This window comes from Phaseolus vulgaris, chromosome 7 (genome assembly GCF_000499845.2).
Source record: "Phaseolus vulgaris cultivar G19833 chromosome 7, P. vulgaris v2.0, whole genome shotgun sequence".
In the NCBI taxonomy this organism is placed as follows: domain Eukaryota; kingdom Viridiplantae; phylum Streptophyta; class Magnoliopsida; order Fabales; family Fabaceae; genus Phaseolus; species Phaseolus vulgaris.
The window spans coordinates 912,975-1,040,426 of record NC_023753.2 but is presented as its reverse complement, the minus strand read 5'-3'; the positions used below and the strand labels follow the sequence as shown (position 1 = coordinate 1,040,426).

At 33.6% G+C, this 127,452-nt stretch overlaps 20 protein-coding genes, 4 long non-coding RNA genes, 1 other non-coding gene and 1 pseudogene across 30 annotated transcripts in view; 15 read left to right on the top strand and 11 right to left on the bottom strand.

Annotated features, from left to right (window-relative positions):
* The first annotated feature begins 3,996 nt into the window (after positions 1-3,996).
* LOC137827637 (transcription factor TCP7) lies at positions 3,997-6,124 on the top strand. The gene has a single exon (XM_068633851.1). It carries the CDS (start codon positions 4,309-4,311, stop codon positions 5,065-5,067), a length of 759 nt encoding a protein of 252 aa, XP_068489952.1. The 5' UTR covers positions 3,997-4,308; the 3' UTR covers positions 5,068-6,124.
* A 2,115-nt stretch (positions 6,125-8,239) lies between these two features.
* On the top strand, positions 8,240-11,662 carry LOC137827636 (prefoldin subunit 5). Its single transcript, XM_068633850.1, has 3 exons — positions 8,240-9,052; positions 9,383-9,460; positions 11,150-11,662. Exons 1-3 carry the CDS (start codon positions 8,762-8,764, stop codon positions 11,231-11,233), a joined length of 453 nt encoding a protein of 150 aa, XP_068489951.1. The 5' UTR covers positions 8,240-8,761; the 3' UTR covers positions 11,234-11,662.
* An 856-nt stretch (positions 11,663-12,518) lies between these two features.
* On the bottom strand, positions 12,519-18,462 carry LOC137827635 (anthranilate synthase alpha subunit 2, chloroplastic-like). The gene is made up of 11 exons (XM_068633849.1): positions 18,211-18,462; positions 17,953-18,134; positions 17,456-17,645; positions 16,850-17,001; positions 16,575-16,690; positions 16,202-16,448; positions 16,063-16,119; positions 15,715-15,867; positions 14,926-15,006; positions 13,528-13,614; positions 12,519-13,020 (listed from the first exon to the last, which is right to left on the bottom strand). The coding sequence occupies exons 1-11, from the start codon at positions 18,335-18,337 to the stop codon at positions 12,691-12,693; spliced, it is 1,722 nt and encodes a 573-aa protein (XP_068489950.1). The 5' UTR covers positions 18,338-18,462; the 3' UTR covers positions 12,519-12,690.
* A 1,319-nt stretch (positions 18,463-19,781) lies between these two features.
* On the bottom strand, positions 19,782-20,731 carry LOC137828282 (uncharacterized). The gene is made up of 2 exons (XR_011083848.1): positions 20,360-20,731; positions 19,782-20,211 (listed from the first exon to the last, which is right to left on the bottom strand). It is a non-coding gene; the product is annotated as an uncharacterized lncRNA (long non-coding RNA).
* A 139-nt stretch (positions 20,732-20,870) lies between these two features.
* On the top strand, positions 20,871-24,455 carry LOC137828281 (dihydroorotate dehydrogenase (quinone), mitochondrial). Its single transcript, XM_068634775.1, has 11 exons — positions 20,871-21,196; positions 21,464-21,546; positions 21,820-22,143; positions 22,336-22,591; positions 22,766-22,846; positions 22,946-23,053; positions 23,128-23,157; positions 23,253-23,390; positions 23,873-23,910; positions 24,036-24,135; positions 24,228-24,455. The coding sequence occupies exons 1-11, from the start codon at positions 21,062-21,064 to the stop codon at positions 24,300-24,302; spliced, it is 1,368 nt and encodes a 455-aa protein (XP_068490876.1). The 5' UTR covers positions 20,871-21,061; the 3' UTR covers positions 24,303-24,455.
* A 4,573-nt stretch (positions 24,456-29,028) lies between these two features.
* On the top strand, positions 29,029-40,831 carry LOC137830173 (myosin-1-like). Its single transcript, XM_068637348.1, has 24 exons — positions 29,029-29,225; positions 30,041-30,437; positions 30,743-30,844; positions 30,924-31,067; positions 31,149-31,299; positions 31,403-31,430; positions 32,134-32,299; positions 32,404-32,467; positions 32,605-32,618; positions 32,697-32,781; positions 32,927-33,030; positions 33,187-33,325; positions 34,307-34,425; positions 34,933-35,085; positions 35,215-35,304; positions 35,907-35,984; positions 36,504-36,662; positions 37,018-37,224; positions 37,780-37,985; positions 38,110-38,245; positions 39,223-39,352; positions 39,433-39,579; positions 39,731-39,798; positions 39,912-40,831. The coding sequence occupies exons 2-24, from the start codon at positions 30,057-30,059 to the stop codon at positions 40,569-40,571; spliced, it is 3,531 nt and encodes a 1,176-aa protein (XP_068493449.1). The 5' UTR covers positions 29,029-29,225; positions 30,041-30,056; the 3' UTR covers positions 40,572-40,831.
* A 329-nt stretch (positions 40,832-41,160) lies between these two features.
* Positions 41,161-45,174, top strand: LOC137830174 (FAD synthetase 1, chloroplastic-like). Its single transcript, XM_068637349.1, has 5 exons — positions 41,161-41,507; positions 42,330-42,382; positions 42,876-43,011; positions 44,083-44,258; positions 44,453-45,174. Exons 1-5 carry the CDS (start codon positions 41,263-41,265, stop codon positions 44,965-44,967), a joined length of 1,125 nt encoding a protein of 374 aa, XP_068493450.1. The 5' UTR covers positions 41,161-41,262; the 3' UTR covers positions 44,968-45,174.
* A 713-nt stretch (positions 45,175-45,887) lies between these two features.
* LOC137828637 (cyclic pyranopterin monophosphate synthase, mitochondrial) lies at positions 45,888-48,335 on the top strand. Its single transcript, XM_068635293.1, has 3 exons — positions 45,888-46,167; positions 47,165-47,306; positions 47,590-48,335. The coding sequence occupies exons 2-3, from the start codon at positions 47,205-47,207 to the stop codon at positions 48,172-48,174; spliced, it is 687 nt and encodes a 228-aa protein (XP_068491394.1). The 5' UTR covers positions 45,888-46,167; positions 47,165-47,204; the 3' UTR covers positions 48,175-48,335.
* Positions 48,336-49,487: 1,152 nt separating this feature from the next.
* LOC137827634 (uncharacterized) lies at positions 49,488-52,643 on the top strand. Of its 2 annotated transcripts, none has more exons than XM_068633847.1 (5): positions 49,488-49,611; positions 49,892-50,732; positions 50,823-50,928; positions 51,213-51,418; positions 52,133-52,643. In XM_068633847.1, the coding sequence occupies exons 2-5, from the start codon at positions 49,987-49,989 to the stop codon at positions 52,398-52,400; spliced, it is 1,326 nt and encodes a 441-aa protein (XP_068489948.1). In that variant the 5' UTR covers positions 49,488-49,611; positions 49,892-49,986; the 3' UTR covers positions 52,401-52,643. The 2 variants fall into 2 exon arrangements, with proteins under 2 accessions (XP_068489948.1, XP_068489949.1); XM_068633848.1 differs by lacking the exon at positions 49,488-49,611 and adding an exon at positions 49,719-49,769.
* A 1,006-nt stretch (positions 52,644-53,649) lies between these two features.
* Positions 53,650-56,066, top strand: LOC137827632 (uncharacterized). Of its 2 annotated transcripts, XM_068633844.1 has the most exons (3): positions 53,650-54,172; positions 54,460-54,546; positions 54,938-56,066. In XM_068633844.1, exons 1-3 carry the CDS (start codon positions 53,704-53,706, stop codon positions 55,828-55,830), a joined length of 1,449 nt encoding a protein of 482 aa, XP_068489945.1. In that variant the 5' UTR covers positions 53,650-53,703; the 3' UTR covers positions 55,831-56,066. The 2 variants fall into 2 exon arrangements, with proteins under 2 accessions (XP_068489945.1, XP_068489947.1); XM_068633846.1 differs by lacking the exon at positions 54,460-54,546.
* Positions 56,067-56,397: 331 nt separating this feature from the next.
* LOC137827633 (uncharacterized) lies at positions 56,398-57,229 on the top strand. The gene is made up of 2 exons (XR_011083765.1): positions 56,398-56,536; positions 56,619-57,229. It is a non-coding gene; the product is annotated as an uncharacterized lncRNA (long non-coding RNA).
* Positions 57,230-57,891: 662 nt separating this feature from the next.
* LOC137827631 (E3 ubiquitin-protein ligase CIP8) lies at positions 57,892-59,253 on the top strand. Its single transcript, XM_068633843.1, has one exon. The coding sequence runs from the start codon at positions 57,987-57,989 to the stop codon at positions 59,013-59,015; it is 1,029 nt and encodes a 342-aa protein (XP_068489944.1). The 5' UTR covers positions 57,892-57,986; the 3' UTR covers positions 59,016-59,253.
* A 5,788-nt stretch (positions 59,254-65,041) lies between these two features.
* LOC137828800 (putative GEM-like protein 8) lies at positions 65,042-67,347 on the bottom strand. Of its 2 annotated transcripts, none has more exons than XM_068635506.1 (3): positions 66,684-67,347; positions 66,210-66,487; positions 65,042-65,715 (listed from the first exon to the last, which is right to left on the bottom strand). In XM_068635506.1, exons 1-3 carry the CDS (start codon positions 66,856-66,858, stop codon positions 65,542-65,544), a joined length of 627 nt encoding a protein of 208 aa, XP_068491607.1. In that variant the 5' UTR covers positions 66,859-67,347; the 3' UTR covers positions 65,042-65,541. The 2 variants fall into 2 exon arrangements, with proteins under 2 accessions (XP_068491607.1, XP_068491608.1); XM_068635507.1 differs by having other exon boundaries at positions 65,353-65,715; positions 66,210-66,484; positions 66,684-66,961.
* A 3,690-nt stretch (positions 67,348-71,037) lies between these two features.
* Positions 71,038-72,517, bottom strand: LOC137828101 (GEM-like protein 4). Its single transcript, XM_068634524.1, has 3 exons — positions 72,223-72,517; positions 71,830-72,104; positions 71,038-71,583 (listed from the first exon to the last, which is right to left on the bottom strand). The coding sequence occupies exons 1-3, from the start codon at positions 72,350-72,352 to the stop codon at positions 71,410-71,412; spliced, it is 579 nt and encodes a 192-aa protein (XP_068490625.1). The 5' UTR covers positions 72,353-72,517; the 3' UTR covers positions 71,038-71,409.
* A 2,734-nt stretch (positions 72,518-75,251) lies between these two features.
* LOC137828958 (GEM-like protein 4) lies at positions 75,252-77,104 on the bottom strand. The gene is made up of 3 exons (XM_068635740.1): positions 76,547-77,104; positions 76,152-76,426; positions 75,252-75,840 (listed from the first exon to the last, which is right to left on the bottom strand). Exons 1-3 carry the CDS (start codon positions 76,686-76,688, stop codon positions 75,667-75,669), a joined length of 591 nt encoding a protein of 196 aa, XP_068491841.1. The 5' UTR covers positions 76,689-77,104; the 3' UTR covers positions 75,252-75,666.
* Positions 77,105-78,729: 1,625 nt separating this feature from the next.
* LOC137828150 (putative GEM-like protein 8) lies at positions 78,730-80,493 on the bottom strand (annotated as a pseudogene).
* Positions 80,494-81,147: 654 nt separating this feature from the next.
* LOC137830767 (U4 spliceosomal RNA) lies at positions 81,148-81,298 on the bottom strand. The gene has a single exon (XR_011084258.1). It is a non-coding gene; the product is annotated as a U4 spliceosomal RNA (small nuclear RNA).
* Positions 81,299-84,033: 2,735 nt separating this feature from the next.
* On the top strand, positions 84,034-91,291 carry LOC137827838 (uncharacterized). Its single transcript, XM_068634192.1, has 7 exons — positions 84,034-84,806; positions 85,066-85,168; positions 85,271-85,336; positions 88,583-88,753; positions 88,863-88,959; positions 90,727-90,863; positions 90,974-91,291. The coding sequence occupies exons 1-6, from the start codon at positions 84,257-84,259 to the stop codon at positions 90,850-90,852; spliced, it is 1,113 nt and encodes a 370-aa protein (XP_068490293.1). The 5' UTR covers positions 84,034-84,256; the 3' UTR covers positions 90,853-90,863; positions 90,974-91,291.
* A 1,798-nt stretch (positions 91,292-93,089) lies between these two features.
* LOC137828168 (aluminum-activated malate transporter 12-like) lies at positions 93,090-97,546 on the top strand. Its single transcript, XM_068634630.1, has 6 exons — positions 93,090-93,854; positions 94,299-94,439; positions 94,753-95,025; positions 95,846-95,967; positions 96,064-96,207; positions 96,812-97,546. The coding sequence occupies exons 1-6, from the start codon at positions 93,491-93,493 to the stop codon at positions 97,394-97,396; spliced, it is 1,629 nt and encodes a 542-aa protein (XP_068490731.1). The 5' UTR covers positions 93,090-93,490; the 3' UTR covers positions 97,397-97,546.
* Positions 97,547-98,206: 660 nt separating this feature from the next.
* On the bottom strand, positions 98,207-100,560 carry LOC137828169 (uncharacterized). Of its 2 annotated transcripts, XM_068634632.1 has the most exons (5): positions 100,449-100,560; positions 100,082-100,296; positions 99,831-99,953; positions 99,104-99,322; positions 98,207-98,880 (listed from the first exon to the last, which is right to left on the bottom strand). In XM_068634632.1, exons 2-5 carry the CDS (start codon positions 100,235-100,237, stop codon positions 98,449-98,451), a joined length of 930 nt encoding a protein of 309 aa, XP_068490733.1. In that variant the 5' UTR covers positions 100,238-100,296; positions 100,449-100,560; the 3' UTR covers positions 98,207-98,448. The 2 variants fall into 2 exon arrangements, with proteins under 2 accessions (XP_068490733.1, XP_068490732.1); XM_068634631.1 differs by having other exon boundaries at positions 100,082-100,560.
* Positions 100,561-103,123: 2,563 nt separating this feature from the next.
* LOC137827627 (aluminum-activated malate transporter 12-like) lies at positions 103,124-106,951 on the top strand. Its single transcript, XM_068633841.1, has 6 exons — positions 103,124-104,077; positions 104,184-104,324; positions 104,661-104,933; positions 105,052-105,173; positions 105,267-105,410; positions 106,212-106,951. Exons 1-6 carry the CDS (start codon positions 103,783-103,785, stop codon positions 106,827-106,829), a joined length of 1,593 nt encoding a protein of 530 aa, XP_068489942.1. The 5' UTR covers positions 103,124-103,782; the 3' UTR covers positions 106,830-106,951.
* Positions 106,952-109,052: 2,101 nt separating this feature from the next.
* On the bottom strand, positions 109,053-110,970 carry LOC137827630 (uncharacterized). The gene is made up of 2 exons (XR_011083764.1): positions 110,485-110,970; positions 109,053-109,795 (listed from the first exon to the last, which is right to left on the bottom strand). It is a non-coding gene; the product is annotated as an uncharacterized lncRNA (long non-coding RNA).
* Positions 109,125-110,105, top strand: LOC137827628 (probable glutathione S-transferase). Its single transcript, XM_068633842.1, has 2 exons — positions 109,125-109,433; positions 109,519-110,105. The coding sequence occupies exons 1-2, from the start codon at positions 109,125-109,127 to the stop codon at positions 109,864-109,866; spliced, it is 657 nt and encodes a 218-aa protein (XP_068489943.1). The 3' UTR covers positions 109,867-110,105.
* A 7,478-nt stretch (positions 110,971-118,448) lies between the features above and the next one.
* LOC137827588 (uncharacterized) lies at positions 118,449-119,070 on the bottom strand. The gene is made up of 3 exons (XR_011083760.1): positions 118,918-119,070; positions 118,754-118,855; positions 118,449-118,669 (listed from the first exon to the last, which is right to left on the bottom strand). It is a non-coding gene; the product is annotated as an uncharacterized lncRNA (long non-coding RNA).
* A 154-nt stretch (positions 119,071-119,224) lies between these two features.
* LOC137827587 (protein ASPARTIC PROTEASE IN GUARD CELL 2-like) lies at positions 119,225-122,368 on the top strand. Its single transcript, XM_068633788.1, has one exon. The coding sequence runs from the start codon at positions 120,813-120,815 to the stop codon at positions 122,238-122,240; it is 1,428 nt and encodes a 475-aa protein (XP_068489889.1). The 5' UTR covers positions 119,225-120,812; the 3' UTR covers positions 122,241-122,368.
* Positions 122,369-124,124: 1,756 nt separating this feature from the next.
* LOC137827586 (helicase-like transcription factor CHR28) overlaps positions 124,125-127,452 on the bottom strand; it is a 12,669-nt gene continuing 9,341 nt past the window's right edge. For both annotated transcript variants that reach the window (XM_068633786.1, XM_068633787.1), the window contains exons 9-11: positions 125,558-126,145; positions 125,133-125,342; positions 124,125-124,721 (exon numbers count right to left, since the gene is read on the bottom strand). In XM_068633786.1, coding sequence (XP_068489887.1) covers positions 124,617-124,721; positions 125,133-125,342; positions 125,558-126,145 — 903 coding nt within the window. In that variant the 3' untranslated portion in view covers positions 124,125-124,616. The remainder of the gene's footprint in view (positions 124,722-125,132; positions 125,343-125,557; positions 126,146-127,452) is intronic.

The following is a 127,452-nucleotide window of genomic DNA, read 5'->3' as shown; positions in this document are numbered from 1 at the left end:
TAAATATGTAACGAGCTACATATTTATTTAAAATTGGCCACTAACAAAGAAAGGCCAGCATTTGTCCATTATCATAAACCTACCTTACCCACAACACTCGGAGTACATAGATGTCGGGAAAGTGGTATTATTATCATAAGATGACATTAAATATAAGTGATGTTATCAACTCCATTTAAATGAAAAATAATTTTGAATTCCTTTTGCATATTGCATAATGGGGCTGTATTATAGCAGATACAGATTTTTTTTTTCCCTTTTGATTATTGATTAAGTGTTGAATGGTGTGTTATTAAAAATGTTGTTTAGAAAGTGTGAGTAGATTCCTTGTGTGAATATAAAAATATAGGAATAGGATTATGATCCAATATTTTAATGTGATAGCATGGAATGTTCCATCATTTCAAGCAGAGAAGTGGGAGTATGCAAATCAAAAAAGGGTGGATCAAATCCTTGGCATAATTATCAATCGCTCCTTTTGAGTTGCTTTCACTAAAATACAAAATCGTAGTGGTTAGGAAACACATTATGTATATATTAATATCAATAATTTAGCTATTTAGTGTGAATATATTACGAAAGAGGTAAGAGACAGCGCATGAAAATAGCTATTTAAGATATGGAATATGTGTCCGTGTGCACTAGATATTGAATTTGTTTTAATTTAATATCATGGCCTCTTTGTTCCTCTATTTGTTAATTCAGATTTCCTTAAAAACCTCCACTGTTTGTATACATTGAGAGGACAAATTTTGCACGATGAATCATATTTGTGTGTATTCTGTTAATCAGAATTACAGTTAACTTCGTATAATTTCTTATACGATATCTGAATATTTTGAAAGCCAAGAGTTATGAAAATATTATGAAGTGACGTTTAAGTCTAATTTAACCTTATAAAACTTTATAAGTGAGGTTTGTATTTCTATATATACTATGAAATGCTATAATCTTATGTGAGATCTTCAACACACACTCCACATGCTGAGAGTGACAATTCGTTGATCCGATAGTGGGTGGTTTGATAAGTCTAACAAATTTTTTTTAGGATAAACTCGAAAATGGCTATGATATCATATTAAGAATTGAATTTTAAGTTTAACTCAATCTCACAAAATCAGATTATAAGATGAAATTTGCCCTCATATATATCCTATGAAATACTCTAATTTATAGCATAAGTGATATCTTTTACCTGAGTTGAATAGGGTAAAAAAATATTAACCAAGAAGTTGAATATATCTGATAATTGAAAGTGTTAAAAAGAATAGTGAGTATCTGTGTTTCCGTGTGAACATTAGCTTAATTTTTGAACATGGTTGTGTAGTTTGACCAAGAAGTGACTATCAATATCAAGATTAAATAAGATACCTAGCCTACAACCAATGAACCAATCATCTAAAACAACAGAATCAAAGAAATGAGTACTTATCCAATCATCATAATATACGATTCTAAGTCTAACAGGATAGTGGTTCTTTCCGATTTCTTTTATTTGTTACCTACCAATCCTAGTGGTACAAATGCACTCTATAGGTGTGTTTAATAGTAGTTTGCATGATGCACATTAGCAGGATTCAAAAAAGTTCAGAAAACTTAAAACTTTTACTTCAATAAAGGAACACTACTGTCAATTTTCTTATCTTACCAGACACTTTCATCCATCATTATATTCCCAAACAAAGTTAGACTTTATTTTAAGTGTTACACTCTTAAGATAGATACTCACATTGACACGAACATTAATAAAACACAGACACAGAAATACGTATAATTTCTTAAATGTAAGATACGGAACACGAAACTATATATTATATAATTATGAATTATATAAATTGACAATAAAGATTTATGTACACAAATATGTTTCATTTTTTTTAGCAGAGAGAGATGTTTTTCATGCTTTGTTCAAAATGATTTGCTCCTTATTTTTATAATCATACTAAAAATTTATACAATAAGTTTGAATTTTTAAAAATTAATGTATTTTCTTTTTTAAATTGTGTTAGAACTGTGTTCGAATTGTCAGAAATCCAACAAATGATTTTGAATTTGACAATCACCGATATGTGTCCTATGAGTGTCATACAAGTGTCGGTGTCTCATACATATCCTACAAGTGTCATACAAATGTCGATATCCGATACGTGTGTTTAATAGAGACACATCATTTAAGAAGAGTGTCTGGATCTCATAAGTTACTTTTCAAAAATTGAAAGAACATCTTGTGCGTTATAGGATTTCTTTGTGAAATGTAAGAATGTCACAATCCAAATATTCGAACAATCTCGCATTCGTTTCTCCAAACACTTCTTTTTTAGACAAGTTCTTACTAAGTTAGTATTACAATTATGTTAAAATTCATAATTGACTTAATACGAGTGAAGTAGTGTTCATGGAAAAGGAAGAACGAAAATACTTTTTGTTTGGATCAAGTTATTTAAGGGAAAGTGTGTGGATAGAAAAGCATGAGACAAAGTGTTTCGCTTCCTCTCTCAAATACCACGTAGATATTATGGTTTTACGTCATTGTTCTTCCATTTTTTTACACTATTTTTTCTGCTCAGCCAAATATTAAATAAAATATATTAACTTATTAATTATAATTATAACATATGTAACTTAAGGTTGCATTTTGAGTTTTGCAAGCTAGAAAAGGAAAGTACCCCACAATTTTCTTCCATTGGCTGAAGACACTTTCCAACAATGAATCAATTATGATCATAATCTTAACACAAGATTATTCACTCAAGCTAATAATGCTCATTCAAATTCACTTTTTTTGAGAAAAAAAAATTATTTGGGTTTCATTAATGTTAACTGTACAAAAATTCATCAGTGTATATTCAAATTTATGTGAAACTAAAGACGACATCTGCATGAATGAATTAATTTGATTTATGTAAATGTGCTATTCTTAATTGATAATTATTAACGTTAAATTATTCATTAAATTGTCGTGTTTGATTCCACTAAAACTATTTTCAGAATAATCTCAAAATGAGAACACTAAGGTTGGTTTCTTATATTCACAGCACTATTCAGCAATATGAACTGATTTATATCTTTTAATCAAAATCGATAAATTTATATTTTATTTATCTGTTTTTTTCGTATACACATTTTTATCTCTATTATTTTTAATTTCCTCGTAAATAGTTTTTCAATATTCATATTTTACAAAACACCACTCATAGTAGAAGATTAAAAAATGTTTACTGTATAATTATAATAATCTGTTCAAATTCTATTACAATTTGATTTTCCATGCTCTCCTAATTATTTCTAGTAGGGTAAATGTTATATCAAAATGGCCTATGATAGTAAGGCAGATTCTCCTACACCAGATCATTTTGGACTATGTGCACCCAACTCACATCCAACCTACACCCAACCCAACAACATTGTACCATTTTTTTTCTGTAATTACCGTGACGAGGCAGTGCGCGGTGGCTTCAATCCTTTTTCGGTGGCTTAGTCTCCCTCTCCGCGCGCTGCCTTCTCACAGTGATCACAGAAAAAAAAAAAGATGCAATGTTACGGGGTAGTGTATGGGTTGAGTGCACATTTTATCTAAACCCTAATTTTCATTTTATTAATGGTATTTTGGTTTTTTTTATTTGCATGTGCAATCCAAAATTATGTGGAGGAAGAATGTGCCCAATAGTAAATGAATTTTCATGGGCCATTCGCGTAAAGGCCCAAACCGAGAGGCAATATTTGCAAAGCATGTTTCACGCCGAATATTATATAAGAAATGCGGAAAAATAATATCCCGGTAAGAAGGACAGGTGGCAAAATATGATTGGATAACGAAGATATAACAGGTAGGTCCAGATTACCCCCAAACAGACAAAGTAGGCAATGTAAACAAGGAAAATGAATATTAAAACATTTGTATGTTTTGAATACTTAGTTTTATTATGAAAAATTGTATAATAAGGTATTTATGAAACTGAAGAGAAGAAAATGAAAGGGTATGGTGTTAAATAGTGAAAGTAAGAAGGGGTGAAAAGAAAAGAGGGAGAGTGAAGGAAGGCGCGTGGGAAAGAGGGGTGGTGGAGCCCAGCACCCATGTGCCCTCCTCCTGTCTCCACCAGCTGCTGCCGCTCAATCATTAGAGCCCTGTTCCCCTGCTAGCTTGCTTCCTTCTTTGCTTCTTCTTTTTTTTTTTTCTTTCTTTCTTTTCTTTTCTTTTCTTCAAAACTCTTTCATTCAAACACTCACACAGCAACTCACTCACTCACTCAAATCTCATTTTCATTTTCATTCCCACTCTCAATCAATACTACAACACAGCACACACACATGTCAACCTCTGACGGCACAACTAACGGCGTTACTAACGCCTCAATCATTGACCAGCAGCGCCACCAACCGCAGCCTTTGGCCGTCAAGAAGCCGCCATCCAAGGACCGACACAGCAAGGTCGACGGCCGCGGGCGCCGCATACGAATGCCCATAATATGCGCGGCGCGCGTCTTCCAGCTCACGCGCGAGCTGGGACACAAGTCCGACGGCCAGACCATCGAGTGGCTCCTCCGCCAGGCCGAGCCTTCCATCATCGCCGCCACCGGGACCGGCACCACGCCCGCCAGCTTCTCCTCCGTGTCGCTCTCCGTGCGCGCCGCCAACTCCGCGTCGCTCTCGTCGCCCTCCAGCGCCTCCGACCACAAGCCGCAGCTGCTCGCTCCCACGCCGTTCATCCTCGGCAAGCGCATACGCACCGACGATGAGAGCTCCAAGGACGACGCCGTTTCGGTGGGGCCCTCCCTCGTGGGCCCCTCGACCCCCTCCGGACTGTGGGCCCTCCCTACTCGCCCCGATTTCGGACAAATTTGGAGCTTCGCCGCGGCGGCTCCGGAAATGGTCGTGCACCCCCCCGCCGTGTCGGTGTCGCAGCAGCAGGTGTCGCTCTTCGCTCATCACCAACGTCAGCAGCAGCAGGCCATCGGAGAAGCGTCGGCGGCTAGGGTGGGGAATTACCTCCCGGGACATCTGAATTTGCTGGCTTCGTTGTCCGGCGGACATGGGAATTCTGGTCGGAGAGATGACGAGCATCGTTGATTGGGTACCGGTGGTGGTGGTGGTGGTGGTGGAGGTGGAGGAAGGTGGTGGTGTTTTTTTCGTATATATAAATATATATATATAAAATCTCGTGTTGTGGCTGTTGCTTTGTTGTGTGTGGGGAAGCAGGAGATTGTTAGGGTTAGGTTATTTCTTAGTCTTGTGTGGAGAAGTCCATCGATTAAGAAATTATTCAATTAGGGGTTTATTTTATTTCCTGCTCCTGGTTTGGCAAATTAACTAGGTTCTAAGAAAGTTGGATAATTGTTTTAGATTCTGGGGCTTTTGTTGGAGGAGAATGAGAATGTGATGAAGTGATGATCTACTGTGTGGAATTCTGATGCGTATTGAAGCTTGGTTGAATTTGTAATGTTGTGGTGGTGGTGGTGGTGGTGGTAAGTTGTTCCGGATGAAGAGGATTGTTGCTTCTGTTTCACTTGCAAATTGGGTCTACAAGTTTGGTGGTGGTTGCAGTTGAGGTATTTATTAGTGCTTGCAAGCTTGTTTGTGAGGTGGGTAGATTGTGTTTCAAAAATTCAGCTGTCTCTCCCAGATTTTTGGAGTACCCTACTTTATTTACATTCTCAACATGGGTTGAAGATGAGAAATCATGTGTTCTTTGGCTGCTCCTGGGGCATGTTTTGAGGTTAGTTTAAGGTGGTAATGTTGTGGAATCGGTGCAGCTGCTGGTGAGTTATGCCCTCTGTCTCTATCTCCTCTACTTTCACGCCCTTGCTTTGTTGTTTTCAAAGGTGACTGGTGTGTGAAAGATAAAAGAAGAAGAAGAAAAAAGCTCTGCTTGTAGTACTCCGTATGACTTCTGTTTTTGAGAATTTTTTTTTATCTTCAATTCTTAGCCATTTCTTAGATTGATCAGCGTGAGAATAATGTTTTCTTCTATGTAAGTGGATTGTTTTGGGGGTGCCAGTGATGTGAATAAAACCCCATCTGTTTCTTTCTTTACCTCTTTCCCTCTCTTGTCACTTTGCTTGTTTCGATGTACTCAGCAACTCCTTTTGTTGCATGACGTTTCAATTTTGAATGCTTATTTGATTCAGTGTGCTTTCTTTCTGTTCTTAAACTTGCAGCAAAATTGGCCCCCTCTTTGTTCTTTTTCTTCTGAATGTGGTGTGGCCTAGTTATATAATATACTATTACACAAGTAAATTTATTTGGGTGTTGTGAAGCCCTCTGACCACCATGTTTGATTTCGTTGGAGTATCTTTGGTTCTCTGCCAGTTTTTGTAATTTCCACGTACTCTTTCTGGGAACTTGTACTCTGGCTATTTCTGTATTTAAGGAAAGATAAGGTTAGGTACAGCCTGTATTCAAGTCTTCAAATAAAGATCTACTCACGTAGGTCTAATGGTTACTGTTTTTCATGTTTTCACCAATGGTGAAAACAAAAGATAGTGTTGGTGCATTTGTTACTGATACACTGCTATATATGCATAAAAAAAAAACTTCAATTTGGCTGATGTGTTGCATCTCAATAATGGCATATTTAAACTGGTTGTTATGTCTTTGACTTTTATTGGCACACCCTTGCAAACCACCATGTGCCTCTGCACCCTGGCTTATCTGCCTCACAATACAAATTTAACACAATGCTGTGAGCTGAGTTGAAGTGGCAAAAGAATCACCTGAAGCTTTCATCTCTTCCTGTCTGTCATAAACTTATTTGGGGATTCTGTTTCAGACATCTTCCAAATTTAAAATTCATTCATAAGATGCCTGACATATTTGAGGCAGATTTGAATGAAATTGGACCTAGTTTAATTTGATTTATAAGATGCCTGACATATTGATAAGATGTTTATGTCATGTATAGCCAAGAGTAGAATATCATTTCTGGAGGACCAGGTCAAGTGGAATTTGTCAAAATGGGATATTCATTTATGGAATTTGTGAAAATGGGATCTTCACAGTTTCACAAATCAATTTCATTATAAAAACTATTAGTGTAATCAAAAAAATTGTACCAACCATTTATCAGTGCATGAAAATTGCAGAACTGCAAAATTTATCTGAGAAAAGTTTTACAGCCTTGCAAGTTGCAGTTTTATACTTTATTTTGAAGTAATAAAGAACACGTGACAACTTCTTTTGGTGCATAACAAATCCTTTTAAAAAAAGTTATTTAGTCAATAATACAAAAAAATCTTTGTCAAAGCAGATAAATCATTGAAATTCTTTTTCTGTACACGAACAGAAAATGAATCTATTAATGAGCTTAGCTCCCTAATAGCTGTGCTAACATTATATGACATAATTATGTCAGCTTTAGTTGTGTACTAATTATGTCAGGCTTTACTGGTACATAACAAGATAGTACAACATAAACAAGATTTGTTGAACATGATCTATCATGCACAAGTATTTAAACAAAACAAAAATACAATTTTATTTTATCAGAAAAAATAAATAAATAAGAATCACTCCAAAAACGATCTAATCCACAGTGGAAAAAAACACCAACCCAATCTCAACTTAAGATAAATCACTTGTTTATAATCGAAAATATGCAGACCAATGGATAAGAAAAAACAAGCTGAAAGATGGTTAAGTCATGTAAGCTGAAAGATGGTTAAGTCATGTGAGGTTGGTTGTTGGTGGATAATAAGATTGAAGGATGGTTTGTGATTTTAAGATGAAGATGAAAGAATTTGGTGGGATGTGAAAATATTTATACTGTAATGAGAGAAGAAGTAAGACAGAGAGTGTGAAAAAAGAAGAGGGAATGGATTTGTCTGCAAGTTCCAAAGTGGAGCATAGGAAGTGATGATTTTGTTGATGTTGTACTTTTGTATGCATGGATTATTGGTGGGGTTTTGAAATTTAGGATGCCAACATGTGTTTCTTAATTATTGTTAAACAGAAGGGTGAGGTCCCAATAATTGATGGGTCCCTGGAATTAAATGTTGGGGTGAAACAAGTTAAAACCCATGTTATGATTTGGGACCATATTTAAACCCCTCATATGATGGACTTTTTGAACTTACTTGCAAACTCATTATGGGCCCACATTCTTTTTTTGGGCCGTTTACTTGGGTTTCGTGATTGCTGCATTGTGGGCCGTATCCAAATCCAGTTTCTATTTCCTCTGCTTTTCTGTCTCTTTCTTTCCTTCGCTGTCATTTTTTTATATCATTTCTAAATCACCACTTCAATTGAACACTTCAATTCACACAAGGAATCAACTTTTTATTCAGTTCGTTGACCCAAAGAAACAAAAATAATTCCTCATACTTTTTATTTATATTATTCAATTTTTTTTATAAAAATCAAATAATTTTACTAGCAATAATTAAGGTAAATGTAACATTGGATATCTATTATATTAGTCTTTGTTAAAAATATTATTAAAATATTAAAGAGATTATTTTAAAATAGTATATATTAATTTATTTATTTTTACATAAACATTTTGAGAGAAAACATATAATTTAACACAAAATGTTAAATCTTAAAAAATCTTAAAAAACCTCCTGTGAAACCATTTTAAAATACATTAATTTTCTTACATTTTAGATATTATAGGTATTATATATATTTTTTTTTTCAGTTAGGGTGTGGGTTCTGTTGAGGTGTTGCGAATTGCAATCGAAATCGAATCGAATTGAAGGAGTTGCATTCTTAGGGTTTTGTGTTTGTTGTTTTCGTACCTTTTTGTGTGTGAGAGAGAGAGAGTTGAATGGGTTCTTGGAAGAGTGGTTCGATGGGTTTGGAGAGGATGAGCGTGGAGCAGTTGAAAGCGGTGAAGGAACAAACCGATATGGAAGTGAATCTTCTGCAAGACAGTCTCACCAACATTCGCAACGCCACCACTCGCCTCGAGATCGCTTCCTCCGCCCTCAACGACCTCTCCGTTCGCCCTCCCGCCAACCAAATCCTCGTCCCCCTCACCGCCTCCCTCTACGTCCCCGCCACTCTCCACGACTCCACTCACGTCTTGATCGACGTCGGCACCGGCTACTTCATCGAGGTCAAACCTTACGCTTATGCGTTCACGCATTTAGGTTTTATGTGTTCAATTTAGGTTTTATGTATCGCATTTAGACTCGCATTTAAGTTTTATGTGTTGCACTTAGGTCTTATGTATTCAATTTAGGTTTTATGTATCGCGTTTAGGCTTGCATTTAGGTTTAATGTGTTGCACTTGGGTTTTGTGTATTCAATTTAGGTTTTGTGTGTTGCATTTAGGTTTTATGTATCGCGTTTAGGATTTATGTATTCGATTTAGGTTTTACGAATTGGAGAGAGCTTTGTGCAGTTTGTTTCTTGCTTATTGATTGTTATTGTTATGCGGAAACAGAAAACTATGGATGAAGGAAAAGATTACTGCGACCGGAAAATCAACCTGCTCAAGTCAAACTTTGATCAACTTGTTGAGGTACCTTTCCTCTTGCGCATCTTGTTTCGAGCTAGCTATTGTGTCCGTATGCACTGCTTGTCATGAGTTGCTATTAAAATCTATTGTCATTTTTTTTATCCTCTCTATAAACTATATGATGTAAATAATCACACTCTTTTCAATAGTACAATGAAAGCTTGTTTGGTACTGCGTTTTTTTTTTTCTAGAATTCCGTATTTTGGGCCTGGCCGAGATTTTGTAGTTTAGTACATATTTTGAATAAACTGGGGCAGTGTTTGATAGAGAAATTTGATTTATAACTTGTGCATAAGTTAATTTCAGTTTATAGAGAAATTTATTTCATTTATCATTATTTATTTCTTCTATTTGAAGTACATATGAAAAGGTTTATCCAAATAGATCTTGAAGCAACTCTTGTCTGACTTGTGTTGAGTTGAGAATTTTGTTCTGGGTTTAAGTGCTAGTATGCTTTTGAAATGAACTCAAATGCAACATAAGAGAAGTGCTCGCAACACTCTTTTCCTATTACTATTGGTTGCAATTTATCAAAGACTATCAATTTATAGAGAGTCATTAAATAACGCGTCAAAAACTACAAAATAAGTGCGTTGGTAGCATTTATGTACAACATAAATTGTTCTCATCTTGTATTGGATGTGGTAATTATGTAGTTTACATTTAATGTCGTTGTCCTTGAGTGTGATTGGTCAAGATAGATGTTGTTAAATAGGGGACCTGGTGGCTCTAGGACACTATGGTGTAGCAGATTTACTGCAAGACGTCGTTACAGTGCTATGATTTCACGTGTTTCTCATGATGCCCTATGATGGCCACTTTTGCCACACCACTTGTGGTGGCAATCACGGCTACGGACATGGTGGAAAAAACACCATTCTTATAGAAAAATAACATCAGCAGAGTCCATTGAGAGATTGTTTTAAACACTAGTGTTTTGCTAAACCAAACCCAACATTGGAGAGACATTTAACATCTCCAGTTAAGGAGACTAAGTAATCCCTCTGTTCACGAGTCTCTTTTATTTTGTTTCTTTTTCCCCTTATTTTTTTGTTTCTCTTATTTATTTCATCTCTCTATTTTCGTTTCTGATCTCTTCATTTCTCTGAGCTGGTCAAATTTCTCTCTTTTCCTCACTTTTTAGTTACTCTCTTCCTCCAAACTAATGCTGCGAGGCTTATGTTATTTTCTCACAAGTTTGCAGGCTGTGTACTTTTTGATGAATTTTACATCTTACAACATTTGTACGTTGTTTATCTATAATTTTTATTTATTATAAATGCAATGCCTCTTCCATACGCTGGAATTCCATCTACCCTGTTCTCAATGCTGGTTTTGGGTTGCTGCCATAGGGGTTCATTCACATTTTTTATTAATCAAGCTACCATGCATCTCCACACAAATTTTTAAACAAATTCTTGGTAGATATCCTGTTGTGTGTTGTGTGTGCACACACAACAGAGAATATTGTACAGTATTTTTTAGTGTACTTTGGGTGTGTTTTATTGTAGCTAGCGTTCTCCTCCTACAGGTAGCAACACCATCTACCATTTTTGTGGCAGACTTTTTACTTGCTTCCATTAGCAATTACTTTTTCACATTGCTTTTTGAAATGAATTTAAGAAGATTTCTCATATTACCTTTTACCTTAATCCAAAAGAAAAATTAATTTTTGTACAAATCTCACTGCAGGTTGCATCCAAAAAGAAAAACGTGGCAGATGAAGCTGGAGTTATTTTACAGGCTAAAATGAAGCAATTAGCGTCTTCATCCTAAAAGTAGTTGCTATATATAATTCACTTGCTTCTTCCAATGCAGTGTACCACAGAAAATCAGCAGTGATGTTATATGATATTCAAACCTTTTATTTGGTTTGGAACTGTTTAGAAAATGGAGTCAACCGATGACAATTGAAATTTAAAGGGTATTTAGGAATTTAACAGTGGTGTTTCATTAGAGCAGGTTGTTGCAGTACATGTTCGTTGCTGGCCTTTCTGCTGTGTTCTGGTTTTCACCCAAGCTGCTCCTCATTATTGCGCTAGTGTGTGGGGTAAGATAAGGGTTTCCTCGACAATTATTGTGTTCCTCTGGGAAAAAGAGATTGTTAAGATAAACAGATTGTTTGTTTATAGTCTTGCATTGATAGGATTTTGGTGCTTCTATTCCGATAAAAATATAATCCTTTATGGGCATGCTAAAAGAAAACTCCTCTAATAGACACACTTGAATGAAAGAAAATAAAATATATTTTTTTATTAAGTTAAATTAATTTATGTACGAGTTTTAAATCAATTTTAGTTAAGTTATTTGTACAAATTAGTTTATATATAAATCTATTTTAACTTGTAAGTATTTTTTTTGTAAAATTAAATAGGAAATGTTTTTAAGCTCACCAATATGCTATAGCTCTTCACATTTTCTTTGTTATGTATGTTTTATAATTTTTTATAGTATAAATATATATGTATATATATTATTTATACTATAATAAATGTCTTGACTATATAGAATAAAATATTCTAAATACTTATGACTTTAATTATATGAACAATCAGTTTCCCTTGTTTTCTGAGTCACGTTTATTTCCTGAACAAAGAAAAAGAGACGGAAGAAAAAAGGTAAGAACAAAAGTGCAGGAAGGTAAAGCGGAAGAGGGTAAATTGAAAGTTAAAAAAGACACGTTAGGAGAGGACAGAACACCGATTTTTTAAAGTTTAAATAATTAAAATTCTTATAATTTTAAAAATTTAATTTATTCCATAGATTGATTATCTAAAAACTTAATTTATATTTAAAATTCTCTTGAAAAATAAAGTATTCTCTTGTTTTTACTCCTTTAATACACGGCAGTTCTAACTTCGTATTGATTCTCCCTCTTTCCGGTAGAGCATCTGAATTCCCCGGATTTCATAAACGTCGCAATTTAATAAAATTTCCCATTCGATAAGTTCTTCATTAATAAGCAACAGTAGTGTCGATTTTTATCTCCGCAAAAGAAACTCTGCCAAAGGCTTTCTCTGGCTTAGGTTGAAGCGACGGAAAGAAATGACATCTATGAAAGTTTCTAAAAACGACAGTATATTAAGCTATGAAATAACCTGTATGTTCATCACTTGTCACACCTTTAGGATATTTTCCAGAATTCACCGTGCAACGTTCTAACTGTAAAATCTTCTGCCCCCAAATTTCCTTTAAAATTGTAAAAAAATCGAATTATAATGAAGAAATGGAAATTATTGTTTGTCAACAAATGAAGATTCTGCAAGATCGATGGCACGAGCAAGGGCTGCAGCTTTGTTCTCGCACTCTCTTTGTTCATCAGCTGGATCACTGTCAGCAACGATTCCCGCTCCAGCCTGAAGGTGAGCAACCCATTCTCTGCGTTTGTTCATATGATCCTTGTATGAGTACATTGTGTCGTAACGAGCATTTGTTGGGAAAACTATGGTCCTCAGTGCAAGGGCTATGTCCATATCTCCATTAAAAGATATGCCTCCAAATCCCCCGCTATATGGCCCCCGTCTTGCCACTTCCAACTCATCAATCAACTCCATGGCTTTCACCTGTTTTACACAAGCCAAAATAACACCAATCTAGGATCAAACACTCCATTCAATGATGGGTATCTTCTGGTTTACATAATTTTCACTTATAACTGCCCCCAACCAACTTTCTTTATTAAGCACGAGTAATTTCGGAACTGAATGCAAGCGCCTATCGCATAGCAATGAGAAAGAGCTTGCTTAAACCTAAGCTATCACTACAAATTATATATTATTTTAAAGACTATTATTGTTATAAAATTTATAAACTAGTTTCTAAATTCTTATGAAACTAGATACTCAGATTTTAGCTACCAAAATTTTAGAATCTAAAGTAATTAGTATCTAAAATTTTAGTAGCTAATTAGATATTAATTTAGAAACTAATTTATAAATTTTATGAATAATAAAAACTATTTTAGGTACATTTAATTAATATAGTGACTAATTTTTTTTTGTTTTTAAAATTAGATTTTATTTAGTGATCTATCTTTTAGTGTTACTACCTTGAAGAGTTATAAAATTTACCTTGGGTGCTCCGCTAACTGTACCAACAGGTAAAGCAGCACGCAATGCATCCCAGCTTGTTAAGTTATCTAATAACTCCCCAGTGACCTGCAAAGACATGTGTACATTATCATCTGAGAAAAAGCTTCTTCACCAAATCCTTTTCTGCCAAACCAAGCAGCAGAATTTGGACTCTGGCATACAACAAAATGAATCAAGTAAAACCAAATGCCACTCTAACTTACTGGCACCATATCATTTATGTTTCTGAAAGAGATAATAAAAGGAAAATCATTGAAAGAATAGAAACTTTTAATCAGCGTATTATTATCCAAGGTGTAGATGCCTGAGAAAGAAACACTTCCAGCAACGTATTTTACACATATCAGGACAAAAAATCCTAGTTATAGTTAATGTACAAGTAATGACCACTCCCATGGCCAAATTAAAAAGAGCTGACCTTCAAGGAGACTCCAGATTGGTTTTGAAGAAGAAATTATGTATACTTGGGGACTAGGTAAACTGTAATAATAAATAATGCAGATAAGACTAAAAACGAACAGAATCAAGCAAAGCAGGTGTGGAATCCTATTCAAAAGCTTCTGAGTTAGTTGATTTATGAAAAAGTTGAACTTCTAAGAAATTCGACCCGGGCCAGCCCTTTAGTTGTATTAAATACTTAAAAAACAAAGTAGTTGTACTAAATAAACTTAGCGATGTACTCGTTCAGCTGAATATATTGAAAAGTCGTGGACGTATATTGTCATGTGCTGAAGGATGTCAACACCAATTTGCCCTTTTCTACTTGAAAAAGTAGCCGAATAAGGAAAAGTTTATTCACTGGAAATGATAACCTAATTTTAAAAGTAAACTTCATACTCAACATCCCACGAAATAAGCTATTACTCAATTTATTTGGCAAAAATATACTGAATAAGCATGGGCCTTTTGGTTTCAACAAGCATTGTCCTTTTAGGATTAGGGAAAAACACAAGATGGGGCACAGCTTTTCTAGTGTCGACTTTCAAAGTTCTAAGTAGTGGAAAGTGACTAGTCAGTATAAGAGAAGTAAACATTCACTTTCCCTGCGAGTGATTGTAAAGCAAATGTTGTTATATCTGACATTAAAGGAAACTTGGGCAGTTTATTCTTCAATTTGATAAAGCATAAATATTGAAGAGATCAGAACATAAAAAATGTTAGATTTTCATGTGTAAACACTTAAAAATCCAAATTATGTGTAAGATATTAAAGGCAAATAGAGAAGGCCTAAGGATGAGTAGCGCAAAATTTATATTGTCAGCAATGAAATTTGATTAGCGCTCACCTAAAACTAAAAGGATACGGGTATTACTCAATATTGCCAGCAATGTAAAATTTAAATTGCACTCATGTAACATTCAAAATTTTGGAGCTTACAGTTGAGCTTATGTGCATAACATGGGAATAGCGTTCGATATTCATGAGCCTTTCAACTTGAACAGAGCCGGGTTTGGAGACCTGCATATTCATGTTGCATCAAGCATATGGCTAAAAAATAAAGGTGAAAAATAGAGTTATGATCATAAACTACCCAACTGCAAAGCAACTGTGCAACATATAAAGATCCGTTAAAATAGCAACATAGCATATAGAATAAGGTTAGTGCTATGAAACATTGACGTCTTCAATAAGGTGCCTGAGATTCAAATTTGTTTAGCATATTCAGTCAATAGAGTCCCTCAATTCAAAGGGTTCAGGTTAGGTAGAAAAAAAGGGTATATAGGGAACTACAAGTTAGGACCTAATTCGGTTGGTGACAATAACTAATTATATTATTCAGTAGTAAAATGGAATTGGGGGAGTTAGTAGGAATTGGTTGAGTTTTGTTACAAGAAAATTTGGAGAATTTCTTCTGTACTCAGGTGGTAGAGAGGACATTACTGTGTTTTACTAGTGTGTTGTGCTTGATTTGTGTTCAGCATCACATTGATAACAGTGCAGAAATTGGTTGTTTGAAAATATTAAGCACCATTATGAGTAAATCATTTTTTACATATTATGGTCCAGTTCTATCAGAACCATTCTCCCAAATCATATTGAATTGAAATATTCTTTTTACATCAGGAATTAGATCAAGCGTTTACCTGGGAACCCTAGTCTTAAAAATGCAAGACTTTAATCTCTATGATATAAAAGATAATAAGCCTGGAATTGAAAAGAATTTACCTTTCCCACATCATTTCTCCCCAAATCAACAAGCATTACGTGCTCTGCACATTGTTTTTCATCCTTCAAAAGTTCTTCCTCCAACATGATATCTTCTTTGGGTGTTTTTCCTCTTCTAACAGTACCAGCAAGGGGCCGGTTGGTGATGTTTCTCTGTCAAAAAGGATACAAAAAGACAATGAATACCTTTTACACTTGTAATGAAGTTTTTAACATGGACTAGTCTAGTAAAATTTAAGAAAACAAGACAAGTGCAACTATAAGCGTATGTTAACATTATTGATATTATGGGGGAAGAAAATTATAATTAAATCCATTTACTGGAGTATTATTATTGCACAAGGTTACCTTCTTCACCCGTGTAAGAATTTCTGGACTTGATGCAACCAAAATACTCCCTCTGACCTGACAACAGTATATATTTCAACAAGTTTACTTTTGAATGCAAACTAATTAATAAAATGATTATGACAATAAACTGGCAAACCTGTAAATAAGTCATGTATGGACTAGGATTAACAATCCTCAATGCTCTGTAGACTTCAAATGGGTCTGCAAAAGTTCTCCGTTCAAAACGTTGACTTAGTACAATTTGAAAAATATCACCAGCCAGTATGTGCTCTTTAGCCTGCAATACTGCCCTCTTGTATTCCTCGTTTGTCATATTAGACATCTCCAGTTTAGGACCAAAGAGATGAGTGTGTAACTTGATCGAACCTGCAGCCAGCTTTGGGCTGAAATTGACAATTATAATAGCAGACATTGAAATTAAACTCAAGCACCAAAAACAGTCATCCTTCACCTTAATTTGAAATGTCAAGCCAAGAAGAAAACAAATTGGGGAAAAACAGAACACTCACGTAACTATATCATGCACCCGAGATACTAGAGTTTCCAGCCGGTTCCTTCCATCACTGAGGGCCTCCTCAGCAGAAGAATATCTATCCAACCGAACCCAATGAATCACATATGCTTTCTGGAATGAACCAAGTCTAAGAAATCACATGTGCTTTCTGAACCAATCAAAGTCAAATAAAATAGAAAATAGAAATACTCTCCAGGGCCAAAACAGTAAGTGTGGATAAATTGATCAACATGATTTTCTTAGAAGCAACAATTACATTCATAGCAGTACCTTCTCAACATGATCAAACACAATAACATTATCATAAAGGCCTAGATGAATATCAGGAAGGTTTCTGTCATCTACTGGGGCATTAGAAAATGGAAGTTTCTTCTTTTCTACATAGCGCATTGTATCATAAGAGAAATACCCTATCCAACCACCTGCCAATAAAAAAAAATCGAAGATATTCATTATTCATCTCAACATTCGAAGCAAGCAAAAGAATCCTTAGTGTAGAAACCAAAATCAACCACAAATCTGTTTGCACAATGTACTCATTCCAAATAACATAAAATTACAAAAAATAAACAATTTAGAAGGGTCAGCGTGGCTTCCTACACACAACCACCATGTTGGTAGCAGACTATAATCTAATTAAAAAATCTAATAAAAGATAGCAAATAGTGTTTGTGTTGACTGCATAGAGGTTTGTTTTTACGTTATCATTCAATCACAATCTATCATGTACGGAAAGCTTGCCAACTTTTATCATAACTACTTTGGGAAAAATATAGCAGCAATAAATTCATATTTTAAATATTTTTACAGTCGCAGCTTATAAAAATTAAATTCATAATGAAATGGCAATTAGGATTAGAAGTCGATTTCACATGCCACAAAACGCTTCAGGAAGTTCATCAATGAGTTGAGGCGTCCACTTCTCCATGATCCTTCGAGGAATCACCAGTGGATCCTCTGCAATTTCCTCACTCCTGCGCCCTTCCATGTGGTCCATAACAGTAACCACATTCTCTTTCGCCACAATCTCCATACACGGCTGTGCTCCCACCACACTGTACCGTCCCTAATCAACATCAACGCAGACTAATCACACAGACCAACACATTCACAGACACACACAAAAAAAAATTAGTAAATCACACCAACACTCCCTGAATTTTCGCAAGACAGCACAAAACTCTCCACTTCTATCACTACACTAACCTCATTTGAAAAGCATCACACCGTGTACCTTCTATTGAATTTCGATGAAAACGTTTAAAAAAAACAGCAAAAAAAGTTTGTTCGATCTCGTAAAACCTCACAGAACTTCAGAACTATCAGTGTAATCTACTAAAAACCCGAAACAAATAAAAAAAATGCGTTCTCACAATGCTAGAAAATTGGCCTGGCTCCACCGATTCAAAGAGAAAGCTAGGAGCATCTCTCTCATCCTCCTTGACGAGACACCTGTAAGCGAGCACTGGAGTGAGGTGATCGGAGAATATGCAGCGGTACAGAGGAATAACGTTCCCCTTCTTCGAAGCTTCGAGAAACTTCTCACCGTTGTCAGCTGAAGCAAAGAAACGGTGAATGAATGAGCAGAGAGTGGTAGAAATAGGAAAAGCGAAGTAGGAACATGGAATGACCTAGAGAGAGAGATTGAGCAGTGCATCTGACAGTGACGGCGCCGTGGCTCCGACCGGATCTGGAGAAGGCGGTGGTGCGAGAAGCGGCGGTTCCGAGAGTTAGGGCAGAACAACTAACAGTCGCCATTGCTACATGCAATTCAAATGCTACATGCAAATGCAAATTCAAATGCAATTGGCGAAAGAACAAACAAGAGTGAATAAGAGTCAGCGCACGAGTGTCACAGATTATGGACCCTCCACTGAAACTTTTCAACTCACTCAACTTTTATACATTATAAATATTTTTATTTTTAATATAATTTTAAATATCAAAATCAATAAAGACATATTTAATTACACTGAGTTCAAATGATAAAAATATATGGGAGATAAACAATAATAAAAATATTATTGAAGATAAAACTGTAATAGTCAAATAACGAAAATGTTGTCTATTTTGAACTTTTGAGTATATGAGGGTTAATGTTTTGTTTGATGAAAATAGAAATAGAAGAAAAGAATGAAAAAAAAAGTTTAAAAAATTAGTGAATTTGAAGGGAATATGATTTAAAAAATATTATTTTATTATAATATTGTATTCTTCATTTTTTTAACTAGTTGCTTAATGTCTATATTTTAATTATTGATTTTATTACAGTACAGTAAAATATATTTATAAATATTTAATTACTATTTATGTTTATACAGTCAATTCTACTAAATTGTATAAACGATTATGTCTGTTTTCTTTTCAGTTATTCGCAAAGTAGTGAATACAGTTTACCAACATTTTTTTTTATTGACTTTTGTGTTGAATTTTCAGTGTATTAATTTATATGTTTTCTTTGCAATTTACATCTACGCGGACACGTAGAAACAAACTTCCTAATTGAGCTATAAAGGAAACGAGAGATTGTCTTTAAACTATTTTTTCATTTTCCCAACCACTTTTTACAGATTAGAGTTGAGAGAACGAGAGTTTGTTTTTAAAACTTTTTTTTTTCATTATTACAAGCGATGTTAATGTTCAGACTTCAAGAAGTTTGATAACATTGTCATCTTCATCATTGCATCATATGAGATATTATGATTAACCTTAAAGATCTTATCTCAAGTGACTTGATGTCGGAAGATGACATCATTTGTAAAAATGAAAAAAAAAATGTTTAAGAAAATTAAATGAATCAATGACTTGATTAAAGGCTATCAAAATATTTTTTTTTATAAATAATCTACATTAGGTTGATTTTGTAAAACTTAACCCTAGCATTTTTGTATCATAACTTATTACATGACATTACATCCTTTCAAATATAAGGACTTCAAAATTCAGGTTTGAATGTTTATCTTTATATTTGTGTTTTTTTATTTATTTATTCCATATATACCTCTTTATCTTTTATTTATTTATCTTTTAATTTATTAAATAAAATATTAATTTTCTTTGTGAATAAAACTATGTAACGGAATGTTGATGATAGACGCGCTATTTATTTAATAGGAGTGTGTAAGTCTTATATGAATAAAATATTAATTGCTCCCTATTTCTCGCGTATAACTCATATATATTATTTATCGTTTTCCCTCACGTGTATCTAATCCAAAAACAGATTTAAATAATATTATCGTACAAAAATATAAAAATGGTGTAAAAATGAAAATCCACGTTGTGAATAGCGGCCCATATCTACACTTGTCTAGTTGGGCTTCAGACGAAAGCCCAACAAGACATTCATCAGTAGCTCCGAGACTCTTTTTCAAGCGTAAAGGAAATCACCTTTGTGACTGCGTCATTTTTCCAATCACCGGTCTTTCTCTGCCGACGGCTCCGCCGCCGCCGGAGCCACCACATTCCTGTTTCCGACCTCACTTCGGCATACACCGCTTTCGTTCAAATTTCACAAGCTTCTTTCACCTTTGACTTTTGTTTACTACACACTGCAATTTCAAGAACCAGCTTGCAAGGTATGCATTTTCTTTTGACACAAGGTATCAAGAATTTGTTTTCTGGTGAAACCACTTCAATATTTGCATGCACATACAACGCACAAACTTAATCAAACAGCACACACATTGCATACAAGATCTTTCAGCACATTAAATTTCAACACGACAATGCATAATGTCGAACACCATGCATACACACAAAAGAAATGAGAAAACGCACCTTCTTGGAATAGTAACCGATCTTGGGAGCACTTTTTGCCGCAGAAGAAAAACCTTTTGAGAATAACATCTCTCAGCAACTTTCTAGAAGACCATGCGGCCATGAGTTCAAGAAAATTGCGAGAACCTTCGAACAAACGTAACTTCAACGCGATGCTCGGAAAAGGGATTCAGTCACCAAACGCTTGTGATTCTTGAAAGCACAAACTCTTCGAGTAAGGGTAGGATCAGTAAAGGGTGGTGGCAAGAAGGGAGGTTCAAGAATGTGTTCCAAGCTGGTTGTTGGAATTGCAGTGAGGTGGCTCCGGCGGCGGAGGAGCCGTCGTCAGTGAAAGACAGGTGATCGGAAAAAAGACGCGGTCACAAAGGTGATTTCCTTTCAGGTTGACGCTTCAAGTTGAAAAAGTCTCGGAGCTACTGATGAATGTCTTGTTGGGCTTTCGTCTGAAGCCCAACTAAACAAGTGTGGATATGGGCCGCTATTTACAACGTGGATTTACATTTTTACACCATTTTTATATTCCAAGAACCTGCGTGGAACACTTTCTTGAACCTCCCTTCTTGCCACCACCCTTCACTGAACCTACCCTTACTCGAAGAGTTTGTGCTTTCAAGAATCACAAACATTCGTGACTGAATCCCTTTTCCGAGCATCGCGTCGAAGTTACGTTTGTTCGAAGGTTCTTGCGATTTTCTTGAACTCATGGCCGCATGGTCTTCTAGAAAGTTGCTGAGAGACGTTGTTCTCAAAAGGTTAGTTCCGAACCAGCTTTCTGCCGTCAGATGTTTTTCTTCTGCGCCACAGAGTGCTCCCAAGATCGGTTACTATTCCAAGAAGGTGCGTATTCTCAATTCTTTTGTGTGTATGTATGGTGTTCGACATTATGCATTGTCTTGTTGATTCGTTTTGAGGTTGGAAGATGCTCGTTTCTTTTGGTATGCTGCAGTTTGCATATGCGGGGTATTTAGTGTGATTTCGAAATTTCATGTGTTGAAAGATCTTTATGGAATGTGTGTGTTGTTTGATTAAGTTTGTGGGCTGTATGTGCATGCAAATATTTTGATATGTGTAGTTTAGTACACTCACTGATTATTTGATTTGCAGGGAAGGTTGTTGACGGGTGCTACCATAGGTCTCCTTATAGCCGGTGGAGCTTACGTGAGTACTGTGGATGAAGCTACTTTCTGGTACTTCATTTGGGAGTTCGGGCGTTGAACGCATTTTCTTGTTTTGCTCCTCTAATTGTGCATTTGATTTGTTATATTACTTATTTTTCACGAGGGAAAAGAAAGAAAACTCATGTTCTTTGATGCTTTTATTATGGGTAAGCTGCGGATATATAATTGTAGAAAACAATTTTTAAGTGGTCTCACCAGAAAATAAATTCTTGATGCCTTGTTTGAAAAGAAAATGCATACCTTGCAAGTGAAGATCCAGATTTTGAGTTATCTTTTTTGCAGTGGATGGTTATTCTCGGCAACAAAAGTCGTGAATCCTTTTTTCGCATTGTTGGATCCTGAGTTTGCCCACAACTTGGGTGTCTCAGCTGCTGCTCGTGGTTGGGTCCCTAGGGAGAAGAGGCCCGACGTACCAATCTTAGGGCTAGAAGTTTGGGGAAGAAAATTCTCCAACCCAGTAGGCCTTGCTGCAGGTTTTGATAAAAACGCTGAGGCTGTTGATGGTTTGCTTGCTTTGGGCTTTGGCTTTGTGGAGGTGGGCTCTGTTACTCCTGTTCCCCAGGATGGCAATCCTAAACCTCGTATCTTTAGGTTGCGAGAAGAAGGGTAAGAGTTTATATTTTGTTTCTTTGGTCTTCTGCTTCTGATTAGCAGTTTGAACCTGTTTTATATTTTCTTTTTGACTTCCCCAATCGCCTCTATACACCGCAGAAGGTTATTGATACTATAAAGTGTATTTTCATTGAAGTTTGCTTATGCTGTCTACGTTGCTCTAAGACTGATTTATTTAACGTGCAGTGCTGTAATAAATAGATGTGGCTTTAATAGTGAGGGAATTGTTGCTGTTGCAAAGAGGCTGGGCGCTCAACATGGTAAGAGGAAACTAGATGAAACTTCAAGCACTTCACCTTCTTCCAACAATGAAGTCAAACATGGAGGAAAAGCTGGCCCTGGCATTCTTGGTGTCAATCTTGGAAAGAACAAGACAAGTGAAGATGCTGCAGCAGATTATGTTCAAGGAGTTCATACATTGTCCCAATATGCTGATTATTTGGTAAATAGTCTTTTCTTATATATCTTTTATAGAAAAGAAAGGAAAGATAGACAACCTTGTAGACTGTAGTTTATCGTGGTATGGTATGACTGGGTGCAGATTTTAATAAACTGTACTCCTTTCATGTCTAAACTCTAACGTGTTTGTCACTCTGTTCTTAATATCCTTTTGTAGGTGATTAATGTTTCATCGCCCAATACCCCTGGTTTGCGCATGCTTCAAGGAAGAAAGCAACTCAAAGATCTTGTTAAGAAGGTAGAATTTGGAATTAGGATGTGAATCTTCTTCAATGCGTTTTTTGTGTTGCATTGCATACTTGGGAGTTTGAGTCTTGCAAAATTTCCTTTTGTGAAGGTCCAGGCTGCTCGTGATGAAATGCAGTGGGGTGAGGAGGGCCCACCTCCATTGCTGGTAAAAATTGCGCCAGATTTGTCAAAAGAAGACCTTGAAGATATTGCTGCAGTAAGCATGTGCATGCTATTGTCTTTCTCGTATGTCCATAGTCTGACTGTTTACAGTTTTTGCTTTGATTATAGGTTGCCTTGGCTCTTCACTTGGATGGTCTGGTATCTCTCTGCTCCATTACTAATTTCAATCAGTTGCCACTAAATGGAACTTAAAAGCTTCTAATTTTACAATCTCTATTTGTTTATTGTTGTAGATTGTATCAAACACAACCATTTCTAGACCAGATCCTGTCAGTAAAAATCCATCGGGTTCAGAAACTGGTGGCTTGAGTGGGAAGCCTCTCTTCAACCTCTCTACCGACATCTTGAAGGAGATGTATATCTTGACAAGGGTAAGTCTGTTGGTTTTACTATCTTATTTGTAAACTATAGTGAGACAGAGTTGACATGTCTCTAATGCATGCAATTACTCTGGATTATGCAAGCAATATTGTTCGTAGATGCTAATTCACGGCTTCTGTATGGAAAATACTCAGAACATGATCGAATCTTTAAGTTCCTTTTGCTGTTAATTATTTTCAATATTTTTAATTATAGATTTGGCATGTGTATACTAATAGCATGACCTGCAAATACCTGTGAGGCTGTGACAAGCACTTGGTTGCATTCGTTGATTTGTTTTCTCTCTTTCCTATACAGTTCAAGGTTTAGTTCCCTATTTAGCCGTCTAATTGGTGCATCTCAAAATCATTAGAGCTCTTATATTTTGTTCTCTAGCTCCATTTTTTTTATTTTTGAACTGTTCTTTGTTATGCTTTGCTCGTATATGTTTGTCAGGCTTAACAACTTGGCCCTGTTATTTCATGTATACCAGGGCAAGATTCCTTTGATTGGTTGCGGCGGCATTAGCAGGTAAAATTTTCATGTTCATTTATTAGTGCAGTTGATTCCTAGCTATCTGCAGTATATTTTTTTATCATTATTTAGAACGAAAAATTAAGTATACGAAATTTGTTTGAGCTTTTATATTATTTTAGTGGGGAAGATGCATATAAGAAAATACGAGCTGGGGCAACTCTAGTTCAGCTATATACTGCATTTGCTTATGGGGGACCCGCACTCATTCCTCAGATAAAGGTATGTACCAAAACTAATGTGTATGCACTAAAGTTCTCGTCCACCTATTCCTCCGATTATTCTCATTCTCTTTCTCATTCAATTGGTTTCAGGCTGAATTAGCTGCATGCCTCGAAAGGGATGGTTTCAAATCCATTCTTGATGCTGTTGGTGCAGATTGTAGGTGACTTTTGTCCTCCATCAGAATCCTGTGCTGCAAATAGTTATAGAATCTTACGATTCTATACATTTTGACTATTTCTGACTATTGGTATCATAAGATGAACTTTAAACAACTTTGTACCTTACGATACTTGAATCAATACATGTAATTCGTATCACTGATTTGGTTCATTAATTCGTATGTTTTTACTTTTTTCATCAGTTGTCCTGAAAAAAAAAGTCAAATAAAAGGTAATTCGAAGAATACTTGATAGTTTATCCTATTTTATTATTTCACCTCTATTTATCTCACATTCGATGAATGCATTTATTATTCGATGCAAAATTATGATTCATGATTCGTTTAAACGTTGCCGCGATCCACAATTTGAATCTCGATTTTAGAAATGTTGAAACTGCAAAATCATTTATTTAAGGTTTCTTAATTAACACCACATTTGGGTTTTGCCATTTGTTCTGATCTGAATTGTCAAAGCAAGCCAAGGATTATCGAATCAAGTGTTTATTTAGAGCACGTTTGACAGTAAACCGCCGCATCGGAGATAAGTAGTTTTTGTTGGTTAATCCATCAATAATCAAGTGGCTTTTTCGTATGCACAGTTTCAATGCTATTATTCAACATGCACAGTTCAGTGTGTTTCATTTTTATTGTGTTATTTTATTAAGTTTTTTTAATATAATATATATATATATATATTATATGTTTGTTAACATTTATTTATTTTTATGTGATTTTATCTAAATTTGAGATATCATTTAAAATATCCAAACAATATCCTTTATATATGTTCACAGGTAAAAAGAGTGGTTGATGTTGCTGGTGATGCTTGAAACACCATAATTTACTTTCTTACAAATTCTCAAATGTTGCTGAAAGCCTTTATAACATGTCTGCTTTATACGTATGAGGTCTAGATCAGTCGATGATTCCAAATAGATTAGAGATCTGTTTGTTTATTGTTGAAAGAATAAGTGTTTTTGTGTGCAGCTTTTTTAGAAATAATTATTTTTAATTTGCACGTTACCAAACATGCATTAAGATTATGGAGACATTAACAAGTCCTTTTCAGCTACTTGTTTTAATGACAATTATTGAAACTTTTTCTGCAACACATTTTAATATTTAGAAAATGAACTCAAAAGGGCATCCACCAGATTAAAATGTTCATTAATGAGACCACTCTAATTAATTCTAACACTTGTTTTTTTTCCAACATATGTATTTGAGAAATTGACCATTTTTTCTAGAGAAAAAAGGGTATTGATTAGGAGGTTGAAGCTTTGTTAATATGGGGCCAAACTAAGAATGAGAATAGATACCAGAAATGGGAAGCAACACTGTATGAGTGCATTGCATCTTAAAGATGTTTTGAGTTGAAAGGTGAAGAAGATGCTTTAAGGAGAAGCATTCAGAAAGTTGATCACAGAACCTGAAATCTAAATCAGACGGTAGCAATTCAAATAACCTTATCCTGGTTTGACTCCCTCCACCCCAACGTACCTTTGGTAACAATTTCTGTTTCTCATGTCAAATCATTATCATTATAATATTATTGAAACTTCACTTTTTCCTTTTGGGCCACACTGCATTACCCTTATCATCATTCCACATTCTACCTTTCTTCGTGTCTCCCCTCTGTTCTTTTCCTTTTCAAGTCACTCTCAATAATTATTCTTTATGGTTTTGTTCAATTTTTAGTGTAATTGTTTAAGATATTCATGAGCTTTCACATGATGTTTGTTGAGGATGTTAGTTCTCCTTTTGCGTTTCTACTATTCGATTTCAAATATTAATGTTTTCATCTGCAGCGTCTTAGATTTTTTATATTACTCGAGTGAATTTTAACTATTTTAACTGTAATTTTACTTTATAAAGTTAGATGACTTATAAGGTAAAATTTGCATTCATATTAAATGTATTAAAAAGTGAATTTTAAACTTAACTCAATCTTATAAAATCGACTTTGAAGCCACAAACTCATCATTATTGCTATTGGTGTTCGAGTTGTTTGGACAATTTAGCATCATTTGTCTAAGGAAATCAAGAGGTATACTAGAATTTGATTGTCTTGTGTTATGAAAGTTGTCTAACCTTTGCTTAATGAAATCACAACCAATTTTTCCAATGTTGTGTCCTCTAAGAGGGCTGAGAGTTTCTCTTGCATTAAATCCTCTTAGATTAAAGAGATGTAGTGTGCCTAGGGTTTATGATTTATGATTTATAGATTAGGGTTTAAAGTTTATGGTTTTGAGTTACACAAACCCTAAACCATAAACTTTAAGCCTAAACCATAAACCTTAACCTTAACCCTAATCACATTACACCTCTTTAATATAAGGGGGTTTAATGTAAGAGATACTGCCAACCTTCTTGGAGGATAGAACATTGAAAAAATTAGTTGTGATTTCATTAAGCAAAGGTTAGATAACTTTCATAACACAAGACAATCAAATCCTAGTATACCTCTTGATTTCCTTTGGCAAATGAGGCTAAATTGTCCAAACAACAAGAACACCAATAACAATAAAAATGAGTTTGTGACTTCAAATTTGGTTTTATAAGGTTGAGTTGGGTTTAAAGTCCACTTCTTAATATGATATCAGAGTCATTTCAAGTCTATTATAGCGAGAGTTTGTTGGGTCTATCGTGTCACCCATTATCGGACCACTCATAATATATAGTCTCACGCACAAAATGATAGTCTCGATGTGAGGGGAGTGTGTTGGAGATCCTACATCGACTAAAGATTAGAGCATTTCATAGTATATATGTGGATGCAAACCTCACCTTATAAGCCAGTTTTATAAGGTTGAATTAGGCTTAAAGTTCACTTCTTATAAAACCAACTTATAAGGTTTAGGGTTTGCACTTACATATATACTATGAAATGTATTAATCTCTAATTGATGTGAGATCTCTAACAAAATGTGTTTATCTTTAATCGATTTGAGATCTCCAACACCACCAACTTTGTCTTCAAACAACATAGTTTTAGTACATATATCATGATATAATTTAACATATTTTATGATGATTCATAATTATCCATATAAATGATTTTTAGTGTGCTTTTTATTCATTTGCATTTGTTTCTTACATATATATGAAAATACATAAAAATAAAATTTGTTTTTTCTATTTTATTGGACTTATTTTTGCATGGGTCGGGAAGGTCTTGTCGCTGCAGTGTGCATATTTCATGATGTGCATATCGTATGTGAATTTTGTCTTTAGTCTCTTTTTGATTTTGATTTTTGGTCTCTCTCAAGTCTCGGTCTTCAATCTCTCTCATGTCTCGATCCTTGGTGAGAATGTACGTACCTACAAAATATTATCTGACATACAAGTTAAGATTCAATATTCAATTGTTGGAATAACAAATGTTATAAAATGTGTAGCTTAGTTTAAATAAGATTGACTTACTTATAAAGACGAGTTGAACCTGCAAGTTAATGAACTTAATTAATACGAATATCGTTGTTAAATATTGATGTATTAATCTAATGTTAACTAATTAGGTTAGTATAGTGATTACATAAAAAGTAACCTACCATATTCAAAATTCTTTAAAGTTGTCTTCAATTCCTAAACCTCAAACTTTTATAGTATATGAATTTTGTTTATTCTACTATATATACCAAATTCATTCATGTGTGAATATATATATATATATATATATATATATATAAAATGAATATTTAGCATTGTCAAATGTGTCTTAATTAAATTCTTTATATACTTGGATTTTTTTTAACTAGCATTAATTTTTTAATTTTTTTTTCTATCACATCTTAAAAAACATCAAGGCAATTTTTTAATATTGTCATGTGATGTGAGAGCTCATATACCTAAATATTATAAATGTAAAGTGGTTGTACCTTTGCAAAGAACTATTGAAATAAAGGCCATGTACAATGCATATTTAAAAGTAGCATTCATGAAGATCATGCACTCTCATCACACATTACATTATATATAAACATAAGTTATACCTTGTTGGAGAAAGCACAATATGAAATGAAGATTTGAACATGTATCTCTCCAAATTTATATGATATTTAGCAAAATAATTTTCATGTGACTTATGCTCCAAGACATTTTTGTGATCTATCTATTCTCTAATCACTTTATTGATAATTGATAGCAATGTGGAAATAAATTGTTTAGGCACCAAACAACCAACCTTAAAAGAAAAAATTAATGATGTAGGACTTAACAACAAACAAGTTATGGGTTAATTTTAACATAAAAATTCCACCAACTCCTTTATTTAATTTTTTTGGTATTTATTAATTAGGATAAGAAAATTATGAAATGCCATCTAACAATTTTCCCAATAATTATTACTCATTAATCTCGAAGCCGCCACCTGAAAGGGCAGTTTCGTCAATTCACAAACTCCAGCGCAAAAACTTTCTCTTCAAATTCGGTTGGCGAGGAAAAACGCGCAGTGCAACAAATAATTTAAATTTAAATTTTTAAAAATTTAAATTAAAAAAAAAATTAATTTAAAATATTGAAAGAAAAAGAAAAGAATTGAATGGGCCATTCAGGACCAGGAATTAAATTATAAAATAAAGAAAAAGGTTTAAAAAAAAATTCCCTCCTTTTTTTTTAATCGTTTTAAAAATTTGTGTGATTATTATGCTAAGTAGGGAGTGCGAAAAAGCAAAGCCAAAAAAAAGCTGTTTCTTTCAAATTCATCTTCTCTTCTTCTCCATACGTTCGTTGCGCGAGGAACCAAACGCGGTCTTGTGAGGCTCAGGCTCTTCCGCGAACACATTTTCATTTCTCTTCTTTTTCTTCGTTTTCTTCTTTTCTCAGTGTTTTTGAGTTCTGAATCCTTCAATGCTCGGCGATTCCTCCGGCATTATCTCCGTCGTGCAAGATCTTCAACTCACTCAGTCTTCTCCCAAAGTTCTCTGAGGTTAGTGGATCCGCTTCACGAAAACGTGAACGAGTTGGCGATTTCTGTTTTCAGCGTTCTTTGACTCTGCTTCTGTTTCTCGGCACGTAACACGAGGATAGCTGAAGAAAATGAGGATTGTTGTTTGAAATTTTGTTGTTATCATGATCTTGAATTTTAGTTTTAGAGTGAGGCATTTCGAGTTAGTTGATGTTTGTTCGTGTTTTTTTTTAGATTTTCTGTGTTTATTATGATTTGTTACTTTCTCTGAAATTTATGCTTGCGGTAGAAGTGTGTAACATGAGATCTTTTTTTTTTTTTAGATTTTTAATGTTTATGATTTGTTAGTTTCTCAGAAATTTATGCTTGCGGTAGAAGTGTGTAACGTAAGATCTGTTTGTGTGTTAATGTTGTAGTGATTTAAAAAAGAAAAAAAAAAGAGAAAGAAAGGAAAGATTGAAGGTGGAAGACGTTTTCGACCTTGAGGGAAGTTGATTAAGGTTGGGTCCATTGGATTAGCTGAGTGGGGGCGTGTGTGTGTTAGGTTCATGATTTTGAATTTTACAGCTTGGAATGAGGTTGAACGTGTCGATTCGACGAGGACTTTAAAGCCTGGAGCAATGGATTAGGGAGTGGAGAGTAGAGTGTCTATGTGGAGATAGGGTCCCCTATCTCTATTATGTTATCCTGATTAAGTCATTCATTGGGGGCCTTGTTAAAGTTTGAAAGGCCCATTTGTATGGAAAGTTAGCTTTTTCTATTTTGAAAAAATGTTACCACTTTTTGCTTTTTCGCAATTTGCATTTGCCGATGGTAACCTTTTTTGGTCATGGCAGAAGTCTATAAGGGAAGATGTCTCAGGCATCCAGTGTCCTGCCTGCCTTCCACTCCATCAAGTCATTGCCCCCTGAGTTCAAGTTTGCCAACAATCCGAACCCTCTGCTTGTGGAAAAACATGGAGATGTTAAATTTAGACGCACCAATCCGATTGGACCAAATGGTTTTGAGAATGGTGCACTGGTAGGGGAGATTTCTAAGGAAGTTCGAGGCCGAGCTGGTGGCATGGATCTTTTCGATGAGGATTCGCCTTATGGTGGAAAAGGTAGATCATTAAAAGACCGACCATCTAATGCAGATGAAGACTCGGTATCCGTTACGTTGCCCCTGCCATCAATTTTGACATCCTCTAGGGAAAACAGGTGGAATGATACAAATTCTTATGGTTCAAAAAAGGTAATTTTGGCCTTGGATTTCAGTTTTCTTCTGCTGCTGTGTTTTGAAATCAGTTTATTATGGTACCTTCTATTTAGTTATTCAGTTGGACAAATAGCTTGGTTTCTCTGGAAGAATGTTAGAGAAATTGATTCATTTTCTGTCTATTTAATATGGATGATTGTGGATAACTCTGCTGGGGATGGAATGCATTCCTCGTTGCTTTGATAAGATGTTTGAAAAATTTCCAACGAAGATAATTTAAACATTAAAGATTGTTTAAATATTTTGCTTCTTTGTCTTACTTTTGAAGTTCATTATTTCAGAAGGTTCAGTCATGGCTTCAACTACCAAATGGGGATTGGGAGCTGGTAAAGACAATAACAACTTCTGGAGCTGAATCTGTCATTTCGCTGCCTGATGGGAAAGTAAGATAAGCAACAGTATTTCTCAAGAGTGTTCGGTTCTTTTTTAGTCTGATTAATTGTACACTCTACCCCATCATAGGTTTTAAAGGTGAAAGAGGATAATTTGGTGCCAGCTAATCCCGACATTCTTGATGGAGTGGATGACCTCATGCAACTGAGTTATTTAAATGAACCAGCAGTTTTATTCAACCTGCAATATAGATACAACCAAGATATGATCTATGTAAGCTTATATCTCTTAATTTTCTATCTTCATTTATTTTCCTAATCATAACCTCTTTAAGTGCATAACTATTTAATTCAGACGAAAGCTGGGCCTGTTTTGGTTGCCGTAAATCCCTTTAAAAAAGTTCCTTTGTATGGTAATGACTATATTGAAGCCTACAAGTGTAAGGCAATTGAAAGCCCTCATGTATATGCAATTACTGACACAGCCATCCGAGAAATGATACGAGGTAACTTTTTCCTTATTTTTTATACGGATTAAGTTTTTAAAGGTTAAGCTGTTTCCATTCGTTTTGTGCTATAACTTTGTAATCTCTATTGTTTTGTTTGCAGATGAAGTGAATCAATCCATAATTATAAGGTCAGTATTTTTTGATTAATTCTTCTTTTCCGAGCGTCTAGTCATCAAAAACTATTTGGTGTTTGTTTGCTTTTTTAAAAGATGCATCGATCTATGTTTTTATTCAGTTTCAACTTGTGCATGCATTGCTTGAATATTAGTCTTAAGTTTTACTCTCTCAACTTAAGTTTAAGGATGGTCCAGTGTACAAGGCTCACATGTGGGGTCCTTTACTCAATATTTTGAACTGAAATATTTGCGGCATTTGTTCTTGTCTACTACACTATGTTTCTGAAGATTTTAGTTAGCATTTTCATTATATAAGAGTTACTCAGAATCTCATCAGATAGAGATAAGTCATTTCTTTCATCTGGCACTTGTGATCAAGTGCTGGATCAGGACTGAATAATTTAGGAAAAGAAATACTAAAAAGGAGTCACTGACAGAAGTATTCAGTTTATGAATGATTAACCAATAACCATTTGGCTTGTTGAAGGTGTTCAATTCAAAGAATGAGTAGCAACTTTAGTTGTCAAATGTTCCTATTTCTTAAGCTGGAAATATTTTTATCATTGGTTCATTTTTCTGATAAGTTCCCTGAAAAAATTATCTAACCACATGAAATAATATTAAAGTTGCTCTCATTCTCTAGAAAAAAACCCTAAAGAGAATTGTATATTTCATAATGTTCTTAAATTTGATTTGATATCAATTTCATATTCAGTGGTGAGAGTGGAGCAGGGAAAACTGAGACGGCAAAAATAGCAATGCAATACTTGGCTGCCCTTGGTGGTGGAAGTGGAATAGAGAACGAGATATTAAAGACTAATCCAATACTAGAAGCCTTTGGTAATGGAAAAACATTAAGAAATGACAACTCGAGTCGTTTTGTAAGATTTCCAATTTATTATATTGATTCTTTTAGTTGATTCATTAGGTTTTTCATCTTGTAAACTTTGGTGCTGAAATCTCTTAATTTGATTGAATGTCACAGGGAAAGCTCATTGAGATTCATTTCAGTGAAACTGGAAAAATATCTGGTGCAAATATTCAAACATGTATGTTTAGACAGGATGTGATTGAAAGTTTGTCTTTTCTTCCTCTTTAAGTTTTTAACTATTATGTTAACATTTGCAACTATGTACTGAATCAATGTGATGCTTCTTGCTTGGCCTGCTGACCATACCGTAAACAGTTTTGCTGGAAAAGGTATTCATTCTTTTGAGCTAGGTTTCATTCCAATGCGTCCATTTTATGTAGTTGACCCTTGTCTTACTTTGTGAACAGTCCAGAGTAGTCCAATGCAATGAAGGGGAAAGGTCATATCATATATTTTATCAGCTATGTGCTGGAGCACCCTCGTCTCTTAGGGGTAAGTGAATTATTTTAGCTTCTGTATCTGCTAATATATTTGTTACACAGGTGAGTTTTTGTTAGAACTCTTTTTTGAGGGTGGCCTTGAAGAATGTGGAATATCTCTTTAAATAGCGGTTTTGATGTTTATTTTTTTAACTCAGAAAAGCTAAATCTACTAAGTGCGGAAGACTATAAATATCTGAGGCAGAGCAATTGTTATTCAATTAGCGGCGTAGATGATGTTGAAGAATTTCGCATAGTCAAGGTATACATTATTATTTCATCATTTGTTGTGTATGTATGATCTGTATCCACATAGGTTTATATATGCTTTTTTACAGTTTCCATCTTGACTCGTGGTTAAAGTCTGAAATAATAGCTTGGCTTACATGAGTTTTTTTATGCTGTTGTCAATTTCCAGGAGGCTCTGGATATTGTCCACATTAGCAAGGGAGACCAGGAGAATGTATTTGCAATGCTTGCTGCAGTATTATGGTTAGGAAACATATCATTTACTGTGGTTGATAATGAAAATCATGTTGAAGCTGTTGAGGACGAGGGTAAGAATTTTCCAGAATCTCTTCTAATCGAATCTAAAGAATAAGTTTTTGTTCTTGATAGGTCGCAGTTTACAAAGGGATGCCTTCCTTTATCACTGTTTAGAAAATTTGCATCGATTTTGCATTAATATAACATTATATTTGCTTAATTGCAGTCTTGTACAAATATAGATAGACAAGATCATATTAAATTTCAGTCTTATATTGAAGAAAGTTAAGAGGGGGAACTTTGGTGCAATGTGTCCATGAGATCACAGGTTGTAGTCAGCCTCTTATAAATGCAAGGAAAGACTGAATGTTATGGATCCCCTATGTGGGTCTGACTAGTCCTGCTGCATAGTGGGAGCTTTGCAGCTTAAGGCTGCCCTTTTCAATATGAATGATAACTAAATGATTTGGTGATAAAAAATATCTATTATGACATACCTTTTGTAATGACATTGCGTTCTTGCCCCTATCTAGCTTTTGCAAATGCATTGGTCTTAACATGAGTTAGCTGCCATAATTCCAGAACTTCTTTTTGAATAGTTTGCTAAACATAAAACTTACTGGTTGTTAAATAGCTTCTGTTTGGTGCAAGATTTTGGGTTTGGGATGTCTTTGAAAAACTTTTGGCTTCACTCAGTATATTCTAGTGTGGAGGAGTTAGCATTTTACTCTTTTTTTTTTATGAAAAATCCTAGTAAGCTGAGAAGAAAAAAGTGTTTTGAGTTTGTTTGTTATGAATAACGTATCAGTTTTCAATGGTTTTGCTTTAGTTTTTTCCTTTGATATGGTTATTTGTTGATTTGCTGCTCTTACATAATTTAACAACCACGTGGTAGCTTCAACATCTTTTCATTTTCATATAATAACGGTTTACATAGTGTACTATTGATACCTAATTTCTGATGCATATAAGTTTTGACCTTATTTAGATGATATGCATTATATGAAATCAATACCTCAATTAAAAATGATTTTTTCCCCGACTTCTTATAGGTCTGTTCACAGTTGCCAAGTTGATCGGATGTGAAATTGAAGACCTGAAGTTGACTTTTTCAACTCGTAAAATGAAAGTTGGTAATGATAATATTGTCCAGAAATTGACGCTCTCTCAGGTAAATGACTACAGTGTTAACATGTTAGGCCTCTTATAAATAAATTGGACTGAATTTGTTAGTAGTTTTTTATTCAGTAGCAGTTTTCTGATTTTCAGAAGTTAGCAGTTTTAGGCAGTTATTATCAGGAGTAAGCATAACTGCCTCTACTAGACGGTTATGAGCCTGGAACAAAATAGGAAACAGGGGGGAAGAAAAGGGGAGTTTTTCGAGTGGTAATTGGGTGTAAAGGGAGAGACCAAGCTCTCAACATCTTGGAAGGGAATCCTTATATTCAACCCGAACTTATTGTTGGGGAAATTGGGTGTTTCTATACCAGTTGGTTTTTATCATAACTTTTACCTGTGCAACTTCTCAAGAGGAAGATGTTGGGTATATAAATTTATATTGAATTTCTTAATCAGCTGATGGAATTCATTTAGTTTGTTATTGCAAGGTAATAGAATGTTAAAGAAAAGTTTGTTGGTGATGAACATATGAATGATTGTTGCTTTTCTTTTGACTTAGGCTATTGACGCGAGAGATGCTTTGGCGAAGTCAATATATGCATGTTTGTTTGATTGGTTGGTTGAGCAAATAAATAAATCCCTTGCGGTTGGTAAAAGACGAACTGGCAGATCAATCAGCATTCTTGATATTTATGGCTTTGAGTCATTCAATGTATGTTACATTATATGTCAACTTTTCTATATAATATTAATATATCTATCTCACTCACTATCCTTATCCTGTTTAATTATTGTTTTGCAATGTTTGCTGTGTTGAATGCTGTGGATTTTATGCATGCAGAGAAACAGTTTTGAGCAGTTTTGCATAAATTATGCAAATGAAAGATTACAGCAACATTTCAATCGTCATTTATTCAAGCTGGAACAGGAGGTATACGCCACATATAAACTGACTGTTGCTAACAATGGATGAAGAATAGGTGCATAGCATTTTATCTGGCAAATGTAAAAAATCTCATTCAAATCTGCAAGGTCCCATTAAAATGTGAATATAAAATCCACGACATTTTTATTTTTTGAACTATTGGCCCTCATAATTGTTCCCTGATCATTGTGCACTAATTGAGTCCGCACACCATACTGATTTAACTGAACCGCACACACTGACATGACCTACTAGGCTACTACTACTTCCCTATGATGGTGGAAAATAGCTGGATATCAATCTTCGCTGATTACTTAATGGGCTCATGTCAGAAAAGTCCCTCCAAATCTCCTTTTCAAGACCACATAACTCAACTAAGCTACTACTACTTTTCCCCCATCTTGATGGTAGAAATAGATGGATACCAATCTTAATTTATTCATATGTGTAGTTTTGCAAAGCTGATGTTTAAACAAGTTCTCATTTAGTTGATGGCCACAGAATGAAAGTTGAACATGTCAAACACCTTCTTATAAAATAAATAAAGAAGCTATGGTGCCTCTTATAATTAAACATCTACTCATGCCTTGTCTACAATTTTGTTCCAGGAATATATCCAAGACGGCATTGATTGGGCTAAAGTGGAATTTGAAGACAACCAAGATTGCCTTAATCTTTTTGAAAAGGTACTGCCCACTTTGACCTTTTTTGTGTAATCTTTAATATGTTTATTATCAGAATATAAAGACAAAGGAAGGAAATAGGAAAAGCTTAGCTAATATGCTTCTTCAGTGGGCCGCATGCCGTGCTTGTATATCCATGTTTCTTTCTGCTTTTGAACTAATATTTTTGGAGTATGATTTGTCAATAGATGTTCTGTTGTAGCTTTGCTGAAAGTTGCTGCTTTTTTGTCCTTTTCTTCTTATAAAACTGAAGTGAAACTATGGGGATTTTGGAGTGAATTATGTTAATTCAGATTTCCTTAACTGATATTTAAAATTTTTCAATGTTGATCCAAGTCCAACTATTAATATCATCTGTCGTACTACTTGGTTAATTTGTGATGCTTTGTCCTATTTCTCTGACATAAGGTGTTGATATTGTGGTGAATGGTTAGAGGATAAATTTGCGGCTAATATTTTTCTTTTCTCCGCTGTGGAAAAATACTATGTCTAATAAGAAGTTGGAAATTCTGACATGTGCAGAAACCACTGGGACTACTATCCCTGTTAGATGAAGAGTCAACTTTCCCTAATGGCACAGATTTAACGTTTGCTAACAAGCTTAAGCAGCATTTGAATTCCAATTCATGCTTCAAAGGAGAACGGGAAAAAGCCTTTACTGTGCGTCATTATGCAGGGGAGGTATTAATCTGGTCACTTTCGTGCAATATTCTATTTGATCAATCTGTTTATGCGAAGTGCTTGTAAATTCCTTAAGATGGATGTGTCTAAGATTTACATTGTAATGACATCCATTTTGACATTCTGGTGTGGGTGTGATAGGAATAAGTTCTATGGATAGAAAGGCACACAATTGCACTATATTTGAATCCATGCATTATTTCTAACCCTACTAACCATGATTTTGAATAACTTTCCCTGTCAATATTTTTAATCTTCCCACACAATCATTTTTTCTTAAAACCAAAAGGTCATTTCTTACTAATTTCAGTTTGCTCATCTTACCTGACTGATAGTTTCACTTGTTCTTCCCCAGGTCACTTATGACACATCTGGATTCTTGGAAAAGAACAGGGACCTACTGCACTTAGATTCTATCCAACTTCTATCTTCAAGCAAATGCCATCTTCCTAAGTTGTTTGCATCCCATATGCTTACTCAGTCTGAGAAGCCTGTTGTAGGTCCCTTACATAAGTCAGGTGGAGCAGATTCCCAAAAGCTAAGTGTTGCCACAAAATTCAAGGTACATAATCTTAATTATTGCTTTATCGAAAAGCTTATCTTGAAATGTTCTAATACTATGGTAAAGTAGTGTCTTGGTTTTCCTAGTCTTCCGTTCAGTATGTTTTTAATGCTATTAATGGTTTTCATCTTGGTCAAACCATTCAAAGTACGTCTAAGGCTTGAAAAAGGACAGCCTCATTAATGATCCTAATGTAATTATGACATGGCCGGTCAACGAAAAGATGCTTCAGATCAGTTGTTTTAATTGTTACAAACAATCAATCATTTCATATTTCATATTTTAATATGAATTAGTTCAAATAATCAAAAAGAAGATCGTACACACATATTGACACTACTATTGCGGTTTGTAAAAGAGAAAATGGAAGTAGTGAAGTGGAGTTGAGTGAAAGCAATGTATCAAACCATTTATTTTTTGAAGTATTTTATCAACTCTCTGCTTGCCCCATTCCATTCCTACCAAACACACCGTAAATATTCAGAGGTTTTCTAAATTAGTTGGGATATTTATCTTGCTTAAATTGATTTAGAGGTTATTTCTATTGGTACCCAGGGACAATTGTTCCAATTGATGCAACGTCTAGAGAGTACTACACCACATTTTATACGCTGCATTAAGCCCAATAACCTCCAATCACCTGGATCATATGAGCAAGGTCTTGTACTTCAGCAGTTGAGATGTTGTGGGGTTCTGGAAGTGGTTCGAATATCAAGATCCGGCTTTCCAAGTAGAGTGTCTCACCAAAAGTTTGCCAGAAGGTATAAATATCAGAATAAAGAAACCATGGTGATTAGTATGCTTTCAAATTGGCCTCCTCTTCTAGCCCCGTGCTTTTTGCAAGTTTCTAATCTTTCTGTTATTGACTTGGGAACGGTAAATCAGATATGGTTTTCTTCTCCTGGAAAATGTTGCCTCTCAGGATCCACTTAGTGTCTCGGTTGCTATTCTTCATCAGTTCAACATTTTGCCTGAGATGTTTCAAGTTGGCTACACAAAGCTATTCTTCCGAACAGGGCAGGTAAATAGATGTTTATAATATTTTTTCCATAAATTGTGCTCATAATATAAATTGTTGCGGTGGCAATGAATGTGATTTTATAGCAGAAGCAATTTTTATGGCTTTAACTATTATGTTAACATAAATTTAAGAATGAATTAGTCGGGTATTCTATATACTTTTGCATTATGTATTTAAACTGTGAAATAGTTTTTATTCCCAAAGTCTAGTTTTTTGTTCTACTGTACATAGTAGTTAGTATCTTACAATTCACGATACATATTGTACGAAACGAAACGGTTTCACCCTCCCACGATACGAATCGTTTCAAGAATCTTTTTCGTTCCTAAATCTTAGCTGTATTGTGCGATTTGCACGAAAAATCGCAAAACAAAAAGATTCTGTATTGTGTGAATCAGTGTGGATTTTAAAAATAGATAGACAGAATTTGTTTTATAACATGTATGCACCACATTATTTTTTTAAAGGTTGTTTTGGTGAAATTGTGTGGTATATATATATATATATACACATATATATAATTTATTGTATCTTTCATGTATGCATATCTTATATATTTAAGTATATATTAAATTTTTTAATGTTTATGAATATTAAACGATTTACTATTCATAATATCAACTCTCTGATACACTGTTTGTATCTCGATTCTACTACCATGGTACTGTATCTTTAGTGTGGATTTTAAAAATAGATAGACAGAATTTGTTTTATAACATGTATGCACCACATTATTTTTTTAAAGGTTGTTTTGGTGAAATTGTGTGGTATATATATATATATATACATATATATAATTTATTGTATCTTTCATGTATGCATATCTTATATATTTAAGTATATATTAAATTTTTTAATGTTTATGAATATTAAACGATTTACTATTCATAATATCAACTCTCTGATACACTGTTTGTATCTCGATTCTACTACCATGGTACTGTATCTTTAAAACGCTGCATTGGCCGTGATTGCAGATTGGAGTGCTTGAGGATACCAGAAATCGTACTCTGCATGGAATTTTGCGTGTGCAAAGTTGTTTCAGGGGTCACCGAGCTCGTTGTTACCGCAAGGAACTTTGGAGAGGAATTACCACACTCCAATCATGTATTTTTTTTTCTAACCTATATGTTTTCAGCCGTTCACTTTCCTTGAGAAGTGTGACTGACGGAGACCCCTTCATGCAGTTATTAGAGGAGAGAAAAGCAGAAAGGAGTATGCAGATTTGCTTCATAGACACAGGGCTGCTGTTATCATACAGAAACGGATGAAAACAGTATTTGCAAGGAACAGAATGAAAAGTACTAAGGAAGCTGCGGTTTTCATACAATCATGTAAGAGTTCTATGCTCTCAAAAGGCATAATATGTTACTCCTTTCTTTTAAGCAGTTTTAAAGGATGAATTAAATGCAGAAAAATGATGTTTGGACAACTGTCTTCAAGCGTTATGAGATAAATTATCATTATAATTAACGGCTTTTGCAGTTATCCGTGGTTGGTTAGTCAGAAGATGCTCAGGAAACATAGGATTATCAAAATCTGGTGTTACGAAGGTATTGTTTTTTCTAATTTCAGAAACTATATTTCAAAAGGATTGTTGTCATGGATTTCTTTCTGGTAAAATTTTCATCTTTGTCATACTTATAATCATGAATCTCTAAACCAGGCTAATGAGTCAGACGAGGTTCTTGTGAAGTCGTCTTTCCTGGCTGAACTACAGCGCCGGGTACTCAAGGCAGAAGCTGCCCTGAGAGAGAAGGAAGAGGAAAATGACATTCTTCACCAACGCCTTCAACAGTATGATAGCAGATGGTCTGAATATGAATTAAAGATGAAGTCAATGGAAGAAGTATGGCAGAAGCAAATGAGATCCCTACAATCTAGCCTCTCCATTGCAAAGAAGAGTCTTGCCATGGATGATTCTGAAAGAAATTCAGATGCTTCTGTTAATGCAAGTGATGAGAGGGATTTCAGCTGGGATGTAGGAACCAATCACAGACGCCAAGAAAGCAACGGGGTGAGATCAATGAGTGCTGGTTTGAGTGTTATAAGTCGGTTGGCTGAAGAATTTGAGCAGCGGAGTCAAGTGTTTGGTGATGATGCCAAGTTCTTGGTAGAGGTAAAATCCGGTCAAGTTGAAGCAAGTTTGAACCCAGATAGAGAACTTAGAAGGTTAAAACAGATGTTTGAAGCTTGGAAAAAGGATTATAATGCAAGACTACGTGAAACAAAGGTCATATTACATAAACTTGGAAGTGAAGATGGATCTATTGATAAAGTGAAGAAAAGTTGGTGGGGAAGAAGGAATAGTACCAGATTAAGTTGATTTATTTATTTTCTTATTTGGGTTTGGCTTTGGTCATTGCATTGCCAACTATGTATCCAAAAATGAAGAAAAATACAATAGGAAAGATAAGATAAGATAGGAGTAGGAAAATGGATTACTGGTTACTGTAATTAGGTTAGCTGTTGCTAGCCTTTTTTATCTATGACAAATTTCTGCACCACTTGTGTTGTGGAATAAGATATTCAATGTAAATCATGGTATGTGAATTGCATGTAAAAAAAAAATAGTGTTTTCATCAATGCACCTGAATATTTTTAAATTTAAAGACAATACTGACAATTGAAGATTTCTTTTTTTATAAAAATAAACTATTTGAATTATGAGATATTATTTATTTAATAATTTGATATGATATGCTAAAATTAAACTCAGAAAATCTATTGATGATTTATTAATTAACATTATAATAATTTTAAAATGAAATTTATCTTAAAATTATTAGGTGCTCTAAAATGTACATGCATATCTATCTCATTCATAATAGGTGAATATTTTTATTTTTTTTTCTAGAAAAATTGGGATATGTAAACTAATAAGCATGATATTGTCTTCTGAAAAAATTCGGGTCATAATACGAGCCAAGTTTCCGACCCGACCCGTTGGCCCACATAACCCATTATCCCTTCCCCTTAACAAAGAACTATTGGCGGTGCTGTGAGTGGAAGACGCAATGTTGGGTGGTTGCGTCTCTCGTGCTGTTTCCCACCATTTTCGAGACTGCGACCTTCATTTCCATTTCACACTCACATACTGCACTTTTCAAACTTTCCACCTTTCGTCTCCACGGCCCCTCAAACCTTGTTCTCCAGACACCGCCATTACAAAGAAGCACAACAGAGTGTCATCAAATTACCGCTGTTTTGGCACCCCATCTAAGCCCCCTGGAGAAATTCCTCTCCTTTTCGATTGTTTCAGGTTCAATTCTTCATTTTATCAAATGGGTTTTGTTCTTTTCCTTCTTGGTAGTTGGTAGATGGGAACTTTACTTAGTTCATTTCTAGAGAGAGAAAAATATTAACACTAACAAAATTAAGGTGTATTTTATCGAAGGTTGGTAATTTGGTGTGAGCAAAACAAATATCTAGGTCGTTAAACTTAAATGTTGTTGTTATTATAAAATTGGTATGTTGAGATAGGGTATTCAGTTAGCATTCTATGTTGACCCTTTGATTTATCCCCAAAGTTAAAGTTAAAGGTTCTCTATCTCCATGTCCTCGAGAAATCAGTTGCTGAAAGCATGCATGATGGTAAGATTACAGAGGCTGTGTTTGAATAAACTTCCCAATAAACTAAATAAAAGACAAAATGAATGGAACTTCTTTCATAAGTTAAAATTAACTTCTTAACTTCTGGTTTTGGAGAAATTAGATGAAGAAACTTCTATTGAACTACTTGAAATTCAAGTCATGGGGGAGTTTTAATTTTAATTCAATTTACTTGTTTTTTTCCTTCTCTAGATACTCAATGAGAAATTTATCCAGTCCTACCCGGGTTTTTATGTGCTTATCATTCATTATAGTTTGTTAATTGAAGATTTTTATCTTACACAGAGAGAGACAGAGTTTCTAACAGCTTCCACTTGCAGGGCTGTAAATAATTCAGATGAAAGTTGTTAAAAAGTATCCATATGTAAATTATGGAAATAAAAGACAACATATAAACAGATATACCGCTTTTTATGTCTATTATTTGTCATCCTTCTTTAATCAAGAATCTGATTCCTTTTCTTGTGTGAAGCCAACAAGAAGATGAACGAGAAATTCTCTCTGATGGAACAACTGCTGTGGCAGGTTTTTAGTCTCTTCCACCTGATGCCTCTTTGACCATTTTTCATTTTGCATGTCCAATTCTGTAATGTGCAACTTGTGTTCTTAGAATATCCATATTGTTTGGAGGCAAATAACATGCTTTTTCCAGAAAGTAAAAGATAAAAGATTGATTGTTGATACTGTGGAATCGGTTCTTTGATTAACCATGTCAATAGTTTCTTATAGTTGAGGAGGAGTGTATGTCCTGTTGGACTTCTCAATTCCATTAGCTCAGTATCGTATTTCTTCCTTAACTTTGTAAATTCTTTATTGTTTTGAGCATTTATGGTCAATAAGTCATTCTTCTTTTGCTATTTACGAATGTAGTTCTCGTCATTCGCTTGCAATATTTAGAATTGCCTGCGTGAGTTGTGTAGAGAGAGAGAACTAGTGAAGAACATTCAGAAAACAAAGTTTTCATTTTGGAAGTTGGCATATATGTTATGTACTATTATTGATTCTTAATCATTAACAGGTGGAATTGTAGCATTGGGAAAGTTTGATGCTCTGCACATAGGTCATCGAGAACTTGCAATTCAAGCATCAAAGGCTGGACCTCCATTTCTTTTATCATTTGTTGGCATGGAAAAAGTACTTGGTTGGGAACCTAGGTAGGACATAATGACATAACATGTTGGTATGAAGACAATTTAAAGTTTTACTTTATTTGTTTATGTGGGTGAAAAATGTGCTTGGCTCTTGCATTCCTATAATGTGATCTCATGCTTTTGGCTAGTAGATTAAATTTACTAGTATAGGAAAAGTTTCTTATAGGGACTTAAATTTAGCATTGGCACAAAGGTAAGGTGTCACCTTATGACCCAGAGGTCACTGTTCGAATCCTGAAAACATCCTATCCGCTTACAGGGGTAAGATTGTGTACATCTACTCTCCCAAGGCCCCATTTGATGAGGGGGACTGTGCCCTTTTGATCACCCTTCAAACAATCCTTGTCACAATGTTAAGGTTGCTACCATGTGACTTGGAGGTCACAGGTTCAATCCTGGAAAAACTCTTCTCAATTGTGGGGGTAGGTGTAGGACTATGTACATCTATCCAACCGCACTAGGTGGGAGCTTCATGCACAACGATGTCAACTTCTAATGCATAAGCTGTTAGGAAATGGAACCAATGCTCATGCTTTACTGAACTCATGTCAGTGCACCTCATTTTACCGTTGCATACGGATCATAGATTGTAATAACACAGATCACGGACAGTCATAGTATTAAAGTGAGTAGTGAACCTTCCTTTGTTATTTGGGGCTTCAGATTACTAATCATTCCGCTTTTCCGTTTGAATAATGAATGGTAGAAAAAAATATTATAAACTTGGATGAAGCTGGCTATTGAGCTATGCCTGTACCATAGCATTGGCATTTTACTGTTGCCATTGCAATATGTTAACCATTGGGCAGAGCGATTTGGAAATAAATATAGCATTTACAATTCCCTTTAAGGAAGACAATAATGATTATTATTTAAAAACATTCCCTGGATGTTTGTTTATTTTTTAGTTCTTTTGGGTATTATATGTATGAAGGATGCATTAATTTGCTATGGTTTATTAAATGTATAAACTTCTAAGTCGTGTTTAAATTCTGAATTGCTGAGGATCAGGGTATCATTATTGTCATCTCCTTGGGTAAAATAACGAATATTTTGTTAATCTTTCCCAAGCAGGGCTCCTATAGTTGCTAAACGTGACCGAAAACGAGTTCTTTCATCTTGGGTTTCTTATTGCTGTAACATGGTCCCAAAAGAGTTTCAGGTTGAATTCTCAAGTGTACGACATCTCAGTCCAAGACAATTTGTTGAGAAGTTATCACAAGAGCTTAGGGTTCAGGGAGTTGTTGCTGGTAAATAAGTAGCTCCATAATTTACTCTCAACATTTACAAACACCTTTCACATTATTGCTGAAAAAAAAAACCTTTCACATTGTTATATCAGAATTTGCTTGTATCTGCTATTATAGCATAACATCATCAACATTAACATGGTTTATTCTGTTACCAATGTTTATTCTGTGCTGGATTCTGGAACTTCTGGTAGGTGAGAACTACCGGTTCGGGTACAAAGCCGCTGGTGATGCCTTGGAGTTAGTAAAGCTTTGTGAAGAGTATGGAATGGAAGCTTACATAATCAAATCTGTCATGGACAAGAATCGTTGCTCTGCAGACATGAATTTTGTGACCAACTCAAAAGAGAAGGGACAGGTGTCGTCCACACGTGTTCGGGAAGCCCTTGCCGTAGGGGACATGAGGTATGTGTCAGAGCTTTTGGGTAGGCCACATCGTCTCATATTAATGGCCACTGACCAAGAAAGATTCAGCAGTGGACAGTATAAGATATCTGCTGCTAGATCCTGCATATTGAATCTAGCACCAAAGGAAGGTTTATATGAGAACTGTTCAGTTTTGCTTGATCAGGAAAATGTTGTGCAGTGTAGAGTAGTTATTGACAGCAAGTTTGTGCATATAGAAACAGATTATGGAGGTCTGAGTGATTTTTTTGGTTCTCAAAATTTGCAGTTCTTGCATATTGAATTTGGCGATTCCTGCACCTGATTCAGTTTAGAAATTGTTTCTACTTAGATTTATAGTCTTCTGAATTAGAGATGATTTTATCCATACTCCAAATTGCCCCAGATGAAACTGCCTAATCCAGAGGCTGGTATAAGTAGGTATACACTGTAACTTTCTTCCTTTTCACCCTCTTCACTGCAATATGCATCAAAACAAAGTGATTCAGTAAAACTCCATTGATTATTGCTAGATCTCTTCTTATTTGAGGAAATTGAGGGTTGATTTTGGAGATTAGTTGTGTTTGTTCAAATATAAATCTGTCAAATAACTATTATGTTGCTTACTCTTTCAAATTAGTTGCATTTGACATGTTGGAAGTAATTTATCAGACTTTGTTTGGATAGATTATAATAAACAGTAAGTTTTCTCAACTCTAAATACCAATCAATCATCAAAATTGATATTGAAATTGGTTTTATGACAAAATAAATGAGTTGTGCTTTTTTTTCTTCTTAATAAACTCTCCACCTATCTTTTGAGAAAAATGGCTATAGAACATGAAGCATTTTCACCCTCATAACATAAATAAATACAAATTTGTACTGTTTTATCCTTTAAATAAATATTTTTTAATTAAAATAACTACTTAAAACTACCTATTAGAAAAGATTATTTAAAGGATTATAAAAATTATTTATATTTACTTTTAATTGGATAATTTTATCCTTTAATAAATAAAAATAATGTATTTCTTATCTTAATAAAATAAATAATTGAATAATTTCTTTATTTTAAAATAACTAAAAAAATATTTTAAAATGACATAGAATTATATATATATATATATTATATTTTAATAAGATAAAAATGTAAATACACGTGCACAAGTGTATGTTTTTGCTAGTGTTAATAACTCTGCAACTTGTCAGATTATATAAAATTTAAATTATAAAAATAGTTTCTATATAAATATTTTAAATGATTTATGCACTTATTTGGTAAATCCTTAATTAAGTTAGTATTTATTTATCGTAACAAAATTTAGTTCTTATTTAATATTATCAGCAACTAATACAAAATACAGAGATTTGCGATTTTTGGGAAATAAAATCTGTCTTAGTTAACCCTAAAAATTCGAAGGACTCTCTCTCCACCACCTCCAGCAAAACGACGTCGTGTGGCGCTTGCTTCTCTACAAACGCGGTTCGTGAACACCGGTGACCTGAATCGATTCCGTCGCAGGTGAGTTCTGTTTTCACCCACTACCACTCCTTATCGTCTGAATTTTTCAGAACTCAGTTTTTTGCATTGTTCCATGAATTTCCAAATGAGGTTAATGTGGTTCAATCGTAATCACATACTGATTCTTTGCAAAACAAACAGAATAAAGAAACATGTAAAAGATTACTTGTTTGTTACTACTTTTCTACTTGTGAAATTATTTAGTCAGATTGTGTGATGAATTTTGGGAATTTTCAACTTCCACTTTGTTGTGTATATTGTATAATCACTAAGTCGTACTTTTTTATTTTTCATCTAGTGTTGAAATTTCAGTGTGTGGAATTAAAATGTACAATGGCTGATTAATGATATGATTTCAAGTAACGAGATTTTTTATTTGAAGAAGATTTGAACTTCCCTCATATTTTGAAAATTCTTTTGCCTGAATTCTTAGTTGAGTCTTGACTTCTACTTGTTGCTGCTTTTCGACAACAAAAGTGAGAAGTTTACTTCTGTGGCATTTCAACTTTAATACAATAGATTGCGATTGCAAGAACTACTTTGAAAAGTAATGATATTTACACAAAATCCTACATCATTCTTACACGTTTGAATATACCCTATCTATCTTTCTTGACTTAAAAATGTGAAGTGTAAAAATAGTGTGGAGATTTTGATGTCCCAAGAATTTTGGATACTTGTTCATTACAGCAAATAACTATTAGTAGTCCATCATGAATACATTGCAGAAATTACCAAAGCACGATATCTCCCCTAAATAAGTTGAAACTTGAAGACCTGAACGATCTTTCCAACCAAATTTATGTATGGGCTTGTATTGTCATAATTTTCTTGCTACACTCTTATTGCCAAAGCTTCAATTTAAGCTGGAAAATCAGTGCTAGAGTAGAACTCACCCTAGGTTGTTGCCAATTCAGCTAAATTATAAATGATGACATTCCTTTGCTTTGTATTCCTATTAGCAAATATACTTTCATTAATTTTTCTTTTTTTGCAGCTGTAGAGTAAATAGCAGGAACTAGCAGGATCTGTGTAAAATGCTGCTTCGAAAAATTGTTGCTGCATGTCCACAGTCAAAGCGGATGTTCAGCTCATCTGTTAACCATGGCTATGAAAGTGCTATTCAGGAACTGAACAAGGTAAAGTTTTTCTTTGCTGCGTTCTACTAGAATTAAATTCAGTGTCTTTTCTGTTTTTGGCACAAGCACCTACTTAAGATGTCTTAATAACTACCGAGAACTTATTGACCTAACAGTCTAGCACAGTGCAAAGAGTTTAAGTTCACTTGCTCAACATTGTATTAAGAAGCGGTTAAGTCATTAAAGTCTGACCAAATTTGTGTGATTTCTATTTTACTGATGAATATCTACTATGAAGGTTTTGCTCCAACAGTACACATAAATGTTGCTTATTTCATTTCAGGAAATGGAATCGGTATTCGGTGGACCTCCTGCAAATGGACTAGCTAGCTCTGCAAGCAATTTGAACAATGAAATCCAACTGTCATCTCCAAGCATGGGTGAAAGTTCTTTTGAATTGACTCATACTGGCAAATCAGGGGAAGCTCAAATGGTAGACGTGTCTCAGAAAGAAAGCAGTAAAAGAAATGCCATTGCTGTTTGCAAGGTAATTCTTGGAAAGAAGGTGTTTGATTTAGTCTTGGCCAATCAAATGGGGAAAGGAGATGTGCTTTCTGTGGCAAAAATTGCCGGCATAACTGCAGCAAAGCAAACCAGCAATCTTATTCCGTTGTGCCATAACATAAACCTTTCACATGTGCAAGTGGATTTGAGATTGAATCGTGAGGACTTCAGTGTAACAATAGAAGGGGAAGCTGCATCAACAGGTAAAACCGGGGTTGAGATGGAAGCGATGACAGCAGTGTCTATTGCAGGCTTAACCGTGTATGATATGTGTAAGGCTGCTTCAAAAGATATAGCCATTACAGATATAAGACTTAAGCATAAATCTGGTGGAAAAAGTGGAGAGTTCTGGTGGACACAATGATGGTTTAACATGCATTAATGCTGTTCTTCTTCATGTAGTTTTCTTCACCTGCATAACTCTAAACATGATTTCCTGTAATGGGATGCATGAATTTTGGGGATAACTTTGTTTTAGTACATTTCAATTACTAAGCTTTCATGGTCTTGGTAACCATTGTCAAATTCCTTTGACCGAAAAGTACAAGGTTTCTGGTCAAATGTCTTTAATTTAAATTTAATATAATTATAATTTATAATTGGTGTAAAAAAACTATTAAGGAGTTACTGGATAATGCTGCTTCTCCCTGGAACTCCATAGGTTATTGCACACCCCATAACTTTTATAATTCTAAAATCACCCTTACGTAAAAAAAGTAAAAATGTTTGTGTATTTTTTAGATTAGACAATTCAAAACGAATTTAGTAAAATGTTTTAAATTAGTCGATCTGTAACACAAATTTATATTTTGGATTATATTTTGGATTATGTCATTTAAAACGTATATATTGTCGATTTATTTTATGATTTCAAAACTTTTTTCGAATTATAGAATTTAAAAGTATTTTTCTGAAAAAATACAATTCACAAATTTTTTCTGAATTTTTAAAAATATATATTTTATATTAAACAATTGAAAGTCCTTTCTGAATTTAAAAATAACTTCTGAATCTGAATTATGTAATCTTATATAATCCAAAATACATTTCAAATATATTTCTTTTTGAAGGACAAAAATATATTTTTACATAATATATAAATGTATGAGAGCCATAGAATAATTATAAAACTTTAAGCTCAAAATACTCTTATTTAAATCCAATTTTGTCCTTGTGTAAAATGAAAAAAACATGGCAGGGTAACGTAGTTGACTTGGCATTGAACAGCTAAACTTGCTTTGAAATTTGACTAATCCCATTTCTGATTGTAAGATCAAAACGTGTGAAAATTGAATGCAAAAAGAAAGGGGTTTGAGTTGAAGTTGAATCTCACTTTTACTTTTTTTTTTTATTTTTCTTTCAACAAACTCCTCTTTTGTTTCAAAATGATTCTGAAATTTGAACTTTCTTCAATCTGATCTCAGAAACCAGACACTTATTTTGACTGACCGTTATATCAGTTAATCCAACATCATCACATGTAAACTACTTTTCTCAAGGGGCAAAAAGGTCTTTTCACAAGAACTTCCCAGTTTTATCGGAGCCACGAGTGAGCGGGGCCCACTAAATGTCGTCATCTCGTGACAGTCCGCCACGTGGCGGAATCTGGTTGATGCATTCTCCATGATGGTCACAGTTATTTGATGTTAAATATGAAACACTTTCGGTTTTAAAGACCCCATTTTTCAAAAACCAAAGCTTCAGGGTCGGCGTGTTCACACTTCCGATCCAATAGGGCTGTCAAAACGACGACGTTGACAGCCCGATTCCTTGGAACGACGACGTTCGCTGTTTGTTTCAGGTACCAATTCAAAGGAATAATCTTTTCTGAAAACCGAATATCCCAATTCCATACCCTACCCCACCTTTTTTCTATTTTTCACGTATTTTCATTGTTCTACGCGTATTTTCTACGTGTGATTTCTGGGGTGCACGTTTTTTCTTTTTTCTGCCAATTGGGTACCTACCCTTTTTATTCTTCCTTCATCGTTTCTCTTTGTTTTCCTTAAAGCATTGTTCTTTCCTCTGAAATTTGGTATTCACTCGCAATTCCCATTTTGGGTCTGGAATTTTTGTTGCAGATAGGAACAGGGTTGCTTGCTAGAGCTACTTAGTGGTGTTATGCTATTGATTTCATTAGCTTTTGCTTTGGGTTGAGTTGGGTTGGGTTTCTGCAATGAGTTCGTTTTCTGGCGCCATTCAAAGACCTCTTGTGGCGGCGGCTGCGGTTGCTGTTGCTTCTTTCTCTGCTGATGTCTCTGATAAATTGCCATTCCGTGGTTCATCACGTGATTGTTCTACCTCCAATTTGACGCGTTCTGCATCTTGTTGCAACGTGCAAGAATCAGATTCATCATGGGTTTCTCATATTTCGGATTCAAAGCTTGCTAACCTCTCTTTTGTGACCCGAATTCCGGTGCCTGTGCCTGATGTTCAGTTCCGGGTGCCTAGTTTGGGTCACAATTGTGTTTCAAATTTGCACCATTCTTCAGTTGTCTTGTCTTCACCACTTCTTCAGAATTTGTATCACTCTGCTCACTTGCCTAAAGTGTCTAGGCCTGCTACATGTTCACATGGTGTCTCCAATTCAGCTTCTGAGGCCATGTATCAATGGCATTTGCCCGACCCTGATGCTTTATGTGATTCAAGTTGTTCATTGACAAAGTCAAGAACAGTGGTGGTCTTGCTGGGATGGTTGGGAGCAAGGCAGAAACACTTGAAAAAGTATGCGGAGTGGTACACTTCAAGGGGGTTTCATGTCATCACCTTTACACTTCCAATGGGTGAGATCCTGAGCTATCAACCAGGAGGAAAGGCTGAGCATAATGTTCATCTGCTTGTGGACCACTTGGCTGAGTGGTTAGAAGGAGAAAATGGAAAGAATCTCGTCTTTCATACTTTCAGCAACACTGGATGGTTAACGTGAGTGGAATGTGTTATTTTTTGCAAGCATCGAATTTGACAGTTTTCTTCTATTGTGTTTCTTTATTGGTTTGGTATACATTGTTGCAGATATGGTGTTATTCTTGAACATTTCCAAAATCAGGATCCAAATGTCATGGAAAGGATTAAGGGATGCATTGTAGACTCTGCACCTGTTGCATACCCTGACCCACAGGTAAATGGTCATCTCCTGTGAAACTTGATGAATTTGTAGCTGTTTGTTGTGTATATTTCGTGTGCTCTCTTTTCCTTCAGTAGTGCTCTTTACCCTTTTTTCTTGGTCTGAGGATAATAAAGTATATAATATAAAAGTGAAGTTATTTTAATTTCAGTTAATTTGAAGCCCTGAAGCTTCTTTTGTACATTAAAATGACTAAACTGATACCTGATCATAGAAGAAATGTTGAGGCTTTATGCATACTCTTAGATATGATTTTAATTTTCTGATTATCATTTCAGGTGTGGGCATCAGGTTTCTCTGCAGCATTTCTCAAGAAGAATAGTGTTGCAACAAAAAGACGTGTGTTTTCTGATGAATCTGGCATTAAAGTATCCATTGGCGGCGAAGATGATTTAGGACTCAAACCTGCGGTAACAGAAGCAGCTTTGCAACTAATTCTAAAGAAATTTTTTGGGATCATTCTGGATCTTCCTTCAGTAAATAGGTAAAAGAATGACTCAAATTCTTCTTCTACTTGATTGTATTTATAAAAATTTTCATATTTCATCCCCAAGGCTTGCTTGTTTTTATTCCTTAACATGCCTATTTTATGTGACCATTGTTGATAAGATCAATTTGATAAAAAACTGTCACAACAAGCCTCTAATGGTTGAACATTATGATCTTATGTGATGACAATTTAGAGATTCAAATGTTCTGAACCAGGAGTATATAAATTACTACACGATTGTATCATTGTTGAATTTCTGGAATTGAACTTGAATATGAATTGCTACAGCAGTTGGTTCTTTAGTAAAAGTGATATCCTGCAAATTGCAATGCCCTTTCCAAAATTTAACATTATACATTCAAGATCTTATTAAATTTCACTGCTGGAAAGTTGTATGTATGTGATTTTTTTGGAATAGCAGAACATTTCATATAGAAACATTATGGTCTTTCTGGTGTTGATTCACAATCAAATATATAAAGATTCAAGATTTGTTTACATAATGATATGAATTAATCATTCGATTTTGTTAAGAAGTGAACTTTATGCCTAACTCAACCTCATAAAACCGGTTTATAAGGTGAGGTTTGCACCCACCTGTAAAGAATATGAAATATCATAATCTCTAGTCGATGTAGAATCTTCAACCGGGTTAAATTCCTATATGATAACTTTGCTCCTAACCATAATGATTTTGTTGAAATGCAGGAGGCTCTCTGATGTTATGAGCATGTTATCATCAAAACAACCAAGTTGTCCACAGTTATACCTGTATAGCTCTGCTGACACAGTTATTCCTGCTGATTATGTGGAATCATTTGTAGAGGCTCAGCGTAGGGATGGACATGATGTGAGGGCATGCAATTTTGTGTCCTCACCCCATGTTGACCACTTCAGGAATGATCCAAAACTATATACATCTCAACTCAGTCAGTTTTTGGAGGAGAGTGTTCTTAGCCATTGTAAATCTCACTAATTGCCTTACTCATACACCAAATAGTTCATTTCTTTTGATTTTTGAAAGCAACCATTCCTTTGATGGGTGGGGTTAGGACTATATCAAAGGCCAACCACCTCATAGATTGATTTTGATTATATTTGATTCATTCATTGTTATATATGATAGTGTGAATGAAACACATTACACAATTGGTCCCTCACATTCATTGATATATTGATTTGATTGTGCAAATGAAAGAGATTGCAACTTTCTCCTTTAGTTTTTCTTTTACCTTTTCATGGTGCATGGTGTCCTAAAGATCATGGGAAAGAAAAAATAGAAGTAAAGAAAAGAAGATGAGAATTGATTTGGTTTAGATGAAAGTGATCTAAAATGAGAGTAAATATTATGATGAAGGTGAACATGTGCTCACTAACATCCATGTCTTGAATTTGTGAATTGTTGTGATTTTTTGAGCCATTTTCGTGACTTTACATGTCATCCATTAAACATATAAATGATTATATAATATAATATGATAAAATATTAAATATTAAATAATGAGGTTAATAATAAATAGTTGAGAAACTTGAATACTTGAAAATAATTGAGAATTTTTTTTAAAGATAAATTAAAAGTATTAGTAATTTTAAAGATTAAATCATATTAATTAAAATTTAGAAAATAATTAATAACTAACTAAGATTTATAAACAAGTAGAAAAAAAAATGCTCTGGATGTCATTTAAACTTTTGAGCAGTTATACATTAACATTATTTTTATTTGTATTAAAATAATTAGTTAACTTAATTGGTAGGATTAGATTTATTCTAAATTATATATATCTTTTTAAAAAAAATCATTATATTAATGAGTATATTTTTAGTCTCATAAGTAGTGTTCATTTAAGGAAAAAACTACTATAATCGTTTTATAATCATAATTATTCACGTATGAGAAGTAAGTTGGTTTTACAATAATCATCTTAAATTTTTATCAAAATCAATTAATATACAATTATTTTACACATTTGTTTCATAACTATTAAACTCTTTGTTTAATAACTTTCTAACATTTAAAAAATTCAACATTAATTTATTTAATTTATCATTTATTTTGGGTAAATTATATTTTAAGTATAACAAGTGGAAGATTTCTTTAATACAATAAAAAAGTATTAATATAATAAGTTTTATTTTGTTATTTTTCTAATTTCATTATCAATTTGGTTAAGTGTTATGTTAACTATACATATACAACTATTTTTCCAACTTTAATCTAAAGTAAATTGATATCCCATTTTTTTATCTGGAATTTATTATTATTATTGTTAGTAGGCATGGTAATTGAGAAAAATGATGATGATGGCTTCTCTTTTATTTCACTGGACACTCTCTTCTCACCTCATTCCCAAAGCCCTTTTCTTAGGGTTTCCTCTGCGTCAATGGCTTCCAATTCGATCCATGGCCACGCCGTATCGGGATCGGAGCTCTGCATAAACGACGTCCTAAGGGACGATGAGCTGCGTTCCATCCTCAGCCGGGTGGAGTCTGAGAAGGACAAGGAAACCTTCGGTTTGGTCTGCAAGCGATGGCTTCGCCTGCAGAGCACTGAAAGGAAGAAGCTCGCCGCACGCGCCGGTCCCCACATGCTCCGAAAAATGGCCGATAGGTTCACGCGCTTGCACGAATTGGACCTCGCTCAGTCCGTTTCCCGTTCCTTTTTCCCCGGCGTCACCGATTCCGACCTCGCCGTCATCGCCAATGGCTTCACTTGCTTGAAAATCCTCAATTTGCACAATTGCAAAGGTTCCTTTTTTCTCTCTTCTTTCTCGCTTTTCTCTGATTTGGCTTCCGAATCCTGATTTTCTCTACTCCGATCTACTACCACTGTTGAGTGTTTTTCTGTGCATCCTCGTATATTATTCTGCTAAATTTAACTTCCATGGACAGATGACTAAAACAAAGGTTTTTCATCTTTTCAATTTTTGTGGTTATTTTGTCATTAAAAATGTTATTGTTTTTTAACGGAATGTAATTAAGATAACGATTTGAATCATTTTTCGGTCGGTGTGCACTCACCTCCTTATTTTTAGGGGAACGCTCTCGCTCACGCCCTCCCACTCCTCGTCTTCGTGAGCTCTGGATTCGATGGTACTTGCAAAATTCACTCGGATGTTCAAGTTATACTTCGACACTCACACTCACTCAGTATTTAGTATTAGATGATTGTAAAACTGATTTTTTTGATATGTGCTTATTTAAGTAATTACCGTGGATACCTGCCTGATCTTTCGGGGATCTGTGCTTATTTATGTAATTATTGTGGAGCCTTTGACGTTAATGTGCTTAATACCCAAGAAATGCTGGGTCTTGGTACAGTCATGTTATCTAATCTGAGTGGTGATTAAGGACACATGTTTTATATCACTACAAGTGCGGATTTTGTTGTTGTCGAAATCTCAGTTGTGGAGTGTGGACTGTTCTTTAGAACTTTGTTAAGGACTATCACTTAGTGTTTTTTATTTGGAGAGTTCAAGTTTTATGATTAACAGGGTATTGTGTAATATGCAGGAATTACAGATGCTGGAATGAAGGCTATTGGTGAAGGTCTTACCTTATTGCAGTCGTTGGATGTGTCTTACTGTAGAAAGCTGACCGACAAGGGATTATCAGCTGTTGCCAAAGGCTGTTCTGACCTGCGGATGTTACATATGGCTGGTTGTAGATTTGTTACTGATGGTGTATTAGAAGCTCTCTCCAAAAACTGTCGTAGCTTAGAGGAGTTGGGATTGCAAGGGTGCACAAGTATCACTGACAATGGACTGATATACCTTGCAAGTGGCTGTCATCGGATCAGGTTTCTAGACATCAATAAATGCAGTAATGTCAGTGATGTTGGGGTTTCTAGTATTTGCAGGGCTTTTTCATCTTCTCTCAAGACACTGAAACTGTTAGATTGCTACAAAATTGGGGATGAAACCATATTATCCCTGGCCGAATGCTGTGGTAATCTGGAGACTTTAATCATTGGTGGTTGCCGGGATGTCTCTTCCGAAGCGATAAAGTCGTTGGCCACTGCTTGTGGAAGCAGCCTTAAAAATTTAAGGATGGATTGGTGTCTAAACATTTCTGATTCTTCATTGAGCTGTGTTTTGAGTCAATGCAGAAACCTTGAGGCACTGGACATTGGTTGCTGTGAAGAGTTGACTGATGCTTCTTTTCAGTTTGTAAGCAGTGAGGAGTCTGCTTTGAGTTTGAAGATTTTGAAGGTTAGTAATTGTCCAAAGATCACGGTGACAGGTATAGGCATTATTGTGGGTAAATGCAGTTCTCTGCAATACTTGGACGTGAGGTCATGCCCTTACATTACGAAGGCTGGTCTCGACGGGGCTGATTTCCATTTCCCCGAATCCTGCAAGGTTAATTTTAATGGTAGCATCAGTGAGCCTGTTGTGCTTCTTTAATACCATGATAATTTTAAAAGATTGGTTTCGTCGTCAGATCTTCATTTGTAAACTTTATTGATAAGGAGTGTAAATTTGATGAGAATGTGATCTGTTCTGATGATGCTAGTTCTCTAGTGCAACCCGTGTATAATGTAAGTGCACTAAAATGGTATCTGATGTATCATATTTTATTAATCAGCTCGGTTGTAAATTTGACTGGAACAATTATTTTTGTGTTATTGTATTTTCCCTTATCCTGCCTTCTAGAAATTTGCTCTTTTCACTTGATTGACACTGAATATGAGCATAAAACCCCCATTTTTGTGTATTACAATTAGTACAATTCGATATTTTTATGAAATCAAGAAAAAAAGTTTAAAAGTGTTGTTTTTCATAACAGGCAACAATAAAGCTTAAACTTTAAACCTTCATGCAAACTATCTATATGTTCTACTAGTGGGTATGCAATTCGACCGAAGTATCAAGAGTGAGATTTAGTGTAATGGCGTTCTAAAGATCCAATTATAGACTATTGGATGAACTGAATCAAACATTTTGAATGTTTAGTAAGTCATTTCAATGCCTTACAGGTTAACTGTGTTGCAGACGCAGAGGATCTGTGATGTTAGAAAAAAAACGTTGTGTTAGAAACTAGTGTACTAAATGGATGGTGCTGATAGTCTAAATCTGAAGAATTGCGGCTTCTGGGAGTTCTACAACTATTGTGAGTTTGAATTTCTCCTCTGTAATCTACCTCTCTTTTTTTGGTATCTGTAATCTACCTCTTGATAACTTGTTATTGGTAGATTTAATTTATGGGAATAAAAGATTATGCAATCAGCATCAAAGAAAATGGTGAGTAATGCTGGGTTTTTGGTGGTAAGGAAACTGGTGTTTCAAGTCAAGAAGAGGAGGATCTCCATCAACGTAGTGAGAAAAAGAGTTAAGGACGTGGAAAGCAATAAGCATACTTCAATTAGTTTTTGAAAGACGAAGGAGGGTCGTTATTCTGATCTTCACAGAGTGAGTATGTGTCTGGTCTCAACCATGGGCGAATACATTGGTGGTCGAAGTGCTTGGAAAGAGGGTTTTTTTTTCCGAGTTATTGAAAGTAAACTCCAACGAATCTGTCCAAGGAATTGCAATATGAAGATCATTGACATGCATGATGGTTTTTATGAGATCATTATTAGACTATTATGAGAGAATTGAGGAAATAAATGAAACATTTCTTACCTTGATTTCCTGCCAATAAGTTTATGTAATTTTTCCTGTTAAACTATTACAAAGATAGTGCAGGGAGAAGCAAAGGTGTTATGTTATAGGGAGGTTCATTGGACCTTCCCATTGTAGTTTTTGTATTATACACTCAGATTCTTCAATCAGGATAATTGATAATTCACTTTATATCTCTCTAGTAACATGACCGATATGACTCTTAGACTCAACAAGTATTCTTCTATATAATATGATAAATATAATTACATGTTCACTTAATTTTTAGATTAATTTGATAACTCACCTTAATTTAGATTTAATATCGAAGGTACGCATTAAACATATATTTATTATTTCATCTATTATATACTGAATTCTAACTTAAACATCAGATTATCTTGTGTTCGACTACTTTAATCGATACGAATTCTAACTTAAATATCAGATTATCTTTTGCATTCGACTGTTCAATCGATATGAAATCGATAATGTTAATAAGTTAGTAGTTATAAAAAGGAGAGAAGAGAAATGTGGATGACTATTTAGATTAATCTTAAAAAATTTCCCATTTGGGATATGCAAATGGTTTAGTTTTTTGGTGAAGCTAATAATCTAGAATGTTCTGTTTTTAATTATAATTATGTATATTATATTAAAAAAGAATGGTGGAGAAAGTGAATGATAGTTAGCAGTAATAGGAGGTGGGATTAGAAAGAAAAGTTGAATAGATTGTGACACATTTGGTTACTGTTTATCTAATTAACACAAAAACCAAAATAACAAAATGAGAAAGATCCTTTACCAAAAGACTGTTACTAGGCAACTATTATTATTATTATTGTTTTTTATTATTCTTATTATTACTATTATTATTATTATTATTATCGATTTATTATACCTTCAAAACAAACCCTGCCATTTTCGTTTATCTCCGCTTCTTCCATCTCCGCCGTACCATGTCGGAAGCACCACCGTCTCAGACACCGCCTCAAGCCGCCGACGTACCTCCGCCGCCATACTGGTGCTACCACTGCGATAAGCGCGTTTCCGTCGAAACGCTCGCCAATCTCCCCGACGTCGTTTGCGGCGAGTGCAAAAACGGCTTCGTGGAATCCATCCCCACGCCCTCGCGCTCGCGCACCCCCTCCGCGTCCTCTGATGACCCCTACTTTGGCTCGCAGTTCCTCCAGGTACTTCGCCTAATCGCGCAATCTGCGCGTGACGATGACGCGTCGCCTCCGCCGCCGCCGAACCGTTCTCCGGAGAACGATTTCCTCAGGATCGAGCTCGGAGGCTGGGACAACGACGAGGAGAACGAAATCGAGAACGATGACGATAACGGCGACGAGGAGTTCGAGGAGCACGAGGAGGCGGATGATCGCTATGGCAACGAGGATCCGCACGGAGATGACGAGGATCTGAGAAGGAGAAGGCGCGAGCTGCTTCGGCTTCGGATTAGGGATTTGGCGACGCGCACGAGGAGCATGCGGAACCGGATCTTGGATTGGGCCGAGATTCTCATGGGCCTGGAGGACAATTCCATCGAGTTCCGCCTCCGCGTTCCGGAATCTGACCGCTACGTCGGGAATCCGGAGGATTACGTCGACGCGGCGGAGTACGAGGCGTTGCTGCAGACGCTTGCTGAGACCGACGGCGGAAGCAGGAGAGGAGCGCCGCCGGCGTCGAAGTCGGCGGTGGAAGCCTTGCCGACGGTGAAGATTGCGTCGGAGAGCGAAACTGTGGTGTGCGCTATATGTAAGGATTTGCTGGGTGTTGGAGACGCCGCGAAGAGGTTACCGTGCGGGCATAAGTATCATGGAGATTGCATTGTTCCTTGGTTGAGCTCTAGAAATTCTTGCCCTGTTTGCAGGTTCGAGCTTCCAACCGATGATAAGGAATATGAGGAAGAGAGAGTGGTCAACGCTGCTTCTTCGAATTCCAACGGAGCTTCGAGTTCCGGTGGAGGTGGAAGGACCATTGTTTGATTCCGCTGGGTATGTTCCGTTCCGTTTTCCTCTGCTCCCTTCTCTCCTGCCATTTGTGTAATATATTTCCTGGTTTCTGAATTTCTTCTTTTTTGGTATTAGTGGATTTTCATCAAAGCTTGCGCCATGTTATTATTTATTTGAAGCTTTTATTATGTAGTTGCCTTCTTAGCCCTCGATGCTAAGATACTTGTATATAACATATTTGAATCAATGTGATCAGATCACACTGCCTCAACGGAATTTGTTCTTTTTCCCTGTTATGCATCTTCCTTTTTGGTTCTTCTTTTTTCTGGAATAAGTATACATAACCCCGTGGATTTGGTGGACTTGATCAAGGGTTCAGATTTTGCTTTTTTCTTGAGATTAATTATCTTCTTGTTTTCGTAGAAGACGATATGTTGTTTAGGACTTGGGAGAGGGAAAGAAAGGAAGAGTGCAGAACAGAGCTTAAGGTAGCATCCATAAGTTTTTCTTTGTCACTGTTCATTTCAGCAATGGAAGCAGCTTTATAACAACAGTCTAATGTCCGTTGTGTGAGCAACATAAAGAGGCTAAGAATATCACTTATCCCTTAAGGGAGGTTTCAGAAAAAAATTTACCTCCATAGAATTACTCATGAGAATCAAGCTGGTAGCTTGAAGATAAAACTAACACTTTCATTTAATTTCTCGAGTAATTTGATTAGAATGTTTTTGTGAGTATCGGATTTCATAATTGTTTCTGCTGTAGTAAGTAAGCTAGAATGAGAAACTGGAACATGATTTGATAGGCAGGAAAACATACTAGATGAAACAGGATAATGATTTTATAAACAAGTTTGTACCACTTTGGTTGAGAATATCAACATGTAGCAGTGTCAATTTGGTGGTTCAGGATATTATTTTCCATTTTTATAGGATGGAGTGATGTCTAAAAACGGTTAAACAGTATCTTTAATTATTCTTTGTATTACCAAAAAGGAACGGGCAGGGCTCTGAATAAGCACTCTAGACCGGATATTGTCTCTGCATTGTGGAAAAGGAGAGGTTTGAAACTGTTTCTACCATACTTTTTGTTCCTTTGCGACTCATCCACAGTGTTTGATTTGGTTAATGACTTCTTCTTCGATTCTCTTAAATAGTTTGTCATCTTCTAACTGTGACATACATAGGCATTGTTCTTCTCTATTCAGTCAACCAATTGTCTAAACATGTTCCACTGCTGGATGTTCTGTGAATGCAAGCTCATGCTACGTTAACCTTGTTTATATTTTCACAGTAATTGTAAGTTTTAGGTTGACTTGAGAAATCATGGATTGATTGTGAAGCCTTTGCTGCATTTCTTCTACATTTTATTCTCAATGGCAGATGGTTTTCTTTTCTGTCTTGGGAAGATTTTCGAATGAAATAAATGACTATGTTTGATTGAATAGGTTTAGATAAAATTATAATTAGCTTTGGCAAACTTAGTTGTCTGTTATTTATTGTGAATTTGTTGTTGTATAAAAGTTGCTGTTGCTTCCATTGGCAAAAAACGTAGCATCTCACGGTAGCAAACCTTCGGTTGTTGGTCTTTGGTAATATTTCCCAAAACTGAAAAGGGTGGGAAGTGGGAAGCTAGTCATTGTAATTTGCAACATTGTGTTGTGGGAATGTTTGTGTGGGATGCATTTGCTTGTTTGTATGGAACGCATTTGCAATTAGCGAAAATGAGATGATGTTAAATTTGTTGGAACAAGATTATTAAATTTATGAGTACTTGATTATGTTTATTTTTTATTTGGATGATAAATATCAATATTTTGGCGGGCTCCTATACGTTCAAAATTGTCCACATAAAGCATATGTGGTCTTCCACGAGTGAATGGATGGTACTTGTAAAAGATCCTCCAACGCTAAGTTAATATTTGATATTTGGTAGTTAAAGATAATAAATGCTATTAAATATGTATTTTAGCTTGATGTTAGTCAACATATATATAGATATGTGTTAGATTCTCATGTTGATGGGTCCAAATTAGTACGGATAATACAACATTCGAAGTATTGTCCGTTTTAGAAATCGGTGTTCCATTACGATTTTATCTTTAAAAGACACTTCAATAGGTTGGAAGAGAAAAAAGTATATAAACTGGTATTGAACTTGACTTGTCCGTTTTAGAAATCGGTGTTTCATTACGATTTTGTCTTTAAAAGAGACTTCAATAGATTGGAAGAGAAAGAAGTATATAAACTGTTATTGAATTCGACTTCTGATTGTTTTGTTTATAGCATCATCATCTTGATGCATGATGCATGATGTCCTTTTCTTCCTCTTGGTGTTTTAGTTTGTCATTCAGCTTTATAATTTATCACGCTGAATATTCTGAGGTCCTCTTTGTAACATGATAATTGTTGCTGTTATAACCATATCGCAATCATAGTTGCTACCACCCTTTTGTCCCCTCCACTCATTTCTGCTACTACTATTTTTAGCATCCATTGAATATATAATTCTAACAAAAATCAATTTGGAATTACAAGTATAAATTTTGATTCTAATTTCACTATAAAATGACTTCTAATTTATGCTTCTTTATGAACAAGTTATTTTTACTTCAAATAGTCATTCACTAAAGCTTAACCATTTAACATTTAAAATCCCACAGTTTAGTTTATAGGTGATCTTAGCCCAGACTAATCTCAACAAAATTAATTAATACATTTACAAAATTTTAACCGTTAATTAAAATATTTTAATACAAGATTGTGTACTTAGAATCTCAATAATCTAGTTCTCTTTGACTTAATTAAGTTTTAAGTGTTTAATAAATTTGTGTATTTTCAATTGAGTCTCTTAAAAAAATTATTCATCAGTCAAAAAGGAGGAGACAGATCCATTAACAACAAAAATCAATATAACAAAAAATTTCAATAAAAAATTAGAAGTAATTTTTAACTTAATTAAGTCTTTATATTCTTATTATTGCTCAATACTAATACATTCTCATGACTCTTTAAAAGTGAATAAGAGAAAAATAATAATTAAAATATGCTATTTTCTTTAGAAGAAGATGGTTGATGATTTAGATGAAAGGCCAAAGCATGTGGTCTGAATTCCATCACTGAAAAATAGAAGTGAAATCTTTAAAAAGGTGAAATGAAATCATGAGAAACTAAGGAAACATAAAGGTGAAGTTGTGTTCTTATTTCTTAATGAACTTGTTAGCTAAGGAACCATATTATATATTAGGTCGGCTAAGAATATCATGTGGTGGGAAATGTAAGGTAAGATACTTTTTTGGTTGAGAAAGAAGAGAATGCCAAATCATTTCCTCATCATCTTTTTGCCCCCACCATGGAAAAAATCCACCTTTTCAAAAAGATAAAGCTCCATCCATGTTATATATTTTAAAAAAAATTGAAGGGTACTTTAATTTATCTCAAGAAAAACAAATGTATAGAAGATCACTGGTGTTTCTATCTGAAGTTAAAAAAAAAAATATTGTTCGGATCAATCATCATTCAAAGTATTGTTTATTTTGAAAATTGATATTCCATCATAATTTTATTTTTTAAAAAATATTTCAATGAAAATATATTTAAACTGTTATTTACCTCGACTTCTAAATAATGACCAGTTCAATCGAGTGGTGAAGAAGCTTCTGGATGGTCTCAGAGACACGGCAGCGTCGGTTGCCTGTTGTCGAAAATACGCGGTGTCAACTGCGACGGGCCCAAATGAGGAAGTCATATTTGGGCTTGCGCAGTGCACCCCTGATTTGACTGGGCCTCAGTGCCTTGACTGCTTGGTCCAGTCCATCGCTGAACTCCCGCGGTGCTGTAATCTCGACTTCTAAATAATGAGAAACTATATTTTAATCTAGTGTAATTAAGAAAATTATATCATATTAAATAGTGTAACACTAATCTTATATGAAAAATATTTAATACTATTTTAATTTAATTTAGTAAGTTAAACAATTTGAAAAAAAAGCTTTCACAAGGTGTCAAGAAGAAAATTCAGCCTTTTCCATGCTGCAATGCAGGTTATGACTCAATTATGTCATAATTTAGTTTTTTTAGGAAGTCATGATTAGTTGTAAAGTTAAATAATAATAACCATAATAATAGGTGTTAACAAGTTGAGAACTAAAAACTAAAAAAGAATGAGTTGACTTATACAACTGAAAATATTTGATAAAATTAATCAATGAAGCATGTAAAATGGAATGCTTACATATATTTGTATGTATGTATATAATAAAAAAAATCAATAAATTTATTATTATCGGGTAAAGCATATTTCATGGTAAATTCAAATATTTTTAAAGAATTAACAAGGTTAATATTAGATTTATTTTTCTACTTTCAAACTTCTAAATCAGTGGCTAATTCTATTAATACACCAAATTAAAACTTTCACGTTGGTAGCTTTTACAAGAAAAACTCTAGTCAAACATTTCTAATAATTTATTTTTGGTAAAATTTGTAACTATCTTATAAGTATTTTTACCAATACATTATTCTTCAGTAATTAACCATAAACTTGCTGTCTTTTTTATTAGTTGAATTGTCAAGATTAATTGTTGAAATGTCTAGCCCCATATTAAATTTGTAACATAATAGAAGAGATTAATTGGATAATGTTTGATTAAATGAATACATCCGATTAGTTTTGGTTTAGGTTGTTGAAATAATACTTAATAAATTAAAAGAAAAAGAAGAAGATGTAAAATATGATTGGAGAAAATTGGAAGTAATTGCATATCATAATATCCTATATTATAAATATTAGTAAATTATGACAAGATCTTGAACAACAAAAAAAAATCTAAATAACTTAATATAAAATCAAATTGAGTAAAATATTTATGTTTAAGTTGTTTTGAACACAAATTTAACAAATTTTTTCTTTGTCTCAATATTTGCTGACCTCTTTCACTAAGATGAAATCACTATTTAAAATTTTTATTTTGGAAATGATAGTTTTGTCAAACTCTTTAAAAGACTTTTCGTTGTTGGTCATATGATTTGTGCATTTGTTGTCTATTAACCATGAATTATTAGAAGTGTTGGTTATAAAAAAAAACATGTTGCAACAAAGAGTTGCTCGTCTTTTTCCTCCTCCAAAATCACATTTGCCTCTTCAAATTTAGACTTGTTGATTTGCCTCTACATGTCCCAAATCATCACATTTTTTACACTTGACATCTGTACTCCACCAATATTTTTCTTTTGGAAGATTTGTCTTTTTGCAATGTGGATAAGGAAGAAAGTTCTCACCTTGTTAATTGTTGGAGTCTTTTTTCTTTCATTTATTATTATTCTTGTTTTTGCCACCTTTAGAATTTTGTGCTTTTATATGAAAAACACACTATACAATCTCCCATTGTCTCATCATTCTTCTTTACTCTTGAGCTTGTAAAACATTTACCAATTCTCTTAAGGTGATAGTTGACTGGTCATTTGCCTCCTCCAAAACTGATATTTTTAACTCTCTTTTTTTGCCAGAATTTTGTGAACAATTTTTTCACCAGGAAAGGGCTTCATGATAAGTTAAACTTTATTTGCTATACTCATCAACCGATCAACATAGATTTTAATTGTTTTTGTCTCTTTCATGCTTTACATCTCGAATTATCTAGCTAAGTTAAGCACTTACATCCCTCTGATTCTTTCATAATCAGAATATTCTTTCTTAAAATATAGCATATCTCTTTAACAAATTTAAAATTCATAATTCTTGTAAAAATAATCTTTGTTATAGAAGAAAAATGATAATTTTGTTTTTTTGTCCTCCTCTCTTTAGGATATTTCATTTGGGCCACAATTGTATTTTCAAGAAACTCAAAAACATCATAATCTTCTTCTATTGTCTCTCAAAATCCAATGCTTCAAGATGACCATCATGCTTGCAGCCCATAACTCATATTTCTCATCATAAAAAATTGATAGTGAACTCATGATGTATGTATCTCTCAACTCATATAAAGGCACTTGATACTAATTTCTTGTTGAAATAACACTCAATAAATTAAAAGAAGAAGAAAATGTAAAATATAATTGAGGAGACTAATTTATGTTTTTATTGATTTGCTCATTTCATAGAGTTGGAAAGTAACTACATATCATAATATCCCATATTTTAGGTATTGGTAAATTATGATCGGATCTTCCTGAACTATAAAAAATGTAAAATCAAATTAAATAAAATATCTATGTTGTAGTTATTCTAAGTACAATTTCAACCGTCTATAGCATATTGAACAGGGTCTTGTTAAGCACCGACCGGCTATCATTTGGTTGTTGAATATCCTTGCAGATTTTGCCAGAAAACGCTCAATGTTTAGTTTTATGAAGTTTGATCTTAAAACTTCAAGGAACTAACTTTGTGTGTTGAACAATGCAACCAAAAAATTTAAAAAACCACTAGTTTTTTTTCATAATAATATATCATTAACAAAATTATGTCAAATATTTGTACATTTTTTAGAACCTTTGCAACTACACAATAGGTGAAGAAGCAGAGGGGACAAACAATTTTACTCATACAGTATTTTCCTCTAAGATTGAGGAACAGCCTGCTGAAGACATTTGAGAGCTTTCTGATAATGGAAGAAACCCATGAACCAGAAATCAAAATCATCCACTGTAACTATTTCTATGTACTTCTGTGAAGGCTTCTCCACATTCTGACTTTTGTTCACAGACTTTATCTTTTTAAGGGGAATGGAGACCTGAAATCACAATATCAGCAAAAGTATGAAGAAAGATTAAGCAGATAGCTAGAAAGCATTAGTATCTATATAACTGACACAGAGATAGATAAGTATAATACATAGACACGAATCTATATATTATATAATTATAAATTATATAAATTGACAATAAAGATTTATGTACACTAAGTATGTATCAGTTTTGTTTTTAGTAAAAAGATGTTGTTCTTGACCGATTCAAAATGACTTGTTCTTTATTTTTATAATCATAATAAAAATTTATACAATAAGTTTGATATTTTAGAAAATTAATGTATTTTTTTCTTTTCAAAATTGTGTTAATAAATATTTTTTGAATTGGACACTTCACCGATACGTGTCGTGCGAGTGTCCAATACACGTGTCCGAATACATGTGTCTGACACGGACATGCCATTTAAGAGGAGTGTCTGAGCTTCATAGATTAACATATATAATAGACCCTATAAAGAAAAATTGATTAAGAATGTCACCTTATAATGGACTCTGGTATCTTCTCCATTTGGGGAAGAGACTTTGATGGATCTGTCACTGCAAAATGCAACTTTATCAGTGGATATGAAGAGAAGGCCAGCTATAGGACCGGATGTGGTAGATAAGTAGCATTGTGATGCTTTCAATAGCTTCTCTCCTTCTCCAACACTAAACAGTTGCATGAAGACTTTCTCTACTCCACCAACCTGAAGAATTCTGGCTCCCATACTCAATTTCCCTTTCACTGTATCTGTTATCTTTGGTCCAAGCCTCACTGCTGTTACAACAAGTTTAAGCCATCAGTAAGAGCCATGTTTTGTTTTCCCTTCATGTCAAATTATGTATCACAAAAAACATGACAGAAATGTTTGCTGTGTCTTAAAATTCTGTGCCAAACATGAAACGGTGCTTGTTCTATGTTGTGCAATTAACCAAAAATAAAAATTGAACATAAGCTTTTAAGGATTATGTACCATGATCTCTGACTCTTTGTAAGAATCCAGATTTGTGATGTGTTCTACTCTGCTTTGGTTTTGTGATGGATTTGATGTACTTTCCACGAGCATCAGGCAAATAATATCTCTTTGATGACTTCCCAGCATGGTATGTTGAGGTAACAGAAATTCCATTAGCTAATGAGGCCTTCATTTTTGCTGTTATCTTTTGGGAGTTCAATATTCTTCTTGAGCAATTAGTAGCTTGTGAATGATATTGAAGAGCTCTTAACAACTTTGGTTGATGAATCCTTGTAGTTTACAAGGGTATATATAATGGCCAAAAGGAAACAAGTTGACTCCTAACTTTTTGCAGGATGAGTCAGATATGGATCATCATGAAGACTAGAATGAAAAAAGTAATTCAAAATTTGAAGATTTGCATGTTCGGTTGCCCCCAGAAAGAAGAAAAGATAATGAAAAGAAAGATGTGTTTATTTATTAAAGAATTAAAGGCAACTCTGTGATATTCAAAGTATCCCTCTGTATTGATTCTGTTGAATTTCAATGTATATAAAAAACTTGAAACCTTTTACTGCATATATTGAGACAATAGTTCAAGTATTTCCTTTTAGCTTTTACCACATTTGGATGTTGATCAAATCTAGGTTGGCCATTGGTTTGCATTATGTCTATGTATTTCAAAAGTACACCTGTGATTTTTCTACGGTTTATAGACAGAACTTGTTGTTCTTGTTTCATATATTTACAGTTATAATGCTGTCATGTTTACTATTTCTGGCTGAAAATTTTGTGTATCAAAATTGGAGAAAGAGAATAGAAAAATGATACATTGACAACTTTGTTCGAGTATAAAATCTTATTTCTTTGTCTAATTTTATGTGAAATGACAAAAATACCATTTTTTTATATCATCAATTAAAGGTTGTAAAGTGGAACAGATTGTCAATTTATATTTTTCAAGATAATAAGAGCAAAATCCATGTACCCATAAAAAGAAACTAAAGAGTTTAAAATTAAACCATGGAGAAATTTTTGCTGAATCATTGGGGAAAAAATAACAACTACCAACTGTTTAGCCTTTAGAAAATGACACCCTTTTGAAAATGGGAGGAAGAAAATAAAACATTTTGGTTTGTTGAGACAGTCCACGTGCATGATGACAAAACATGTCAATTGCCACTTTATTTTATTCAAAAATGCAAATGTAAAGGTGTCATTCAAGCTTTCTGAGCTGGAATTTTGCCTTTCTGATGCAAGACCTCTCTAAGTTTTACTATTATTAGATAAAGTGAAGAGAGGAAAACTTTGCACCTCACACACTGTCTTCAATAATATTTTTTTTTAAGTCTTGAACGTGAGAACCAGCATCAATTTAAGGTGCATATTTTATGTCTGAGATGGTGTTGAAAATTAATTTCAGCAAGGTTTTTCCTGGAATGAAGATCACAACTATCAAAATCAGATGGGTTCTTCTAACTTTTCAAGTCATATCATATATGCATGAGTAAAGAGAGAGGGGGAAAAATCATTTTCAAATGAGTAAAGTTTAACTAATAAAATGCATAAGCACTATGCACTAATGAAAGAGGTTACTGTGCTTTATTAGTAGGGGTAATAACGTGGGTTGATCCGCGTTTAGCTCGCAAAATGTAAGTCGGTTTGATCCGCTCCGCATAAAGAGTGCAGACTCATTTCATTGGTCTGTTCCGCTGTTAGTTCATGCGTGTTGCGGGTTATGCCGAGCGAGTCAGTAAATTAGATTAGTAAATCCATCTCATGTTTTTTAGTATCGGGTAGCGAGTCGCGAGCCGGCCTGCATGACCTGTCCCACATTGCCACTCCTATTTATTAGTGGATGAAGGGACTATCTCATAAAAGTGAGTTGGCTAGGTGTCAGTGCCATGTTGAATTCTAAAGAAAAAGAAGACATGGCTGTGGTACATGACATAGACAAATCATTTAGGTCAGATATATGGAAGGAAAGGAGGAGTATCTAAGGTCAGAAAGGGATATCATGTGCTAGAAACAGTATAGGAGAAGACATACTTCAATGTTTTGTGGAAAAGGAAATGGCCAAATCATTCCCACATCACCAGATGTCCCACTTGGAAAGCTCACTCTGGAACTTCCTTCTGTCATGACTTACTATTTTGTATCTTGAAAGGGAGAAGAACATCATTTTTTGTTACCTTATAAGAGGTACTAATGTTGTGTTGTGGCCCTGAAATTTGAGGGCAAAGATTCAAATTACTAAACCAGAATCTTGTTTAAATTCTTGTGCTTCTGATATGTGACAGTTCATTGTGTGTGTAAAGTTGTGCATGTTGTCAAGTGGTGTGTGATTGATAGAAAGAAGACCATTATATGTGCTTCAAGTTGTGAAGTGGTTGCAAAGTAATGGTTTACATGAATAAGAAGTTATCATTGACAGTGTAAGATCTTATCATTGATACTGTAAGACCCTTATCATGTGCCCACAAAAATAACTTTTGTACCTGACAGACCCTTTTCAGTAACAATTTATAGAACAATCCACTGCATGCTTTGATTTGATCCACTTGTTACATATGGCCTTATGAGTGTGATATAATTTCTATCTCTTGGATCACATTTTTTCCTTCTAAGGTAAGGAAAAATCATATTCTAAGGTAAGGAAAAATCATATGTATGCATAGATTATTTTCATTTTATACATGGTATTTCAGATTTATTATCAAAGAGAAAATAAAATAGGTTGGAGACCCCACATCGACTAGAGTTTAGAGTGAGTGAAAACCTTACCTCATAAGTCGATTTCATGAGGTTAAATTAGATTTAAAGTCCACTTCTTAAAATAGTATGAGAGTCATTTTCGAGCCTTTCTTAGCAAGAGTTTGTTGAACTTATTAGGTCACCCACTATTGATCGTTATCAAACAATGCATAATATGTTATCCCACACACGAAGATGTGTTGGAGATTCCATAAGATTGAGTTAGACTTAAAGTTCATTTCTTACTAAAATAGGAGATCACATAGATTGAGTTAGACTTAATTGAATTTCTTAATAAAATATATTTAACATTTACTTCCATTTCAATTAATTCTAGACAAATAACTTACCTCCTTAATTTGAGTTATCTTAATTAAGGTACTCCATTCTTGATTTTATCTTATAATTTTAGGATACATCAATACACAAAATGGACATATTTTATCTTACAAAAAACATCATGATAAAATTTTAAAAAAATGAACAAAATTAAGCATGACAAGATAAAATTAACAAAGTCATTGTTTGTGAAAAGTTGTCAAAAGGGCTTGTGTTGACTAGGGTATAACAAATCCTTCTTTACAAGAATCAAGGTTACCAAAACTACCAAAATTAAAAGATAAGATACAACCAACATGTAAGAAATTAAATTGAACAAAATCTTCTCCACTATTTGAAAATTTTATTTGTTTAACTTGCTTAGAAGTTTTGATATGTACCATAAAAAATAGACGTATGTACCCAAATGAAGTATCAATTTTATTTTATTTTTAAATGATTTCTAAAACATATCAAGTATATATCCAGGGAAAATTAAAAATAGAGTGAAATTTCATATAAAAATTAACAAAATAAGTATAAAAAAAATTATGAATAAATTCTGTTTAAAACAATTTGCTTTTGTCGAATTTCTCTTACAACGTTTGAAGAAATTGTGCTTGCATTCAAGAGTTTTAAATGTTGTTAATAGAAGTTTTTCTTCCCTACATTATTTCTGATTTTTGTTACAGTAGTCATCTTATGAGTGATGACTTCTAACCAAAAATAATACTCAACTTCAAAAGTTAGAAGTCATGAATGAAAACACAATTACGATTAAAAAATAAAATAAAATTTAGTGCATGCATGAATGGTTTCTTTAAAAGTTACAAAGAAAGTTGGATGAAAATAAAGTTATGTATAATATTTGAATACTACTTTTTCATATGCTTTTAAGAATGATTTATGATTTCTTTACAAATTACAAAGAAAGTTGGATGAAAATAAAGTTATGCCGGACTTGTTTTATTTTATTGCTGTGGTTTCAACTTATCTATAAACTTTCTTTTCAAAATCTGTTCATTTAAGTTATTTTGTCTTCAAAATTTTGTAAATTTGTTTAACCAGAACCAGTAAGGATATGACATGGTTTTAGGAGTAACCATATTTGTGTTGGAGATCACACGTCGATTAGAGATTAAAACATTTTATAGTACATAGTGCAAACTTTACCTTATAAGCTGCCGGTTTTGTAAGGTTGAGTTAGACTTAAAGTTAACTTCTTAACATGGTATCAGAGTCATTCAGAATCTATTTTAGCGAGAATTTGTTGTTCTTAGACCGATTTTATAAGGTTGAGTTAGAATTAAAGTTCATTTCTTAACAATTTCACATGTATATACAAACAACATACAAACAACGAGAATCAACTTAAGTTAAAACTAAATCAAAATGTGTTGTTTTCTTTAATGATGCTCCAAATGGTGGAACCTATGTGATATGATGGTAGTCTAGTCTACAACTCAACTGAGATGAACCACATCCATTCACTATGATTGCAGGTCAAATGTGGCATCAAGAAGGAGTGATATTTACAATGAAGTGAAATCTCTTTAATTAGAGATAAAACTCAACATCTTCAATGAGACAAATGCCAAATTTTGGTTTGTTTCTTTGAGTTAGTCCAGACAAAATGAATCTTTGAGTTCCAATTGTGGATTTTGCTAGCCTGTTAAGCCTGAGAAAGTGCCTCCTGAAGATATTGGAAAGTTTTCTGATACTTTAAGACACCCATCAACCAGAATTCAAAGTTGTCTTCTGTTACAATCTCAATGTACTTCTGTCTTGGCTTCTGAGTATCTTCAGTTTGGTTCATGGATTTGATTTTCTTCAATGGAATAACAACCTGTACATGAACATATACACCTTTCAGAAAACTTGAACAATTCTTGGACACTTCCAGGACAAGAAAATTTGAAGTAGAATGAAAAAAACTTGTCTTCTAAATTCATCTTTCATGCAGTTACCAATTTCAAAACCTTGGATGAGAGAACTCTTAAAAAACTTGAGGTGCATAAGACCTTATAAGAGAAGTTCAATTCAATTTATCCAAATGTGAAATATGTATATAGGGTTTAGGGTTTAAACTGACCTTATAACGGATCCTCAACATGTGACCATTCTGAGTGAAGACTTTCATTGATTTCTCACTGCAAAAGGCAACCTTGTAGGTGGAGATGAATAGGAAACCAGCTAGAGGACCAGATGTGGTGGACAAATAACACTGAGAAACTTTCAATAGCCTTTCTCCTTCTTCCATGCTAAAAAATTTCTTGAACACTTTTTCTACTCCACCAACTCGAAGAATGCTAGCCCCTAAGCTTAACTTTCTCTTGACAGTTTCAGATATATTTGTTCTCAGTCTCACTGCAATTTCAGTAATAAATAGAATTAGATCCAATCACCATGTTAACAATTTGAGATATTCATACACATTTGAACAAAGGTGGATATTTTGTGTGTGTGTAGAAAAAGAAAAACTTACTTTGCTTTGATGTTGTAGGTGAATATTGACATTGAGTTGCAGGACCAGGTAATCTTTTAACAGACTTTTGAAGCTGACCATGTGTTACTGGAGTTCCAACAACTAGCTGATGGAGAAGTGAAGTCTGCATTTTTTATGGTTTCTATTGAATTGAAAGAATCAGCAGCAGAAGGTGAAGAAAAATGGTCTGAAAAAACTGAAGTTCTTGGTTGCTATAGAAATTAGGCTCAGTTGGGTTTGATGCTTTGTTTGTATTGCAGAGAGATATTTAAAGGGATGGTGAAAATTTGAAGATTTTCTTTTTGGTGGGATGACTCAACCTTGGATCATCAACCACGTTGTGATTGATATCAACGCACTGACAGTGGCATGGAAATTTGAAAGAAAGTTCTTGCAGATAATGTTTTTGACGTCATGGATTGCATGGCTACTTTTAGAAAGTAAAAACATTGTGCATCAGCATTCAATCAAAAATTTTCAAAACTACAAAAGTCCTTCAAAGGTTGTTTTAAGAGGATTACTGTTATGTATCTTCAGGGGCAAGGCTACATGGTCATTGATCAAAATAAATAAATAAGAGTGTTCCTGCTTATAGCATAGTGGCATGTTGTCACATAAACCATTTGAGTCATGCACTTAAAGAAATCATAAACTGTAAAAAGTTGACTGATGAAATATAGATTAGTTTTTTCGAATGGGTTGGAACCAAGAGAATGATTCGAGCTACTCCTCGGTCGGTCGGTGTGCACTTCCTTCCTTCCTCACAAAACAAACTCCTCGCTCTTTCTTCGTTACTCCAACTCTCGTCTTCGTGATCTCCAAGTTCAGATGGTACCTGCAAAAGGAACTCTGACTCCGACGTTCAAGTGAGTATTCGGTATTCGACACTCGACGTTATTAACATTGTATGATGACGTACTTGATTCTTGGAATTTGTGTCTATTTATATGATTATCATGGACCCTTTGTTATTGGGCTGGATTTAGTACTTGATCGTTGATTAGTCTTATTAACCCTATTTAGGTGTAATGGTTTTGGTTGTGTAGATCGACTTGGACCGAGTACCGAATTTTGGTCTTGGTCGTGCGGATCCTACCAATATAATTAGTTACAATACTTTATGTTCTAATCTCAGGTCCGTTGAGAAAACATCTTTAGGATCAACCACGACATCCGAGGTGTTGTCTGCTTTGGAGCTCCATCGAAAAGAAAGTGTATTTAAACTGTGTCCTTACAGAACACTTTCTAATATATGTATGTGAACTATTTTGATATATATTTTCTTTCTATAACACAATTTGGCTGAGATACAAAATTAATGAAAAGAGTAATGCTAAAATATTGTGTAAGACTTTATGAAAAGTTCCAAGTTGGGTATTGCATAGGGTGCATATACTCTCCACAAAGTAGGCACTATGCAAGCTGCTGACAGCACTTGTGCTACAAGCTGACATGGAGACAACACAACAATCTCTTTCTTTTGTAAGGGAAAAGGGATCATTCCATTCCCCAAATGTAGATTATGCTTTATGTTATCAGTGATTGACTTACCATTGAAGAAATTGATCTCATTGCCATCTGAAAGTCTAAAACATTGCACTCATGCTCTTGGCGGTTTCAATCTAAACTTCAAACTGGGGCAGTCATTAACGAAGCCATCACTGCTTTTTGTTGGGTCAAACTATATCCATGCATAAAGTGAGATTGCTGACAGGGCTATGAATGAAGGGATGATTAAGAGAAAAAACAAAGGTAGATCTATGGGATATGAAATTGTTTAATGTTTATGTTAGAAATGAAAAGCATGTGTAACCCACGTTGGCTTTGAAAGTCTTGCATATTAGAAGAGAAGAATTTTTGGCAATATATTCTGACATCTTAGAAATAAAAGCACGTAGTCTCGTATTGTTTAGAAATCAAAACTAATAATAATTTATATACATATTTCTTTTTTAATAACTTACAAAAGTGTTTTTTAAGGATAAAATTATGATAGAGTTTTAATTTTGAGATAATGTTATTTTAATATGTAAAAGTGATATATATGTAGTATGTTTATTTATAATATAGAAGTTCCTTCTTTGTATTTTTGTTTGAGTAATGCTTATGATATCTTTGACCGTGTATTTTTGTAATTTATTTTACTTTATCTTTAAATAATTTGTTTTAAAACCTTTTTGGATCATTAATATTGGTGTATATATAATAAGTATTATATTCCATACAATTTTATTTCATAATATTACATTATTATTTATTTTAATTTTTTAAGAATAAGTATTATTTATATATAATTTAATTAATTCAACTACTACTAAAAACAACTTTGAGTAACAAGTTCATAATGCTTGAAAAGGTAACTAAATGTCATTTATAATACAATATAAAATAGTTATCATATAGTTTTATTAATGTGTTCAGTGTAGGAAAGTTGAAATGCTTACAAATTTTATCAAAATATAACATTCATAGTATAGGAATGTGTTAGTGTTAGGATTAATTGTGACTTCTTGTTCATCGTGGTAGTAGTGATACTTGCTTCTTTTTTTAAGAAAAACAATATGATACAATGTTATTCTTAATTTGTTATATTTAAAAAAAAGTGATTTTTTATTAAATTAAATTCCAACTCCTTATCTTAGGAGTAGTCCGATAACGAACCGATAGGGAGAAACCTAATAAACACTCGCTAGGATAGATTTGAAATGGCTCTGATACCATGTTAAGAAGTGAACTATAAGCCTAACTCAACCTCATAAAATTGATTCATGAGGTAAGATTTGCACCCACTTATATGAAATATCCTAATCTCTAGTCGATGTGGGATTCCAACACAATAACTTTTTACTTCAAAGTTTTATGGAAAAAAATTTCAACATCTTGTATAAATTGTTTCATGCACAATCCCAATGAAGTTCATTTGAGTGTTGTTCTTAGGAATTTATAGTATTTAAAGTCAGCACCTGCAAAGTTATACTGATAGAATTTTTTTGAATTGGTTGCCAATGTAAGATTTCTTACAATCAATGTACATAACCATTCAACTCCTAAAGAGTTATACATAAATTTGACTAAAAGCTTGGATGTTATGTACAAATAGAACTAGAAACTCATTCTAAAAAAATTTGCATTACAAATCAATGTGTAATAATTGAGCCTCAAACTTGAACATATATCTCTAAGAGAGAGAAGTGTGTTCCTTCCCCAAAAGCAACCACACAAGATAGCTGGATTCTGCAACAAATGATGTTCCAAATGGTGAACTCCTGGATTAACAGTTTGAGATTTTGTGGCACTTCCATTCCCTATATACAATGAAGTGAAATCCCTTTTACACAGCATTTTCAATGACAGCATTCATATTTTAGCTTTCATCTTTTGTGTCTGTTTGTCATCTCAACATGAATCTTGGAGTTTAAACAGTGGATTTTGCAACTCAGCTCACTAAGCTTGAGAAAGTGCCTGCTCAAGGTATTTGAAAGTTTTTTGATATTTCAAGACACCCATAAACCAAAAATCAAAGTTGTCTTCCGTGACAATCTCTATGTACTTCTGGGTTGGCTTCTGAACATTTTTACTTTGGTTCACACACTTTATCTTGTTCAGTGGAATCATAACCTGCACATTTCCAAATACACTTCAGAACTTCAACAAATCTTGGTTTAAGACGAACTGATAAAACTTTTATTGATCAAAACCTCATAACTCAATGGAGAATTACAAAGGAATCAACCAAAAAAGTTTAGTTTTATGTGGAGGCAAAACAAAAAAATTAAGAAAGAAACTAAGAAAACCCTAAGAAGCTTCCAATAAAGAGGAACAGATAAATCAACTTATGCATTTCTACTTTGAAGAAGTTAGTCAGAGAACTACCCAAAAGAGGATGAAGTGCAAAAGATGATTTTAACTTGTGAGAAAATTAGGCCTACCTTATAACGGATCCTCAACATTTGGCCTGTCTGAGTAAAGACTTTCACTGATCTCTCACTGCAGAAGGCAACCTTGTCTGTGGAGATGAAGAGGAAACCTGCTAGAGGACCAGATGTGGTGGACAAATAACAATGAGAAGCTTTCAAAAGCCTCTCTCCTTCTCTCACACTAAAAAACTGCTTAAACACGTTTTCCACTCCTCCCACTCGAAGAATGCGAGCCCCTAAGCTTAATTTTCTCATAACAGTTTCTGATACATTTGTCCTCAGTCTCACTGCAATATCAGAGTAATATAAATAGAATCAGATCCAAATTCACCAAGCTAAACAACTTCAAGTATATATAAACAAGTCTTGTCAAAGTTAGATGTTTGTCAATAAAGAAAAAAAATTACTTTGTTTTGATGTTGTGGTTGAACGTTGGCATTGAGTGGCAGGACCATGTAAGTATCTGTTAACTGGCTTTTGAAATTGATCATAAGTTGCTGAGATGACTGGAGTTCCAACAACTAGGTTATGAAGAAGTGAGGTCTGCATGTTTGATGATTAGCAAACAAATTTTCTGCTCTATCAAAGGAGTTCTAGTAGATTGCTTAGGAAGATATGTTCACTTGGGTTGATGGTTCCCTCATTCTAAAGAGGTATTTAAAGAGATGAAAACTGGGAGGTGAATCTTACCTTTGGTGGGATGACTCAACCTTAGATCACCAATTGATCAATAAAGAAGCATTGGCATGACAGCTTAAAGGGAAAGTTATTGAAGACAATATTTTGATGTCATGGATTGTTTGGCTGCTTTTAGAGAAAAGTAGTACAGCAAGTCAACCTTTTTAAAGTTAAAAAAAGAATGTTAAAGATTATTTTTAAGAGGCTTAGAGAAAGGTTCATATACCTTCAAGAGCAAGGCTCCATGGTGATTGATGGAAGGAAATAAAAGCATTCTTGCTTATAGCATGTTGCCGAATGTTATCACACAAACCAATATATAACAGCACTGTTTTGGAAACAGGTTAGGAAATTAAACAAGAAAAAGTAAATGATGACTACACGCACTAGTTGCAACAATTTCGGTTACACCTCATGTGAGGATGTGTCACCAGAGCTTTATGAGTTGGCATTTGAACTTTCTGATGGCATACTTCTCCAAATTCTCTTGTGATTGGTCAGGAAAAAGTACAGAGATGATGAAGTTTATCAGTGTGACTATCTAATTTATACCATCTGTTTGCAATTAACAGATACTTTAATTAACATTTTCCTCTTTGTCTAACACAGTTGAAGATTGAATCAAATTCATGAAAATTTAGTGTCAAAATATTGTTAAGACTTTTTTTTGTGGAATTTCAAGATGGCACTTGCATGGCTTGTAAGATACACGTTCACTCTTCAACCTAAGTATTAGATGATAAATATGATCTCATATAATATTTTAGATTATCATTTGTAACATATTATATTATATGAGATCATATTTATCAATCTAATAGTAAGCATTAGGCAAGGTGATTGAACATGTGCCAACATGTGATGTGGGAGACAACAGAATCAACAGAATCTCTTTCTTGCTTTTTCTCAAGGGAAAAAGGGGACCATTCTCTGAATATAGTTAAATCCCTTTATCTTGTTTCAGAGTGATTGAATCATCATTGAAGAAATTGATATCATCAGCAGCTAAAAGCATTGTATCCATGCTCTCACGTGGTTTGAGACCAAACTAAATCTCATGCAGTCATTAACGAAGCCATCAGCTTTTTTTCTTGGGTCAGGTTCATATCATAAAGTGAGCTTGCTGATAGGGATGTGATTATGGTAAGGGTTAAATAATGTAAAAGAACACACAAAAATGGAACGTGAAGTTGTTTGTCAGAAATGGAAAGTGATCTGCAGCCGCATGTTGGCTTTGAAAGTCATGTACTGTGGAACAGTTGGGGAAAAGCGAATTGCCAATCTCATCTTCTTCAACTGTTTCTATGACACTTGCTAAGGAGGAAGTAATGTTTTGTGCTTTGGAATTTGGAAAGAAGGATCAAATTCAATCAACTGATATACATATATTATTTTTTGCATTATTATCTAGTACTTTCCAGTTTCAGTTGTGCATGTTGTCAAATGGGCCCTACAAATGGTTTACATGTATAAGAAGTTATTACTTATCAATATATCCATAATTTTTATGAGCTTGTTACGGTTTTGTCCCTATTGGTGAAGAGAGAAAAGTGTATTTAAATTGTTCTTAGTATTGACTCCCGAAACATTTTATACCATATTCTAGAGCATACTTCTTTTTGCTTGACAAAACTTGACTCCACTGGAAATTATCCAAAAGGATGTAGAATTGTCCTATTTCTTGTAAGATTGTAATATTTTGAAAGTTTAAGGAGTTTTACTTCTTCAATGTATTACAATTGTAGATATATTAGGAACTTGTAACTTATTTTAGTCTGTTTAAAATATTTCTATTTGTAGAGAAAGGGCATTCTTGTGTGTATCTGTGTATATCCTGTTTCATATGCTGTGAGATCAGTGACTTCAACCAAGCCTTTATATAAAAATTTAAATCAAGTATCATGGTACTAAAACTAAGTGGAGTATTGATTTATGAGTAGGATTGTTCGAATACAATTTTGTAAAGAGGTTCTAAAAATATTTACATGATCAATTTAGAAACAATGAGCCAAAAAATATTCTAAAATTGCTCCTTAACTAATTGACATTAACAACCAATGATGAACTGTTGTATTCACAACTTGCAGCATCCGCAATAAGCTAATAACCAAGTCTACAATTCAATTGACGCTTCTATTTGCTGTCACAGACCAATTTGAAGTGTCCAACACAATAGATAAAACAATGAAGTTGGTTTTATCGAAGACAAAATCCAATATCTTCAATAAGAACTGCCAAATTTTTTAATTGTTTCTGAGCAACTCTGGTATCTTCAACATCAACAGTGGTTTTTACCACTCAGCCAAGCTTAAAAGAATAGTCTGCTCAAGATATTTCAAAGTTTCCAGATATTTCAAGACCCCTTTGAACCAAAAATCAAAATTGTCAATTGTGACTGTATTTCTCTATGTACTTTTATGTTGGCTTCTGAACATTTTGACCTTTGTTCACACACTTGATCTTGTTCAGTGGAATGACAACCTGTCCACAGCCATATAAATAGAACTTCATCAAATCTTGGATGAAGAGAAACTGAGAAATATGAAGAGGTTTTGTGTATGTATTACTTCAACCTTACAATGGATCCTCAACATGTGAGCTTTCAGACTAAACTTTCATTGATCTCTCACTGCAAAAGGCAACTTTGTCTGAAGAGATGGAGAGGAGACCTGCTAGAGGGCCAGATGTGGTGGACAGATAACACTTGGAATCTTTCAATAGCCTCTCTCAGTCTCTCACACTAAAAAAGTGCTTAAACACTCTCCATTCTGTCCTCTTGAAGAATGTGAGTCTTTTGCCCCAGTCTCACTGCAATTTCGGAGTTAGATAAACAGGATTAGATAAGTTCACCAAGTAAAACCATTTCAATTGAAATACTGAAGGAAGGAGAAATAGTTGTATTGTCAAAAAACCAGTCCTTAGATGAAAATCAGACACGGATTTCGTAATAATCCTTATCAGTTCCACTTGGAAAGATATCTAAGGCTTACAAGGATACTCACTAGTTTTTAGACTCTTGTGAAAGACTATATACAGTATTGAAAATTTGAGCTTTGTCAGTAAATAAAAAGAATATTTTACTGTGTTGAAGTTGTAGTTGAGAAATGACACTGAGTGGTAGGAAATAGGACTTTTGAAGCTGTTCATATGTAGCTGAGATGATTGGAGTCCCAACAACTAGGTTATGAAGAGATGAGGTCTGCATATTTGATGATTAATAAAAAAAGGTTTCTGCTTTATTAGAAGGACTAGAAGCAGATGGAGATACTAGATTGTTAGGCAAGTTGTGCTCAATTGGGTTAATGAGTCCCATGTAATCCAAAGAGGTATTTAAAGGGATGGGAACAAGGAACTGAATCTTGAATATTCTGTGGGATGACTCAACCTTGGATCATCAACAACTTTGATTGGTATAAAGGTCCAGACAAGACAACTGAATGACAGTTATTTAAGATACTATTTTCACACATGGACTGTTTGGTTTCTTTATCCTCTTGAAAAATAATACTGGTTAGATTTCAGAGGCTCAGACAGATATTTTATATCTTAGGAAGAAAGATTCCATAGTGACAAATGGAAGGAAACAAATTCTTTATGTTAATATATTGCAAAATTGTCACCCAAACCAAGGGATAGTCATACTATTCCGAAAATTAAACCAGAAAAAAGTAAAAGATGAAGCATTCTGATTAGCTGCATTACATTTCAGTTGAATCTGTTTAGTGCTTTTTGCTGGATCTAAACTATAATATGTAATACCATGTCATAAAGTAAGCTTGCTGAGAAGTCATTTGCTGAGAACAGTGAAGAGGAGAGTGGAAAAGAGAATTGTCAAATCAATCCCGCATCATCCACATGCCTCATGGGTAACTGATTGTGAAATCCCTGTTAGTTGTACATTTTGTCAAAGTGATATCAAAGAACAAAAATCTGGTCCTGTGAGTCAAGTGGGCAATAAACAATTTGCAGTTATAAGAAGTTATACACTAAAAAACCTTCTTCACATCACCCATTAAAGGAAATACCTATGTTTTGTTAACATTGTACTGAGGGAGATAGGGAAAGGCAAATCTAAATAAAATAAGTAATGCAAAATCAATATATTAAAATTAATAAAGAAAATTCAATAGAATCTACAAATTTTAAAATATCAGGTTAATTAAAAACATTTACATAGCAACAAAGAATTTATTGACTTAAACTAACAAAAAACCATAGAAGAATTGATAATGTTTACTATGTATAAGACCTACAACACATTCAATTAATTATAGAAATGTAGTTTTATAGATTTTAAAACCAATCTCAATTTTTTAACTATGAATTGCAGGGCTTTACCCCTAAGGGAACCCTTCCAGAAATTCTCGAAGGCCTAGGCTGAACCCAGGCCTAAGAGGGGGTTTGGAAATAGTTTTCAACCAGCAATAGACGCGCCTCGGTTAGAACCTCACTAGCTGCGTCATTGCCCCAAGCGCAAAGATACTTTGGAACGGTGGCTGATAACTCTATTTATTGTAGCTTCTGTGAGTTTCAACTCTCATTCTAATCCATGTGGGACTTAAGCAAACATCCCAATTTTGCTACTAATTACCTGTTCCAAAATATTTGGATTATTCTTAGAAATTAAAGCTGTGTTTGATAACAATGATATAATTTAGCTGATGCATAGAAAATAAATTTAACATACATGAAAATAAAGTATTAATTTGCTATTTAGCTATTTATTTTCAAATGATTAACTCATCTTTGAATAACTTCAAATCAGAGGCAAACATAATTTTTTAATTAAACTCAACTCATCAAAACATAAATTTTTAATACATAAATTTTTAATTCCCCTTGTATTTGGATTGTTCCAATGAAAAATAAACATATTCCTAGATAAAATTAGTAACAAATAATAAATGGATATCCTTAATGGTAATATGTGGAAAAAATATTAACTATTTTAAATTTAATTTCATATATTTACATTTTTATTTAAATCTATGAAATTAAAGTTATTTTTAAAAAGATTAATTTTTTCAAACTTATACAACTCATTTAAATTTATTTTCGTAATATTTTAGTATACAAATTTATTTAAATAAATTGTACTTTGAGATTTTTTTTTTATCTGAGTTCATATTTTAAAGACTTTTTTTTAAATAATTTTATTCAAAACTTAAAAAAAATATCTATGGGCATCTATGGACAATGTAAAAAAATACTGGTAATTTTATACAAATATCCAACAAATAACAAAATGGATAATACTCAAGTTATAGATGTTTACCATTTGGAATAATACTCAAGTTTTTCTTCACATAATAACATAGTGTTGAGAGTGTTTTTGCAGAGATATTGGTAAGTTGCAATGATTAATTATTTAATTAGCTTATATAGATCAAGAGTGTTTCAATAATAGAACACTTAAACTTTTTTTATACATATATATATATTAATTGATGCATTTAAGTGCTTATTTTATTTAATAATGTAACACTCCAAAATATCCTTCTAAATCCACAGCACATTATATATTATATAAGTATAAATTCAAATATTTATAAAAAAAAATGATAAAAAATAAGAACTTTTATTCTCTTTGGATGTTGTTCTTGTACATGTAGACTAATACCATCATTGAAGTTCATAATATAAATAAATATAAATAAACATGTTATTGAAGTAAAATTCTAACATATAAAAGAAATAATTAGATTAGTAATTCATAAATAATCTAGTTCATTTTTCAATCGAACAATTATACATACTATACATGGATCTATACATCAGATATACTTAACGATCAAAATATTAAATATCAATTTACGTCTTCTGAAATTTCTGTATTAAGTATATTCTACTATAGACTAACATTTGACTAATCCAATATTTAGATTTATAAGTGAATATGAGAGTCAATGTATGAGGGTAAGTTCAACACAACTTAGGTCGTACACCTACATATGTCATAATGTGCAAAAATTCCATAATAATTTTTTCATCACTTGATATTTGAGTCCATGTTTCTTAAACCGTCAATGAAACTAACAAATTTTGGTTCAAGCATATGTGTCCATACTTAGTACACAAATTCATACATTATTCACAAATGTATAAGATCAATTTCATACAATACATGTAATAAAAAATAATTCACAAATCAATTAAATAAACAAACTAATATTCATTTAACATTTATAAAACATTCATATATACTCAAGTTCATTGAAGGAATTCATACATACTCAAGTTCATTGAAGGGACATGAAAAAAAAAAAAAAAAAGATTTGTTTTTACTCAAACGAAAATTTGGTCGTTAGAATTGACTTTCAATGTTGTTTTCACATGAAAACAAAGTTGGAAATTTTATAAGTGAAAAATAACTATTTTTGCTTGAGTAAATATTTTCTTGCTTAAACAAAAATATTAGCAAATCAACTTAGTAAAAAATTTCAATATTACAAATCTTAAAACTTTATCATTTGGGATAAGGAATGTAAGTTGAGTTAGCCTGTTAGAAGTTTAAACATTTAGTTAAAAAAAAATTAGTAACTCATTTCTCTTAATTACTATACATATTTCATACACCAGAGAAAAAAAAAACAAAAACCAAAAGACATATGATATTCTCAATTATACATTTTACAACAATAAAACATTTTTTAACTTTATTTTAGATGATTCAACCCATATAATTCACCCATTCTAGATAGGTTCCACTAAATTATATATATTATAGTATGAATTCATATATATATGCTCGACCAATTCATTTTTTTATTTATTTTTTTTAAATGAAGTGAACAAAATATTAAAAAAACATTTAATTATTTTATAATATTTTATTAATAATAGAAATCAACTTAAATACTAATAACTTTTTAATCTACTTTAATAATATATTACTATTTAATGAATTTGTTGTAATGATAGTTATTAAAATACATTTGTTTGTTCTCCCTACTAAACTCTTTATGCATCTCTTCCTTTAAGAGAGTAAAATCATAATTATAATATATTGACACAATCATTAAGTGAAGGCATTGAAAAATGAAAATTATAAATAAAATTGAATACGAAAAATAGTGGTTAGATATTAGTTTTAATTTATGCATGATGTGTGTTGTTTAAGTTGAGTATTCCTATAAAGTATGAATATTAAATTCATTATTAATTATTATAAGAACTATGAGTAATAATTAGTTAAAAAACAAGAGCTGAAAAACCTACCCAATTGCAGTTTGTGTTAGATTTGTTGTGATTAATTAAGAATTAAGAAAGTGATTAGGAGGAAGAAATAGTTTGAAATAGAAATGGAAAAAACCTAATTGGGAATTGAGAATGGTAATTAGGGGGAAATGAAAAGAGATTTGAAAAAGGGATAAAAGCGGGGAGAATCTGAGAGTTGAATTGGAAAGAGCAGAGTCAGATCTGGTGGCTGTCCCTCAGCGATGGCCAAAGCCTTGATTTTCGTCTACATACTCCTCGCCGCGCTGCTCCTCTTGTTCCTCTCCCATCCTCCCAAGAGCTTCTCCGGCCACCGCCACCGCCGCCTCAAACTCCGCTCCAACTTCACCCTCGCACCGTCGCGCCACCACGCCGTCGCCTTCGACCCCCTGGTGGCGGAGCTGGAGCGGCAGCGGGAGGACAAGGAGTGGGAGAAGCAGGTAATACACCAGGCCAACCCGGAGCTGGACCCGGACCCGGCCCCGGCCCACGAGTCTCAGCCCGAGTGGGAGGACTTCATTGACGCCGAGGATTACCTGAACGACGAGGGCAAGTTTAATGTGACCAACAGGTTGATACTGTTGTTCCCCAAGATCGACGTGGACCCCGCCGATTGGTTCGTCACCGAGCACGAGTTGACTCAGTGGAACCTGCACCAGGCACAGCGCGAGGTCATGCATCGTACGCAGAGGGAGATGGAGCTTCACGACAAGAATCACGATGGCTTTGTTTCCTTCTCCGAGTACGATCCTCCCAGTTGGGTTCAAAATGCAGGCCTGTCCCTTTTTTTCACCCTTTTAGATCCGAGTAACACTACTATAATCGACAAATGTAGTTGCATGCTATGGACTTGAGCTTGAGATCACCCTGCGTTTTGATAGCGAGTTTTGAATCTTCAGTTTGTTTTTTATATAGTTTTGCAAATGTACGTGATTAATGTTTTTTGAGTTACGCTATTGGGTTCTAACTGTTGGGGTATTGGTTATTTGATCATTGAGACTGTCTATTGAATGTTGTGTTTTTTTTTTGGCAGATAATGAGTCTTTTGGTTATGATATGGGTTGGTGGAAAGAAGAGCATTTCAATGCATCGGATGCTGACGGAGATGGTGTTCTAAACTTGACTGAATTCAATGAGTGAGGCCTCTACTACTTGCTAGGAAGCTGATTGTTTAAACCCATGATTTTACATGATGATCCGTTCCACTTTTCCTTATTTTTGCTTTTTGGTTGTCCTAGCTTTCTGCACCCGGCGGACAGCAAAAACCCTAAGCTTTATCAGTGGCTGTGCAAGGAGGAAGTCAGGTAACTCAAATATCAGAAAAAGTCAATGAAGGCTCAATATATCAGTGTTTGAAATTGCAGGGTTATCAGTTATATTTTAGGCATAGAGAGAGAATAGAAACTTTGGGTAATATTTTCTTGTGTATTGTGAATTCGTGATGTGTTAAGAGGGTGACACAACATAGAACACCAATCATTATTTATACTAATAGTATATAGTAATCCTAACTAATTAAGGAAAGAAATCATGGGATGATAAAGAAAACTTAGAAACTTATCCTCTAAGATACACTAGATCATTCTAATGCATAATCAAGATAATGTGTGCTGAATATTGTTCTAATTCTTCTCCTTGTCAAGATGTAGCTCATTATGCTTTAAAAACCCTTTAAGAAAAAAATAAAATATGTAAATTGCGCTCCACCAAATGCAAAGGCAAATGAAGGATGCTTGAGATATTGGAGTGTTGCACTACCAAGGAAGGAATTCATCACCACATGACTTATTAGTGAAATAGGAGAAATCATCATCGATGAGAATGACAATAGGAGGCTCATATGAATCACAGTCAGTTCCTTACTAGTTTATTATTGTATGTTCCTTTGGAGAAAATAAGTCACTGAAATAAATGATAGGAGACTGGTGGGGGCTAGATCACTTTTGGAACAAAAGTTCAGTGTTATCAATAGTGTATAGTAGGAAATGGTGGAAAGCCAAAAATTTGCTACATCATATAGCAAATAATTTCAAGCGACAAGTCATGTGGCAGTTGAAATAAATCAATTAAAAAGTATAAAAAAAAATAAGTTGCATGCAAATGAAACGTTGCACAGTAATTGGCATAATATTGAATCAAAAGTCAATTGTTCACGGAAACAATAAAAAGAAGTTAAATGTTAAAGATAAAATATCTGTTAATTTTCCTTTGCCTCCTCCTCTTTGTCCGTGTAATCATCATTCTCATTGTCAGATTGTGAGGCTTATCCTTCTATTTCTTCTCCTTCTTAGTCCTCAAAATCTAAATTGAGGTTGCAACATCTTCAACTTCAGTTGCTAACTCATTGAAGACTACTCTACTTTCCAGAGATGATAGGAGGATGCAGGATGAGGTGAAAAACATTAATGGAGGAGTAGAGAAATCAACCCTTTATTTTTACTGATCATTACAGAAAAAACTAACGAGATAAAAAAGAAATACAGAAAGCAATCCTAGGAGATAATAAGAAAAGAGTAAATAGTATACATGTATTGCCCATGTGAATGATTTTTACACTATTAACTAATTAGAAATTGTCATGTATTGTATTTGGCTGACTTTTATTATAACTAAAAAGTTATCCTAAACATGATTTCTAATAGGTTGGCAATATATAAATCTTTATACTATCAGCGCATAGAAATTAATCTTATAAGAAAATATACAAACTAATTATTTAAGATAATATAATCAAGATACTATTGAATACTTTTTCCTTATATTCTAACAATCAGTTTTTCCATACTGTGATTTCTGTTTGTAAGACTGCATATCATAGATTTAGTTATTTAATTATTAAGTATCTGATTGTGTGTCCTTGTTAAGATAATTTGATAAATAAAATTATTGATGTAACTGTATATTTATTCTTATAATAAATGCATTTGACATAAGAAGGACCAAGATATCACTATAGTAGTAAACTATTTGCTACTTCTGGCTTAAGCCAATTCCTACTATTTAGGCTACACATGGGACTGATAAACATAGCATAGTTGATAATTAAACAAGGACCTCAAGTCTTTAATTCCTTCAAAATCTTCAATAGGGAAATATTCCTACAAGAGGAAAGATTTATGTACACAAATGAGAGAATTTCCAGTCTATTGTCAAAACAACATGGAAACAAAACTAGGGACCAGAGATTGAAAATTGTATAGTATAATAGTTCTATCAACGGTCCTATAACCAAAGAAAGTCAAAAGGAAATAATGGATTTTGGTTTTGGATCTCTTACTTTTGCCTTTTTGGTCAAAGCAGACTAAGAATCTATGTCTTAGATGAAGACTGAATATTTTGATGAATTGCTTGAATGAAAAAAACTCAGCAGAACATATATTTATACACATTCCAGAGAAGTAAATAAAATTCTCTGATTGATACATGGACACTTGTTTTTTTTAATCATATTTTTTTTTGCATATATGGGTGTGGTATGCCTGCTTTCATCTATGTAGGGTGAGACTGACAATGTTTAGTCTTTAGATGATTTTCTCTTCTTTCGCTTTTTCTAAAATATTGGATTACACACATATCTCCACTATGTACATGCTTGCTATTGACAGACGATATTTTATGGTAATCTGTTAAAAAACAATATTGTGTGATGTATGTATCTCAGTTATGTTCTCTAAGTATGTATCCTTTATGGTTTGTCTCTAGGCTTTTGATTGTATAAGCTGTCTTTGGACTTTCAATACCTCCATCTTCTTAACCAAATACCAAGAGATTTTGGTATAAAATGTTGATGATAATTATGGGAATTGGTAAAGCTTTTTATTTGGGCATTTTCACATGTGTTTGGATGTAAGAGATACTTACAGTATCTGGGATCTTATGTACAACATGTATCTTAAATGACAATGAAATCACGTGCCTGGATACCAAATACCAATGTCTTTAACATATTGGAAATCCTAGATGCCTACATGAAGCCAACGGTGTTTGAAATAACCCCTAATTACTGTTTGATTGTTTTCTAGTCTTGATAGGAAACTTTACTTTAGCAGCATTACTGGCAGAGATGAGGATATGAGTGTTCACTTTAGATTCAGAAATAGGCAGTGTAGACCTTTTCTTACCTTTGGTATCCTTGACTCTGGTCTTTCTTAGCCTTCCTTTTGTTCGCTAACTATCTATAGCTTAATATATCCAAAATAACCCCCAAAGCCATCTTTAATCTCCACAAAATTTTAACCACCAATGCATTGATGACTGGATTTCTTATGGTCACCCAAGTCTGTGCAACCTATTAAGATTGATGTTGAACATTTAAATTCTTTTAGCTGATTGCTTGCTAGTGATTGGTTTTTTATTATTGGAAATAAATTTTTCCTTGCTATCATTTGCCCCCTCAAGCGAAGTTGCAATATATGTTAGAAACGGGGAAAATATTTGTAGTTATTTTAATTGTCTGGAGTGAATAAAATCCTTCAGTTCATATGCAATAAACTTATTTATATGATTGTCTTGGCTTACTATTGTCTGATTTATCCATTTCTTTTTTACAGGGAAAGAGATACAGACAGAGATGGAAAGGTCAACTTTAAAGAATTTTTCCATGGGCTGTTTGATTTGGTGAGAAACTATGACGAAGAAAATCATAATGACTCATATTCTGATAATTCAATGGATGCTCCAGCCAGAATGTTGTTTGCTCAGCTTGATAAGGATGGGGACGGGTATTCACCTTTCTATTGCCATCCTTAGTCTACTTTCTTTGAATCGTTATGCTAGCCTCCTAATAGTTTACTATCTTTTTATTTTGGGTTATCATCTCAATCTTTGCAGATACTTGTCAGATATTGAACTACTGCCCATAATTGGGAAGCTCCACCCATCTGAGCATTATTATGCAAAGCAACAAGCCGATTACATAATTTCTCAGGTACTTTATTTAACTTTACAATAATTACAGTCTGGTTGTTGGCTAAGGTGCTTATTCTTTCTTGCAAAGTCATCTCCGATCATGCAAATGACTATTTATTCAATTGATATTGGCTTTACATGGATATGGGGTGCCCAAGTCCCATATCGAGCAGTATGGGATTCTTGGGGCAGTATTTAATTGTTTGATCCTCCCTCTCAATCGTTAACTTTCCCGGGTGGGTTCCCAAGTTCTTGCTTAATTACCAACTGGTGTCAGAATTAGTTTGGATAGAAGCTTGGTGGAGTATTTAAGTTTTGGTTCTGCCCCTCTCGATCCTTTTTTGAAGATGGATTCCAATTGTTAGGTACCTATTCCTTTTTATCAGTAAATGGTTTCTTTGCTTTAATAGAAACCCAGGTATTACATTATAAAAAAATAGGAATAATTCGCAGTTAGAAGGTATAAAGTCCCACATTGAGTAGTGTGGAGGAGTATTTAAGCATTTGATTTTCCCCTCTTGACATCTAGCTTTTAGAGGCAGGTTCCTCAATTGTTTATCAATTGTTATCATAATTCGTATAGAGTGAACCAGTTCTCGGGGCGGTGCTGTGACAATGACTTGGGTATTATGAGGTTTTTAAGTCTCACATTCAGCAGTATGGAATGCTTAGTGCAGTATTTAAGTGTCTGATTCTTCCCTCTTAACAACTAACTTTTAAGGGGTGGGTTTCCCACTTGTTTTGATGCTTATCATAAATATGATCAATTTTGTGTAGCTTGATGGTTCTGTGGTCAATTCTTCATGTGTTCTATCGTTCGAGTTAAACTTTAAATGACCCTTCTCTCTTTGATTGATCAATAACGTCTTTGGTTATACCATGGAAATTGATAGCTTGACTTTATATGGTATTTATTGGTGATAGCTTCTTTATTATGAAAGATTTTAGCTTGTAATTGATAATTGTACTTTCCGTTTGATCTCTATAAATCTTTCATTAATGAGTTCCCATTCTTTCTGGATGAGAATAATTGAAATTTGTTTTGTCTGCTTGTATTTAATATTATTATTATTATTATAGCTTCTTGGAGAACTTCTTTATCGAGTAAATCAGTTTTATTATTCATTTTTTCTCTCTAATTTCCAGTTTAAGTTGTTGAAAATGCACATTTTGTGTTTGCTTATGGTCGTCAAATAATGTCTGGATTTTGATATACTAACTGCTTAGATCACTACAGCCAGATTTATCTCCACTCCTTGCTGCTAAGAAAACTTGTTTTAGTAAATGTGTAAAGGTTTAATACAAGGGAAAGAACATTTTTAACGCTTGTGGGAGAGCTGGTGCCTATCTGCTATTCAGCAATGTGAAGTAACATATGTTAATAACCTTGCCCCTTTTATAATGTTTAAGAGGGAGGAGGGGGATGATTTTCTTTTCTTTGGTGGGAGAACTGAGTTGCATACCTTGTATTTACCAATCTGTATTCTGAATGTTTTATGTAAACCAATCTTTGTGCTTTTTTCTTTTTGAGGAGTTATATCTGTGGAGCATGATTTATTGACAGATCATTCAACTAAATGCTACCATTGGATTACTTTTTTTTACGATGGCTTCAATATTCACCTGTTGTGTTACATCTCATTAAACATTGTAATAATAATGTTATGGAAAGCAGTTAATACTGACAGAGATAGCTCAATACTCACTCCCAACACCTGTTGCATAACATCATACATTTATTTCATCAGTGACCATTGTATGAAGTCCTGAAATAATGTTATGACAGGCAGATGAGGACAAAGATGGCCGTCTTACTTTGACTGAGATGATTGAGAACCCATATGTATTTTACAGTGCTATTTTCAACGATGATGAAGATGATGAAGGTGATTACCACGATGAGTTCCGGTAAATTAATGTTAGGTAAAGGCAGTTCCTTACTCCCCCTTTTAATTTTACCAATGTTCCCTGTTTATTTTTACCAACATTCAGTAAATATTCTCTCTACAATCTTTTATGATCGTCAATTGTAGGATACGCAGAAAAGTTTGGCACAAGTCTAGTGGCAAGGAATCAGTATTTGAAGACTATGACATGACAGAATTTTGATGTTTCAGGCCCTATTAGGTCCCTAGTCTCTATCCTGGTGGGCTTTTTGTGCAATGGCAACATTTATTGCTTCTTTCCATTCATATTATCTGCGAGTTCTTATTTACTAATGGGATCCACTGTGGCTTGTGGTAGAGTCACACCTGGGATCAGTTGGAGGATGATAGGATCTCAACTTCATTGTAAAATTTGTAGAATAATATTCAAATATCCAAATCACTAGATCGGCTATCATTAATTAAGTAGAACATCTCAATTCTCAATGGGCAATATACATGTACCATATGACCATAATGACTGTCATGATCCCACTACCACTGTTACAATATTTTTGGACCCAAGTAGCTGTTATATTTAGCAGAAGGTTAATAAGAAAACCAACAATTTTGGATTTTTGGTATAAAAGCTTAGGGTAACAGAGCAAAACTCCATCTCACTAATCAATTTGGTCTCACAAGTCTTTATTAGTTTGACATTTCTTTAAATAATGAAAGTGAATGGTTCTAAGAGTTTCAAGGATTGGAAAGAAGAAACTAATTATTGTTTTTATTGTGCCTTCTTTTTAAAACAGGGAAAAGAAATATTATGAGATATGTTTAACAGATTTCAGAACAACTATGAAGTTTTTTTCTGATCAAACTCTTGCAACAAGAAGGTTTCATATTTTTTATAAAACTTTAAAAATAACATGGAAAAAAATTGAACCAGGAAAAGTAAAAATACTCAAGCTCAAAATTTGAAAGGTAACCTTCATTATGAACTAAATAGCCTTATGTAAATTGAGGGTGTTGGGATATGACCTTAATTGAGATCTCAAGCTTCATAATTATGTAATGATACATAACATGTAAATTTAAAAGAAGAAAAAGTAGATTGAGGGTGCTGCGGCTGGTGTCTGGAACGTGACCCAAGTGGTGGGGTGATTCAGTTTGATGATTGACTAAAGTAGCTTCCTTAGATTCATAAGCAATAACTTCATCACATTGCTACCAAACAATAATTTCAATTAAGAATAAACCCAAGATATAGTCTATGTGACAGTACTAAATCTTAGTTCTTCGTTTGGTTTTGAGTTAATAATGTTACAATTGAGGGAAATGCAAATATTGTTTGAGCTAATTTGAAGGGAATAATGAGGAAAGAAAGGTTGGTTCCATTGCAACTGCTTTCTGCACTCTCAAGTCAACATTTCCTGTGCTTCAACACAATCTTACTCTGCTCCTCTCAATCCGTGACATTGTCACTATTTTTCACTCTCAACATATCAACAAGCTCTCTTCCTCTCTTTTATCTCACTGAACCAAAACATTAAATCATGAAATATCATAAATATAATGAGTCCATGTAGTAAGTATAGTACGATTCATGATACGAAACGTACAATACGATTCCAGATGCCCACAATACGAATCGTAAGAATAATCGTTTTTACTCTCGTATCACAGTGTATCGTGTGAATCATATCACGAATCGTATGAATTGTGAAACCGTTATGTATTGTGACTTGTGTTTTATTCTGGGTTAAGACGTGACCAGTCGGATCACTTGAATTGGTTTTATAAAAACCTTAATTTTAATTTTTTTTCTTTCATTTAACAAAGGAGTTGGATCATATAACCCAATTCAATCCAACCATTATAATATTAACCTAACCTAGTAAGTAATATAACTACTCTTATTACACATGGTTGTAATTATTAATTATATTTTTACATATTTATATGTCTTATATATATTTTTTAAATATTTTTGAATCTTATAATTTACTATACAAAATATTCACAATTCAAAATATAACCTCTTCATGATACAATTCATTATTCAACTAGCATGCAAGAGTCACAATTAGAAAGTACAATGTGTGCTTGCTAGTGTGGCTCTCAAGCAGATAGCAGCAATTGTCAACTTCAGAATTAAGAGTATGATTAAGCCTGCTATGATGTGTCAGAATATAAAACCGTCCACGCTGGTCTAAATAATTGTATTTGACAATAAACAAGTCATGCAAAGATAAATAAGAAGGTGCACCACGATGTCGATGCTACCTAACCAAAGACAAAATACCCTTTATTTATATATCTATGCTTCTCCTTACTTCATCAACAAACACTTGTTGTGTTCATGCTCCTTTTCTCCATATATTCTAATAAGCTACTCTCATTTCCCTTTCTCTTTGTAAACACTAGTGTAGCTGGACTTGTCTGCATGTATCCAGATCTAACAATCCCTATCATCAAAGGAAACAACAAGTTTCCTCACACAATTTAATACCCTTCCTCTTCCCTTGTCACCTTTTGCATGCTTTTTTTATCAGCGAGAAACAATATATACATAAGAATCACTTCAAAGTGATCCAACCATATAAAAAATCAAATCTGAGACGATCTTACAACACAACACCTTCCAACAGACTACTCAAAGCTAACCCTGCAACCTTGTGCATGCTTTTAAGTTTTCAGCTAAACGTCAACAAAGCTATCTTCTGTCATAAGTTACTGAAGCTGATAAGGGCTTCCATGGCAGAAATAAACTATTTTGCAAGCAACAGAAGCATGACATGCCATTGGATTTGGAAGTACATGAAGAGTGTTGGTGAGAGAGTGAGAAGGCACTCAGCTTTGGCATGGAGAACAGCAGTGAAAGTAGGGAAAGATGATCCAAGAAGGGTGGTCCACTCTTTGAAAGTGGGGCTGGCATTGACACTGGTTTCTTTGCTGTATCTCATAAAGCCTTTGTTCGAAGGGATTGGACAAAACGCCATGTCAGCTGTTCTCACTGTGGTTGTGGTCATGGAATTCACAGTTGGTAAGCCTCACTGACATTATCATGCTTTTTTACACATTATTTACAGAGAAAACTTTGAAAGTAAACTCAAATCACAACTACTACGAAAGAAAAACTTCATCAAGAGACTATGAACATATCTTAGCACGACTTTTTCATCTCAACCTTAACTCATATCAGATTGATAAGAATTTTGTCACGTCAATCTGAAGTAGTGTCAACCTGACATGAATTCGATCGACGTGACTAAAATGATACCAAGTTGTGCCAACTTCTTTATATGAAGTAGTGTCAAATTAGCAAAGAAGCTCGCATTTTAGTAAGAAAAAAACAAGAAAAAGCTGTGGTCAAAAAGACCATCTTGGTTATCATGTTTTTATTAGATGATAGAGTGATTACTATAATATTATATTATATGTGTTGATTTAGTGTTTTTGTGCTTTTGTTCTACAATATATAATGCAGGAGCAACATTAGGCAAAGGTCTAAATAGAGGGTTGGGGACTCTGGTGGCAGGATCATTGGCATTTCTTGTGGAGTATGTTGCAGACATCCCTGGTCGCATTTTTCAAGCTTTTTTTATTGGTTCTGCAGTTTTCATTTTAGGTAAGTATCACCAGTTATTACCGAGAAATGAAGAAGAAATTCTAGCTATGCATGCAAGGGTTCATTAAAAAATATTATTATATTATTTAGGATGCTGATATATTAACACCTTCAACAGATTTTGATATACCGTGCTGATATATTAACATTTTCAACCATAAAATATACTCTTCACATTCATTTTAATAAATTTTTAAAAATATTATTATAAACCGTGTCAAGTATATATTATGTTTAGAGAAACTAGGAGAGGAACAGAATTTATATGTAAAACTTGAGATTGCATATAAACTTTGAAATGTTTGAATGGCAGGAGTTGTAACTACTTATGTGAGGTTCATCCCTCACATAAAGAAGAACTATGACTATGGTGTTATGATATTTCTGCTGACTTTCAATTTGATAACTGTATCAAGTTACCGTGTTGATAATGTGTGGGCAATTGCAAAAGATCGTATAGCCACCATTGCCATTGGTGGTGGTCTATGTCTTGTAATGACCCTACTGGTTTTCCCAAACTGGTCAGGGGAAGATCTCCATAACTCCACCATTTCAAAGCTCGAAGGCCTAGCCAACTCTGTACAAGGTAATTAAGGCCAACTTTCAAGTTATTCTGCTTTAGGTTGAAGAAAAGTGTTCTTTAATATCAGAGACGGAATATTTTCTATCAAGTATCTTTTGTCTTCTTCCTTCATTATCAGTCTGTCAAATTTGAAGGTATCAAATTTGAAGGTGGTACCTGCATAGACACTTTAACGTTCAAGTCAATTAAGATATTTTTTTTAGGTTTAGAGCTAGAAAAGTTATTATCTTTTATCATGATGTCTAACTCTATTTATACTTTTCTACTGGCTTTTGTGCTTTATGAAGATGAGAGTTTCATCTTGCATCCCCAACATTTTTCTTTCTACACCCCTACATTCTTTGAAATACCGAAATTAGTCTTTCACAGTTTTGGGTGATTTTAGAATAGGAGTTCTGTAAGCAAAAATGTTTCCAAAATAGGAGTTTCTTAAGCAAAAATGTTTCCAGAATAGAAAATCCAGAAGACGAAAAATCATTTTGGAATATCGATTTCAGAACAATTTTTTTTATTTTCAGATTGGTAAATCCAGAATTAATAAAATGTTATGAAAAATATATTTTGAAAATATCCCAAAAAAACAATCCGGAAGTCATTTTTAAAAGAATTAAAATAATCTTCTTAAAAAGTATGGGGTGTAGGAACACATTTGTTAGGTGGAGGAAGAAACAGCCTATGAAGATTAGTACAAGCCCAATAGTCTTTTAATCATGCTTTATTATTACTCATGAATAGTAGTGTTGTTAAAAGGTTACTTACTGCATGTGTAGTTCTGTTGTCTTGGTCAATATATTTATCATTGATGGTACAAAGAATGATGCAGCTTGTGTTCTGAGATACTTTAATGGTTCTGAAAATCAAGAAACTCAAGATGATGCTTCTGATGAACTGATTTACAAAGGTTACAAGGCTGTGTTAGATTCCAAATCTAAAGATGAAACACTGGTAACTCTTGTGCCCTTTCCTGATAGTGAAGTTGAAAATTTCCAAAGTTGGTGTTTTTTGTGGCAGCAGATCTTATAAGGATGTGAAATTAAACAGGCACTGCAAGCAAGTTGGGAGCCAAGATGGTCAACACTTTGGCACAGAATCCCATGGCGGCAATATACAATAGTTGGGGTTACTCTTCTCCATTTTAGTTACACTGTTGTTGCACTGCATGGCTGTCTGCTCTCTGAAATTCAGGTACTATATCTTAATCAATCAAATAGTTCAGAAAACAAAAATTTACACTTAGAAAAGGTTATGGATGATATATAGGTGCCAAAAAGACTGAAGTAGCTAGAAAATAACTTAATATTATAAAACTGACTTATAGGATGTGGTTTACACCCACTTATATACTATGAAATGTCATTTCTCTAGTCAATATTAGATCTCCAATCCACGTCTCTCACGTCAAGACATGCCAACTCATGTGCGAGATTATATATTATGAATGGTCTGGTAGCAACCAGATAAACACGATAGACCCAATAAACTCTCGTTAACATAGACTTTAAATGACTCTGAGAAAGTGGACTTTAAAACTTACTTAATCTTATAAAACTGAAAGGTTGAGTTAGGCTTGAAGTCCAGTTTTTAATATGAAATATTCTTATCTCTAGTCGATGTGGGATTTTCAACCCTACTGATTTTCTAGATGTGTCAAATGATTGATGTTTGCAGTGCCATCATAGATAAGATGGTAAATGACATAGTGATACAAAAATTGTTGGTTGGTTTAGTATAAAAATATTGTTATGTTCATGATTTATTAATACGTGGATATATCTTTACATGAATTAAGACCCCGGGATCAATTCGACTCCTGTACAAAGACTCTTGCATTAGACTTGCAGAAGAAGTGTTTAAAGCACTGAGGGAACTAGCTAATAGCATAAGGAGCAAGCGTCAATTCTCCCCTCAAGCACTGTCTGACAACATCAATGAAGCTCTACAAAATCTCAATGATGACTTGAAATCCCAGCCACAACTGTTTGTAGGCTCAAAGAATTTTGGTGGAACCACACATGCGGAAGAAGACACCAGAGTCTCATTCTCAAGTGTTAGGAGTGATTGTTCTTCCATGTTTGAGTATAAATCCAAAGAAATTTCTGGTGAAGTGTCAATGGAGGGACACAAGAAGGTTTTAAAGCCACTGATGAGTAAGATTGTGATGACAAGCCTTGAGTTTTCAGAAGCACTTCCTTTTGCTGCTTTCACTTCTATGCTTGTGGAGATGGTGGCAAAGTTGGAACGTGTTATAGATGCAGTTGATGACTTAGCTAAATTGTCACGCTTCAGAGAGTTCAGAGATGAAGATGAGATTGTTGTGACTGGTGAGAAACCAAAGATAGTTCACAATGATTTGCCTTCTTATGCATTTGATTAACTAGGAAGTATTAATATTCCCCTTCCCACAAGCATAGTTAAGCGTTTTGAGTAGGTCTTTATGTTGTTAATAAGGCATATGTGGGGATACCAATCATGTTCCAAGTCTTCTCATACAAAACATGAGATAAAGAAAGAACTTTGTTAACACATGTTTTAATTGCAAGATAGCAATATGTCTATTAAGTAACCATTGTTGAAATCTCCCCATACATATCCCTTCAATTAATAATTTATATGTGATTTTAATAAGTAACCCTTTTATTATAATGGTTTTATTATGAATAGGTTGGTCCCTCTAATTATGTTTTAAGAGTTGGGATGCTTATTAGTTATCAAAATTGATAAAGGAAAGAGTGTGTGTAAAATTAGAGAAATATTGACAGTGCTTAATCATAAAACATGTCAAAATCAGTGAAAATTTTGTGATAACACAGTCACCTAATAATATTTTCTTAAAATAATATTAAAATCTCACAACTTATTATAATTTTTCAATAAAAAATGTCTGCTAATACTGTACTAGATGAAGTATAAAAATGTTTTGTTAAGTTTAGACGGTCTTCTTCATAATTTTTATAAGAAAAAAATGCTAAATAAGACGAATTATTATTCTGTTAAAGCCCATGAATGTCACACTAACATGCCTATTAAGCTACAACCAAACCAAAGTGGGAACCAGGGCAAATCAAAATAGACAAACTTTAAATAAGATAATAACCATTCTAAAGAATTATAGTTCACAAGAGTCTAGAGCAGGAGCCATCAATAATGATGTCTTTCATTGGAATTAGGGAATCTATTTGTTAGATTTTAGGAAAACAAAATGGTTTCATACTTTATTCACAACATTAACAGATTGAAATGAAGTTAACATCCGGAAAAGTTCATGATCATATGAAGTGAATCATGAAATGACCCAAAAGTTAAATATCATATTCTAACAGTGTATACCAGATCATGTTCTATGACTCTTTGGTATCAAGGTTTACAAAAGAAGATATCATGGATACTAAATCAGGCACAAACATGTGAACAAAGGCAGGGAAATTTTCATTGATCCTTTGCTTTCTTACGCGCCAGGAAACGTTCTTTTGCTGCAGACAGAGAATCCAGACTTCTTTTGTGATGATCGGGCTTCGGTTCAGAAGCTGATGGCTGTTCAGCTGAACTCTTTTCTTCCACAGGAAAAGTCTCAGGATTTGGTTTCGTATCCAATGCATTAGAAGCCTCACCCTGTTCCCCAATCTTTTCTGTAGGGGACTCCACTGGTGAAGTTGAGTTGTCCAATGAATGCTGCACTTCATCTGCCTCATTACGTTTTTCATGGTCATTTGGTGTTTGGCTCTCACTCTCATGGCTCTCTGCAACTCTACTCTCAGCCTGATTCTCACGTTTCCTCGCTTGGGCATCTTTTGCTCCATAAGCAACATTTTTATCAAGGTTTGAATAAAAATCAAGCAAAAAATCCTTCTTCTTGGTAACCTGTGCAAATATTGAAATACAAAATATGTCAATAATAAGAATAGAGAGGTAGGAATAAGACCAGGAAAAACCAAGCCAGTTTAATTTTAAAAATATGCACTAAAATGAGGGAGAAAAGAAAGGAAACATTAGAATATTTTGAAATCCATTACGAATCTAGGTTGACAACAGAGATGTGAAAACATGGTAAAAAATATGAGAAATTTAAAAAACAGGAACTTACATCATCTCTTTCCTCTTGAAGTTCACGCAAACGTTCTAGCTCCATTTGTCTCTCTCGTTCGGCAAGCTTCTTTCTATATGCTTCTGTAACAAATTTGTCTTTGTTAGCATAGATATGGTCGTCTTTGCTTCTCTCTTTGGCAATCTTTTTCTCATAAACAATCTCACGATACTGCTCTCGCTCTTTTGCCTTTTTAAGCAGATTTTCGATATATTTTGGCTGCATCACAAAGATTACAGGTTGATGATGAGTACCAGAGTCATTTAGCAAATAACCCAAAATGAACTAATTTCAACACTAGCTCTCAAAAAAGTAAAACAAGAAAAGAAATCTAAACAAAATAATAAAAAGGAATACTCACATAGCCTACTTGAAAATTCTAACAAGGCCTTGAAAATGAGTTGTGTCAATACATGTCAAACACCAATTCCCAGATTGAAACTAGCACCTTTATACGGTACTCTTGGAATTTTGAAACTACTAAATTCTAAAATCTCACAATCTTAGTCACTTTAACGCATCAAGAAAATATGTTCCTATGCTACCCAGATGATCTAATTATCAATCATCTGTATATAAGCCTCCTTACATCTAGGAATTTTTCTGTATCATCAACCTAACTACGATGTTCTCAGTGTCAGACTACACGATTCTACACAGTTATAAACATAAACAAAGTGGCTGTTTAACTGCAAGTAAAAGAAGATTACTAGAACTGCAAGTATACCTTTCTCTCTTCACGATCTTGGGTCAAAGGACGAGTTTCCTTCGCTTTCATTTTGTCATAGACTCCATCATAATCAAACACGGATGGATCTTCCTCCAAGGCTTTCTTTTGCTGCTCCTCAACCTAAGAAAATGAAAAGCAAAATGAAATTAAGATAATAACATAAAGAAACAAATACAACAGGCACAACAATGAACAATGGGTGCAAATTATCAAACACCAAGGAAGCTACGACGGAAAGATCAACTCACTTCCTTGAGACGTTTATTCTTGCTAGCTTGAAGAGCAATTTCTCTCTCAATGTCGTTATCGTCATCTTCATTAAAGCCAAAAGGGGTGGCAAGGGAGGGCCTTGGAGCCGGTTTCTTTGGCTTGGGTGGCCGAAGGTTCAAACCATACTTGCTCATTTCACTCTCCAAACCTAGAATCGTTTTTCAGTAGACAACCACACAGAATCTGCGTGTTTCTAGGTCACGATTTATGCAAAACCGACACGAAAGGGTTCAGAATGGAATGAATCTTACGTTGTTTTGATAGTTTAAGGATGATCTTAGGTTCTTCTGTTAACCCTAGCTGCCAATTCCTATAAATACGAATTGGGGATGCAAAAGAGAGTACCTTGAGAAATTGTTTTCGCGCCTAATCTCTCTATTCTTCTCCGATTCTCCGATTTCTCTGTTGTTCGAAGTGAACCCTAGAACCTCTTCCTTATCAATGTAATATTAGAAACAAAATAAAGATTATTTAAAAATAATATATAATATGATAATCCATTCCCCTTTTTTTTATAGAGTTTATTTTTAATTTTATCATTTACAATATTAAAATATAACAAATTTGAAAATTATTTATTTTAAACTAAAATTTTAATTTAAAAAATGCGAGAAATTTAAATTTGAAAAAATTATTTAGTTTTACAATTATGTATTCTAATTCATTATTTTCTTTAATAGTATAAAAGAGAACTTAATTATAATAAAACAAATTGTAAGAAAAAATAAATATTCTATATTTATGAGCTTTTTATGATTTATTAAATTTTTTATTATATATTATATATTGTTAATGAGTACACGACATTATTTTTTATGTATTTTTTTAAAACTAAAAATATTATGGATGTTATGTTTTTACAAATAATGGAGAAGATAAATTATGGTCTGTTACACTTATAGTTTAATAAATAAATTTATCAACAAATTTTTTACTTCTAATAAATTACAAGTAAACTCAAATAAATTATGAATACTAATATTTGTTTAGTCTTTTATTTAACGAAAAATTATTATAAGATCATTAGACCATAAATTAGTACTTTCCTTAATAGAACATGTGTGAATAAAAATATATAGTCAAATTTATAATAATATTTGTAATTTTACTTTATATATTAATTTAATAAAATTATAATTATTATAAACTTATATATAAAAAGAGAAAGTGAGATCAACTTTAAAAAGATTTAAAAAATACATACACATAAATGTGGAAATACCTGTATTTCTACTAGTAATAATGATAATAATATTAATATAATAATAAAAGTATAATAAAAAGATTATTTATAGTCTAATATATTACACATTTTTTAAGATAATATTGAATTTTTACGTTACTTTTAGATATTTTACTATATACTTTTTATATGAAATATACATTTACTAGTTTTACGAGTTCGTGAAATTCACATTAAGAAACTTTTAATATATTTTTATTTTTTTATTAAAACAATAACAAAAGAAAAACAACATCGATTTAAAGTTTAAGTAGGTTGTTATTTATTCAATGAAATAAACCTCTAAAAAAAGTATCACTTAAGATAAAAATAGGGTTGGTGAGTCACCATGGCAACTAACAAAAATTAATATAAAGTCATAATATAAAATAAGTTCCTAAGCAACAACAACAAGAAGTAAAGACAAAATAATAAATCAAATATAATTTTGTCGGACAATCACCTTAAACTAATCAAAGCTTTAGATCTACTTTATCTTCTTTTCACTATTTATACTCTTCCATTTTGTATGGCATTGGTTACCTTCTATAATTACTTTTTTTTTCTTTGTTTTTATTGTGTTCTATTTTTTATATTAAAAAATAGCACCTTATCTGAGTAATTGTAAACAGTTTTTATTATTATATTATTCTTATTTTTATTAAAATAAAATATTTTTACTAGATTTGAAAAGTCATTCCAATGTAACACGAATTTATTAGAAAAATAAAGTCATGTTACACTTTTTGTGTAATCATATTGAACTAAAGTTGTGTTATCTTGACACTTGACTTTATTTTGACATAACAAAAATCGTGTCACTTTAGCATGACTTTCTCAACCTCGTAATATTTTTGAAAAAAATCTTAGGAACAAAGTTGCTCCCATAAAAAAGAAAAATTGACCAAAATGGTGTAATACATATTCAAAATTACACAAATAGACTAATGTAAAAAAAATTATGAAAATAATATTTTTCAGTCAAAATTATAAACGGTGTAGGCAATATTAATTAAATTCATTAATATGTTATCACTCGTGGAAGAAAAAAATTGAATTGAAGTTGCCAGCAAAATTAATAACTTTAATTTAAATAAAATACGTAAAATTTTCAGTACAATTGAATACGGTTGCCAACTTTAATTAAAAATAAAAATAAATGTCTGATTAATGGATTTAATTAATGGTACCTACATATTGACAACTTTATCTCATAAATACCATTAATTTTTTCTTCATTTATAATTTTGAAAATGGATTACACCATTTTTATTTTTTTCAATTTCCCTTAAAAAAAAAAACGTGTTTGTACTAAACTTTTGCCACGATACATTTGAGGTGTTATTTTTTCAACTATGATTTCTGTAGTACAACAAAATGTAACCTAACCCTCTGATTCAGATTCCCAAAATTTAAGAAAGCATTGAGCTTTTAACCACCCACCATGCAAAATGTTCAATTTATACCTTACTTTTGTCAAAGATAAGCAACTTTGCTTCACTTTTGAAGAGTGAGCCAGAACATGATGACAACAAAATCTACCATCAACAACCTATTTCATTATTCTTCACAAGAAACGACAACATATGATTTCACTCCTTTAAATTAGTCACATGCATACATAGGATCACACATGTTCTTGCAACTAAAAAAAGCAGATATCAGCCGTTGTCAATTTTCTAAATTAACCATTATAACACCAAGAATGTTCTGCCATGTGTACGGTCCAATTAGTCCACACAGTTGTATTTTGCAATATACAATGAATATATACAAAACATATTAGGGAAACTTCTTCACAAAAATATTAAATTAGAATTTCTTTGAAAACCATTTTACTTTTTTCTTTCTTTTACAAGTGTTTATGAGAAAATTTATCTTCAATGAGTAAAATGACAGCCAAAAAAATCTATCTGATATTATTTTGTATTACTCTTTCCATCGCAATTCTTCTGTAATGCTTTTAATTATGAGTAAAAATTACTGTGTGATTAAGGACAATGTAATTCTAGCTAATTATAGCAGACATCTAACAGCATTTTACTATATACAAAAAAATTGTTAATAATGTGTCAGAAATTTGCTGTGATGACATGGTTATGAACCCTGTAACAATTTCTGATATTAAAGAATGAGTTGTTGAAATTTAATTGTTATATTAGCTTCTGGTCACCAACATGATAACAATCAACTTGTGTGAGGTTGGTTTTCTCCACTGAACATTGACATTAAGTACCTAAGAACGCAACCAACTTCTATTTCCCTTTCATAAACACATTGGATTGCACCTGCAAAACGGCTTGAACTATTTGTATCCAATGCATAATTAGTCTCCATCATTAAGAGGGAAGCTGAAAAAGTTTTCTCACATGTTCCTTGTCAATGTGTGAAAGCTTTTAAGCTACCCTTGATCATAGCTGAAACATTAATGATCCTTCTGCTGAGAAATTAAAGCTGATGCAGGATTTGAAGGTTTCTATGGCTGAAACTGATATTTGTAGTGACAGATGCTCTTGGAAAATGAGGTATGTTTGCTTTGCTGATAAGGTGAAAAGATTTCCTGGTTTGGCCTGGAGAGCAACATGGAAGGTTGGCAAAGAGAATCCAAGAAGGGTGGTGCATGCTTTCAAAGTTGGCATGGCTTTAACGCTAGTTTCTTTGTTGTTTCTGATGGAGCCATTGTTCAAAGGGATAGGGAAAAATGCTATATGGGCTGTGATGACAGTGGTTGTGGTGATGGAGTTTACAGTAGGTAAGGCTATCTCAATGACATTGTTTTGTTTCTGAATCACAGAAATCAGTCAATAGGTGTTGAATGATCCCTTTTTTTTCATCTTTTGATTTTCCTCTGATTTCAGGGGCAACATTATGCAAAGGACTAAATAGAGGATTGGGGACTGTGCTAGCAGGATCATTGGCCTTTTTCATTGAATATGTTGCAGATTTCCCTGGTCAAATTTTTCGAGCAGTTTTCATTGGTGTTGCAGTTTTTATGTTAGGTAAGCATTTAATCTATTATGTCATGCAAGAAACTTTCCTCAGCATAAATATAATTTGAAAGGCTTTTGGAGAATTACCAAAATAGAGACTCTATAGCTTTTCTGAAATCTGCTGTTTCTTCTCCATATACACAGAAGTGTGTATTTGTTGAAAGTTTAGAGAAACTCAATTGATATTGTAAAACTTGAGACTATCATACAAAGTTGAAACACTTAGAGTCACATGACAAACCCCTTAAAATTACAGTTCAAGTTCTTGGCCAATGTTTGTCATTTTCAGTGTCCTATAAAGCAAATAACTAGTAATAAAGTTTACCAAATGTTTTTGCTTGGCAGGAGCAATGACCACTTATGTGAGGTTCATTCCCTTTATCAAGAAGAATTATGACTATGGTGTTCTGATCTTTCTCCTCACCTTTAATTTGATAACTGTATCAAGCTACCGCATGGACAATGTTTGGAGCATTGCAAAAGATCGCATATCCACCATTGCCATAGGCTGTGCCATATGCCTTGTGATGAGCATATTGGTGTTTCCAAACTGGTCAGGGGAAGAACTCCACAACAACACCATATCAAAGTTTGAAGGCTTGGCAAACTCTATACAAGGTAATTAAAATGAAATTTAAGATGCAACTTACTCACTTACCTTGAACAAAAACACTTAAAGTTTGTGCAAAACAAAGAACTGATGAAGATTATCATTGATGGTTGAACAATCATGCAGTCTGTGTCAAGGAATATTTTTATGATTCTGCAAAATCACCATGTCAACATGATTCATCTAAGGATCCTATTTATGAAGGTTACAAGGCTGTTTTAGATTCCAAAACAACCGATGAAACACTGGTAACTCAGTGACTCTTTCCAACTATGTGAAACATGTCAGAAATTAATGATTAGTGATAGAAGTTCATGTGTGAATTGTTGTGTGGAAAACAGGCCCTGCAAGCAAGCTGGGAACCAAGATACTCAAGATATTGCCACAGAATCCCATGGCATCAATATGCAAGAGTTGGAGCTGCTCTTCGCTATTTCAGTTACACTGTTGTTGCACTACATGGATGTCTGCAATCTGAAATTCAGGTACTCAGTCAAATCATCTAGAAAGAAAAAACTTAGGAAAACGAGTTTGTATAATGCCAAAATTACTTAACTGTTCTATTGACTAAACTTTCAATCCAAAAGATTATTCCTCAAAAACTTAAATATATCTTGAAAGCATCCTTAACCCTGTTGTTCCAAGCATCATGGCATTTTAGAGGGCTATGAAACTTCTAAGAAAAACTTGTATCAGATCTGAGTTTCTTGGTGATGCAAGTTGAGATAACTGCATTTTTAATATTTGGTTATCTTTCGTTTAACTCCAAGTTAATTAAATCATACTAGTAATGATTGAGACAAATCTTTTCAAGTTAAAACAGCTTACTATTTGATATAGGCAATTATGCCAACTCATGTTTTCTTTCCCTAAAAAATTGCTTCTATTATCTCCATCATTCAACTACTGAACCTGGATTATCTGTCATGTCATTGATGGCACATGGATAACAATCACCTGAAATAGCAATCATTGATTAAAATTAAGGATCTAAATGATATTCAAGGCCTTTTTATCTGACACTTAAGCATGAAATGACTAAACATTATTCTCTTAGCCAGTATCTCGAAAACTCCTCAATATAAAAAAATAAATTCTCATATCCTACATCAACTAGAGATTATAGCATTACATTTAATAGTTTATAAATGGGTGGTTCCACTTCTTATTATGATATCAGAACCTAACAAAAGTTTATTCGACTTATTAGATATTATGTTGTTTATTGAGATTTGATGCTTATGAACATAATCTTGTTATTCATTTATTAACATCTCCTTCATCAGACACCAAAATCAATTCGTGCACTGTACAAAGACTCTTGCATCAGACTTGGAGAGGAAGTGTCGAAAGTATTAAGGGAACTGTCCAACAGCATAAGGAACAAACGTCAATTCTCCCCTGAAAAACTTTCCAACAACCTCAAAAAAGCATTAGAAGACCTCGACAATGCCTTGAAATCTCAACCACAACTTGTACTAGGCTCGAGGAATGGTCGAACAAAAAACACCCCAGTTCAAGCAGCTCCACAGCCTGACCAAAAGCTTGAAGAAGACAGCAGAAGCTCATTACCAAGTGTTAAGAACATTGAGTCTTCTCCCTCGCGTGGATGCAAATCCAGAGAGCACTCTCGTGAACTTCCAAAGAAGGTTTTAAGGCCACAGCTGAGTATGACTGCCATAGTAAGCCTTGATTTCTCAGAAGCATTACCCTTTGCAGCTTTCACTTCTTTGCTTGTGGAGATGGTGGCTAAACTCGATCGTGTCATGGATGAAGTTGATGACTTGGGCAGAATGGCACATTTTAGAGAGTTCATAGATGATGATGCTGAGATTGTTGTGACTTGTGAGAAACCAAAGACCAATATACCTCAGAATGGCTTGCCTTCTAGTGGAACAGAGTAGTTAGAAGATTCTTCATCTCAATTTTGAAAATACTTAACTAAGTTTTGAGCCTATTGTAAATTTGGAGATTTAAATTTTTATATTTTTTAATTGATTTAAATTATATCATTATTAACATAAAACGACGTGAAATCAATGATAGAAGAGTATATAAATTGTTATTGACCTTTATTCCTGAACAATGTGAAACTATATTTGATGATAAAAAACAAATATGATATGATATCTATAAGAGTATTGAAAATTTATTGTCTCTTTTACCTCATCTTCAAGATTGTCAATTGTCAACTGAATTTCAACTAAATTTTAATACAAGTTCTTTAATGAGATTTTTTTAGATGAGTGAAAACAAAAGAAAATAGATTATGTGAATTATAATGGTTAAACAAAGGGAAGTGAAATGAATGTGAAACTAAAAAGAGGTGAACTGAACTAAAAATATATTTTAGTAATATAAGATTCATAATTTTTGGATGTTTTACAATTCTAAATAAATACGTTTATTGAGTATTTTTAAAATATATTCTGAATTTTATAATATGAAATGTATTTTTTTTTGTAAAGAAACACGTTCTTGAGATATAGAAATATGGAATGTATTTTTGTAAAGAAAGGCATTCTTGAGAATATAAGATCTGAAAGATATTTTTGGATTTTTATTCTATAATTTTTTAGTTTTTCCAAATAATTTATTTTAAAATAATAGAATAAGAGCTATTTTTTTGGTATTGTAGGAAGAAACAGCCCACAATATTCTACAAACTTTTATTTAGTCACTGTAAAATAAGTTTGCATTGAGGCCCATACATGACATGAAAATTGGATCCTATACTTTTGTTATTAAGTAGAACAATTCTCTATTTTTGTAACTTTTTATTTGTCCCATTAAAAAATGTGATTACATCCTAAAAGTAGACAAAAATGAGCTTTCCAACCATATAACTTAACATAATTATTAATTTCATATTCTAATTTTAATTTTTAATATTTTGACAAAAAGAGAATGGTGATTTGTTTTGGATTTGGAAATTAGGGCTTAAAAGATAACTTTGTTGGGAATTGACAGAAAATATACTCTTTTTTTAAATATCATTGTTAATTTAACTTCAGAAAATGTCCAACTGTATATAGGTTTTGGTAAGATTTAGAAAAATGCTATTCTTTGAACCAATGTCACTTTAGAGTCTAAATTATCTTACTGATCCTCTTTGTATTTTTTTTTTTAATTTCTAGAACATTGACATACCATTCTAGATAACAGACAAAATATTTGACATTACATACAAATATTTTATTTTAAAAGTCCTATACTAATTCTAGTATGAATCCATATTTCAAGGAGATTAAGCTTTCAAATATTTTTTTCTTCTGTAAAAGTTAATTTTTTTTTTTATTAGATAACAGACTTTTATAGATATTGTGAGTTAAAACCCACTCCTTACCAAAAAGTTAAATCACCTCTATTCTTTTCTATGAGACTTCCCAAACAAAAATTGATATCCCAAACAAACAAAGTTTGATATTAATACGCAACTCAAACATTGGGTAGAACAGGAGACACGAGAATTCCAAAGAGTTTGATTTTAATACGCAACTGAATGAATGGAAGACGAGAAATTCAAAGAAGAAAGTCTGAAAAAATCTAAAATTAATAAAGGGGGAATTATTTTGTGACACTTGCACAAATTTTACTCAAAATGCAGACCACTAACTAGAATCTAGAACACTGAAAAGGACAAAAAGAATTTTTTTCCAACGGACTGAAATCATTCTCTTGTACTACTCGAAACTTAAATGTTTAAGTGAGTTCTCGATATTTAGTTTTTGGTGTTATAGTATGGAATGATGACATTTAGTTTTTGGTGTTATAGTATGGAATGATGACATGATATTCTAAGTGAGTTTTTGATATTTGATTCTCGATGTTATTAGTACAGAATGATAATATATCTTATTTTTAACATCGATCTTATTAGGAGTGTATCCCTTAATGTTTAATCATTAAATAGTTTTATTAATCTTTTGTTTAGACATAATGAATTTAGTCGTGTCGGTCGGTCTAATCGAGATTTCTGACTGGAACACGGATGCGACCGGTGAAAATATATTATAAATATATTTCAAAAGAATAACCCACATATAATATTAATATTTTGATTTTTAAATGATGAAAATTGAGGAGTTGTGGGGGTAGAAAGAATTGGAATCAGCTCCTTCCTTGACTGAGTCCAAGACAAGAGAATCACAATGTTATTGTTATCATAAGGTTCCAAGTGGCTTTGGAAAAAAGCAGCAATGGGAGATGTTAAGGTGCTTGGGTTTTGGTCTAGCCCTTTCGTTCACAGGGTGATATGGGCTCTCAAATTGAAGGCCATTAGTTACGAGTACATAGAAGTTGACAGACACAACAAAAGTGATCTTCTTCTGCAATCCAACCCAGTTTACAAGAAAGTCCCAGTGCTCATCCATGGCGGCAAAGCCATTGCAGAGTCCATGGTCATCCTTCAATACATCGAAGACACATGGCCACACAACCCATTGCTGCCAAAAGACAACCATCAGAAAGCCTTAGCTCGGTTCTGGATCAAATTTGGAGAAGATTCGGTATTCTTATTTCGTTTCTATTACTCATTGCATCAATTTTTTCCTTTAATATTCTCAAACTGGTGGTGTTGGTTTGATTTTGTAGATCGGCTCCATCACTGATTTGTTTCTCCGACCCTACAAAGATGAAGAAGAAAGAGCAGGTGCATGGAAAAGGGCACAAGAAACTGTGACAGTGATCGAAGAACAAGGTCTGGGGGACAAGAAATTCTTCGGAGGCGACAACATTGGAATGGTGGACATAGCATATGGATGCCTGAGCCATTGGTTGGAAGGACTGGAGGAAATTGTTGGGATGAAATTGATTGAGCCCAACAAGTTTCCTCAGTTGCATGCTTGGACTCAAAACTTCAAACAAGTTCCTGTCATCAAAGAAAACCTTCCAGATTATGGGAAACTGTTGATACATCTTCAATGGCGCAGGCAGCAATAAGTTAAACAGTAGCAGAACAAAGGTAGTGGAACTGTGGTTATAGCCTACCATGTGTTTGAACTTGAGAAATTTCAGTGAAAGTTAAATAATGTGCTGAAGTTATTATCTTTTTATTTAACGTGGTTCTACCATCTTTGATTATCCTAAAAGTTTTTCAAAATCATGTTTCGTATCTATTCATATCATGTTTAAAGATTTTACAGACTATACAATATTTATGGTAATTAACTATTTGGTTATATCACTTAATCATTGAACAATTTTTAGATTATTATTACTTGTTAAGATTTGACATCAATGTCACCCATCTAACACTTTTTTTCTTTTTTTTTTCATTGTTTTTTCCGTCAAATAAATGTATCAACTACTTAAGAAGTTCATCATATTTTTCCATGAAAGCAACCATTGGAAATTAATAACCTCCATAGATAAAAATGTTAATTATGAACAGTCTACATAATAATCAATAACTTTTAAAGTTACTATACAAATAAATATATAATTCAATATGATAATTAATCTTTTTTTAGATTATTATATGACTGAAAATTTTAATTATCAAATAAATTCTGAAATCAACATAATAATCAATCATTTTAGAAATTGACCAAATCTTACATATGTTTACCCTTGGAGTGATTTTTCTCAATCACTAAAGCTTCCATTAGCTTCTCTCCGGAAAGCAATTTTGCCATTATCTACAGAGAAGACAGAGATACACTTCGGCAATTTCTTCGCCGGTACTTTGCAACCCACGCGGAAGAACGAACAGTGTGATGAGACTTAGAAGTTGCCAAAATCACCGCGAAAACGCCAAACGCCTTGGCCTCTTGCACCAGAACCTTGAGCCACCGCGACACACTTTAAGCCTTGAACCAACCTGTTTTAGGTTGCAGAAGACTTCATAAACGGCGAGAACAGAGTCGAAAATCTTCGCAACAGATAACAGCGATGTCGCCGGTTTCTGCAATTTGCGGCTGCGATGATCTAATTTTACTCTGACAATGAGCTTCCGGCCACCAGCTCCGTCGCCGATTAGTTTCATCGGAAGAGTGACTTTGTTATATCCTCTTTTCCGTGCCCTTTCTCTCTTTTTTTATTGCAACCATCTTTTGTAGTTTAAAACTGGAAATTTTTTTGTTACTCTAATCATGGGCTGGGCCTTAAGGAGTAGCCCAACAAAGTGGTAGAAACTGTAAAACCCAGTCCGCGAGTATTTGTGAGGGCTTCTTCTTCCTGCACCCCTACGTTTTTCTTCCTGCACCCTCACAATTTTAAAAATTCCAAAAATGGCCTTCACCTTTTATTTGGAAAAGGACACCATGGTGGAGTGTGCTACGGATTCATCAATCTGGAAGTGTGCTGAAACATGTGTATCAAAACACGTGCTGAAACATATATATCAAAACACGATGACACTTTTAAAATTAAAATGAATGTATAGATAGATAGTGTTGTAAAAAGAACCGTTGTCTATTTAAATCATAGAGGTAATGTTGTCTATTTAAACTCCACCACAGTGTCATTTTTCAAATAAAAGATCAAGGTCAAATTTGAGATTTTATTAGTTGTGGGGGTGTAAGAAGAAAAACGTAGAGGTGCAGGAAGAAGAAGTCAAACCCAAACCCAGTCTGTGGCATTTGTGAGTGGGTGAGATGTGGGCTAGACGTGAACAGAAAGTGGATAGATGACAGAAGAAACAACAGTAAGCAGTAAGAACATAGAATAAAAACTCTTTATTTTTTCAAAAGAGACAAATTATTAGTTAAGTATTTTGGCCTAATTTACAAGAAAAAAAAGTATTTTCACCAACCATGACACCAGTTAAAAAAAAAAATTTAATATAATTTTTAAAAAATTACAAAAATAAAGATCTCTCCACTTTATTTATCAAACTATTTTTTTTACTAATTTTGAGGAATCTGACATGTGAATAATGTATAATTCTAACATCTACCATAAGTATATCAATCTAATTTCATATTAGGTTTGTAGAATTCTATCTCTACTGGGTCGATGTGGGATCGAATAACACACCCCCTCATGTCAAGACTGTCAACTCGTGCGTGAGACTATATATATTCTGGGTGATCCGATAGCGGATAGCACGATAGGCACAACACAAACACTCGCTAGGATTGAAACTTTAAGTTTAACTCAATCCCATAAAACCGGCTCATGAAATTGAGGTTTGCACCCACTTATATACAATGAAAGGTTCTAATCTCAAGTCGATGTGAGATCTCCAACATTAAAAATAATAATATTGGTAATATATGTTGATGATTAGATAATATTTTACAAAAAGTTTTCACGTAAAATTAGTATAAAATTATGTGTTTTTACATTAGAGAAAAGAATTTTATATTATATTATATTATATATATATATATATATATATATATATATATATATTTCAGACAAAATATCGTTAAAACCATCATTGTTAAAAAGGTCGCTGATCTACCAACAACGAAGAAAAAAAAGTTAATAGCACATTTTTAGCATTTTTTAATAATTTCTTGTCGTTAATTACAATTAGTTAAAGTCACCAACTATATTATCATCAAAATGCGAAATAGGACTCATTTAATTTTTATTTTGGCTTGGAGATAGAAAGTGAAAAAAATATGAAATCGTTTGAATTAGATGAAAATAAGTAAAAAGTAAAATAAATTTATTTATTATCCATAAATTTGATTTTCTTTATTTATTATTATAATAATTAAAACTTAATATTTTATTATTTATGGTATAATTATAAAAGATATATAATAACTATATACCATAAATATAAATAAACAATATAATATAAGTATACGTAAATACGATCTGTAACATAAATCCAAATAAACAATGTAATATAAATATACGTAAATTTACACATAAGTACAATCGATTTTTCAAAATATTAATAAAATATGTAAAACATAATTTTAATGTAAATTCTTTATTTTGTATAGAAAATTATGGTTTACTTTTTTTTCTTTTAATTTTTTTATTTCAAATTTTAAAACCAAATAAGGAGAAATATGTTTTAATGAGATTTTTTTTCTGCGTTTTTAATCTCTACAAATACAACATAACATTAGTATCATTTATTTATAATCTGATTATTTAGAAGACATGTATACTCATTATTTTCAGATTTTGAATTGCAAATAGTGTCTTAATTTTCTTATATGAAATATTTAAACTGTGTTGAAAATTCCACAACGACTAGAGATTAGAGTCTTTCACAATATATAAGTGGGTGCAAACCTCACCTCACTGGTGTCGAATAACTTTCATCCTTACGTTATTTCTCAAAATAAAAAATCTTGATAAAATTGATTATTTTATTTATTTATTTTCATGTAAACTTTTAGGAAGTTTAAAAGAAAAGTAAAATAAAGTAATAATATCTTGATGAAAAAAGTTAAATTAGTTGTATGTAAGCATGCACCAAGTGAAGTTCTCCAACTAATGCTTGAGATAGAGCATGGTGGGTGGAAAAAGGAGAAGAAAAAAATATTGTTGGTTCTTTTAAAATATAAGATGAACTTTTAGGTACTAATAATGTCTCAATTATTAACAACTCGTGCATCTCCTTCTACACTTCTACAACTCAACTATTATTTTTGTATTGTGTTTGTGACAATCCCACTATTATCTCACATTTTTCAACAATATCTTTCTTGGTTGGTCTTGTCGTATTAATAACCATTATTCCTACGTTAATTCACCATATCATCACACCAAAATCTTACAAATTTTAATTATGAGAAGTGGAAACATGTCTATTTGTTTTTTTAGGACTTTATGTCTTAATCCAATACGAATTAATCACCATTAAATGCCAATGGTTTCCGTCTTTTATTCTTTTTTTCGTGTCACTTGTATTTTCAACATAATAATGATGGTATCTACCACATTATTTTTCAAAAAAATATAAACTTAATATGAGTGATTTAAGCAATTTTCCATAACTTCAAAAAATTATTTATGTTTATAAGGGTTTTGTTCCTACTAGGGAAATGAGACCTAGAGAACTATTGAAGTTTTCTTCTCCTTCCTTCGATCGGTCAGGTTACTAGGCGATGAGCTGGGAGTCCTCTCGTCCTCTTGCTTCTCCTTTGGCACTCGGTCTCGGGTGAACACCGAATGGTGGGGTACCTGCGAAGGCACTCCGACGCTCAAGTCAATAAAGCGGGTGGTTAGCTCTCAGGTAGGTGAACAATAATAAATGACATACCTTACTCTTTGGGATGCGTGCTATTTATATTATTCTAGTGGACCTACCTTGTTAGGCCCGTTTATCGGAGTGAATATTGCTTAGGATTGTATTACCTAATTCTTAATGATGGATTAAATTTACTGATCTTGATTTGAGTGTTAATGGTGATAAGGGTCGGCCGTCGGCCAAGTTCCCCTGGTATGGGTCGGCCATCGGCCAGATTTCCTTGGTCTCGATCGTCTCGGCCAAGTCTTCTAAGGTCTCGGCCAGGTAGACTTTCGGCCTCGTCATCTCGGTCAAATCTCTTAAGTCTCGGTCAGGTTCTCCTGGTCTCGGTCAGGTAGAACAGTTCTCGGGCAGCGAGGTGGGTCTCGGCCTCGCCCATACCGGTACAGGTTCCTTCTAAAGTAATTTTGTTATCTTCTGCTTTCGGCCTTCAGGTTTTGTAGTTTTTCAGCCAATCCTTCCGCTTTCTACCGAATGATTGTGGAAGGAACCTGCAAAGATAATTTGACGCTTAAGTTAGTCCGAGTAGAATTTGCACGTGTGAAAGTAAAAAGTTACTTGTGTCATTTGATTGTCTCTATTATTATACATTTTAATTGGATTCTTGTTGTCATGGATCATCCGCTCGTAAGATCCAAAAGGGAGTTCAAATACACCTTAATCATATTTTGCAGATAAACTAACTTAATATTAATTAAATTACATTTTAAGAATTATGTTTGAATTTAAGTAAACCAAAATATGTAGTGAATCAGTACATTATTATTATAAATAATTATATATATATATAACTTATTATTATTGTCTAATATACAATTTAAAGACTTTAAACCTAAAATTTAAAAAATCATGATAGACATGTGGAAGATGATTTCTAATATTATTTACTTTATGTTTCACTAATCCTAACCCATATAGTAAGGAAAATTTATAAAAAGAAAAAAAGAAGAGAAAAGTTTGCCCTAAGTTCCTAACCTAGATTGCCTATCACTCCAATCAATATTAGCTGCCAAATATTGTCATACAAAAGATGAGCTCAGCCGCCATTTTAGGGTTTTTTTAATAATATAAAGTGTGGTAAAGGAAACACTCTACTTTTAAACTAGCAACCCACTTATCAAGAGAAAAGAAAAAAAAAAGTGAAATCAACTTTAATACAATTTTAATCTATATTTTATCATTAATCACGTTAGAAGAACGGTTTAGGCAAAAGAAAAATCACTTTCTCAACCAACATGATATACATTATATAAAATAACTAGTCATTATCTTACAAATAATAGCAAGAAAATATTAAAATAAAATAAAAAATTAGGTCTTGTTAATATGCTATGAAGATATGAGTAGCTAATGTTCTCATAGTTATTGTAATAAAATTATTAGGTAAGAGATAGATGTCATTCAATTGTAATTATATAACTAAGTAGACGTCAGTACATATTACAATTAAATAACGTCAATACATATTATCAAATCTTTTAAAAAATTGAGTTTTGACCGGTTATCCAAAGATCAATCTTATTTTAAGACAATCAATTAAATATAATATATAAGTATTTCTTAATCACAAAATTAAGTCGGTAAATTGTGTCAAACACGAATTCACCTGTGTTTCACCTGCACAGGTAGTCTGTTATTTCTATAAATACATAATTAATAACAATTAATACTTTAATCATCATATACTAAACACTCACAATAATGAATAGAGAAAGCGAAACCAAACTTGTGTAAATGTTTTTTTCTTTCTTTATATGAATTTAGCCTATGAAGAACAATCTTGTATTCATATTCAATATTGTTTTTAATTAGTTTGAAATTAGAGTAGGGTTTAGACCATTAATTTTTTTATTCAGTTTTTTTTAGAACATTATGAAATTGAAGATATAGTTTTGCTGTAAAAAAGATTAACCCATGTTGTCATTTTCCTGCTTGGTCCAAACGCGAAAAGCCACGGACAAAAAAAAAAAGACAATGAAAGTTTTTTTTTTAAAAAAAATTGAAAATTTGAAAAAGAAACCCTTTTATTGCGTTAAATTTTCCTCATAATAATAAAAGTTTTACGAAAAAAAATTTAATTATTATATTTAATCGATTGTTTGAAAATATAATGAATTATGTGTTATTTTTTAAAATAATTCGATTATACATATAAATTATGTTTTAATATATATATATATATAATATGTTTATAATTTTTTATTATTTATTAATATCTTATTAATATATATTTTATACTGTAATAAAATAAATAAAATAAAAATTTAAATTTTGATATTTTGTGAAAATATTTTAATTTATTATTTTAAATATATATTTTTAATATTTTTTAATAGTTTTTTAATTTAAAATTCATTTTAATTTAAAATTCATTTTAATTTATATTTATATTTCTAAAACTTATTTCCTATATTAATTTATTTTTAAATTTTTTATTTTATCATATCAATCAAATCACTTACAATTTTTTCACTCATTTATCTACACTTTTTTTCAATTTATAAAAACTCAATTTTCACTTATTTTTCTTTTTTAAGTCTCCTAAATTTATCATTCAATCCAAACATTGAATAAGTTTTTTTTTTTAAATGGAATCACTAATATATAATTGGATTATGTTTTAAATGTTTAATGACTTTTTCATTTAAAATAGTATCTAATAAATTATAAACTTTTGGTTTAAATATTAAAATTTTCTTGTTTGTATTTGTAAAGTAAGAGAAAACATAAGAAATAGTTTAGTTGTGGTTTTAGATATTTCTTAAAATCATTTGTTTTTTTAAAGATGTTGATAATACTAGGATTAAAGTTTAAGATGTGATCAAATGATAAAATAGATTAATCATATGAAATTATAAAATTTATTTAATCTCTTATAAACACTACACACTTCAATGTTTAAAATAAACAAACAAGATAGAAAACTCTCATATGAATAATAATTAGGAGTATTTAAAGAGGTTTACAAAATATTAGTAGAAAGGTAAAATTAATTCATCTTACCTTAATTCACTTTTCTATCACTTTTCATATATTTTTCTTCTTCTTCTTTTTATATATTGGGGACACTCAACACTACTAATTGTCTCGTAGTTTTTAGGCTTATCTTCTTCCTTTTTCTTCTTCTTTCTCTTCCTTTGGAGTTTTCTTCTCCTATTCTATTACACTAAAAGAAAAATCATTAAATATAATTTTTTTTTTAGAAACAAAAAATAATTAGTTGTTATATTGACTAAATTAGAGATTATTTTATAGACTAATTTTTTATTTGTTTCTAAATTAGTTTTTATTATTGTTAAATAGTTTATAAATTGATATCTAATTAGCTACCAAATTTAAAATCTAAATAATTGGTAGTTAAATCTTTGGTATCTAATTAGATACCAATTTAGAAACTACTAAACAATAATATAAACTAATTTAAAAGAAAAAAAATTTGTAGTCTCTAAAATAATCTGTAATTTAGTTAAAATAACAACAAATTATTTTTTGTCTATAAAATTAGTTTTTATTCAATGATTGATTCTTTTGTAGTGTTATTTTTTATATAATAAGATGAACATTGTGAGACATTAAATGCAACTAATATTCAAGACTATTTATATATTAGCTACTCATCATCCCTTGGTTGTACATTTATTGTTGTCTTCAAGTATATGTAGGTTTGTCTCAATACAACAAAACAATAATTTTGTACTTTTTTTAGGGCTTGCCTTTGATGTGCTTTGCCTTGAGAGTTTAAACTCTAAGGCTTGAGTGTAAAATTGTTGTATATCATTTTTTAAAAACATTTCCTATAAAAAAAATAAAAATAAATCAAGACTTACATAAATATTTACATGTTATTCACCAACAAAGTTTTTGTAAAAAGTAAATATTGAAATAATATTAAAAAATCTAAGTAAACTCTTTGCAAACGACAATAAAAATACTAGGGTTAAATATTTTTTTTTAATGTACTTTCCCGCAAAATTAATTTTCGTCTAAACTTTAGATCTCTTGATTATCTATAGTAAAGAAACTATTGGAATTGGTCACTGCCAGTTTTTTTTTTTACGTGGTAAACAAAATTCAGTGTGGACTAGGATGTTAAAATAATAACCAATTCCAATAGTTTTCTTACTACAACCCAGAAGGTTTAAAGTTTGGACTAAAAACAGAAATCAATTTAACCATAAAAATTATTTTTATAATATATAAGTTTGTTGTTTATTGACTTGACTAAACTTGGTTAAGAGGCAACTAACATGTAGAATAAAGAGTGAGAGATATGGATGTTGTTGAATTGTTGTATTGTTACATAGATGGGCATGCTATGATTGTAGAAGAAAGATGTGCATTATGGTTGTGCACTTTCACTCTTCTCTGTGTCATGTATACAAATATATTGTCCTTTCCCCAACTGCCCTTCACATCACGCGTGCGTGTCCTTTAACAACACACCAACATCACCAACATTTGCTGGAATCATTAGGTATTGCAGAGTCCATGTATCCACTCGCATTTTAGAATTTCCCCACAAAAAAGTGGGAGCCTTTGAAAAGCACAAGGTATGGTTGGATATGGTTGCTTATGATTTTTCTTTCATGCAAACAGATTGTGTGATGAGAACAAAAAATAAAACAAGTTTAAGAATTGATAGGAAGAAATAACTATTGTTCTTACAATTTATTCGAGACTGAATGTCTCATATTCAACACTTCCTGTCTTTTCTTGATTTCGATTGTTCTTCTGGGATGTCTGAGAGGGGTACCTGCAAAATGTAATCTGACGTTCAAGTTAGTAAGATCCACTTAAATGATCTAGTTTAGGATTTGGAATAACATTACCTTTCACCGTGGAGGATCCCCTCTTATTTATACTATTAAGGCGGACCTTGTCCTGTCAGAATGATTAAGATAAGTCCAATGAACATATAATCGAGCTTTGCTGTTTCTAACTGGGATTAATGTTTTTAACATGGGACGTAACGTGAATCCTCTTTTAAGTCGAGAGACCGATAAACCGTGCGCTTTAATCGGGCGGTCTTTCGGTCTCCGCTGACAGGTTGTTGATGATGGACACTAGAATCTCCATGGATTGGCTTACCCTTGGTATAACATGTATTATTTTACTAGCATCACATATGGGTGGGTAAGTTGCTCTTGTTCATGTTCTTTTTCTTTATCATTGTGGCCAAAGAGCCCATTGAAAGTTTCCCATTAAAAAGGCTAACATTATAAAATGGATGCTTCATAGCAGTATTCTCTTTAAAAAATTAGAAGTGTTTCACTTTTGAAGATTCACGCCATTCAAGAAACTTATTGGATATTTGGATTATAGATTGAAAGAGACAGAGAGAGAAAGGAAGAGAGGACTTCATCTTTATTTAAGGTGAAGGCAAAGCTGCAAAGCTGGCGCATATCCTAGTCAATAAAGTGATTAAGATCCCTCTAATTCCCTCTTTGTAAACCCAAACCAGGGAAAACAACAGTGATATTGCATGAATGCATTAAAAAGTGATACATGCATAATACAGAGTCCAACAAATGAATAGGAATCCACAATTTACAAATCATTGATGGAAAAGTTAAGCCTGTGTTCCACAACTAATACTTCCTATTTCTTTCTTCTAATGTCCATCAACACTTTCAACCAACATATAGTGCAATAAAAAAAAACACACCCAACTAAATTTATTGGTACTGTACTATAAATGGAGAAGCTGGTGTTACACCTTTTTACTGTTAGTTTCACTCATGTTGCTTCTTATCATGCAGCTTATTACATAATACTTGGATAGTATGTGTAACTCTGTTTTTCATTTTGCCAATAGATTGAATGACACATAATCTTTTGGGATACTTGACTTCCATTTCATCTGAGATATTAAGTACTTTGTTTTCCTGAAAATGTTTGGAGATAATATTTCTGTGCAATATACATAGCCAAAATTGTTAATGTGTACCTACTCTTCAGTGCCTATGTTTCTGGTCTAACTACGAAATTTCTTGCAACTTTTCTGTATCTAATCAAATTCAATCAGTACCAATTGTCAATGTCCTTCCCTCATCACTTTCTTCCCTACACAACAGTAACACTAATCCTTCTTTTCTCTTCCCATTAAACAGATCATGTTGGCGTGACCCAGAAAAAGGGTCACAGACAAACACGTCTGGTCGCCCCTTTCTTTCCCTCCAAGGGGCCAACCTTTTCTTCAAAACCATGTCACAAGTTAATTTTAGTACTAATAAAGTGACAACAATAACATCAACAGTAAATGGAAGACAACATTCCAATAAAAGTAAACAAATGCTAAACAAGCACACTATAGGTCACTCATTTGGCCATTCAGCACTTCTACTACACACAATGCAGTAGCAGGTAAAGACAAAAATGCACAAAATCAATAGTTAATAACCATGATTTACACTACAAATATCCCTTAAGAAAAATACTATGTGCCATCACCACCAACTACCTTTCCATATTGCTGTAACTCACCATCACATTCCCTCAATGCACCACTCTCAAAGATATATACACCTTTCCACTCAACTCTAAAACTCGTATAAACATTCCAAACACTAAACTACAAAAGCAGAAACTTCTCCTCCTTACAATTATTTCCATAGTAAACCCATTTTCCCTCTACACACCCCAAAAACCCAACCAAATAAATTCCTCCTCGCTCCGCACACAACACAACACATCATACCAACAACAAAAACATCAGCAACACACCATGTTCACAGTTCTGCTTCTCCTCTCACTCCTTCTAACCACCTCCACTTCTCACAGCCTATCATACCCTCATTTCCAACAACTCAACGTAAAACAAACCCTCGCACAAACCAAACTCATTCCAAAGCCAACCTCTACCCCAAAACAACCGTCCCACCAACATCAAACACCCAACGCTGTCACAGACTCATCATCAACAAAATGGAAACTAAAGCTACTCCACAGAGACAAAGTTTCCACCTTTAACACCACCCTCGACCACCAGACCCGATTCAACGCCCGAATAGAGCGAGATGCCAGAAGGGTCGCCGTCCTCCTCCGCCGCCTTGCCGCCGGAAAGCCCACCTTGGACTCGGAGGCATTCGGGTCGGATGTTGTGTCGGGTATGGAGCAAGGAAGCGGAGAGTATTTTGTCAGAATCGGAGTTGGAAGCCCACCTCGGAACCAATACGTGGTCATAGACTCAGGCAGCGACATTATATGGGTCCAATGCGAACCCTGCACCCAATGCTACCGCCAATCCGACCCGGTTTTCAACCCGGCCGATTCCTCCTCCTACGCCGGCGTCTCCTGCGCTTCCACCGTGTGCAGCCACGTGGACAATGCCGGCTGCCACGAGGGACGGTGCCGCTACGAAGTCTCCTACGGAGACGGGTCCTACACAAAAGGAACACTCGCTCTTGAAACACTCACCTTCGGACGAACCCTCATCCGAAACGTGGCAATCGGGTGCGGACACCGCAACCAGGGAATGTTCGTTGGCGCCGCCGGGCTTTTGGGCCTCGGAGGTGGGCCCATGTCCTTCGTGGGCCAGCTCGGAGGCCAAACGGGCGAGGCTTTTAGTTATTGTTTAGTGAGCAGGGGAACCCAATCTTCCGGAATACTCGAATTCGGGCGCGAAGCAATGCCCGTGGGTGCTGCCTGGGTTCCCCTAATCCACAATCTGCGGGCCCAAAGTTTTTACTATGTTGGGCTATTGGGCCTTGGAGTTGGGGGCCTCCGGATACCCATATCCGAAGATGTTTTCAAATTATCCGAAATGGGCGATGGCGGGGTGGTCATGGACACCGGCACCGCTGTGACGCGGCTGCCCACGGCGGCTTATGAGGCTTTCCGGGATGGGTTTATAGCCCAAACCACGAACCTGCCACGGGCTTCTGGAGCATCGATATTTGACACGTGTTATGACCTGTTTGGGTTTGTGTCGGTTCGGGTTCCGACCGTTTCGTTTTACTTTTCGGGTGGGCCTATTTTGACCCTTCCAGCTAGGAACTTTTTGATCCCAGTGGATGATGTGGGAACCTTTTGTTTTGCTTTTGCTCCTTCTCCTTCTGGGCTTTCCATCATCGGTAACATTCAGCAAGAAGGGATTCAGATTTCTGTTGATGGAGCTAATGGTTTTGTGGGATTCGGACCCAATGTTTGTTAGTTAAAGTGTATATCAACCATATGAATTTTGCTAGTCTTAGTGCACATGAATGATCATGTGTTCGTGTTCATTAATTAATTGACTATTGTATTTATAATTAATAATAATATTATTAAGTGTTTTTCGAACGGGTTGAAACAAAAAAACAATTACCTTCTTCCTCGACATTCGGTCGGTTGATCTCCCACTTATTTACTCCTCGTCTATGGAAACTCTAGATTCTGATGGTACCTGCAAACGTTCAAGTGAGATTTTGGTATTTGGCACTCGATGTGTGTATTTAGTATGACGTACCTGATTCTTAGAGTGTCTATTTACATTATTATCATGGATATTTTGTTATTGGATCTGATTAGGGATTTAGATCATGATTAATAGTGTATTACTTAGTGTTTAATCATTAATTAATTTCGTCAATCCTCTTTGGATATTATGGTTTCGGTCGGGTGCTGAGTTTCGAATCGGTCGTACGGTTCCGACCGGTACATTTTTAGTTACTTCGATTTTGATTTTGAGATGGTAAAAGTAAGTGTAGAAGCAAGTGGAATTTGAATTTTGTAGTTTTAATTCATGCAAACTCTAGTTATGCTATAGGAGGAAAGTATTATATAGAAGATGGGAGGTCAAAGATGGTAGTGTAACTGTGAGCTTAGTCAAAAGAATAGTAGAAAAGTTGATTTGCTGTATTGGGTGTTTGGGTAATGTTTATGGTGTGGAGTGATACTGAGGAGGATCCAAGAGAACACTTTTACTGAATTTGAAGGTGGGAAATGATTTAGTTTCACTAGTGATGGGTGGACATTGGTCTGACATCTTTTTCTTTTTTTCTTTCTTGTTTCACATATAGAGATTCCCCAGTGTGAAAGGTGGTAGAGCAATTGAATGATGAGAGAAGGGAGCCACCAGCATTATGGACATGTGAAACCATCAATAGGGACTCTGCTCTGCCTTTTGTTTTGTTGGGACCTCAGCTTCGAGTGCATTTCAGCAATCACTTTTGCAAAGCCAAGTCATTTCTGCTTTGCTTTTTCTCTTTTCTGGGATCTAAGATTAAGATAAATCGCTTCTCCATTTCTTTTTATTTCCTAATGTGGTTGATTATTAAGCCAAATTCAGACTTACACATTCCATTCATGTCAATGCCAAGTGCATAAGTAGAATATGTTTGGTAATTTTAGCACTGAAAATGATACCTTTTCTTCTCCACTCCTTCGGCTTTGTAAGCACTTTATAGGCCCACCATAAAGTAGGAACCTGTTGGTGAGAAATGGTGAATGGGTGGAAAGGAAAGGAATCGATTAATGTACCCTTTGATCAGAGATTAATATCATATAGGATATACTCTGCATTTTTTTTTTCTTACTGGATCTTAAGAAACTTCACCCACACCACATGAAGAAACACTTTGAATCCTTTCGCATGTAGCAAAGAGGGTTTTTTAACACTTCTTTACAGATCAAAGATACTAACTTAAGTTCATTTTTTTCTATGTTCAACCAAAAAATAAACAAATAACCAGTACACTGTCACAAACATTCTACTTTCATTGATCAAGTGAGAGGAATACTGATACAAATTTCGAAAGAAAATAATAACTCATTTGGAATTTTGATAGTCATTCAACAACCTGTGTACGAAACATGGTTGTGTCTTCATATTAGTCAAGACTAGCTAAAGTGAATATTAAAATCAAATGTTTTAGCCTAAACACAAGCTTGCGGTAAAACTTGATGTAAATGTATCCACTCAACACAGAAACTACTTTTTATTACTTTTAGTGAAACCAAAATTTTGAAGCAAAATCAATTCTACACAGCAATAATCAAGCAATAGTGAAGTTATTTTCAATTATGCATAAAATAAATGTGTTTAATATAAAAAATCTAAATTGCAAACAGCAATGATATTCATTTAAACTTTTGAATTTGTTCTAAAATAAGAATCCACATTGACTTGGTCAAACTATACCGGGGTTGGGGGGCACAGCATGGAGGGTAGCAGCTAGACCCACAGTGAAGCTGTTGGGTGTGTGTATCTAGCTAGAAAACTGTACACTGCAACAAAAGGAAGGGCTGTTGCACAAGGTCATATTTTCATAAACCATATTATAATTTAATAAGAATATTTACAGAAAGCCTTCAGCTATATAACAGCTTGGAGGACAAAATTGCCCTTGTGGGCTTCAAAACAGATCAAGTTACCACTTGGATTAACCAAGCCTCTCCTACCAAATTTTGCAACGGATCTAAGCAGGCACTAAAAAAAGTCATACCCTCCTTCCGAACAACCATTTCAACTCCATGCCAATCCGCCCAAAACAAAACAAAACTTCAAATTATCCATCATGTGAAGAAGAAGCAAGGAGAGGTCTTAAGTCTAGACCATGAACAGATATTTCAGATCATCCACTGTAAGGCGAGCTCCGGACCCACCAGCATGGTCTTCCCCAAAAGCAGATGCAACCATTTTTCTCTTTTCATCCTGCCCAATGGTACAACACAAGAACATAATGAGAATCTATTTGACAGACAGATACATTCTATCTACATCTCAATCACACAAACTTCCCCCTCCCATACATATCAAGGCCTACTAAAAAAATAACCTTTTTAGAAACAATATTACTTCATGTGCTAACTTCACCTTTTATCTTTAGGAGATTGGCTTTTCTCCTTGAACCATGATAGAACTTTTGTTAATCTCAACTCAAATTTTGTTTAATGATTTTGAGAAGTAATATTAAAAAGAAGAGGTTAAAGGTGAAAGCGAAAAAACTAAGAACTTGTAAAGTCCGATTGGCTGCTAAGCCTCACTCTTGCTCGCCTAAATCCGAAATGGCCACCATGTATGAACTTTTTTTGGCACATAAAATTAAACTGACAGATATTGTACCTGAAGAGCCAGTATCCGATCTTCAACGGTATCTTTTATAGTAATCCTTGTCACAGTAACAGGACGAGTTTGTCCAATTCTATGGGCTCGATCAATAGCTTGATCTTCAGTTGTTGGATTCCACCAAAGATCCAAAAGAATAACATGACAAGCAGCAACCATATTCAAACCAAGGTTTCCTGCCTTTAGTGACATCAGCATAACAGTTATCTGAAACAAATTTCAATTAGTCAGAATTGAGACACTTAAAACACAGTACATAATTCTATACTGATTAAAATTGCAACAACATTATTGATATAGCCATGAAGAGGATTAAATTTCATACCACTTCATCTACTAACAATAGTTTCTCATATTACTTTGTGCCATTTATTGATTCACATATAAAAGTTACACTATAACAATGTTGGGAAGGGCCAAACCTCAGGTTCAGTATTGAAATCCTTAACAGCTTTGTCCCTTGCACCTAGAGTCATCCTACCATCGAGTCTCCTGTACGGTATATCATATTGACGCAATGATTTCTCAACTAAATCCAACATGCTAGTCCACTGGGAAAAAACTATAGCCTTTATCGGTCCTTCAGTTGTGGAGTCAGAATACTTTCTTGTGTGTTTTGTAATCCTAACATCTGAATCACAGTCATCAACATCTAAATTATCAGAAGACGGTGAATCTCTACAACATCCAGAGTTCGCTAAGTCAGAATTAGATATCTTCACATAACACTTTGACTGCAAAACCTCAAGAACAGCTTTGACTTTAGATGAAACGTAATGATCCTGCTGCACTAGCGAATAATCACAAAGAAGTGAATTTGAAGAACTAGAAGTGCCACCATCATCAGAGATACAACTCCTCAAAGTAACTTTGGAGAAAATAAGATCATAGCCGATTGTTTCTTTACAATTAACTGCAGGGCACGTATTATCACCAGAACAATATTCATGTACACATTGATAACAGAAGACATGGCTACACATTGTAATAACAGGGTCATCAGGGGGATCCTGTTGAAATCACAGTCCATGTCAGCCAGAGCCATTATTAACATCAAATCGCTACTACCTATCTATAAATGAGAAATCAAAATGTAAAAATTACTTGAAATATGTAGGGAAATAAAGAACTATGTTATTGATAACAATCACACAAATTACATTCTCATACCTCTATTTGTAATTATTAACTCTCTAAAAAATATGCTGAATGAATAAAAAGATTTTAAAGATATATTTTCCTTATCAGGATCAGTATAGAGAATACTGAGGATATCTTTATCCTAATAATATCTTTTGGATCATGCATAAACTGATGCACCATTAAATGCATAACCAATGTCTACTCTCTTGTGTAATAGATAAATAAGTTTTCCTACCAATCTCCAATATTGGATCTATTCTAAGTTGAACACTCTTCACTTCCAATTCTATTATTTTGATCAACAATAATAACTCCTGAGATTCTACAGCCTAGATTACATGAATACATGTTTCTTTAAAGAGATCAAGTACATATTTTCCACAACTAAGGAAATACTTGAGTTTTTCCATGTCTTTCATTACAAATTGGACTGTCAATTTTCCTTTAAATTTAATTTCTCTATTTTATCATTTACTGCAATAATCGTATCATCTGCATAGACAGACAGTACATGGAATTTACCTGCAAGGGAGTTTTTTTATGAATAAAGTATGATCTCCTGACTTTGCTTGTATCCTAATGAAATCATTGCTTTCGTAAATCTCCCAACTCATAAGGCTTTGTAGGTAGATCAATGGGTTAATTTGTTTCTTCATCACCTAAGGTAGTATTGTCTACCCATTTCTGTGAGGTTCCTTTGTTGCCTCTTGTGCACTTCAGGAAAGTATCTTTTCCATGGAGTTTGAACCACGTTTCCTTAGTATGCTCAAATCTTTTACAATATAAGCAATATTCTCCATCGCTTCCTTTTGCAAAGGACTTCCCTCCAGTGTTTGATCTCTTGAGAACCCCCTATCCTATTGTCATGGCAGATCCTATCTTGGAGATACCTCCTTTAAACATGACAATCCTCCAAGAATCTTCTCCACTTACAATAAAAATACTAATGACAAATTATTCATCTTTCCTTTCCCTAAGATCTGTACATTATGTACACTAATTGGGTCATATTCAAAGTTCAAGCAATGAAGGAATTAAAAGATATTACTTCACAGCTTCAGCATGTGTGGTGGCATCTTTTATTTTGCATATCCTCAAAATTTGGTGTTGATGATTTAGTTCAATCCACAACCCATTCAAAATTCTAGGATATTCCACTACAGAGAGAGAACCA

Bases quoted from the DNA above. Each gene is read 5' to 3' on its own strand.
- LOC137827628 (XM_068633842.1), top strand. From the start codon at position 109,125: ATGGGAGATGTTAAGGTGCTTGGGTTTTGGTCTAGCCCTTTCGTTCAC. The intron at 109,434-109,518 runs GTATTCTTATTT...TTGATTTTGTAG, and splicing joins TCAAATTTGGAGAAGATTCG to ATCGGCTCCATCACTGATTT.
- LOC137827627 (XM_068633841.1), top strand. From the start codon at position 103,783: ATGCAGGATTTGAAGGTTTCTATGGCTGAAACTGATATTTGTAGTGAC. The intron at 104,325-104,660 runs GTAAGCATTTAA...TTTGCTTGGCAG, and splicing joins TGTTGCAGTTTTTATGTTAG to GAGCAATGACCACTTATGTG. The intron at 105,174-105,266 runs GTAACTCAGTGA...TGTGGAAAACAG, and splicing joins AAACAACCGATGAAACACTG to GCCCTGCAAGCAAGCTGGGA.
- LOC137827587 (XM_068633788.1), top strand. From the start codon at position 120,813: ATGTTCACAGTTCTGCTTCTCCTCTCACTCCTTCTAACCACCTCCACT.
- LOC137827631 (XM_068633843.1), top strand. From the start codon at position 57,987: ATGTCGGAAGCACCACCGTCTCAGACACCGCCTCAAGCCGCCGACGTA.
- LOC137830174 (XM_068637349.1), top strand. From the start codon at position 41,263: ATGTTGGGTGGTTGCGTCTCTCGTGCTGTTTCCCACCATTTTCGAGAC. The intron at 43,012-44,082 runs GTAGGACATAAT...TTTCCCAAGCAG, and splicing joins GTACTTGGTTGGGAACCTAG to GGCTCCTATAGTTGCTAAAC. The intron at 44,259-44,452 runs GTAAATAAGTAG...AACTTCTGGTAG, and splicing joins GGTTCAGGGAGTTGTTGCTG to GTGAGAACTACCGGTTCGGG.
- LOC137828637 (XM_068635293.1), top strand. From the start codon at position 47,205: ATGCTGCTTCGAAAAATTGTTGCTGCATGTCCACAGTCAAAGCGGATG. The intron at 47,307-47,589 runs GTAAAGTTTTTC...ATTTCATTTCAG, and splicing joins CTATTCAGGAACTGAACAAG to GAAATGGAATCGGTATTCGG.
- LOC137827637 (XM_068633851.1), top strand. From the start codon at position 4,309: ATGTCAACCTCTGACGGCACAACTAACGGCGTTACTAACGCCTCAATC.
- LOC137828800 (XM_068635506.1), bottom strand. From the start codon at position 66,858: ATGAAGGCCTCATTAGCTAATGGAATTTCTGTTACCTCAACATACCAT. The intron at 66,488-66,683 runs GTACATAATCCT...TTGTTGTAACAG, and splicing joins ACAAAGAGTCAGAGATCATG to CAGTGAGGCTTGGACCAAAG. The intron at 65,716-66,209 runs GTGACATTCTTA...TTGTGATTTCAG, and splicing joins ATACCAGAGTCCATTATAAG to GTCTCCATTCCCCTTAAAAA.
- LOC137827632 (XM_068633844.1), top strand. From the start codon at position 53,704: ATGGTAATTGAGAAAAATGATGATGATGGCTTCTCTTTTATTTCACTG. The intron at 54,173-54,459 runs GTTCCTTTTTTC...CCTTATTTTTAG, and splicing joins CAATTTGCACAATTGCAAAG to GGGAACGCTCTCGCTCACGC. The intron at 54,547-54,937 runs GTTATACTTCGA...TGTAATATGCAG, and splicing joins AAATTCACTCGGATGTTCAA to GAATTACAGATGCTGGAATG.
- LOC137830173 (XM_068637348.1), top strand. From the start codon at position 30,057: ATGTCTCAGGCATCCAGTGTCCTGCCTGCCTTCCACTCCATCAAGTCA. The intron at 32,300-32,403 runs GTAAGATTTCCA...TGAATGTCACAG, and splicing joins ATGACAACTCGAGTCGTTTT to GGAAAGCTCATTGAGATTCA. The intron at 35,305-35,906 runs GTATACGCCACA...ATTTTGTTCCAG, and splicing joins TATTCAAGCTGGAACAGGAG to GAATATATCCAAGACGGCAT.
- LOC137827634 (XM_068633847.1), top strand. From the start codon at position 49,987: ATGAGTTCGTTTTCTGGCGCCATTCAAAGACCTCTTGTGGCGGCGGCT. The intron at 50,733-50,822 runs GTGAGTGGAATG...ACATTGTTGCAG, and splicing joins AGCAACACTGGATGGTTAAC to ATATGGTGTTATTCTTGAAC. The intron at 50,929-51,212 runs GTAAATGGTCAT...TTATCATTTCAG, and splicing joins TTGCATACCCTGACCCACAG to GTGTGGGCATCAGGTTTCTC.
- LOC137828101 (XM_068634524.1), bottom strand. From the start codon at position 72,352: ATGCAGACTTCACTTCTCCATCAGCTAGTTGTTGGAACTCCAGTAACA. The intron at 72,105-72,222 runs GTAAGTTTTTCT...CTGAAATTGCAG, and splicing joins ACCTACAACATCAAAGCAAA to TGAGACTGAGAACAAATATA. The intron at 71,584-71,829 runs GTCAGTTTAAAC...GTTCATGTACAG, and splicing joins TGTTGAGGATCCGTTATAAG to GTTGTTATTCCATTGAAGAA.
- LOC137828281 (XM_068634775.1), top strand. From the start codon at position 21,062: ATGGCCGCATGGTCTTCTAGAAAGTTGCTGAGAGACGTTGTTCTCAAA. The intron at 21,547-21,819 runs GTACTTCATTTG...TCTTTTTTGCAG, and splicing joins GTGGATGAAGCTACTTTCTG to TGGATGGTTATTCTCGGCAA. The intron at 23,911-24,035 runs GTAAAATTTTCA...ATATTATTTTAG, and splicing joins GGTTGCGGCGGCATTAGCAG to TGGGGAAGATGCATATAAGA.
- LOC137828169 (XM_068634631.1), bottom strand. From the start codon at position 100,237: ATGAGCAAGTATGGTTTGAACCTTCGGCCACCCAAGCCAAAGAAACCG. The intron at 99,954-100,081 runs GTGAGTTGATCT...TCATTTTCTTAG, and splicing joins AGAATAAACGTCTCAAGGAA to GTTGAGGAGCAGCAAAAGAA. The intron at 98,881-99,103 runs GTAAGTTCCTGT...ATATTTGCACAG, and splicing joins TTCAAGAGGAAAGAGATGAT to GTTACCAAGAAGAAGGATTT.
- LOC137827635 (XM_068633849.1), bottom strand. From the start codon at position 18,337: ATGGCGACTGTTAGTTGTTCTGCCCTAACTCTCGGAACCGCCGCTTCT. The intron at 16,449-16,574 runs GTGAGTGTTCTG...TGTCAATTTCAG, and splicing joins CGGGTGCATGATATAGTTAC to CCCAAAGCTGGCTGCAGGTT. The intron at 13,615-14,925 runs GTAAGCTCCAAA...ATGTCTTTGCAG, and splicing joins TTATGCACATAAGCTCAACT to GTCACTGGGGAGTTATTAGA.
- LOC137828958 (XM_068635740.1), bottom strand. From the start codon at position 76,688: ATGCAGACCTCACTTCTTCATAACCTAGTTGTTGGAACTCCAGTCATC. The intron at 76,427-76,546 runs GTAATTTTTTTT...CTGATATTGCAG, and splicing joins AACCACAACATCAAAACAAA to TGAGACTGAGGACAAATGTA. The intron at 75,841-76,151 runs GTAGGCCTAATT...GGAAATGTGCAG, and splicing joins TGTTGAGGATCCGTTATAAG to GTTATGATTCCACTGAACAA.
- LOC137827636 (XM_068633850.1), top strand. From the start codon at position 8,762: ATGGGTTCTTGGAAGAGTGGTTCGATGGGTTTGGAGAGGATGAGCGTG. The intron at 9,053-9,382 runs GTCAAACCTTAC...ATGCGGAAACAG, and splicing joins GCACCGGCTACTTCATCGAG to AAAACTATGGATGAAGGAAA. The intron at 9,461-11,149 runs GTACCTTTCCTC...ATCTCACTGCAG, and splicing joins ACTTTGATCAACTTGTTGAG to GTTGCATCCAAAAAGAAAAA.
- LOC137827838 (XM_068634192.1), top strand. From the start codon at position 84,257: ATGGCCAAAGCCTTGATTTTCGTCTACATACTCCTCGCCGCGCTGCTC. The intron at 84,807-85,065 runs GCCTGTCCCTTT...TTTTTTTGGCAG, and splicing joins CAGTTGGGTTCAAAATGCAG to ATAATGAGTCTTTTGGTTAT. The intron at 88,754-88,862 runs GTATTCACCTTT...CAATCTTTGCAG, and splicing joins CTTGATAAGGATGGGGACGG to ATACTTGTCAGATATTGAAC.
- LOC137828168 (XM_068634630.1), top strand. From the start codon at position 93,491: ATGCTTTTAAGTTTTCAGCTAAACGTCAACAAAGCTATCTTCTGTCAT. The intron at 94,440-94,752 runs GTAAGTATCACC...TTTGAATGGCAG, and splicing joins TTCTGCAGTTTTCATTTTAG to GAGTTGTAACTACTTATGTG. The intron at 95,026-95,845 runs GTAATTAAGGCC...AGAATGATGCAG, and splicing joins CCTAGCCAACTCTGTACAAG to CTTGTGTTCTGAGATACTTT.